Consider the following 144,179-nt stretch of genomic DNA (forward strand, 5'->3'; position numbering starts at 1 on the left):
AAAGATGATACACCTACTTTTTGGAGGTGAGCCGGGAAGTTGAAAAGAGATGGGATAACCCCATCTCGGAGTCGCACAATCTGGCCCGTACGATCAAAATCCGCTTGCATGAAATGTTGGCTGCATATTATGGAATGATCCGTTGCCGCGAACACATCTCTCCTCAGCGCCACTTCCCACTTTTTTCTCAACTCTGTATCCCGTGGAAACCTTAAAAAGTGTCAGATGGAACTTTGGTCATTCCTTGTTGTTCATCATGTTCACATTCATGTTCTGGTTTTCATTTGTAATGTGCTACGTCTCCACCACCCATATCAACAGTGATTCGACTCAGTAACCTTAGCATACGTTCGCCTAAGATGAAGTTCATAAAATGCTGTACAGTTTTTTATTGTTTATCTTTATTTTAAACTTTGTTGTTGAAGTATGTCATGTTTTCATTTCCTTAATTTCAAGCCATTTATATAATAGGATGCGACCGACCTTCCAGTAGCCAATGCTCAGTCTAGTGTTCTACATGATGTCTATGCATGAAACGCGTGCTTGCAGCTGAAAGCTATTTCAGACCTCACCCAGCAACAAGAAATTCTGTTTTCTGATTGGCTGAGAAATTCTATTTTGTGATTTGCCGATGGGTTGCTAAATCAATACAGCTGTACCAAAGATAGTTCTGAGCTGTAGGAGCCACAGTAACCTGCCATTGACTTGTTTATAGTATAGGCCAGTGGTTCCCAAACTTTTTGTGCCCAAGGCACACCAAATGACAAGTAAAAATCTCAAGGCACACCTATTGTGCAAAATAGCCCTTATAACACGTGTTATCACTCATATCATGTAAAATATCTGTAAATGTGCATAATTATCTACTAATGCAAAATTAAATGTGACAAAGACAACTATATTACTCATTAAATACTTATTAACGAAATATTTCAAAAATAAATTTGAAACTTTGTCAAATTAGGCTTTCATGATACTGTCAGCTGACAGTTTTTTCCTCTTTTCTTTCGGTGGTGGGTGGTCGGCAGTCTCTGCTCTGGTGGTTGGTGGTTTGCTCCACACCAGAAAGCGCTCCATTTCCCCCCCTCTCTCTGTTTTAATGTTGTCCTTCAGCCTTTGGATGTGTCACAGTCTCATAATTCCCACCTGCGCGACTGCGTTAACAGCGAAATATGGGTTCTCTGAGGATTTTTTTTTTTTAAATAATTGTTTTTAAGCATAGAGTTTGCCTCTGTATTATGAAATGAGTGCATACAAAGTACTGATATATTAAATTAAATTTTTATCTTTTTGTGTAGTTGTATATTGCAGTAATAACGTATGGTTGTCACAAAATCCCACGCACACAGTTTGGGAACCACTGGTATAGGCCATTAGAATTTCTGAGCGACGAAGTTGATCATTTCTCAGCGTGAGAAATGGCATGTGTACCGTGTGAACTTGTTGAAATGCGTGTGTTTCACGCTCATTGCGTGAGACTTGAGAGCCCTGCAACACACTCAGAAAAGCAGTACCATCCTAGCTTTTCTGAATGCTAACAAAGTCATGGCTTATAAATGGATAACAAGTCAGCTAAAATCCTCTCACATAATGCCATTTGATTAGGATTTGTCTCCCATTCTCCCTAATAGTCTTTGAAAGTTGTTCATCTTTGTGTCAAACTACACTATTGAACTTATTTTGTGTTAAATACAGCCCATATCATGTTGCAAACAGCATTTTTATTCTGCGACGCTTCTCTACATTCAACAGCTTTGCACACAATATAGGATAAAAGCACTGCATGTATGTGTATGTGGGGTAGGACAGTCCCAAGTGTAACATTTCATAAGAGCCCAAGATCATGACTGTATGTTGAAACATTCAAGAATGGCAGCCCTTTTTTCTAAAGTTTGGGACCATGGTTTCCAAGGATCTCCGCATGGCTGATCCTATTCTTAGACAAACCTGTGTGGAATGCAAATTTTTTGTTGTATTACAGTCAAATTTGAAGTCGGACTTGGCAAAACTTTTGGCTGTAATCCCATCATGTTTTCCAGTTTGCAGCTCCATGCTACAGTCACTTTGGCAGCAAATATTTTTTTTTGTGGAGGATAAGGCAGACATAATAATCCTTCTTTTTCAGTGTATTCAAACTCATCATTACACTGTGACAGTGTCACACAGACAGATTCTGACTGTTGAGGGGAAAAATTCAGTGTTCTTTTTCAAAAGAGATCTCAACCATGCATCTACTCCAAATGGTTCAAGAACAGCTTTAAAAAATTTTGGCCAGACCCAGTTTTGGTCTTCATCCAGAACATGAGACCATAACTATAACTCTGATAGTTTATACTTATTTAAATTGAAAATCTGTTGAAATGGCTCCAAGAGATGTTCCTTTACTTGTGTGAATCTTCTTTAAACCGTAACTGGATCATTGTCAAACAAACCATTCTAATGTAATTGCAGAGAAGCTGCCAGCTACATTTGGTCATGATGACTAATTGAAAATAAAATGCCATGGCAAGCTTGTAGCAAAACTAAATCAATCATACAAGTGGGTTTATTTGCATATTTGAACCTGCACGTTACCAGCCAACTGGAAGTTAGAAGTTTATTTAAACCGAAACCAAAAATCATGGCCGAGCCGAAAGAAAAACGTTAACAAACAAAACATAAAATAAATTACAGAGCAAAAGTGAAAAGAACCACAGAGAATAACAAAGTAGGGGTAACAGCAAGGATCTGACAATGAACACCGAAAACCAAGTAGCATATATGCTGGGATGGCTGATGAGGCGAGTGGATGCAAGTGAGTAGCAAAGACAGGGAACAGGTGATTAGGTCATGAGAGGCAGCTGAGGACATCTGGGATACTGATAAGTAAACTGAGCAACTGACTATTACAAGGATTAAAACTGAAAAGATTGCTGAACTAAGGCAAAGAACATGACCAAACCAAGAACGAACCAACTAAATCATAACATAGAAAAACTAATACACATAGAAAAACATGGATCATGACACTGCATTTATCATATAAACTCAATTTCATTTTCAGAAAAATGAATAAATTACCAGGTGAACTAATTCTTGGGATTTTTTTCTGTGTTAAGAATTTATTTTTGCCTCAAGAGGTTATACGATGGTCATTCTGTGCTGACAAAAGGTGTGTCAGAAATGTGCTGCGTCTGCAACTAACTGCATGAAAACCTCTAACTCCAATTGTATGTACTAGTGGAAGGTGAAAGTCTCAGGCTGCATTTGACAGCTAAATCACATATTTATGTTGAATCATAAAAGGAGGCATTGATTGGTTAAACATTGATCTGATTTGAAGCTCTGAGGGTTGCATCAATATCTGAGTGCATTTCTTTTTAGTGACCCTGGCTTTCTGATAGATATGTGTGTAACACCATAATCAAAGCTGTTTATACTTCATCTGGTTCCGTTGCCAATCTATCCAAACTGTTTCCTTGGAAACCATAATAAATCCTATTTGAACCCGCCCAGTTTCTGTGGCACAACTTGAAAACACCTTCATTATGAGGTCAGTTTCCTGTTTTCCTTTTTCTTAAATCCCCAGAAATCCACCACAACATTAAAACGACCCCCAGGTGACTTTAATGACACTGGTCATCTCATTACAATGCAATTATCTGCTGGGAAACCCCTGCCACTCACATTGGCATCCCTTTGACAGAATACCACCCCTCCCTCATTAGGACAGTGTGCCCTCCCAGAGTAATAAAACTGTCAAGCAACAAGATGCAGATCCTAAAATCCTTTTTTCTGTACTCTGCAGAGGCCGCCGTCTTCCCAAATACAAGCCCACAGGCCATGTGCTCATGCATGATCTACAATTAAGTTAAAAAAACAAAAATCACACTGTGTGGGGAAAAAACAAATACTGTAACCCTTTTGTAATCCTAACCAAGTGATGTTATTGCTTAAACCCAACCACAAAGTCCCATATTCAGATAAATGTATACTGGTTATCTACTCATTATAGCTGCAATGTGTATGATTGGTTTTGGTTTTAAAGGCACTCCAGAGCATCAGATAGTCAGTATCCAACAGTGTACACTTGAATCATTTGTCTGAGAGTTTTTTTAATATAATGGACGACATTAATATCGTGAGAAGAGGATTTTCTACTGTGAATTTGAATTAAAAGTAACTTGTGTAGCACGACTGGACAATCTCCAAGCAAAAGTTATGTGGAGTAACTTGACTGCCGCTGCTTGGATCAGTAATTTAGCCTGGCTCCGATGAAAAAGAAGAAGAAGGAAACATTGAATAGAAAAAAAAAGATCACATCTACCTGCTGCATAGATTTTTTTATTTTCTTTTTGATCCTGAATGAAGCCAGATATGCTCTGTATCTACTTTCTCTCTACCTCTGATAAAGTTAGTTAAATTGAATTCATATTGCAAGCTTACCAACCCCTGACAGTCTAGTAGAGTTTAACTGTTGACATCCAGTTTTGTCCCTGGTTTGTGAAATTACATGCCAGCATGGCTTTGACTCTGCTGACTGTAGAAGCAAAACATGCTATCCTGAATTACACTAACTGCTCAGCTAAAGTAGTGCTAAGCAGTGACACATGCTGTAGATCCATGATCAGTCCTGACTCTAATGACTCAGAGTGTTGTGGTGATTAGTGTTTTCCCCAGACATAACCTGCTCCCGCAGCAGATGGAGTCACTGTAGCTAGGGGAGGCTTCCGCTCCTGTTTAAACAAATTAGCCAAAGGCGAAACAAATATTTTACCGTTCACTGCACAGACGTGTTCATTTTATCATCCATATCAATGTTCCTGAGCGTGGCCTGCTCTGTAGTTTATACCAGATGGCTACAGTCAGTCAAAGCAGGACCTGATGGATGGTGCAGTTTTATTGGGTTTACTGATGACGCTAATGGTTGTTTTTTTCCCAGTAAAAGCTCTGTGCTAATATTTTACTTATCTGTAGTGCAAAGAAGTCTATAAACTATAAGCCTGTGGATATACATGTTTTTCTTTCATTGATGGAAGTGTATGTATCAGCTGTTTGCACAAAATGAGCAGCTGATATAAGCACCTAATCAGTTTACACTGAATGGGTTCTTGATTCATTTGGCTTGTGAATGTTTTAAATTCTTGTGTTATAATGACATGAACTTTCACACTTTAAAAGCTTTATTCAGGAATTAAAAATGACACTTCAGATCTAAACAGATCAGACACCTGCATATAGCTCCACTTTACCACTTATACTATGGAAGTAAACACGTTTTAGTGAAGTAACATACTGAAAATCTGTGCAAACGGAGCAGACACCTGTAGACCTGACCGAGTTACTCCCTGGATTCCTCTCAGCAAAGCCACCTGTAAACATCATTAGAGTTCTCTTTTTTCCCCCATGACTTTGAAGCAGCTATTTCAAGTTCTTTAACATTTAACTATTAAGTGGTTAATTCAGTTCCTCTGATTATTGACGACAACTGGGTCTAGGTCAAAATTTAAGTATTTGTCATTTCACTAAATTTAACATTTTTGTTATTGTCAAATAACTTTGGATACTTGCTTTGATAGTCTGACAATACATACAGTAGCTAGTTCATTTATTTTTGATGATATTATGATTTCTGTATTTCTGGAATATAAACATGACACACAATTTTTGTTTTTAAAAAAGGTAAGTAATTGTGCAGTTTTATGTTTTTACAGAAAATCGGCTTCTAAATCTTCAACAGCATAGTAGTGCATGGTTTGTCACGGTAAAATCTTCTGACAGCAGATAAAACATAAAGGAAACATCTAAGTGAAAATAAAAAGTTTAACATCAGTTTTGAAGCAAGTTGTACGCAGGTGTTCAGGAACTAAATGACAGGTCAACAGATGGTCTTGTTTTTTTTTTAAAAAGGCACAACATATTAGCCTCAGGTATCCATTTCACTGACAGATGGGAACTTTATGCCTCGATAGATATTGTTGACAGTACAGCATGTATTAGTGTGGTGACTGATCGGAATTGTGGCTTGTGAGTCATAAATATGACACTGGCTGGCGTGAATAGTGAAACAGGTCAAGGCTGATGGAGAAAAATTGCAGGTAATTAAACTCTGAGGCATAATCCATAATCTGTCATATTCATTTTAGACCAGATTGCAATGAACCAGTCTCTGCTCCTTTGCTTATTTTCCCTTTTTTATATTAAGAACAAGAAAATGCAAAGTGAAAATAACACAGGGTGATATTTAGAAAATGCATTTAAGTCCAAAACTAATCAAACACTTGACGATATTTGCAGAAAAGCACCCTGAAGTCCAACAAAAAAAATAAAGTAAAGTGAGCAGTTTTACCACTTAAACTTAGCTTTTGATTGATCTTCCAGTTAGCACAGCACCGATCCATTTTTTCTTCAATAAAGCTATTAGTGTTAGCTTCAAGCCCAAATAGCAAAATTCAGAAACCAAAAAGGACTTTGAAAGACTGAGTAATAAATCTTAAAAAAGCTTAAAAGATCAAGGATGTTAAACAATCTGCCGCGGTATAATGCTGAAGTAAATGTGCCGACAGATAAGAATCAATCATCAACTCGTGAAACTGCGAAGGGTTGATGCAATCCCTGCAGAGGACTTATTAAAAGTGTTCATTAAAACGAACTTCATAGTCTAAGAACTCAGTGTCAGCAGTATACGTGTGGAGGTTTTTATGAGTCCCAGACCGAGAAAGACCATTAAAGATAAATCTCGCCGACTGAATGCAAAGTGCAGAAGTTTATAAATTCCACAGAGGAGTCATTTTTATCTCAGCCGGTTATTTTATATCAAACTATGTCAAATCTTACTAGACATAACACAATAGCTGAGTCAATCCCACATACACTTACAAGTTATTCAAAATCTGTTTAAAAAATCAATTCATTAAAACTTATCACATTTTATGACAAACCCACCCACCTTACATCATGGTAAGATCAGACTCTTGAGGACTATATTGCAGCAACAAGTCATTCAGGTGAACAAGCACGCTGATTAACACTGAGCTCCGGGATGTTTGGTTTTAGGATTCAGACGCCTGATCAAAGAGTCTCAGGTCGAAAAGGGGATATGGATGAAAAAGAAACCAGGGTCAGATTAAAACTTCGAAAGGTGTTCAGAAAGTCTGAAGGACTATCGCTCAAGACCAGTTTAACATATTACGAGAATGTACTTTTGCAGGTTGTACACACAACAGATTTGCACTCAGTGGAAGAGTGAAGCTAAGAGTGTTCTACCGCCGTTGTTACAGACTGTATGTATAAGTCTTTACTGGAGTGACACACACCGTGTGTGACAAAACCTTGGATTCATTTTGCAGAAAGCCAACGCCTCACCTCGGAGCTCAGAGGGCCACAGAGTAAGAGGATGCTAATTTTGGGCCAGAACAGCATTATGGTGCTCAGCGCATTGATTTTGTGCTGAACCACAGTGATACAGAGTTCACTATAACCTCCAACAACCGCCCAATTTGTAATCTGTTAGTTGTATAAACTGTCACCACAGAGAGCTGGGGTTAGCAGATGCACCCCTCCCACAGTTTATCATAGACGGACTTATTCTCTTAAAGAGCTATCGGGCTCACTGTGCCGATAGCTCAGCCTTGCAACCGTGCAAGTGTAAGTTACACTGTGTCAGAATATCGGTCCTTAGCTGGAGGATGATTTTTTCATTTCACATCTGAACACTTTGGCTTGGTTAAAAGCAACTCTGCTCTCTTTGAACTGTTAGTGTGCTTCTTTTGGGCTGGTCTGAGCTTTGTAAATCAGGGTGCTCAGTGGATACACCCCCAGCAACCAAAATCAAAGGACACCGTTAATTTTTTCTGATTTTACAAGCAAGTTAAACTGATCTACTTGTTTTACTCAGTCACATTCGGCAGGATGGTTAATAACTTTTCTAAGTTAATAACTAACATTTTTTTGTTGATTAGCGCTTTACTCAGACTTTGAGTAATTAAGATTGTTGACAAGTTTTGGTTATTTTTGCAGCCTGCTTTAAACTGACACGATCAAGTCACTAATATTCATTAAGTCGTCAGAGTAATCATCACTATTGTTATCATGGGATGATTAATGAAAAATAGGATCTTCCAGCAAGTAGATGCAACAACTACACAGTCCCTCATGAAGAATTGTTGAAGAAGTGCTTCTTAAATGTAGCTAATTATCAGCAGCCTGATTTAATATATTTATTTAGTAGCTTCCCGTGAACTAATATGTAATTTGCAGTTGCTCTGCACTCATTCTGTGTTTGCCCTCACTGTAATGTATCACTGTACCTGCTCTTCTTCAAACACCTTCCAGCAGCAGATTCAGAGATGGTTCGAGTAACAAACCATCTGGTGCATCGGATTTATTCACTCCAGAAAGGTACGAAAATTAGTTTGGCAGGCGTTGCAAATACCAGTCATCCCAAGTCAGTTCACGTACAAACCTTTAATCCAAAAGGAGTGTCTGTCTGCGCTTCTGAATGAATTCAAATGTTACTTAAACCAAAGCGTGAATAAATGGATATCATTGTCGAGTTTCAAAGTGGAGCCCGAAGCTCATGTTCAGAAGGGTCTGATCTTCCCTCTGATTTCACAGTGTGAATGTCTTCATGAGGATATTCCGTGGACAAATTTGACTGCAAATCCAAATAAATCACATCTTCTCTTAATCCACAGCTGTGGTTAGTGGAGCATCTCTGAAGCGCCGTCATGCTCCCGGTGTCAAAAGCTGATCAAGGAACTCAGCAGCAGCGGCATTCGTCTGTGAAACACCAGGCAGAGGCAAGTTTACTCCCATGTAAATGATCAAGGCATGTGCACAGAAATGTACAAATGTTTGTTGGCTTCTCTGATGCAGCAGGAAACAGCTGGTGACTTGAGACTGAATGTCAGTTCAGCTCGAAGCGAATGAAGGCCATATGTGCAAATTGGTATTGCGATTTGAAATAATTTTTGAGTTTCACCTGAACTCAAGCGTGTTGGTGCACTGAGTCAGAATAAATGGATTTTCTACCATTAGACTGTTTCATTCACGGATGGCAGATATCTCACTTCTGGTGAATGGTCCTTTATGTTGCACAGATACATATATATTAGAACATATCTGCCCTAAGGTAACCCGTCTTTATATGATGTGTGTTTGTACCAAGATTGGGAAGGAAATAGAGAGAATTATCTGCATTTGAATGAATCAGTTTCTTATTACTATGAAAATTATGTCCAAAGGTTGATTTGGTTCACAGTTTTGGGATGGCCTAACTGTGTATGGCCAGACCCAAACAATACCCCTTCACAGTGACATCAGTCATGTTAAGCATGAAGAGAACTGTAATTGCATGCCTAAAGGGTATGAGTCACTGTTCGTCTATTCACACTCTGTTATACAAAGGCAGATAATTACTGCTGTATTGATTTTGAGGAAAATCCATTGTGCTGCTTGAGACACTAGAAGCTGCACAAATTGTTGATCTTTTAACTGGTAATTTATGTAACTCACTGATAGGCAAGACTAAACTGCAGCTGGGAACCTGAAATAGACATTTTCTATAATTTTGCTCTTTTCTCAATAATTTGACTGTTAGTCAGTCAATGCTCGCAGGAGCGATGCTGCTATTATTTTTAATGATGTGAAAGCCGGAAGGAAAACACATTAAAAAACATGAAGGGCAAAAGGTAAAATCAAATGTACCCATCAAAGGGGTGCTGCAGGAACAAAAGTGGTGCTATTACTTGTTCTTACCAGCATTTTATCTTCAAAATGGAGAATTATGTACTGAACATATGAACATGTCATTTTTGTCTTTACTATTGTTGCCAGAGATTTAACTAAAGTTTGAGATCCAGCCTTTTTTTGTTTTGTTTTTTTGTCGTTGTCACAGCAGAGCTTGGGCTGCAGCCTGTGAATTAGAATAGGTCATGAGTGGGGAGAGCAATCTGCATGCACAATAAAGTTGCTGGTAATTGATAATTGCTGGAAACCTCTGTCCCTCCTGTGCACAGGTTTCATAAATTTGTTTTAGTCATATGTTGCTTCAGTGAATTTTAGTGCCAGCCACAATAGTTAATGCAACGTAAGTTGCCTGAGTGCTTGACCGCTGCATTTCAGAGATGGTGAGAACGATGTGAACAAGACCAGTGTTTTTGTTTGTTCTCTGACTTTACCCTTTGGTTCTGTAGTTCGTTGTTCTGATTTCTGTTGTATGTTCTGGTTTGGTTGATATTGTAGTTTGTCTCGCTTCCTGTTCTGCTGTATAGAGCCTGGACCCTTGTGTTGTCTGTTTGGCTTGCTTCCTGTTCTTGTTTTACAACTGGATTATTTCATTCATCACCACTTGCATTCTGTAAATTGTTTGCTGCCTCAGTACAGCTACTCCTTGGTTTCCTTTGTCCATCATCAGATCCTTGTCATCATTCTCTTTATATCTCCCCAATGTAGGCCAGGCCTGCATTGTTGCATTAGATGTGTCTCTAGTTTGCTTTAAGATTGTTGGATCTTCGGCTTTTGCAGTGCTTTGTGTTTATGTTGAATTAAATCCTTTATTGCTCCAAAATTGCCTGCCTCCTGCTCATGAACTTGCACTTGGGTCCTCCACCTTCACCGCCTTGTGACACATTTGAGACAACAAAACCCTTTGACTAGAGCACAAGCACAATGTTACGGTCGGAAGAACCAAAGTGAAAGAGAGCCATTGGTCAGCTTGAGACCTAAATTTGAGGCCTGAGCACAAGGAAGACAGGAAGGAGAATAAATGTCAATCATTCCAAGTTTGTACTGGGACTGTTGAAGATCAACTCTGGCTGGGTGACTACTGTTTATCAAGAAAAACAAATTGTCGAACAAATTTCAGCCAGCATCACAAACTGCAGACAGACCAGTGACTGGATAGAGCAACGAGAAACTGTTTGAGAAACATACCGTTAACCCAGGACAGAAGAGGGAGATGTTGTCATTCTTTTAGAAATCACTCACTGTGTAAATGTCATCTCAGCATTTCCCTGGCAGTGTCTCTCCCACCTGGTCAGACACTTTTGCAAGGCAACCTCTGGGTTTTGGAACATTTTATTGTTAACCAGGCCATGTTTTTTTGCCTAAATCCAACACACAAATTCAGGTATATTTGATAACCATTGAATTTTCTGTGCATTTGTACCTATTGTCTCTCATGTTAGACAATGTTGCTTTTAATTATTGGCGTTTGTATGGACAACTGTTTGAAGCTGCACTGAAACTTCATTTGATGTTGAGATATCACCATGCTCAGCAAAAAGCTAATATGTATTTTACTTGTGGCATGACATGCTGTTGTCTGCATGTGTGTGTAGTATTAAATCAAGCGTGAAATTGTCTTTTGTCTTTCATTATTATTCTTCATCTGCTGGTTGTACAGAATCTTTACATGATCCTAAGAAGTCATCCATATGTTGATGTTTGCGCTGCCTCTCTGAAGAGAATAAAGTAAATCTGAAACATAAGTAAACATTAGAATAAAGTAAAAAGTTGTTTGTATTAAAGTGGAAGAGACATGATGATCATCATAAAAATATTTCACCTGGAACTCATCCGGTGAACCGCATCCCCTTCTTATCTAACCCTCTGCTCAAAGCCAACAAAGCAGCACACGACCAAACACAGAGAGCTCTAATACAAATATTATGGTTCCTGATTTACTGAAGATGACAGCTCTCTGTGTCGATAAAATAGGTGCGCAAATATGTGTCACTGTTTAATATATCCGACAATTCTTGGAAAAGAATTACAGCTGAGCTGAACCAGGTTATGAAATATGCAGAAAGAACGGTCACTGGTGGAACGCCTGATGTACTCATTCATTTCTGAGTGTTTCGCAGACACAGAGAGAGTAAACCTCAGAAGATCTGTCAATTCGTCCGCACTTACAGTTGATGTTTATTTGAAAATTTAAAGGAAATGTAATAACAGCTACAGGAGTGGATATGAAATGTTTTTTTTTTTACTTCATTGTTGAGGGTTTAGATGAGTTTTTTCATTTTTTTGACTGCACAGTACAACATACATATTGAAGCGCAAGGGCAAGCACGGACACAAACTTCTCCATAAGGCCTAAGATAATGCAGCAATTACAAATAAAAACAATGTTAAAAAACTGCCCATGTTACTCAGAGTTTGGACATTAGATTATTTATTAACATTCTGTTGCTATCAAATCTCTCTCACTGACAGATTGGCAGTACTAATGGGATTAATAATAATTCATCTTTAAGTAACGTACAAATGCGAAATAGTCTAGTGTCATCAGTATCAGTGAATCTTTGTTTCATATGATTGTTTGATGAATATTTACACGTGTTCCTGTTTGACAAAACATATACTTTGATGACATCATCATGCTGTAGACTAAAAAAATGTGATGATTTCAATTATTAAGACAAGACTTGTTTTTCTTAAAGCTTGGAAACAACTACAAAAGTGTGAGTTTTAATGGACAAGATTGTTGTGTACTTTGTGTACCTGATCTTAGAAAAAAAAACATTTTTCTCCTATACGCTCATGTACTCACAAAGCACATTTAACTCACTAGTGATGGTTATGAAGAGAAAAATTATCCTGATGTTGGGCTCTAAAGTACAAACTTAATGCCCTGAACACGGGCCAAACAGCTTAGAGTACATAATAAAAAACCCCAAAGATGTGATTTGCAGTTTTTTTGAACTGCTGTAAAAACCTAGATGTTTTTTAAATGAGGATGCAAGCTTTTGTGCCACAAGCTTGCAGGCGGACATCTTATCAATTAATGCAAACTGTGACTTATTAGACAAAGTCTGGTTTGCTGACACTGTGTTTAAACATATCTCATGTAGACAAAATAATCAAGAAGTGGGCTCTGCTCCTGGCCTCCATAAAACACACTGCACAATAAAAGTTGAATGTACTGGACGTGTCTTTAATAAATTGCACCGTTCATTGGCAGGGGGATGTTCAGAAAAAGCAGGAAATCAGAACCCCCATAGTGTTTTTTCCCCTTATATTACTATTAGATCTGTATTTGTGTGGTCCTTGCAATAGTCAAATCCAGTGAATAACTATGAGTAAGGAAATAAATGCATCTGGATATTATTTCACAATTAAACACTAACAGGTTTGATCTACAAACACACACGCATTCATGAAGAGTCGGTCTGTTCATGGTCACCAAAAATGGACATCCTGGAAGATAGGTTCATCTATTCTCAGCTCAACTGGTTACCATAGTTACTGAATCAGGCACTCTTAAACATAGATGAACATAGATTGGGAGCTTGAAGTCTACCGCGCCCACAGCATGGGCTTATGTGTACTTTTCATTGCAGCTTCTCCTCCTCAGAACACCAAAAAGAAGGCAACCAGCTGGCAAGCAAATGTTTGCTAGGAACACAATGAAGGAAACAGCATTTAAAGACCTATTATTTATACTATCACATACACGATAATGAGGTTTTGACTAAAATATGCTACATTTTATTATTATTGTTAATTATTAAAAACTTCTATTGTATTACAACTGTGTTTGATCATATTTCAAAGTCTATTAACACACCCACTTATGGGTACTCGCCAAAGAAGTTATAGTTGAAAAACACATTCACAGACACCGAACTATTGAGGTTAAGTGTTCCTAGAATAACCTAACAATGTTTTCATCAAATATTGCATACATGCAGAAGCTTCCATTACTGTGAACAGTTTACCAAAGCCTTTGTTAGATTCTGAAACAGGTAGGTAGACGTGATGCCCCGTAACAATCACAAAAGCACCAACAAGGGGAATAACTTCTTAAAGAAAAGGTTAACTTCTCCAGTAAAGTCAAAGAGAATTGATACATTGGGGAACATTTTCATGTATTTGCAGGTTTTTGTTGTAATCTGGTGTTAATCTGTGACCCATTCTGTCAAGATTTGTGTTTGTTTTTCTGTTTAGTCTCTCATTTCCAGTTAGTTTAGCCTTGCCATTTCCTCACCTTTCCTCGGTTCCCCAGTCAGCTCCACTCCCTTCACCTGTGTTGATTATCTTCAGCTGTACCTTCTCATTAATCACTCTCCCCACAGTATTTAGTCTCCCAGTTCTCTTCATTCTTTGTCAGATCCTCTGTCAATTTCCTCATGGCTTTCCTCGGCTAGCCAGTTCATGTTCCTCGTTATATGCAGTCTAGTTTTTGTTGTTTGTTATCTAGTGTTATTTTTTTCTAGTTTAGTTCTTTGCTACTCCAGTGTTGCTGTGATTTTTTTGTTCTTAAATAAACAGACTTTAAGTTTCGTCTTGAGTCTTGTCCCGTGTCTGCATCTGGGTCCTTCTTTGACTCCACTTTCCAACTGTGACACATTGTTGTAATCAGGTGTTAATCTGTGACACATACTGTACAAAGTGTACCATGACTGGACTAAAACTAAAAGGTATGTAAGTCCATTGGTTAGCTTAGCTTGATGTTTTTTACCCTGTCTGCCTATCGAGTCAGATTTCCTGCTCACAAGACCGTTATTGATTGACTTTCTGCTTCGAAAGATTTGAAAAGTGTGTATGATTTTTTTCAGGCCCCTCATGGGTATTCCAGGCTGGTGAAAAGGCCAAGTCTCTTGTTTTTGACATTCGACTGCTTAATATTTTTTTCCTCTGAGTGCATTCACAGATGCTCCTTTTTTGTGATTTAGCATATACGCACTGCAGTTACCATAAATTAAATGAAAAGCTAAGTCGAATGGAGGATGAACTCTTGGCCTGGTGCTTTCATTTGAAGTTGATGTCAACTTTGGAGCAAAGTGATTAAATATCTGGAAAGTCAAACACATGGAGTGACACCATCTCTTGCTCTATTACAGTTTTAACTTGAACTTTGCACACTTCTAGTAAGGAAACTGGCTTAAAGCCAATATAATCAGAATTTTGCTGAATCACCACAGTGACTAAAGCAAAAACCCTTAATTGAATTTACATTCCCTGTATTGATTTTCTTTATAACATGAGTTTATAAATTGAACCAGTGTGAGATTTGACAGCCACAGAGTGGATTGTTTATTAAACTAAACATTTGAAAATCTGCTCTCACGCTCTCTGGACTGTCACATTTCCATCAGCTGGTGGGCGATGCAGCAGATTTCTCGTGGCCTCCTGTCCTCTGTAGCCTCATTTGATGGGTTAGGTCTCTGTAAAAAATGTATATATATGTGAAGACACACATCAACTTGATTTAAGCCCAAGAGAACCAAAGTGTCTGATGTTTGAGGGAGGAAGGGTCGGGCACAAAAAAAACATCAAAGGGAAGAAAATCAAATCACACCTCAAAGTGTAAGGCCAGAAAAAAACAGGCCTGAGCATGATGTTGAGAGCAGACGCATTGACTGGACTGTTAACTGGGAAAGGGAACCAGAATTATTCTGTGTTAAAAAATAAACTGTCTTTATGCACCTTTTATTCTAATATTTCAGTGCAAAGCATGGCTCAGAAAGTTTAAAAATGGAAATGGCATACCGTATACTGTAAGGAAAATGTAAGTGCCAGCACATTTTACTCAGCATCCCAACTCTTTTGCAAGTGTGGTTGAAGCTAAACCTGGCACCTAACCGAATTTTCCCAAGGGAACTAGTGTCAGATGTTTTCAATCAACAGAATGACAATGACAACAATAGAGAAGATGTTCATCCTGGTGAACAATAAAGTTGTAATGTTTTGTTCAATTCAAAGCAGGACTGGACAGGTTTTTCCTCAAAGTACTGCATCAGCAGCATGAATTGAACGGAGCTTCAACACGGACAAGAGTTCTGTTTCCAAATCAAACTTAATGTTATACATACACCAAACACACATTTAGTGTCAATAAAAAGCATGTTCAAATTATGCAGAAACACGTTGTAGCTTTCCAACTCTCAGGCAGAGTTCTCTCAGAGTTCCTGCTGCAGCCATGATTGTTCCCTAACCTTATCTTAAAAGTAGTTTCCATTTGCTGATATCACAGGTAGTGTATGAAACTGGCTGTTTTTTGAAGATAATGTAAGAATATACTGTTATCATTTATGATCCAGGGTTTGTCAGATACTGAGAGTCTCGTCCGGGCTGTTTCGCTGTGCAAAATTCTTGAAATTTAAAATCCACACTGCAGTACATGATTTGAGGCTGCAAACTGGAGGATATGTGAAGGTGCCAGACTCTTTGTTTAAGCTTGTATGAGCCAAGTCAGCAACATAAAAGGGAATACTTGAACCTGTAGAGCAAATGTGAGTTATAAGGTCCTTGGAAAAAAAAAAAAAATGCCAGGTCTGTAGAGGTTTGTTTTTTCGAGGAAACAGACCGACATGAAAACACTTGTGTTTCAAATTCTGGAGGATTTTTATAGCATAACCTCATTTTGAAAGCTCCTACATATTTCTGCCACAATATGCATCAAAATAAATTCCTTTAAGATTAAACCAGTCTGCTATATGGCTCCAAATTGTCTCTAAGTAAAAGGGGAGACGCCGACCTGAGATAAGGAACAGACATGCCATGGTTAATTAATTTTGTGGTGCCCCCTGCCCGGATCCATGAACATAAAATCGACTGGCTACAGTGGCTGATTTGACAGATGGATATACTATAAAGTCTGAATACGGTAAACCTGAACATGAGAAAACATCCAATAAAAGACATATATGTTTTACTTAAGCTGCGTGGCAAAAACTTTGATTTGATTTCACAGTTACTCTGTGAAATAAGTTTAATAAAAGTGAGCTCTGCATTTGTGTAGCAGTTGGCGTATTCTTAAAATGACTGTATGAAACAAAGATGATTCCCGTGTCACATTGACACTCTTGCTCAGTTTGCCTCCGCAGTGACAGATATTTAATGTGATGCGTGCTCCACATTAGCCCAGTGACTCTCTTAAGATTGTGATTGATTTCTGTTGCACAAAGAACTATGTACGTGGCTGTACAAAAACCATTTCACATTGAATGAGGATAAACCCCGTCAATGCTGAATTTGCATCCCTGACAACATTTGACATCACCAATTTACTATGCCATTAAGAGGGATTCTTATTCTCCTGGTCGATACCGTGCTGGAGCAGAGAAGAGTACTTGCCATGGGCACAAGAAAGCATATTTATAGATGATTTGTTTTACAAATTGCTCTGCCACACTATAAGAGTGCAATAAATAACCAGCATGCCCTGCTTTTCCTTTTACTTTCTGTTAGAGGGCAAAATTATACTCTTTATGCTCCAACACATCATAAAACGCAGGGTGCATTCAGTCAAACTGTATAGTAAATTCTTGTAATGGATTTAATTCAGACCAAACTAACGTTTCAAGTCCAAATGTACGCTTCTATATGGCCACTATTTGTTTTCACTTTATGAAACATTATGTGGGTAAAATTATTTAATGTGCTTCCAGAGTCACTGACCACATTTGTACTTAACTAAACAGGTTTATGAACGTAGAGAAAATGCTGTAGTGAGTTAAAAACAAAACAAAAAAAACCTGCTGTTCCTTGAAAAACAGCCCTCATGAGGGTGAATGATACTGCCCAGTAGCACTGACACCGATGCTGATTAAATGTTTTGAATGGCTGGTCCTGACACACATTAGAAACAACATTTAACCATCCATGGGCCTGTATCCACAGGGCAAACAGATCTACTGAGGAAGCAGTCTCACTAGTACTTCACGATGCTCTCACAACTCGGACCAGAAGAACGGTTATGTGCAGTTGCTGTTCATCAATTACAGCTCCGCCTTTATTAACACCACCCTCCATAACCCGGTGGCTTCCTCCCTGGCTGACCACAGACATGGGCAAACACTTCTCCCCCTCAATTACTCTGAACACAGGAGCGCATGCTGAGCCCCCTCCTTATCGTCCTCTACACTCACAAGTCTCACCATGAGACCAGGGGCATAGTGAAGTTTGCTGATGACATCATCATAGTAGAATCAACAACAACAGACCCAAGGCCGAGAACCTAGAGAGCTGGAGCAAAAGCAACAACTACATCCTCAGTACATCCAAGATGAAGGAGTTAATTTTTAACTTTAGGAGATGGAAGCATAACATCAATTTCCCCAGCAATTTCAGTGGCGAGCAAGTGGAGATTGTACAAGTCGACACATCACACAGGACTTGAATTGGTCCATCAACACCACTGCGATGGCCAAAAATGGATTTCAGATGCCCCTCTTCCAGAGGTGTTTCAGGAGGGCACGACTCCCACAATGAACTCCTACAGATCAGTTATAGAGTCTTTTATCACCTAGAGCGTTTCATTGTGATACTCTGGATGATGTGGAAAAAAGGAAAACTCTCCAACGTGTCATCAAGACAGCCAATAGAATCCCTGGCTCCCAGCTTCCCTGGCTGGAGGACATCTACAGGGCCCACTGCACCCAGAATACCATTTCCATTACCAAACATTCCTTACACCTTGGCCACAACTTATTTTCCTCTCTACCATCTGCTAAGCGCTACAGGACGCTCCAGGGAGCAAAATAGCTTCTTTCACAGAGCTGTTTTTCTGATAAGTCCACAACAGAGATCATCCCCTTTAATACACTGAGCCCAACCACCAAAGACTCTTTGTGAGATAACCCCCCTATATCAGCTGTTTTGTTAATATCCTCCAGCCTCCATTCCTTTTCTTAGGGCAATAGTTAAACGTTATCTATATATCTTTTCATATCTTTACTCATATCCCGGTTACACACACACACATACATTTTATATATATATATTTCATCAAGATATCTGCTGCAATTAGCTCTTACTTGAAGGTAGGTGCTAAAAGGACAATTTGAAGTTTGACCAACAAACAAATCAACTACTTCCTGCCCCTAGCTGTAGCCACAGGATGCAAATGTTTTACATTCGTTCTACGTTGGGAATAGATTTACATGATAACAACGACAAATAGAAAACAGCCTTTAGATGAAATGTAAAATGAAACGTAAGAGAATAACAGAAACATCCAGTTGTGAGTTGAGTACTACTTGTGGCACTGCTCTTGTAAGGTTGAGATGCACGTTGCAGCAATGTCGAAAGCAGATTTTTATTTACCTTTTAAGTGAGGCAGAGATCCAATTCAGTAGTAACACAATGGTAACACAGAGAACAACTGAGAGAAACATGTTTGTTGTAGAAATAATAATCAGGGGTTTTGTATTTTTATTGTTCATAAAGTAATCTGAATAAGTTTGTGTTTTTAACAGTTTGTTAACAAAACAAGACTGTTAAAGGATGTCCTTTTCAGTGTTTTTTTTTTCCATATTCATTTTTCTATACTTTATTAGCTTTTTCATAACAAAAGTTACACAGAAAGGTTTGTAAGAACAAAAAAGTTCAAATGTGCTATATAAGTTTCAGCATTTTCTTTCCCTTTTTTTTTATAAATGTTTCCTTCAATATGTTTCCTTCCTGAATTTGCTGACATTTAATTGAATCTTCCTTCTATTCCTATCATATCTATTCATGACGTAGACTGAAAATCAGTGGAAGGACATAAAAAAAGCAGTGCATGATGGTCCAAGAATCCATATATCCGGAAAACGTTTGCAGGAAGAATGAATGAAAATCCTCCAAGCAACAATTTTAGACTAATTTAAAAACATGTATTCCCTAATAAGGCAACCGGTCAAACATCAGCATGCCACTGTAGATGTTTATAGTTGTTTTTGGCCGTGTGGTGAAGAGATAAGGAGCAGAAATTTAACCAGCAAATGTTTGGAGCAAACAAAGCACCCCTTCATCGAGCAAGCGCTGATTTTGCGATATGCATGTCAAAAGAAATCTAGACTTTTGGGGTCAAACTGGACCAATATCATCGTGAGACTCGAATGAGACGCATTTCAAGGACTGTTTTAACATTCAATTACAAAGTGCCTGATTCTAAAATCCTATCAATTCATCATACTGTTGAAATAATGGTTGTTTTAAGCCAACATTCTAAAAGATTAATAAGACAGGCTCCTTGCATATTGTATCTGTTTAATCTTTTTGGTATCTTTTAATAATACAAAAGCCACACAGTCCGAAATAGCTCACAATGGCTGAGCTGTTTCCAGTTGATTTGTGGGAACCAAAATTGCTATTTCCAACCGCGGCTCTTTGTTGCTTTTAGCAGAGTCTCACAGCAAGTTGCCCTCCGAACTCAACATCTTTTATCTCCAGACGTTTGTGAAATAATGTCACCTGTGACTGCAGAAGTGACGAAATGCAGATAGCCTTCAGTAAAGGTAAGTGGGTGGAAAGCGCACACGGTCATAAAAGAAACACTTTTGTTTGTAGTGAAGACTTGCTCCACACACGGTATTTTGTTATTGCAACTTTGATCTGGTGATAGCGTTGTTATTATGAATCAATGTGTTTCTTCGGTTATATCTGCCAAAACGCACACGAAAAACCCCACAACGTCACAACATAAACACTCATCCCTAAACTTAATAGGGTCATCTGGGTTTTTTCCTCCATGTTTGAGTCTAATCTGATTAAAAAAATAAATTTTCCCGAAAAGGGCACTGGTTGAGCTGGAAGGGACAACAGCTGAATGATGATATCTTCTAGGAGCATTTAGACATGCACTCACTAACAAACCGTCATCAGGGCTAAAGGTTTGGGAGCACAATTTCAGCAGCACCTCTTGCTGTCCTGGTTTCCATTTTGGAAACAGCTGCTGTACGTCTCCCAAAGTTGAACACCTATCAGCACTAGACAGGTTACAGAGTCCTATGAGGCTGCCTGCTGGTTGCTGAATTAACAGATAGGCAAAATCAAACTGAGTGTTGAGAAGAGGCAGTGATTCATAAACTGAAAAAGTGGACCACACCAGTAAAGCTCTGAGGTCTTTACACTTGCTGCCTGTCCATCAGAGGATAGACTTTAAAGTTCTGATGCTGCTCTATAAAGCTCTGAATGGTCTAGGACCAGAACACATCAGTGACCTCCTGACCCAGTATGAACTTTCCAGACCCCTCAGGTCATCTGGATCCGGTCTATAATCAGTTCCCTGAGTCAGAACCAGACATGGAGAAGCTGCATTCAGCTTCTATGCTCCACATGTCTGGAACAAACTCCCAGAAAGCCTCAGATCAGCTGAAACACTCAGTGTTTAAGTCCAGGTTGAAGACACACCTATTTTCAGCTGCATTTGAATAAAGCTCCAAATTGAAGCTTGAGTTTCAAAACTTAATCACATTTTAACTACTGATTTTTATCTATTGTTCTTATGTCTTTCTTTTTTGTTTAAAATTGAAATCATGCTTTTTATTTCTACTGTTTTGATGTCTCTGTAAAGCACTTTGAATCACCCTGTAGTTGAATTGTGCTATACATATAAATTTGCCTTGCCTTGCCTTGACTGAATCTATTACACACTCACAAGTAACATAAAATTAAAGTCCAACAGAACCTAAATATATAAGATGAAAACTAATCTTCTTAAGCGAGAACTTAAAGCTTCAGTTTGAAATGTTATTGATGGTTTGGTCATCAAGATGCAAGCGAACTCATTTGATTAATCAGCTACACCCACACTGTGTCCCACTCCCACCATGTTGCCTTAATTGCTTCGGCTCATCTCCGATGCTGACCTCACAAGTACACTGTACATGAGGATGGCTGAGATAGAGAGACAAGGAGGCTTGTGTTGCAAACAGAATTTAATGGATTTGCCAGTAACAACATTGATAAGCAGATAAAAACCTAATGAGAATCCTGACCTGGGAGAAAATACAGTTTCCCTCATCAGCCAAAAATCCTGGCTTCCAAGAACACACGTGTAGCTCTTCGAGCATTTCTCAGAAATTCGTCTATGACGACCAGCATTTGTTGCTATATATGTCCAAAAAAAAAAAATAATAATAATAAATCCCTTTACAGTAATCACTGAGAAACTACTCTGAACACAGCATGTGCACACCAAGTCTTCCCACATGTTTTTGCTTAATTAGTCTCAGATATCTTCTTTGGAAAAGCACGCTTGAGGAAGCATAAAGTTTCAGACAAACTAAATAGATTTTTTGTTTTGTTTTTCTTGTGCGTATGAAGATTTTTAGAGACTGTGAGCCACTGCGGTGCTGACACTTCTCTGACTTTTGATCAGCAGGTCGCAGCATGAGCTCAGCATGTATTTTGCATAACAAACAAAGCCAGTTTTACAGTTGGGCATTTTTAGTACAAATGGAAAATCTACAGTGTTAAGAGCAAGGACAATGATAAAATATTGTGTTTTTGCCACACTTTTTTTCCCTTTCAGGACACTGAATGGGACTTTCCCTAATAAAGCCTAAAGAAGAAAAAGAAGAAAAAAAAAAAAAGAAAATTAAAACGCCTACAAACACATAAACCATCATAAGATAAATAAGTTTGTATGTGATGCTGTTGTTAAGGCATTAAAAAGATTCTAATGTAAAAATTTGTATCAATTATACACAGACAGCATCAATTGTATTTTTGCCAAAAAAAAACTTTTCCCTGAAATGTGCTCATCAGTGAACCGAGATGCCCCATTTTGATCTTCAGCGGTGCAAGACTTTAGGTACTTCTTCACAATGAGTTTGGCCGCAAGGACGCCCTTTTCACTTCTTCTTTGGATGCTATTAAAGACAACAGGAAAAGAACAAAAAGAACCAGTGAGATCAATATTAGTTGTATCCAGGAAGCCACATTTATCTGGAAAAAAAAAAAGCATAATCTACAGATTCAGTAAAATGCAGATTAGTGGAGGGAAAACCTTTCAATAAGATACAGCACACCCAGCATTTAGTAACTTTCTTACAAATTCAACAACACTTTGGAGAGTTCCAGATGATTAATAGCCATGTTCTTGCTCAAAACCAACTCTTGAATGAGGACACTTGACCTGCTGTCCTAGGATTCGCCAATCAGAGGAGCCTTTTCCTGGAACCACAGACAGTCCTTAGAGATATTTGTCTCCATTTAATTTCCATTTGCTACAGATGGGCAGCAGAAGGCGTACGGTGACATTATGTGAATGCTGAGGAGAGGAGGCGCAGGCTGCTGTGCAGGACACAGCTGAATGAGGTGGCGTGAGGGTTTTAGGTCATTTGAATTCGTCCTGATAAGAGTGTCGTCTGGTAGGGAATGAGTGGCGAATCATCTAAAACCTGCAAACTGAAGCTCAGCCAATACGGTTTTAATGTGACAGAATCTCAAACAACTTGATTTCAAATGAGCAGTGCGATTCTAGTGATTTCATTAGAATCACTTTATTCCCTCTAAATGCATCCGTCAGTTCTTAAACTACGCAGGGGATTCCATTCAAACCTTTCCAACAGGACAGAATACCCACTATTTACAGTAATGTGTTTGATGGGACCTCATGCCTGAGCAAGACAAAGGCAGGTGCAATAAAAGCTTTAGATGTCTACACCATCCATTTGAGAATGAGATATATGCTATATGATGATATATGCAGATGTCAAGAGAAGCTCTGCCAGAGGTGAGAGTAATGGCGTGCTGCACTGCACAGAGGTGAGGAAAGCTCGAGCCGAGCAATGAACTTGAAAGAGGAATCAGCTGTACCTCTGAAGAGCCCTCCGTTTGTCTCACAAGCAGGAATACTTTACATTTTTCCAACAGTGAAAACAGAGTGAAAAGGCATGCAGCTAATAAATCAACCGCATGTATTCTTATGTGAGGACTCACACGTTTGTTCAAACTTTCACTGAGAAAGACAAAGGATTACTTGAAGAGATTTCATATAAACAGGGATTGTGCTGATTAAGTGCAAATGGAAGAATATTGCCAGAGCCCAGCAACGCACTGACTGCAGCAAAGATACAGGGTATGATGGATCTGCTCATGCAGCAGAAAGTGGGGGTTTATGAACACCTAACTCAATCCTGGTCTGCAACCCTTCCCGGGCAGGCTCTCTGTAAATGTTCTCAAGATATACCTTCCACTTCCCCAGACCATATTCATCTTCATTTGGACACGTCTTCCTCGTCACCAGAAAGGTCAAATACATTGTGAGCTGTATGCTTAGAAACACGGCTTAAAAATAAACAAACTGCTGCTAAATGAAAATGATTCATTGGATATCACATGTTGACATCAAGTTAACTAAAGGTTGTGAAGTCACAGGACTTTAGGATCGCACATAACCTCTACAATTGTAAAGCGGACAAAGCCACGGGTCCGTTTATCATCTGAATAATCAAGTGAGGCACATGTGCCGATCCCCTTTGCAGTTTTAAAGCCCCGGCACCGAATGGTGTAAAGTGAGCTGTGACATAGCAAAGACTGTGGCACATCGAGTGTGATCGAGGTCTTTCTGCAGTTTCTCATTTACAATCAGGTGAAGAGGGATGTGCAGCCACACGAGGGAAGAGTCATTGGTGTCGGTTTACTTACTGACATTTTCCCCTCCTACCCTCAATATTCAAATTCTAATCATTCCTGCTGTCTACCATCAAATAAAGTCACTGAAACATGAAGTAATGTCCAAGTTGATCAGTCTCAGCTTGCTGAAAACTTTTCAGGAAAGTTGATAATCATTAATTGTAAGTGTTTTGCATCACATTTACTTTAGCTGTTCTGTACATCATTCTCTCTAGATCACAAATATAGTGACGAGGAGATAAGCCAAACTGTCTCTGTCCTTTTTTAGGAGAACTCATAATGTCACCGTTTGTTTAGACTATAAACTAAAGACTTCCTGATGCACTGCTCATGTTGGATACTTACAGCAGCATTCAGCGCCTGGTCCAGGTCCTCGATGACGTCTGCCTCATCCTCCAGTCCAACAGAGAGGCGAATCAGTGTGTCGCTGATACCCAGAACATTCCTCTCCTTTTCTGGCACTGATGCATGGGTCATAATCGCCCTAAATCATGAAAGAGGAGAGACATACTTACATATGAGATGCATACAGAACAAACATTCTGAGGTTTAGGGAAGTAAAGTGTCAATATTGAAGTAAATTTGCAAGAGTTTAAGAGGGATTTCCTCTTGATCTCTGCTGCCCCCTTGTGGTGCTACATGGTCAACAACAGCTTAGGCCATAATGACAGCTTTTAGTAACTAATGTTGCACTCAAAAAAACTATCAGTGCTAAAAAATTTTTTTAAAAATCAATAATGTTAAACACGGAATACTTACGGATGTTCTGCTAAACTTTCATAGCCACCAAGACTCTCTGCTACTGCAAACATCTTAAACAGGAAGACAACAGAGGACATGAAGCAAAACACAAGTTATATGTAATACTTAAGCTGTTGAAATGCTATTTTCTTGTATTTGTTGTTTGTATCATTTTTATACATGATAGTAAGCATATTAAGGTGTGTCCAATGTGGGTTTCATGTGACAACATGTGAATCAAATCTGAATAGTCTAAATCAAATAAGAAAACGCTTAAAAAGGTCATTTATCAAAATCATCAGGAAATCATATGATCATAAATATGCACATTTCAGCATTCCTGTGACAATAATTTTATTTTTTAGGCACTTTTACTGTGGGATATACTGTCTCAATTCTGCACCTAAGGTCTATATAAATACGTTTTAAAACTTCCAGCACAAAACGCTAAAGCTCCCTTTTTACTGCAGTACTGAGGTGTTTGGTTTTCCTTCGCGTGACCGACAGTCTTGATTTCTGATCCGGTTACCTCGTACAATCCTTTAAAAGCTATATGTAAATAGTTATCTGTCAAATTACTTTAAGGTTGCTGAGGAAAGTGGTGGCATGCTCGAGTTTGCCCTTTATGTAGAAGGTGATCATCCCAGGACAGCCGGTGCATTGTCTCTTCACCACCTCGTACTGTGGGTGAGAGGGCAGGCCTACGTGGGGAGGAAAAAACATGAAAAACCTGTCAGCTAAATCCTTGATACTTTAGCGCAGGCAAGAAAAGGCATGTCTTTTCTGTACATGTAAACCATGTACAGTATATGAGCAGAGTGTGTCCAAGTAGGAAAATGATCAAATTTCATTGATGTGTGAGAGGTTGAGAGAAAAAAACAAACTTGTAAACCTTTTATTTCAGTAGCTGGTGCAAGCTCAGCAATAAGGGCATTTTAAGACCCATCAACAACAATATGAACAGCCTTCAGTTGCTTACAGGTTAAGCTGTGTTGTGACCTTATGGACTTTTCAAGCCTTGTTTTTGCAGTTATCTTTGCTGGTCGACCCATCCTGGGCAGAATAAAAATGGTCTTAAAGTTCTTCCATTTGTCGGATGGCAGATTGATGGAGTTTGAACTCCACCAATCCCTTTTGAAGCGTCATAACGCTGTGAAGACCGAAGACCAGACTTTGATAGGTCCGTGTTCTTCAAATAAAACCAGGTACACACACCTGATCGTCATCCCGTTATTCAAAAATCACAAATCAAAATTCAAGTTCAAATTCACTGCCAACACTAGATGTACATGTACTTTTTCCTCTAACAGATTCATAATATTAGACATACAGACATCCATCTACTGCTTATCTGGGGCTGGGTGGCGAAAGCATCAGCCTCAGAGATCGCTAGGACCCTCCTTTCTCCAGCTACCTTCTCTTCCAGGTGGGACAGAAAGTCGTTCCTAAGCCAGGCAAGAGAAAAAAAACTCTCCAATGACTCGAGGGTCTGCCCTGAAACCTCCTACAAGTAGGAAATGTCAAAAACAACCCCTCTGGGAAGTGTACAGAGGACATCTTTACCAGATGCCCAAACTACCTCATTTGGCAACCCAAAGGGTGGGCCTTGACACCCTTCACCCCTTTCACTTTTTGGCTCAACTCTGTCTTTACTACAATAGACCAGAGCAACACTCGCATCACTGCAGATGCTACCACAATCTGTCTGTTCATCTCCAGCTCTGTTCCAGCCCCATTTGTGTACAAGACCCAGAGATTATCAAATTTCTCCACTTAAAGGCAGTGACTCACTCCCAACCCAGAGTCGGCAAACCTTTCTGACTGTGGACCACAGCCTCACATAAACAACCACGTATAATACTGTTATCCCACTTGTTTATCTGCACTCTCTTTATCTACTTTTAGTACTTGTACTGAAGTGACTTGGGTCATATTTATTAAAGGGGAACTGCGGTATTTTCAACATTAAGCCTCTTTTCTGAGTCGTCTGCAATGTTTTAGAACCCCCCCTCACCGTTGTTTTGATGTTTACTGCTGTCTCCGGTATTTGTCTAATTTTGATTCTTCTCAACCTGCTTCAGAACGGCAAGTCATGCGCATGTCCACAAAGGTCCGTAAAAGCACAATAAACGTCCGTTTTCAAAATCATCAACTCACTGGAGTGGTTACTGGTGTGCACAGGTAATCCATATCAAATTTCGTTGCGAAAAGTTGCTTCTGTCGTGTTTTATTTGGCAGCTCGTTCATGCTCGCACTATTTTCTTAGCGGTGGCGGAGTAATATCAACGAACATCCAGAACAAAATGTCAAATAAAACACGACAGAAGCAACTTTTCGCAACGAAATTTGATATGGATTACCAGTGCACACCAGTAACCACTCCGGTGAGTTGATGATTTTGAAAACGGACGTTTATGGTGCTTTTATGGACCTTTTTGGACATGCACATGACTTGCCGTTCTGAAGCAGGTTGAGATGAATCAAAATTAGGCAAATACCGGAGACAGCAGTAAACATCACAAAAGCGGTGAGGGGGGTTCTAAAACATTGCAGACGACTCAGAAAAGAGGCTTAATGTTGAAAATACCGCAGTTCTCCTTTAACGAATTTGGGGGAAAACGAACATGAGTTTGTAAAGTTTAAAGCACCAATGTAGACTGCAACGAATGTACCTGCAGATATCACTGAAAAGAACGACAACAATAAAGATGAATGATTTAACAGACATAAAAGGACGAGTTAGCCGTTATCTGAAAACCAGAAGTTGTGAAAAATTTGCATATCTTCAGTGGTGTAGCAAGATGAAAGAAGAGAAAGGTCACAGCCTTTTTACTGGCATGAACATCAGAGTAAATTGGAGAGGAAGACTGCTGATTAAACCATTCTGAATGGTTAAAGGTTAACAAGCCACACATGAGAAGATAAAAGGTTTGTTCATGAGCCCTGGCTTGTTTGGACCTGCACTGATGCACTGAGATAACGGCTGTGCCGAGACAAATCAAATTAAAACGTGATAATCTATTGTAATAAACTAATTTTAATGACCTGTATTGGCAATGTGCAAAGGAACAATTATGTCTTCATCCAACTACGGCAGTCGACCATGGAGCATATCACGTGAAAAAAAAAAAAAAAAAAAAAAAAAAAAGAACATGTCTTAACAATATTTGTGGTTTGACCCGAGGGTCACCTGGGAAGATGACGCGTTCCACTCTGGGATCAGCCTCTAGAAACTTGGCAGCAGCCATGGCGTTCTTAAAGTGCCGCTCCATGCGCAGGTGCAGCGTCTTCAGTCCACGGTTACACAGGAAGCAGTCGAAAGGAGATGGTACACCACCCAGCGCTGAACCGGGGCAAGATCACATGCAAATAAACAAAACACAAAGAGGTTACAGACAAAGCCTCCAAAAATCCAGATCAGGCAAACAACAGAACAATCAACCTGAGAAGGTTTAAATTGGTTCAGAACTTTAGCCTCAAGCGCATGTGTTGGTTGTTTTCTGAATGAATGTAGGTCAGCTTCAAATGGCCAGTTTACCAAAGACAGAAAGGCACGTTGAAGAAAGAGGAAGCGACCACTTCAAGTGTCGAACTCCTTTAATCAAGCTGATCAATTTGCACTGATTTAATTCAAAGTGAAACCAGCAAATGTTCTAAGAGGAAACAGAACCAAAGCACTTCAGTTCTCCTGTACACTACATCCAACAACCAGGTGAGCCAACGTGTGGCACAGCGTGGCGTGTACTCACCATTCTGCAGAAACTTCAGTCGCTCATACAGGTCGTCCCTGTTCACTGAGATCAGGCCCATCACCACATCACTGTGACCTGCCAAATAAACGACAGGAACAAAGTTTTATTATGTGGAATAATTAAAGCAGCAAGCAGCCTTGAGCGGGTTTGTGGTTTGTTTTGTAACAGTTCTATTTAGCTGTGCATATGACACCTGGAAGTACTTTATCTGCACTCTTCACTTTTAAATTAATTAATTAATGATTATTTTTTATGGGTTTTTTTTTTTTTAATGATTTTATTGCCTTCTTGTGATTTTATGTAGCTGTAAAGCACTTTGAATTGCCTTGTGTACAAATTGTGCTCTACAAATAAAATTGCCTTGCCTTGCCTGGCTCATTATTTTTGGCCCAAGCCCTTGAAATGTACGGGTTGGACTGGTTCTAATTCAAATGAGTGAATCCTCTTTCAAATCAGGTTAGACATCCATTGTAGATGATCTCACAGACTTTTGAGTTTAATCATCTTCTTATTGCCCTGGGTTGTTACAAATAAATTAAAATGTTGTATACTTTTAAGTTGACCCTCTTCCCACTATTGTTTCAGCTTTGGCCATCATCTACAGAAGAGTTTTTTTAACCCGTTTTCACATCATTTACATCTCGGGATAACATTATAAAAGCAGCTCATCCACTCCAATTTAAAATGGATTCTGTGAATACTTTTTTGCGGTTACCTGTACTCTGAGAATCTCTAGTTTAAGGTGTATTTAGCACCATCCATCTTTCCCTCGACTCGGACCAGTTTCCCAGTCCCTGCTGCTGAAAAACATCCCCACAGCACGATGCTGCCACCACCATGTTGCACTGTGGGGGGGTGGTGTTCATGGGGTGATGGGATGTGTTGGGTTTGCGCCAGACATGGCGTTTTCCTTGGTGGCCGAAAAGAAACTCACAACGTACCTTCTTATTTTGAACTCTAAGGGTAAAAAATGATGAGCTGGAGCTCGATACGTAATAGATGGGATTCATCTCCACCAATTACAAGAGTTTAATACTGCTTTAATAGAACCGTTAATAATCGTAAATGTAATCCTTTAACACAGGGGTCATTTTCTGCAGGAACTACTTTTAATTTTAGCACTTGAAGTGCAACACAAGTAACACAGTCATTGCCTGGCTTTCAAGCTGCAACGTGGTATTTTTCCAATGCTGTATGAGGACTAGTAATTAAGAGTATCTTCTGACGTGTTATTCCACTTTAAAGTTCACCATTCGGACTCATTTGATGGAAATGCAATATGAGTGAAATAGGAAAATGTATATGGCCTACCATTCATGTATTTGGTGGCTGAATACATGCAGATATCAGCTCCCAAAGCCAAGGGGCGCTAAGGGTGTACAAGACAAACACGGGAGTTAATCATTCCACGAGTCACTTCCACATGAACTGGAATTTGATTGCAGGAAATGATCAAACTACTGCTTCAAAATCAAAAGGGCATGAAATGCACGTCTGTCAGCTTCACCTGGAAATAGGCCGACATGAAGGTGTTGTCCACGACCACCACTATGTCTTTATGGTGCTCGTGCACCAACTCAGAGCAGGCCTTGATGTCAACAACCTTCATCGTGGGGTTGGTTGGCGTTTCGATCCACACCAGCTAAGTGAGAAAAAAAGACAAGTCGTTTCACTAAAGCAACATGAACATGAATTTTCCGTTATTACACAAAGTGCTGACTCACAGTACCTGTTGTGAGTCAGCACAAAAGGAAAATACACACCCAATCAAGGACAAAAGCCCAGGATTGGGTGTACATGACGCAGAAAAACAACACAGCACTTAGGTCCCACCCCCCCCCAATAGAAGCTTTCCTTAACTTACTTTAGTGTTTGGCTTCAGAGCAGCCTTGAGCAGGTCTGGTCTAGTGCAGTCAGCAAAAGATATGTCCAAGCCAAAATTAATTGCGATTTTCTGGAAGTAGCGGTTTGTGCCTTAAAAAAAAAAGAGAGAGCGAAAACTCAGCTAACACTGTTTTCCCCTGCGGGCAATGTGCTCTCGCAACACAAGAAAAAAAAAATTCTGTGTCATAGCAGATAGTTTATGATGTACAAAAACATCCCAAAGCAGCCGGAGTTACATACGGGTGTCTCACCTCCATACACATCATCCATGCAGACTATCCCATCACCTGCTTTGAGCAGGTGAGTGACAGTCAACGTGGCAGCCAGTCCTGAGGCAACGGCAAGGGCTGCAGGTTAAAAAAAACAAACAAAAAAACCCCCACAAAAGTTACTCATGTCATTATGAATTTAAAGCAGGAATTCTACACTCCGTTTGAGGCATCAGCCATGCCGATGAGCTCGTCCATGCTTACATGTTACTGAATCTGTTCCATCTCCATTCAATATGTCCCGACTAACAGTCTTACTTACAGTACTTTGCTCCATCCAGCGCTGCCACAGCCTTCTCAAGACAGTTTCTGGTCGGGTTTCCACTCCGGCTGTACTCAAAACCCTGAATGAGGATGGCATTTTCTTAGTGCATTTAAGCGGTAAGGTTGCCCAAAAAACAAGTGTGAAATTTAGCTACTTTATCATGACTTTTTCACAACAACGTCAGTAGCTATCAATTGACAATTGTTTTATCTTTGCTGGAGGCCACTTTCTTGAAGACAAAATAGAAACTCATGCTTATTTCCCTAAATCTGAGGGCAGCTCAGTCTGAATGTAATCAGGGGTTCTGCACAGAGTACTCCTGCTCAAGAAAACAAGCTGGTAAGAGATGTGAACGGAGTACGACTTTTTTTTATTTCTATAAAACTGGGAAACATCAGCAGTAGTACCCTTCACCTCAACTGATCTCTGTTCTCAACAACTGATTGTATGTATCAGGGTAGTGACTAACCAAACCAACACTATAATCATTGACAGTTCCTTGTAAAAACAATGTACTATCTCAACTGCAAGGAGAAGAAGATAGTGTGGGGAAAAAACTTTGGCATTTTCAGCACAGGCTGGCTCCCAGCATAAACTCAGGGTCATTCCCACAGTGAGGGAGAATGCAAAAATAAAGACAAGGCCGTCAGACTTTAGTTTGGTTCACTTCTGAGTTAGTAAGCCACATCTGTGCATACATAACCAAACCTTCTTGTGCTTTTCTATAATCCAGTGCTCTGTATAGTTATTTCAAACATTATTTATGGAATTTCATTGGACACCTTGTATGACTAGTGTGTATAAGAGCTCATTTACAGTCAGACAGGGGTGGGTGTAAAACAAAACTCTCGCTCCACGCTTGTGTATCAGGGCCATGGTAATACTATAAATCAAATATTAGAGTAGAGACTTGGTAGCTGTCCACAATGAAATATTCGAACCCTATTTCTACATCAGTCCATCTATCTTTACTAGCCTTTATTGTTTCAGAGGGGATTTTTAAAATAATGTTTTAAAATTATATAAATATTGCATGAAAAAAAGAAAACTAAGACATCCGGATCTGGGTTCATGATCTACTTTACATCCGGATAAGACTAAGAAATAGACTACATTCAACACATGAATTTATTCTGTATAATCCAAATAACTTTAGTTTCACGCACATGCAGATTACCGGCTCATCACCCCCTCCTCGCCCCCGCGACCACCCCCCCTCGCCTTAAATAACCGAGTCATGTCAGACTACTTACGGCGTGGTTTCCTGGTGAATGCTGCTTGAAGGTAGTGGATAGGGAAATCGGTGGCACTACAGCCATAGATGTCCATTGTTCCGGCTCCTGGCCGACATGTATGGCCTCTGTGGCGAAAGATTTAAAAGCCGTGCGAAAGCCGGCGAACACATCGTTCTGCTCATCTTGTTTGCTGGTATGAGCCATCGCTGTGAGTTCATTCAATTACCCAGATCACAGTGTACCCTGAACCAGTGTACATTACCACTAAACGCAAGGGGAAATACCATTTACAGGGGCCGTTCATAAGTGCTTCTGAGCCAATCAGCGCACATCAATATGGAGAGGAGCGCGCTGATTGGCTAAAGTGTAGAGGGCGTCTGGTACATGTTACGAAAGCACGTTTTGCGTTATCTTATGTGCCGGTTATGATGCAACGTTGCTTGTTGTTTGAGTTAGGGTTCCCGTGTCCGTTTCTTTTCACATTATATTAAAGACTACTTCCCTAAGTTGAGATGAATACATCTCTAGTCAAAATTCTGCCGACATTGCTTTAATTCAAATTTAATACAGCTCTTTATTGCGATAATGTCCAACCAAGATGGCGAGACAACGTCACAATTTAAGCTTATTTTTCATCAAGTAGTACAAATCAAACTTAAGTTATTCTTGAAGTATCACCATCGTGGTGCTGTAACTGTGCAAGTTGTGGACGTGTTTTTGTTCCTTTGGGCACATACTCCAAGGAAGTCTGGGTGTGTTTCCTCTCCTCGACCACAGGGGGAGGAAGTGCTCTGCTGTGGTGTCATTATAGCCCATCAATGATAACATAATTGAGATATGCTTTATTTGGTATGGAACTTAGCGGGTCTGAAGCCTCAGTCGTTTTCAAAAGCTGGTTTGTTCATACAAACTATGCTCACAAAATATGGCAACAGCATTATAATTAGATCATAAATTCATTAACAATTCCAAGAGACAGCTGCTCAACAGTTGGGGGACGGAATAATGGAATATAACTCTTTCCTAAGGAATACAACATAGTTTGAGGCTGTGTGTGTCACTTTCCTTTTAAAATCAAATTGTAAATCAGACACATCAACGTCTCCCCTTGTGTTTTTATCACTTTTCATCACACCAAACAAAACTGTTGTTAAAAGAAAATGTCCTTATCAAAAAAAAAAAAGAAAATACCTGATTTTAGCTAGAGAGTTTATTCAGATAACTACAAACTTTGATATTTTTTACAATACACTTCAACAGTATTCTACTTACAGTGAAAGAAAGAACAGTTACTGCATTTAGGGCATAGCTGGGTGCTGAAATACATGTTTTTTATTCAATGTTACCTTTATTGTTGGCCTTTTAACTCCATCATTAAGTCAAAGTTCTTAAGTTATATTGTTTTATCGAGAAATGTTACTATTACTCATGTATTTCATGGTGCTATCTTTAGCTTTTGGCAGATTAAAATCTCTCACCAGCATATCAGGTAGTTAGATTAGTTGCACATTTACGAGACCATAAAATGTCAAATACAGAAAAATACAACTTTAGCGTTAGTCGGCCACTAATGCTCTCATCGCCGTCATTTCAGAACAAGCATTCTTTAATAGCCTAGATTTAATGGACTGATAATATTTTACAGTCTTTAATTTCCATCATTTTTATTTGATGAAGTTTTATTTAGCTTATTTTCAGCCCAAGTCAAGATTTTTGAATCTGTAAAGCCCACAGGTTGAATATGGAGGTAGAGTGTAACCGTTTCTTCTTTTTTTTTCATGACCATTTGCAGAAGAAAATCATTAAAGAAGTACAATATTCCTGCATTTTCTCTTTCAATTGTATTGTTTCCATGCATACAAAAACAAAAGGACACGGTAGCAATAATATCTCCCACTGTTTTAGAATGTTTCAACACAGGAATGGGAATGAAGGCAAGGTCTTTGTGTACTTTATACAATATACTATATATATATATATATATATATATATATATATATATATATATATGCATTTCCAGATTAAAATTAAGTCAGCCCTTTGGTCCATACAATTGTTAAACAAAACAACATGAAAATAGCCACACACACATACGATAGTTGCCAAGACAAATTTATGCAACTGCAGTCCATGGGATGTCCCATGGAATAAAGATTGGATTATGTTTTTAATGCGAGTAGCATTTTCGTGAGAGAAATACACAAGAATGGGCATCGGAAAGGCAACAGCTGACACTATCTCAGGTGTACAAGCAAGGTAGGGGGCTCCTGTGCTGAAAAATGTTTACCTTGTTGATAAGTTCTTTTTATCAGTGTCCCTCTGGATAAAACATCTTTGTTAGCTCTAAAACTCCACTGGGCCAAGTAAGGTGTTTTACTAAAGTGAAGGAAAAAAAAATAAAGGTCCAAATTCTTATGCTTATTTAAAGAAGAGGGACTTATATAGTCTGATACAAAAAGACTTGTGATTGGATTTCAGTTTTTAGTAGAAGCAAAGATGTTGGATGAGTTTTTTTTTTTTACAGCTTGCCAGTGGTGGAATAAACGCAGTAAATTAAAAGTACAACATTGGCTTTTTTTTTTAAATTATTATTCAAGCCGAGTTAATGTACTTTATTATTTTTACACCACTGAGAGTTTAATTTTTTTGACACGCAGTAGCAACAATTTTCAGTTAGTGACCGTTGGTGACCTTTCTTAAACTATCGCGATACTCTGAGGCGGAAGACAGCCGCCGCCGAATCTTTCGTACTAGTGGAGTGGAGCCGCTTGTGTTGTACAGCAACGACTGTTTAGGGCAGTCGGAGCGGTGCGGACAGTTTGTTTTGATTATAAACCGGTGAACGGAAGCTGCTACTTGTTCATCTTCGAACAAACACAGGTTTTTTTTTTTTTTACATGTCGGGTGGATAATTATTTGTTCAGTTAAATGTTGTGCAATTTCCAGTATTTGCGTGAAGACCTCCAACTGGCGAATCGCATCAGTTCGCCCGGAGGGACATCGTCATTGACGACACGCTCTGCTCCGTCAGCGTCAACCGTTTAGAAAAATGACCGGAGAGAAGATTCGCTCCCTGTGTAAGGACCAAAGGCCGAGCAAGGACGAGGACTTATTGGAGCCGGACGAAGAGGCAGCAACTGGGACTTTCACAGCTTCCAAGGGGAACAACAAGAGCAGGGCGAGTAAAATATTCAGTAATCACAAGTTAATCAAGTCGCCATCCACGCAACAGCAGCAGCCGAACCAACAGTCGCAGATTAACGCTAACAGCAACACACTGTCAACATCAGATGTCGTCGACGACAACAACAAAAACCCCATCATTCGAACAGGGCAGGACTTCCAGTTGCACGAATGTGTGTTTAAAGGAGATGTCCGTCGCCTGTCTTCGCTCATACGGACCCAAAATATCGCTCAGAAAGACATCCACGGTGAGTTTACCAGCTGCTTATTACGAAGAAGGCACGACCCACGAGAAAACATGAGGTTCTGTCATTTCAAGGTGCAGTGAAGCTTAGTTTTTTGCTTATAGGCCATCAGTCTCCATCAGTATTGGATGAAGGCGAGGCTTCTGTCAGCAAGGCCTGGAAAACTGATGTCTAAACTGAGGGATAGTTTAATTCAGAATAAGCATAATTGGAAAAAGTGTGTGCAAGAGGTTTTGTATGAGCAGCACTTTAGACTGCAGCAGTGACATGGACAAATTATCACTGATGGTGCCAAAAAAAATAAATATCTGTCCTAAATCTTGTTGAACAATCACTGGGTGACTAGATGGTCCCCAGCTCATGAATGATGAATTTAGGCATCGTGTGTGAAACTTTGGGGAAACTGATAGCAGCTCTTCTGCAGGGCAAAGTCTGCTCTGATCACGCCACTATTTCCAAATAGACCCCTCCTGGACTTGGGGGGGGGGGGGGGGGGGGGGGGGGGGGGTTCTGGCTCACACATGAAGACAAAAGTCGTCCATCACTTGTGCTCACGGTTAGCACTGGAATGTGGTCTGTCTTCACAAGCCTGACATGGCGTAACCCAAGTGTCAGACAGGGTGTTGTTGTGGAACCTGAGCCTGTACATGTCGGAGATTTTCCCAGCTTGTTGTGGTTCGCTGTTATTTTCTGGCTTCTTGGATGTTAATCTCCATATTACTCAACCATCTCACTGAAATGAGTTGGTTTGATTCCATTATGTTGATTATCATTGTTGAACCATTATTAGTCTATTAATGAGTTTCATTTAGTCGATTGTTTTCCTTTTAGTTATGGTGGTCTGCCATTCAGAAAGTTGGTGGTTTAATCCCCGCCTTGGCAAGACACTGAAATGCGTCTGATGCATCCATGGGTGTGTGAATATGAGGAGAAAAAAGCTCTGCATGGCCTGCAACACTGTATGAGTGTGTGTTAATGTGGCTTGTAGTTTAAAGCGCTTTGAATGGTCAACTAGGCAAGAAAATCTCTAAATAAGCACACTGATTTTAAGCCTTCCTTTTGAGAAGCAGTTGTGCGTCATTCACGTTTTAAAGAGTTTTCATGTCAAATTTAGCCTCCAGCATATTCATTAAAGGACTAATCACTCAAACATGTTTTGTTGTTCGTTTTTTTTAAAAATTTTTTTATTGAATAGTTCTGATTCTTACAAACTGATTTCCTTTTTGCCTCCATTGAGTCGGACTGGCAGCAAAAATCCAAAGGGAAGTCATCTTGTAATTCGAGTTGTAATTAACGGAAACAGTCTGCATAGCAAGAGCCGACCATTGAATGAAAATTTATATTTGATTCCGGTGAACTGACCAGTAACTAAACAGTTGGTTTACAGTTTGGTCTCGTTGATGCATATAACATTTCTGCCCTAAATGAAAACCTATGCTCCTGTGTTTCTATGCCATATATAATATCATCCTGTGGGATGTAGCTGAACCCCCGGCTTGTAATTTCATCCATGGAAAGGCTTCTACTATGCAGGCATTTCTTGCTGTGGATGCTTGTCCACCTCTCACTCCTTGACAGGAGGCCTGAAGGAGCTGAATGGGCAGTTTGGATTCCACTGAAAGGATTCTCCAACTGCTTATGAGGCACATTTTACATCCTGGAACGGACATTTCATTCTTCACACTTCCACGCCTCATAAAAAATATTTTCCCTGGGTGTGTTTCCTGTGTGTCACCCTCGCCATGCCGCGTTAGCATTGTCTGTTAACAAGCCATGTCACTGCCTGTTAAATTTAGATTTTTCTTCTTTGTTTGTGTTGTTGGCGAGCTAGTGATACAGGCTGTCATGGCAGGAGAACTCACAATAGGCATACCTTACCATATCATTTGCACTTTGGTGGATTCTGCCTCCCAATTTCAATGTCTAATCCACCCTAACTGTGACAATCCAAAAGGCAAAGTGCTTGTCACAGTCTTTGGTCTCTTTTCTGTTATTTTTCAAAAACCAGTATAAAAATTCTGATTTCTCCCTTTTTCAGGAAACACACCATTACATCTCGCCGTCATGATGGGACACAAAGGTGAGCAGTTGTAAAATGGTCACTGCCATGTGGCATTATTCTCCCCATTTGACTGTCGGTCTCCGTGGGCGTGTATGACTTATGTCTGTGTTTCCACTTGTTTGTGTGTGTTTCAGTTCTTTTTTCTGTCTGTTTTAAGTCGGCTGAAGCACCGGCAGACGTTTGTAACAGATCACCACACAAATCCCAGAAGGCAAACTGCTCATGCATAAATAAATGCGTGTTGCACGTCAACTTTCTCCTGGTCAAAATCAGAATTTCAAGAGGATTTGTTTCTTCTTTCTACTCTGTGTTGTGCTTTTCTCCAATTGATAATTAATACAGGGTAATAGATCAATCAGTGACGTTAGAATAATGATGACCTCAAGAAATTGGGTTTTCTTACAGCTCAAGTCTCTTGTTCTGACTCATGTTACTCTGCTTGCCCAAAGACTAGTAATTCAAAGCTAGTACAGGAGGTAATTATTGAATAATATTTTCCAAGTCTACAACCTCTTGCCAGTTTGAAACACTCATAGAAAAGAAGTCAACAGAAAAAAGGGGTTTGGCACATCCTGCAACTCTGGATTTTGCCCCCTAAAATAATAAAAAAAAAAAGTGATATAGATTTTGTGTTAATCGATTGACGTCTCGGCTTAACGTTGACTTTGGGGTGTGTGTTTGATACATCATCGTGTATTAAAGCTTTGTAGAACTCATGGTTGCCATGTTTTCAGCTGGATTGCTCCGGCTGGACCGAAGGCGTGCTCATAAAACATTAAAGCAGTGCCTCTTTGTGTTTCGAAGCGTACATTTGATATCGCAGGGAGACGTCAGAACATGCTTTTGAAAAATTAATTCCCTGTTTTTTTTTTTGTTGTTTTTTTTTGTTTTTTTCCAGGTTGCTAGTTCCTTGTTGTGCACAGACCCATTTGGTTTCGATTGATTTCACATTCACAAAGGTCAATTCCTGTCACTGGCACGAGGCCCCTGCCACTACCTATTGGTAATTCAGCAAGCGGAGTGACAAAGTGTTGTGGCGGACTGAACGCCATGGAATTGATTGTGCTAATGAGGTTGCCTGAGTTGCCCGGTCCTCTGGGGATGCTCAGGCGAGACAGGCTGAAGGCTACAGGATGAGATCACTGTCGGGGTGTGGCTGTCCTGCTGGGATGCAGAGAACAAGGCTCTCTTTGTTTAAGGCTTTATGTGTGCATGGGGTTGATATCTTGATAAGTCCAGCGATGACAGTTAGTGATATGCATATTGGTGGTCTGAAAAACCTGAACGGTCAGACCGGTGGAAAATCTAATGGAGTAGTAGATGAGAAGCTTGTGTTGGAACTGCCGAGGTCGAGCATATTGCAGCACAGGCAGCTGATGTCCTTTTCTGAGGTGCCCCATGCCGTGTTCTCCTGTAAGTTTGATTGGGTTGCGGATTGAAGATATTTTAAAATCTACTCGGGTTTCATCAAAATTTGGGGGTGATGTTGTTTTAATTCAGCTTCCAAGAGCCTCATCTGGAGTCAATGCACAAACGGATCATTTAGATCGGTGCTTTATTTGTCCATCCTGCTCCCTTATTCCTTATTCAGCGAGTGAGAGTTGTGTATGAATGTAGAAGGACCTCCATACAGCCGCTGCACATGCAGTCATCCAAGCTACCCACAGGGAGACTTTCCTCCGTCAGTACTTTAACCGGACTAAATTGGACTACAAACCGTGCCTAATAACTTGAAGGCTTAAGGTAAATTTAATCAGGCAGATGTTTTTCTCCCTGATCAAGATAGAGCTGTACAAGTTGTACTGCTCAAATAGGGACCACTATGTAAGAGTTTGTCCAGATCTAATTATGTTGATTCATGACGAAAAGTCAAGAGTGTTGTCATAGTATTCTGTTGCCTTGTGCTTTTTTACTGCTGGATAGATGTCGGCGCCTAAAGTTTAGAGCAAAATCTAACTTGACTACAACTTACTTCATGAAGTGTCACAGAGTGCTCAAGTCTCGGTACCTGGGATTGATTAGGTACAACAAATTGTTTGCCTAAATGTTCAAATTTAAAAAGACATTTTAAACAGTTATTGTGTTGCAAGTCAAATCAGCTGTATGTATGTATTGACTTAATGTTCTCTCACATTAAAGTTATACATATGTCTGTATTGTCTCCTTGTGACGTAGTTGCCACAAAGCGGCACAAATAAATGTATCAAAAATCGATTGATTCCAACCATAAATGGCAGGTGGTAGCACCTATTGTTCCAAAAGACATTTAGCTAAAAAGAATTAATAAATAACTGGAAAAAAACATTCTTTGTGTTTGTCATGATGACATCATCATTTCAATCCATAAAGCCAGACAAACTGCTTAAAATGCCTCAAGTCAGACTGGAAGCCAGCAGGTGTTCAACTCAGGACAAAAGTGCCTGGCTGCTCTTCCTGTTTTTCTCTATATCAGCTAAATGTTGTTGTTGTTGTTACACAATCATCAGATTTAGCAGAGTGATGTAGGGGTCAAAGGCCTAAGGGAATGTGAGGCTTATATCAGAAAGCTAGAGTGCATTTGTTCGCCTGCGTTTCCTCTTCATCAGCCTCTTATACCAGCTGTTACCATCCCCCTGCCCAATCACAAGGCGGCTGTTGCATCAACACGGAGGTTTGCCATTCAGTTTGCGATGCATTCACATAATCTCTGTATTTAAAAATTGAAAATTAGTATGTCTATAAATTTGAGACTCCTCAGCATTCCCTGGGGTTAACATGATGAATTCCCATGGCCATCTGTGTACATTTTGACTCCCACTTCAATGCCTCCATCTTGAAGTCAGCCATACATTACAGCAGTGGTGTTGCTCTTGAAGAGAAAGGAGCATAGTTGTTTTGGCTGCTGCCACCACATTTCTCTATATAAATTATTTGGATAGCAATGCCCTTTACTGTTGTGTGCATACGTTTAATTAGGAGAAGCTTCAAAACATGTTCTTCTCTTTTATTAAGAATGCATGAGACCCTGGCCTCTTCCTCGTTAATAAAACATGTCGAGTATGTAGGTGGTTGATGTGGTATTGTGACAACATGCTACAATCAAAAGGCAGAAGTTCTTGTTTCAGCTTGAAACCGGTTTTTTCATAACATTTATAATGGTGCGGAGCAGAGAAACGAGTCTGAACAGGAGCACAGAAATTGGTTTGAACGTGACTTATAGGGTTAACTGAAAAGCTTTTAAATGAAAGCTGAGCTGTATTGTAAGCATCTGTGTGGGGCTTCCTGCCAACCTAAATGGTCACTGAAAAGTCTGGTTAAACAACTATGAAATAAGTGACGGCCCCATCGACCAAGAACACTGCATATTCTCTCAGTAGCAGACTGTTTACACTTAGGCTTTGCCTTGAATTTGTGTGTTGTGTTGCTCACAGGAATGAATGCTCCCGCCCGGTGCTGAGACAGAGCTGTACAGTTGCCAGTGTTTTAATGAATGATGTCACAACAAAATTTGACAGCTGAGTCGGAACAAGGGGCTTAATTTCTGGCTGGCTCTTAGTTTATGGACAAGCTGCCTGGAGAGTTGAGGCATTTTTGTGCTGCACTCAGTGCAGATCTATCCACATGAAAGGGAAGAGACGCTTTGACTGTTTTCCAGTTTTTGGAATTAAAGCACAGCTTTTAGGTTGACTCAGAGTATTGGGGGTGTGTCTTTGTGACGCTTGACTCTTTATTCCTGAGCATCTGTAGTCATTTTATAGTAATTTACAAAAAAAAGGAGAAGGTTGTGCTTTGTGCGACTGGCTCATTGGCTAATGGGTAATTTGTCATCTAAATCCTATACACAATCTGTCCCTTTCAAACCAGGATATATGTATATTTTTTTAATTGCTGATTTCTTTCTACAGAACATGTCTCTTTGTTGTGTCAGATGTGGTAAAGGGGTTTATGCCATGGTGTAGAGCCAGCACCTGTATAACGGTACACCGCAAATAGGTCAGATAAGTTTGCATCAAGAGCATCTGCTTACAGCATGCAGGAACAGGCAGGGTGGAACAAGTTAAGCTGTTTATTTGCTACAGATCTCATCTTCTCAGTGGGAAACAGATTTGAACAGAAAACTGGTTAACATGTAGGAAACCATGGCAACGTCAAAGATGCTGGGAAGGGTTTCATAAGAAATGTGGATGTCTGTCTCAGTCAGTCGTGACTAAACTGCCAAATTAAAACGAATGAACAAACACTTGTTAACCCTCTCTTGCCATTTGTTTTAAATTAAAGATTACTTTTGCAAAATATCACCTTTTTTTTTTACTGTCCATCTGTGTGTTGTATCTTGAAGACATTTGTGAGACACCTTTGATGTTTTGATGTGGTCACTTTGTTCCAGCGAAATGCATTAAAACAGTCCTTCACTGTGAGGACACCTTGTGTGTGATCTTTGATACTTAACATGCATAGGTTTTCTTGTTGTTCTGTCTTCATGCAACTTTCTGAATGTCTGTCATGCAGAGTGCGCTCATTTGCTGCTGGCCCACAATGCACCTGTGAAGGTGAAGAACGCTCAGGGATGGAGCCCCTTAGCTGAGGCCATCAGCTACGGAGACCGACAGATGAGTGAGTATCTATCACAGGGTGACACTGATCTGAAAGAGGACTTTTGCAACTTTGTGTACAAACGGTAAAGTGTGTATTAATACAGGCTGTATCAAACACATTTGGAATGATAACTCAACTCTTCTGCCATGCTTGGAAACAGTGACGAGAACAGAGCCGCAGTTAAATGGAACACAGTCGAGTCGAGCTGCAGCTCGTTCATCTAACTGTGCTCCCTTTAAGTGGCTGATCGAAACAGAGCTTTGAAAACAGCTACCACATAGTGCTAGCTGTGAGAATGAGCCATACTACCAGCTCACTTACTAACATCACTGTGGCTTCAGTGGGGTTTCAGTTTGAGTTTTTTTCTGTGTGAACATGAACAACCAGAGGCTCTGCACTTTCCTCTGCACTGCTGCCTGCCGGGAAGACCACAACGCTGGCCTGCCTCTTTTGTTCCTTTGACATTCCTCAAGGCCCTCTGGCTTTTATGCTCTGAAAAGAAGCAATTCACCAGATATTTCTCTCACTCAGGGGTCGATTGTGTTCAAGCCCATATCTTGCCATTTTTCTCCTATAATTTGAAATGTTCAGAGTATTTGTTTTTTTTTTCAGCTTTTATTGGTCACCATGGCCTTTTTAGAAAACAACAAACTCCTCAGAGAACCATTTGTGTTATGTATTTGTCCATTAATGTTTCTAATGACTGGCAAATGGATTGAGACACAGTTTTATAGATAGATATATCAGCTGCCGTTTTGCTCTGCAAAACTCCCTAACTTTTATAGCTGCATCTGAAATATTAAGCTTGAAGCCCATGACGTAACCCTTCATTTTCCAATATCTTGGCAAAAACCAGTCTAAATAAACACAGATCTTATCCCTTTCCGTGTCCAAGTTTTTCTGACCAAAGAAAGTTGGTTATTTTGTAGAGGAAAAACTAAACCGTGGCTCATTTCAGCTGTGTGTGCCGAATCTGCGCCTGTGGTCGTCCTGGACGATGAAAATAAGGAGCAGTGTTAGTACAGGTTTAACAAAAGGACTTACCATAAATTCTATAAAAACTGCATTTCTAGGTTCATTAAGCTTTGTTTTTTTTGGTTTGGTTTTCCCACTCCTTTATTTAATTTAGCAACAATGAAGGTCTTAAACAGGTTTTCTGAATGGAAAGGTTTGGGCTTATTAGGGTGGCAACTTGGCACAAGCATTGAGCAATCATAAAGGAAAGCAGCTTAAAGTACTACATTGACTGCTTCCTCTAATAAGTGTCTAAGACCACTTGACTTGTATTGAATTCTCTAATGAACTCTCTGGTGACACTTAACATTACCATTGACTGGCCACTTAGGAAGGCTACCATACAGCTACATGTTAGTCGTGTGCTTTGTTATATCCTTTGAAAGCCCCATGTGCCTGTTTTCTTGTGTTTTTTTTAAATCACATTCTGAGAGGATAAGCAGGCTTTGAAACATAAGCAAGCAAACAAACAAACAAAAAACTCTTAACTTGCTGGTTGCTCATTTAAGAGTTGCAACTAAACAAAGATCTCTAAAGAGCGCACTCTGGGAAAAAGGAGAAATTCAAGCGAGCTTTACTTGTGCCTCTTGGATCTGAGATCAGCAGACAGGTGCTGTACTAGGTCAGTCTGTTGATCCCCAGATTCAGCTGGCAAGAGACCTCAGCCTCTGTTGCACTAAAGCAAACACTCAGCCGCTAAGAAAAGCTGTCGTCGTTTAATCTTTGCCCTCTTTGGATCTTTCATGTCACTCCAAAGTACAGGGCAAGGCCGCTCTTGTGACAGCTTGGCCACAAATGGCTGATTCTGCACATTATAAAGCAAACACACTTGGCCCTTCAGATACAAAACTCAACCTGACCATCACGGTGACGCTAAACAAGAGAGGTGCATAAGTATGTAATCACTGACTATTTCCTCTATTCAGCGCAATAAATGTTGAGTCCTTCACAGCGTTGGCCCGACACAGCTCTGCGTCACAGTAATTCAGTGAGAGCTGACGCGGCATTTGTCTGGGCTCTGTAACGGAAGCGGAGATCTACAGTAGGAGCTTTTGTTTGTTTTACAGTTGGAGACACATCCTAGCCTGGATAGTGCTGAGATTATTCTTATCTATATGGAGGAGTCTGCATTTCACTTGCTTCCCATTAGTCATTGCATCTGCTGTTTAATTTACATTCTGTTAAATTCATTTGCATTGCTCTCAAGCCAATATTTGTTGTGACTGGTTGCATTTGTCACCCGAGTTTAGTTTCGTAGGCAAAATGTGGCTCAGGAATAGACGCTGTCATGTGCTTTGCTCAGATATATCTATTTCTGTCCTCGTTTGCCTTTTACTCACACTGCTGTGTTGTCAGCTTCAGCGGCTGGTTTAAAGGCTGTCTCAGTCATGTTATTGTTATTGGACGGGGAGCTGCTTTTCCATGTGGTAGTCAGACCATTAAGGTCTCTGTGGTGAGAATAAACGACCAGACGAGACCAGAATCATCTGCTGAAAAGATTTGGTTGAAACAGTCTGAGTTTATGAGAAGTTTGGTTGGTCCCAGCTCCTTTACGGCGCATGTCTACCTGACATGTTTAACATGTTCCAAGGGGGATACTTGAGTTTCTACTTGACACTACATAAACTGAATTATTTTGTTATTAAAACTAACACATCCAGATGATGGATTTCAGGTTCAAATCCCTCCGCAAGTATGTGCTCAGCTTGACTCTATACATGCTCCAAAGTTCCATCTTGTTGCATGTTTTTTTTGTCAAAACGGTAAAGTGCAAGTATATGTTATTACAGACAAACTGTTAATCTTTTGTCAAATGACATTGTGATTTCAGATCAGCCCTTGAAGAATGTGTCAACTTAGAGCTGCTTAATACATTTCCAGACCGTCGCTGTGCTCCAATAAAATCCTGATTTTTGTAACCACGTCGGCTAACTAAAACACCATTCAAGTAACTTCAAGACAATTTCTGTGCAGTGAATTTGGCTCTGCTTGCATGTACAGTGATCCTCCACAGATAGGGTCAGGACTGGCAGCATGTCTTGAACTTTTTGTACACAGTCCACTGCATGGCCCACTTTTGGGCCAGTAACTCGAATCCCCTCCCCTGCATGTATACTGGGACAAGGACGATGGTCCAGCGAAATGTCACAGTTGAGCTGTAACCATAGCTCGGTTCAAATGTTCCAAAATCAGGCTTTGATCCTTACTTGAATTTGATTGTCCTTTTTCATTGATTATCATTGACAGTTATCTGCCGGTTAATAGATAATTTGCCTCTCTAAAGAATCTCTTGAGGATTGATCTCCTCTGAGAACACCTCTTTAACCACCTTTAACACCTTAGCATGCCCAACCTGCACTTACTTTGCACTTCTGTATCTGCTACTCTTGTACTTTGTCATTGCAACGATTTAAAAACGTTTACCATAAGCCAGGGTTTCCTGCTGCTCTGAAGCTGGAATGCCGTTCCTTCCTATTTGAATTGCCTTGTGTACGAATTGTGCTCTACAAATAAACTTGCCTTGCCCATTGAAAGTTGCTTTGAATAAAAGTGGCTGCTAAATGACTCATTTTTATATCAAATATATTCTACATTTACAGACCATTAAAACTATGAACAACAGAGTTTTGTAGTCCGTTCAAAGCCTGTAGAGAGTCATTTTCATAATGTTTCATGGCAATGTGAAGGTATTCTTATTGTGAAACGCTGCTTATGTATAATGTCGGCTAAAATAATTAACAGATTTATCACTTCTAACAGAGTGAATCTCCCATGTTACAGCTTGGATAAATTCTTATTATTTTTAATTTATTAGTCAGATGGTAAAGTGTACCTGTGTTAGTTTTAGCTGGATCCCATGATTAATTGTTAAATGGTAGCACTTTGCGGTGATTGAAACACAAATGATCTTGACCCGGTCTCTATTCATAAACACGTGAAGGTGAAACTACTGAGATCAGTCGCCTAATTAAAGCCAGGAAATTGCCCTTATCGTTATCTGCTTCTATTGGTGGTAGCACGGAGAGTCAGTTTCAGCATCAGTTTCTCAGCGTGTGTTGGCTGGATGGTCCGTTGCCAGATGGTGAGATTGTACCCTTTTCTTGTCATGCTGAGAGGCGATGAGGATCAGGAGGATCCCCATCTAGAGCTTGTCCACATTCGTTAGGCAGCGAGGCCACAAAGATCCTGTAGTTGTGTCTGTTTCAGTTGGCACGTGGGTCGTCATGTGAATCAGTTTGTTTGCATGTCTGTGCTCTCATGTTTGCCCAGTTTTACCCCCTCTGTGGGGCTGCATGGGGAGCACCAGTAAAACAGTATGAACATGTTTGTTTATTATGACCAACCACAAAGAAATAGAAGAGCTAAGGGCGTAGTCGGGCCAATGATAATACCTCATATATTCTGTTGACTTTCGTCTCATTAAAACATAGGACAGGCGAAACAAATGTATCTTTTAAAACTGCTTCCATAACTTTATAATTGGCACAGCCATTTTTATCAGTTATCCAACTCCAGGCTTCATCAGAGCACCACCATTATGCCATGAGCCACCGACGCCCCCGCTCCCTTCTGAATAGCAAATAACATTATAATGTATGCTTTGTGGTTGGATGTGAATCCAGTTTTTTTTTTCTCGAGTTCTCTCTTTTGCATAAAGAAGCAAGAACAGTGAATGCTTATTAATGTGACTGGTCATGGTTAAGTCTCCTGTGAGCATGCTTTTCCCTCCCGTCATTAAGGAGGTTAAAGGCAAGCCTCATTAAAAGGCAACCTCATATCTGCCTCGTTCACTTTGAACTTCCTGGAACATTTTGATCTCTAAGTGGTGCTGCAGGATTGGTTAGAACGATGCTATGCGTCCCATCTGGCTTCATGAAGTTGGCACATCTCTCAGTCAAAACCCTTTGTTACTGCAAACTGTATGCCTGCAGCACTTTTCAGCAGCATTTGCATAGACAAACGGTTAAGAAAATAGGGAGGACTTTAGTATATTTTGTTTCAGTTACTCTCCCCCACTAAGATGCATGAATGCAGCCTCAATCGACGCCACCTTGAAAACGGTCTTCATGATGTTTTAGTCACATTTCAGCAGTTCAGATGTTTGAAGGATAGTGCTCAGCAATGTGGAAAAGAACAGTTATCTGCTGAATCAACTACAACAAGGTGGAGAAATGAGTTTCTCCACTCACTGCTAGAATCTCCTAATTAGAGAAAAGTTAAGTGTCAATCACAGGCAGCAGAGAAAGAGTTATTCAGAAAGTTAACATCTGTTTTGGGGGGAAATCACATGTCATTGAGTATATTTTCTCTCAGGAAAAAGCTCTTGAGTTGGGCTTTTCCCCCTTTTTCCACTCGGTGCTGAAGCTTCTTGTTTTCTCTCAGTCACAGCGCTGCTGAGGAAGCTGAAGCAGCAGTCCAGGGAGAGCGTAGAGGACAAGAGGCCCAAACTGTTGAAAGCCCTCAAAGAGGTATGTAGTAGTACTTCTCCTGACATCTTATGCACCTGCTGTTTTGTGGTCATTAAATCTTTTTACTCCCCAGTTTGCTGCTTTTTCACCCCAAACATTTATTTTTCTAAATGTTATCTTCATCCTGTTTCTGTCCAAGTGGGACGTCACAAATGTTTGCTCAGTCCTGCTTTACTGAACATGTCTTTTTAATGTCTCTCAGCTGTATGCAGAATAATGCACACACAGGTTAAGAGCCGTTAAATGCTCAGTCATAACTTTGAGTCTTTGACCCCGAAGACATTAACCGTCCCTCCCAGACCTCAGTTAAACTCTTTGTTCACTAAATATTGTCATTACAATAAGACAAAGCCTGGAAGGACACATGCACATGCATTATCAACTCGTCAGAGTCAAAGGCATTAAGGCTAATTGAAGCCTTCCAGCACTTCTGTGTGGTATGACATCGTGTCTGCACACACATGACTGTTGGAAGACATGCTGCTGAGTCTGAGTGATCCGTTAGGCTCTGTTTTTTGTACACATATTCATTTACTGGTTTATATACTTCTGTGCTACTGCATGAGTAATATTTCTGGTTTATGTGACTAAACATGAAGCGACGGAGGTTAACTGTAGGCATAATCATATGGAAATCTGAGCCTCCAGGTCAGCACTGCAGTAGTACCACCCCCATAAAAGAGCCAGAAAGGAATCCAATAAGCAAATTTAATACCAAAACAGACAAACTTTTAAAAAACTCAGTGTCATAACACCTTACCTAACCCTCTGTCTTCCTACGACCAGTTTTAATGTTTGTATTAACTGAAAGATGCCTCAAAGCCTCTGCTTTATGGGACATGGTGAGATCATTCTCTAGGTGATTAGGCACAGTAAATGTTTCCGTCATCTTCTCTCCGAGATGATTAAGATCAAGAAGTTAATGATTGTCTGTCAGCTTAAAGCCATCTGTGACAGAATGATTGAGATCATCAGACGGGGGGATGTGAGCGATGCGTCCCAGGCTTTCATGAATCAGAGGGTGTATTGAGTTGTCAGTCAGTTGTTCCAGCTCTGAAAGGGAGGGAACACTAACCTGTTGCATTCCTTCTTAATGGATTGAATAGTCTGATAGTCTTTGTGTTTTATAATTAAATCTAATTAGAAGTCTAAGGCTACGGCTACACGAAAACGAAACGAGGTTTTTTTTGAAAACGGGTTCGAAAATTCTTGCGACCACACGGAAACGCGCTGCTGTCCAGACAAAAACGATGAAACGATGCAGTACACACGCCACTGTGTCACGCCACGCTGTGAGACAATAGAGAAGTGTTAAAATTGGCTCCCAGCGTCAACGTGTGACTGACGCAAAAACGTTTTAGCTGTAACAATGGAAACGAAACGAGGCCGTTTTCAAACTTTCCCACTCTGGAACCCGTTTTCAAAAACTATCGTTTTGGGGTAGTGGGAACGCCGGCTCCGTGTGGCCGCGACAGCGAAACGATAAGAAAAAGTATCGTTTACAGTGAAAAACGTTTTCGTGTAGCCGCAGCCTAAAACACGCAATGAATATATCCTGCTAATTAAGTTGTGTTATTGGTCTATATCTAAAGGCTGGTTTTGTTTTTCATGGGATTTAATGACAGGACATAGAAATGGCACAAAGCTCATCCCTTAAGCATACAGCATTTTAACGATGATTTGTAACATATCTACTATTTCCCCCATGTCAGTTTACTTACAGTTGACTTTTCGTTCACAGCTTGGAGACTTTTACTTGGAGCTTCACTGGGACTTCCAGAGTTGGGGTGAGTCAAATGACACTGTCTGCTATCCCCCAGCAATAAGCTTTATAAAGGACATACTAGGTTCTCAAAGACCTCGTAGATTAACTACATGTAGTCAGTTAGGATGTGTGACAACAGAAGTATGTCTCAGACAGGAAAAGGTGATGGCTGCAGGCAGTGTTTGCTAATTAAGTGTAATGAGTGACATGGAGTGACCAGGAGTCACACACTGAACATTACTCCTCCTGCTGGACATGAACTGACACTCCAACAGAGATGTTCGATGTTCTAGAGTGCATTAAATACGTGGGAATCTGAGAGGCACAATTGTTTCTCACTGCATGTTCGTTTGGTAAAATTTCATAATGGAGCACCTCATACATAATACAGTTAGAGCATAATGTGTGGTCACAGACAAAATGCATCCAGTCAAACTGGCGTATCAGCATTTGCTTAGTCTGCAGAGAAATGACCCAGAGCGAGAGCCAGGACTGACTTCTGAATACTCTCTGTGTCTTCGTGAATCATTGACAAAGGAAAAGATTAGAAAATGCACACATGAAGGTGGTGAAATGTATCTTAACGGTATATTTGTAAATCAAGATGATTTAAAAGTAAAGGGGACAGTCTGTCAATCTTAACTTTATATGAACAGCATTTCCTGAGGGAAGATAACGTTTTATATGGGAAGTCTCACTGATCCATGCTCCCAGCCATTGGGATTGTGGCTTGTTGCCCTTTAAGACCCCCCGGCTTGGAGCATATGTAGTACTCTGCTGAGCATTTTGGTTTTCCACATTTAAAGAAATATACAGCTTTAAATTTGAATGTTAAAGCGTCTCGGTTTTGTGAAATGATGGAAGTGCAAGGGACTCCAGTCTCCAGGGTTATCTGCTTCTGAGGCTTTGCGCTGGATATTGTTCCTAATTTTGTTTTACTGAACTTTCTAAATTTAGACACTTCTCAGATGTTTTACATTCTCACTGTATCTTTTCACGTCGCAGTGCCTTTGCTGTCCAGAATCCTACCATCAGATGCGTGTAAAATCTACAAGCAAGGCCTCAACATCAGGCAAGTCCTGTCATCAAACATTTTCCACTGAAATGTTGACTGTAATCGTGGATGAAAGGCAGTTCTAAAGCTGTGTAAAAGCAGAAATATATTTAGTGTTGTTGTGTCAAGATAAACAAGAGCAACACCGTATGTAATTACAATTAATGGTAATTGTTCATGAAAGCCATTTAATGATGCACTTTGTCACTTTTTTTTTGTCATGTTATGCTACACACAACAACCCCTCTTCTTTCTCCATTCTTTCCACTTCCCATTTCCTCTCCTCAGCTAAGTTTGGTCAACTAGAGGAAACTGAATGGAAGTTCCTCTGGGCACCGAGTTTCCCTTTTAATCAGAGCCTCGTAGTTGAGGAGCAAGCGTAGAGTCTGCTGTGCCCACTAGCTAACTTACCAAGAGTGTCAGCCGGAATCTATCAAACGCTGACACGAGCTGACACACAGTCACAACAGTGGATCTTCAGTGGCAATCCATGCTGCTGCGCTTCATTGCCTTGTGGGCAAAAAAGCAAATGCTAAGCAGCATTTAACAGCTTTGAAGTATAGCGTATACAGCTGTGGTTTGTACGCATACAGTAACACGTGGATTAAAGTTGTTTTGCAGCCGCTCCTTTATCCAGCACATACACAGATAATTCCACATTTCGATATCAAAACTAATCCACGAAATCTACTTGAATCGAGAGTTGGACTTTGTTTGTCTGCGTGCCTCTCCTGAGGTAACCATGATGTGGAGCATCTCATTATACCCTGAAACTACTCCTGGCTGTCTAATTTAGTATTCAGCATGCCTTCTCATTATTCTGGAGTTTTAGGGAGGAAGAGAAAGAAAGACTGTGAGGGTGCAAAGTAGAAACTGTCACAGTAAGGTTATTTGCATACCGCTGCTACAGCATGTCGGGCTTGTCATACGGACCCATAGCACATATTCTTCACACGCAGATCTGTTATTCTCTTGCTGTCACACTTCATTTAAGGACAAGCCACTCTGACACACAAGAAAAGAATCTTGACATTTGTTTTTGGTCTTTTACGGCAGTGATTAGCATGCACACGCTGTCTCTGAACCTTCAGAGTAAGCGTGTAGCATCCAGCAGTTTCCTGCTGTTTAGCAGTTGGAAACTGTGCTTGTTACTGGCCTAAATGTGAAGTTTGGGTTTCTTTCGTTGCCATCCTCCAATTTATTTACCGTCTTCTCCTGTTTCTCTAATGAAATCTTATTTTTGTCTTCATCTCGTGTTTTCACACTTTGTGTTTGCAGATTGGATACAACCCTGATAGACTTTACAGACATGAAATGTCAGCGTGGAAACCTCAGTTTCATCTTCAACGGCAATGCCGTTCCCTCTGAGTCTTTTGTTGTGCTGGACAATGAACAGAAAGTCTACCAGCGGATACATCACGAGGTGCGTTGGATCCTCGTGGCCCCTAAACTTGTCATGTATTGTACATCTGACATTAGTAAATGATGCGATCCAACGAAAGACTTTTTAAAAAGGTCATTTTCCTCTTTTTGCTGCAGAACGGCCTTTAACTGCATGTCTGAAACGCTCTCTTTTAGTGCCGGTCTTTTTAAGGCCCTTTCTACTCGCTAACTGATTAATCAGAAATTATGGAATTGGATGCAGCTGCTCATTACTGGGTTGAAGTGGGCTACTACACAACTACAGAGCCGTTATGGAAATGTGTTCTGTGTAGATAAGTAAAGGAAGATGTTTTAGGCTGTTCAGGAGCTCTGTCCTGTGTGAGAGAGAACCGTTTTACAGAGAAGAGGTAACAGACTAAAGGGAAGGGAAACATCTTTCCTTTACTTTCTTTCTTACCTTCATTAAGATGAATGATATATGCCTTTAAAGCTATTTAGCCAAAATGCTAATACTAAAATCACTGGTGCTGTTGCTAAATAAAGTTTCCTAACACGTGCATGTTCTATACAGACTTAGTTATCTGAAATCAACGTGAACGTTCAGTCTGGACTTTAATGTTGACTTTCTTTCGTGCTTGCATTTGTTCTGTGTGTATTCTTTTTCAGCTTGCTGTACCGGTTGCGTTAGCATTCCACTTCTGGATGAAGGATCACGCCCGGCTCATCTTAACACGATATAATGACCACCCTTGCCTTGGCTGAAGTCTCTGTGCTGTATTTACAGGAGTCGGAAATGGAGACTGAAGAGGAAGTGGACATTTTGATGAGCAGTGACGTTTACTCCGCCACGCTCTCCACCAAGTCCATCACCTTCTCCAGGGCGCAGGCTGGTTGGCTGTTCAGAGAGGACAAAACGGTATTCCTACCGGCTCAGCTTTGAGAAACACATTACACATGATGTAATGTCATACAGCACCATGCTATTGATGACCATGTGGCATGTTTTTGGGGATGTATGCGGTGACACGCACTCTGAAAGATACTTATTCATATAGTCTTACATTCACTGTAACTTTCCTGTTAAAGCAAATATTCCAGAGGAGTATTCAAAGAAGAAAAAGAAAATCTTTAAATACATCCGGGTTTTATCAGATACTGTATTTATTGCTCTTGTCTTTTTTTTTTGTATTCGGTTTCATTTCCCTCAAGTTTTGGAAAATAAACAATGTGGCCATTATTTGGAATGAGTCGGGCATGTTAGAATACTTTGTTAGAACATGAACGTTGTGAAGGAACTACAGAAGTACTCACATTTCCTGCTTTATCTGCCAAACCAGGCAGGAAACACTGCAAATAAATCAGAGGCGCAGCAGTGATAACCCCAGGAAGAAACCACAGATGATAGGCTTGGGGTTAAAAAGAACAAAGACAGGGTAGTGAATGAGATATATGGGAGTATTGCAGTCTGCGTTCTCAATCTTTAGTCCGTTTTACATGTTCTTGGAAAGGAAATTGGTGATACACTTGGACTTATCTGTTTGTTTTTTTTTGTTTTTTTTTTCCCACAACTCCAGGAGCGCGTGGGAAACTTCCTGGCAGATTTCTACTCTGTGAACGGCCTGGTGTTGGAATCCAGGAAGAGACGAGAGCATCTGAGTGAGGAGGACATCTTGCGGAACAAAGCCATCATGGAGAGTCTGAGCAAAGGAGGGAACCTCATCGAGCAGAACTACGAAGTGAGTTGCACACCGCTAAGCCCGCCTCATCGTCATTACCGTTCTGACAGGGTGACCTCGAAGCTGAAGGAACCACATTTAAAGCTTCAGTTCAAACCAGTGTGTGCTCCTGCAGAGCCCCTCCCAACATTAATTGCATTGCGGTGACGGTTGGGTTTAGAGGTCCCCTTACACCTTTTCATTACCAGCACCTTATCATAGCTTTGTGTGCTTAAACTGTACTTTGATAAGATGGCATAAGATCAGAGTGAGTAAGGCTACTAATAAGACTACTTTTTCTAACAGTGCTGATTGATGTCATACAGCTTGCACTCCAAGGGAGTGTCCTGCATGATTGATGTAGATTTAAGGTTTTCTGGGCACTTTGAATAATTTAATAGTAGTTTTTTAACATTTTGTAAATCAAAGATATGATTTATCATTTTATTTGTGGTCTCAACTATCAAAAAAATCTTTAATTTTCCTCACTTCTTTCTTGGTTCTCTGACAATGAAGCCCAATGTAATTCTCAATGTTGATAAGAATCAATACATATCTGTATCTGGTCCCTATATTAACACCGATGGGGCTTTCATGGTTTTAAAGTGAAGTGGTGCACGACTTACACCTGTTGATGAAGCTGTAGCAGTGTTGCACCTCAATAAGTTGACCTTTAATAGACAAAAAACGACCCAAAAATGTTACTAAGTGTTCAAAAACAAATGAGAGACTCACTGTTAAAAACATTTTAGATGAAAATTAAAGCAATTTGGAACACTTGCGCTCTATTGATAAACATTCTTGTTGGCTTACACCTGCAGCATAATCAGCAGCCTGATCCTGAAACTGTCCTGTCCCGCTGGAACCTTGGGGTAGGACATGAGTCTCTCAGACAAAATAAACCTCACTGTACCACACTGCTGTATGCGTTCGAAGACAAATCCTGTCGAAACAGCATGGACTTCCTGACAGATTCTGAGGAAACATTGCATGGTTTATTGAAAAATTCCTGTCTGGGTTCCCACTGATGTTTCTTTGATATCTTATTTGTTTCTGATGTTAAAAACACAACGAAATGTGCCCCCCCCTTCTCACCCGTTTTGCATGGATTTAAGTCTCAGTACCAGTACTGCCACCCAATGGTGACAGCTTCAACGCTGCACCTTATTCACACACCTTTCCACCCACCCCGTCACTACAGTATGTTCCAGAGTTTGCTTTGCAAGCCACTGAACAAAAAGCCAGTCGCACAATGAAGACAAAGCCTCTCGACACTCAGTGGATGCCTTTTTAAATGCTCACTTGCTTTTTGTGGATTCCCCCTTGTTCTGCGCTGGGCTTTGTCCGATCACGATATCCACTGTTCCACTGCCTTTATAACTACTATCAATTCCTGCCAACTCGTGTTTAAAGTGAAAAGGCCGTGTTGTAGTGGAACTTGGTGTCGCCGTGGAAAAACGCTCTGCTTCTATCTCAGCCGAGCACACGGGAAGTGTAAAGCTGCTGTGTGACGTAGGTGTGTTTACAGCAAGGAGGGAGACCAGGTCGGTGTGTGGACACAGGCAAGTGTGCGGGGCTTTCGACCAGAGCTTGGCACTGTTGATGAGGGCTAAAACCTCAGGAGCCATGAAATGATGAGTAGGGAGGGGGCTGGCATACCAGCAGATCAGAGTCCCCGCCCCCTGGCTTGTGTGTATTCTGTTGTCGTCACCACAACACACCAGAGCTGGTACATAGCGCGAGTGCGAGCGCTTAACAAGGCCGCAGGGGAAAAAAAAAACACCTTTGTGATTACTGCACTGTCTGAGCAAAGCTGATATATTCTCTTTGTTTTTCTCCCTCACCTCATTCAGCTGTGCCTTTGCACAGTCAGGTGGTTCATCATCCACAACAACTGTTCACATTATCCTGCCCCAGTTGCCGTACGTAACTGTGGCTTCCCAAAAAAAAAAAAAAAAAAAGAGGTCAGCTGGTGTAATAACCAATTTTTCAAACCTGCGTATTTGCAAGAATGAGTTCATACTAGGAGAATATCAGATTTAGGATTAACAGGGTGGCACTCGTCCCAGATCCAGTTCAGGGTCAGCCAGAACAAGTTGTCCAATCCTAAAATAAACTGACACTGATGAGGAACACTCGGTCAAGACGTCTTTGCAAAGACAGTTTTCCACTGGAAGGATGATTCAGTATGAGGAGGAAGTTATGACATGTTTTTATGCTGGTTAGAAGATTCACTATGGCTGATCTGCTCATCACATTCTCTCCGAGCTTCCATTTGAAGGCCACTTTTTTTATTTTGCAAGTTTATACGATGGATTCACTGTGTATCAGGAAGGATTCGGGAAACATTTCATGCTGATAATCACCTTGTTCTCTGTGTTTGTTAAACCACATTTTAAGTGAATCAGTTTCTGTTTAGTTTTGTGTTCCAGGCCATTAATGTAAAGGTTTTGTTTTTGTACACATAATCCTGGTTTAGTGGGCGACTCCCTCTAGTGGCGTGAGCCATGTACTCCACTGCTTTAAAGGCAGGCTGACTTCCCAAACAACAGCATACAAAGGTACCCCTCTGAGTTAAATCCTGCGATTTTCTAAATGTGTGCATTTGCCTGCAGAGTCGCAGCCCTTTTAGTTATGTTTGACATGTTTCTTCTCACTTTGCTGGGTTTGAGATGAGTTTAGGCTGCAGCCTTTGGGCAGAGGGTGTGTTAACACCAGGCAGTGACATAACACAAGTGTGAGGATCAATTCAAATCCCTGCCTTAGTGCTGTGCGATATGGACAAAATTTATATTCTGATACCGATATATATCCCTAAATAATATTTTTTTTTCTTAAAATCATAACTCTCTCTCTCTCTCTCTCTCTCTCTCTCTCTCTCTCTCTCTCTCTCTCTCTCTCTCTCTCTCTCTCTCTCTCTCTCTCTCTCTCTCTCTCTCTCTCTCTCTCTCTCTCTCTCTCTCTCTCTATATATATATATATATATATATATATATATATATATATATATATATATATATATATATATATATATATATATATATATATATATATCAAATCAAATTTATTTGTATAACACATTTCATGTACAAACAGTTCAAAGTGCTTTACATAAAATAAAAGCATTGCAGCAGGGAGTGCAAGAAGCATTAAAAATACATAAAATAATATAAAGAGAAACAAATAAAATCATTTAAATGAATGATATATATATACATACATACATATTTATATAATATATATAATATATGAATATCAATTTCTGAATTTTTACATGGCAATGGCATCTGTGATTTCGTGGTGTCATAGGGGATGCCTTCAGGCTTGTTTTGTGTTTTTTTTTTTTTTTTTTTCCTTTGTTTGTGGTTTTGAGATAGTTTCTAGCATCTTCACGCTGTCTCTGTACTGTTCTTCATGTGCTGTCTTTAAGTGATAGAACAGATCACACATTTTCGAATCGCTAGTGACGACTTGTTGGCGGCATGTTTTTCAAATTACCGTTGTCTGGTCGGTGTCTGACTTTTTTTAAATCGCACTATTTAAATGAATTAATCACACTATGGAATTCCGGTTCCCTCTTTTAGGCACTAATCCCTCCCTGGGTTCTGTTTCCATAATGCTATCCTAAAGTAGTAGCGTTGCTGCAGTTATGTTTAGCCTTCATTCATTGTTCATACAACGTGTCATTTTAATAAATAAAATAAAAAAACGATATTAACAGTAGAGGGCTATATCGTACGGTAGACATTTTTATATAGCACTACAACATGTCTCGTAATATGGCACAGCACTACCCTGCCTCCTCCCTGCTCTCTGTGCTGACGTCTGTTGGTGACTCCGACGTAAGTTTAAAGATGCAGAACTTTCCCACAGCTCGCGTAGATGTCTACAAAACTGTTGACGTGTGTATTTAGCTGGCTTTGTAATCATCAGTGCTTCAACTACACAGCTTTTACCTACTTTACCTGCATTTATCTAGCTCTTGGAAAAAAGAACCAAAAAATTCTCAAAAGCACATTAAAGAGCACCATCGGAAGCCGAGTCTGCACTACTGTAATCTCAGTATATTTTGTGTCCACTTATATATGGACGTAACTGGAAATCAGGAAACTGATAAAGTGGAATATTAAAGCTTCCTCAACTGTGGCCTTCCTTTGATTGTTAAGTCTGCGGGTGACCAGAGCTCATGGACAGCTGCCCGTATCACGGACACGGACGACATCGAGTTTTATGATCATTTATTTTTGTTTCATTGCGCCTGTGTGTGTGTCTGACTTTCTTTCTTTTTCCCCCCTGCTCTTCAGCCAACAAGAAGGCAATCTTTAACTGCCCCCTCACCCAACACTATATCCTGGGAAGAGTACATCACTGCTGACAACGGAAAGTACGTGTTTAATGTGTAGATTTGGTCAATTGTGAGAATAATGCTCACAATCATTTTAGCTAAAGTGTTTCACGTGTATCAGATGTAGTGATAACTATACGGTGGTTTGCATAATGAGATGCTGTAAACTCACCCTGAGTGGGCTGTGTTTTTTTATTTTTTTTATTTTTTTAATACGTCTTGCTGGTTTTCCCTTAGAGCACCTCATTTAGGAAGAGAGCTGGTTTGCAAAGAGAGCAAGAAGAACTTCAAAGCTACGATAGCCATGAGTCAAGACTTCCCTCTGGGCATTGAATCGTGAGTCTTCACTTTAAGCTTCCCTCAAAATACAAAAATAAAAAGTATGCTTAAGTTTCTCCCTGCATAAGTGTAGCGGTGATGGGAAATTACTTTGAGATGGCGTGAAAAAAAGTTTACTTTTTCATTAGTTAAAGTTCGTGCTTCTTCTTCTTCTTCTTCTTGAACCGGTTTCCTGTCTTTCATCTGTGAGCGTGTGCTGGTTTTGTTCTCCCCCAGGCTACTGAATGTTCTGGAGGTGATTGCACCCTTCAAGCACTTTAATAAACTCAGGGAGTTTGTTCAGATGAAGCTCCCCCCCGGCTTTCCCGTCAAACTCGGTAAGCAGCTTTACTTTAGATCAGCTCGTGGCCGCCAAAGAAAGAGTTAGACATGAAATGTAGAAAAATGTGAAAATATTTTGCCTAAAAATGATTCTTATTTTCCTGCAGACATCCCCGTCTTTCCCACCATCACAGCCACGGTGACGTTTCAGGAGTTTCGCTACGATGAGTTTGACGATTCGATTTTTACAATTCCCAACGACTATAAAGAAGACCCGAGCCGCTTCCCTGACCTTTAACCTTTCACGCTGGACTTTGAACAGGCGACATTATCCGATCAACATACCTTTTAAATGACAAAAACAAACTTAAGGATCCCCTGAAACGGAAACGGGACGAGCAGACACGTGACCGAGCTTACGGAGAGGCTCGCTTCGCCCCCTCTCGTGTCAAAGTTGTTGGTTTTTTGTTTTTTGTTGTGAGGTGTAGAGTCGCAGGTTCTGACTCGCGCCTCCAGATTTGACTTAGTGTGGCAGCCGTGGCAGGAAGTGCAGGTAACTTTGAGTGTCGGGTCATGTCATCGGTGAAAGGGCATTGAAGTTAAAATGATTGGCAGCAGAGCAGGTGAGTTTTCTGTATATGGGGTATGAATTTAAAGATACAGGCAGTTCAGTTTAAATATTTAAATATGTAAGTAATGTTTGTAAAGGGACTATCTTAAACGGGCCTGTAGTGAAGCACTGATCTTACTGTGTGAGATTCTGGAGAGGAATTCCACTCGAGAGTTCATTTTTAGGTTCTTCTTCTACTTCTGTGGCACACTGGACAAAAACAAAACCTTCACGTGCAAAAAACCATCAGCAGTCATTTGTAATTTTGTATTATCGAAGTCAATAAATATAGTGTAAACAAATCTGTCTGAACAGGATGGAAAGGATTGTTTTATTCATTCAGTTCCAGAAAGTGCGCAGCTCACTGATTTAAAAGGTCATTTAAAGTATCCAAAACGGTGCATTGGTTTTGGAAAAACAAATTCTTTTGTAGGTGGGAAAACCTAAAGGTAATTTTTTGTCGAATTCCTCCTCGACTCTGCACATTAGAGTCGTGTGATTGTGCGTGTATAACAATGATTTTAATGAGCACAGAGTAGCACCACTGAGCATTCGGGCACTATGTAGGATTCACTACAGCTACTCTTTCAGCCGAGCTCACACGGACGCTCATTTTGTGATACTGAACCTCAACTCTTGGGTTTGAAATATCAAAGTTTCACTTGAATCGAGGTGGCGTAACGCTGCAGATTTTTACGGTACAGCAGAGACTCTTTGAATGACAGTCTGTCTTATGTTAATCAAGCCTTTTTGAACCTTGTAACAAACTGGACTACCATCCGAATAAAAACAAAACTGGGGATTGGAGAATGAATAGATGATCGAGTTCAACACTCGTGTCATTTTTACACATGAAAATGAGGCTTTTCCTCCACATACAAGATAATTACACGTGTTTTGATTTGTCCTTTGCTTTAGTTTGTGTTATTCGAGCTGACTATTCTCAAAATGTTTTTTTTTGTTTTTTTTTTTTTTTTTATTCTTTATGTAGCATCATGAGTTAATTTGAGTGTACTGGTTTATCAATGTTGGCACTTTTTGTACATACCTTTTTTTTTGTTTAAATGAAATATTAATCTCTTTCCCTTCATTGTTGAACCACAATCCACCCGCAGATGTGTTGAAACAAGTCATTTCAGCTGTGTGAAAAGCACCCGGCAAACCAGGAAGAGGATGTAGTTCATGTGCCGTTTTTGTTGGTGATGCTTTTTTTTCTTTCTGTCATTTTAACCCATGTCTAGTATCATAACCAAATGCAATTTCATTGTTCACACGACATTCCTTAGTACAGGTAAGCAGTGCCTCCTCACTGATGTAATGCTTTACGTTCGACCTGATGCTCCCCGCTGATTCTAAAGGTTTTCTGTCATATTGTTCATCCATCGACATGCCAGTTGTACAACAAAAACTGTTGGTTAAGTCTGCAACACTATTTTCATATAAAAAGTATTCAAATAAAAAATACCCACATATTTTAGTTTTGACTTTAATGCTTTCATGTGGTGTCAAAATAAAATGTCCCTTCAAGCAGCTGAATGTGAGTAGTTGTCCGAACAACATTATTATTTCTGTTGAACACAAACAGACTGGAAACTTCACCTCTGTTTCCATCGGTGACGCCACGAGTCCAAAGTTTTACCCAATTTTATTTGTTTCCTTTGGAAAATCTATCGCAGACGATGCATTTCATCGCAACAACACATTTCTATCTACAATGTTTACTTAAAGAGGTAAAAGGGAGAGCTGAAACATGACAGTGCGTTACCGTTAAAAACAAAAGAAAAGGTTCTGTGCGGGTCGGTGAGCGACGATGAGGGAAGGACAGAATCCTGACGAGCACAATATTTACAGAGAAAAACATTTTTACTTAAAATGTTCAGTCTTCTGCTGTCAGGAAGACAAAGCCGGAACAAGAAAATGCGACAAAAACAAGACTCGACAAGATCATAAAAAAAGTACAGCAATGACGGGTTAAAACCAGGTTTCGTGTTAATGATATTCTTTTATGTCCGTTTTCTCGCGTCTTTACAAAAAAAATCGTCTGACTGCTTTATCTACAACTCCCTCAACAATGTGTCTACAGTTAAGACAAAATCTGTTTAACTCTGTGATCAGGCACGGACTTATTGTGGCCTATATTAAAAATATAAAAAGGACAGTGGAAGTAGATCGGTTCCGGGAGCTCTTAGTCGCTCATCTCCATGTCCTCCTGATGGTGATCGTCTCCGTTCAGTTTGGACTTTTTGGGGATTTGAGCCACTTCTCTTTCCATCTCTTCCTGGCCTTTGGGGGATGAGACGGAGTCGGAGTCGCTCTTCCTTTCATCGTCATCCTCTTCCTCGCCCTTTTCACTGTCATAACCTTGCTCCTCCTCATCATAGTCTCGCGTCACCTGTGATGGGATGTATGACAGTTTGAACAGCGCAGTGAAAAAAATGCACAACTGCTCTGGGAACATCTTCATGCTGCTTAAGAGTTGCTGCATTTTAACGGGCGTTTGCAAACCCAGGTCCTGCATGTTCTCAGTCCGTCACTGCTCCAACACACCTGATTCAAATCAATGGGACGGCTCTTAAAGCTCTGCAGAAGGCTGAACACCCAGTCGTTTGGATCAGATGTGGTGGAGCAGGGAAATATGAGGAGTGAGAAGGTCTAGTGCACATTACATTGAACTTTGTTTTGTTTGGATTTCCTGACAGATCTCTACCCCAAAATCTAACCAAAGCAGTGCTGCATAATAATAATAATAATAATAGAAAAACAAGATTCACTGCATTCAAGCTTCTTGTAAAGTTGCAGCCTCTACACATACCTTCACGTCACCTTTCTCACTGTCAGACTTGCGGTCGCGATCTCGCTCCTTGTCTTTGCTCTTCTTTTTCTTGCTGGCGGAGCGCTCTCGTTCATCCCTGCTACGATCCCTGTCCTCCCTCCTGTCCTCCCTTCTGTCTTCCCTCCTGTCCTCTCTCCTCTCCCTGTCCCGGTCCTTCTCCCTGTCCTTCTCCCGGTCCTTGTCCTTCTTCTTCTCCTTCTTGTGGCTGTCAATAGAATAAATGATTCACTTTAGTTGGTTGTTCATTGTACTTACCGTAATTGTATCTACAACAGCAACTACAGAGAGCACATGAAAGCTCACCGTCTGGGTGACGGAGATCTGGAGGGCTTCTTCCTGGGGGACCGGGAAGCACTGCGACTTCGCTTGTGCCTCCTGAAACATAAATAGACTTTGTATAAATTTGCTGCCGTCACCAACACACACGGTAGCCAAGGAAAATACTGTAGCCACACTCCTCACCGATTGATGCTTCGAGACCTTCTTGCACTGCTGTAGCTTTTAGGGGGAGTCTTGGATCTTTTCTTCAATTTTTCCTCCTTCCTCCTGTCCCTATTTAAGACGCAAGCAAGAGAAAAAAAAAAAACAGGGAAAGCCAGAGTATTGATTTAAACAACTAAATGTCACATTCTGCAGCAGTGACCTTTATAAAAAAAATAAAAGACCAGCGGGGCCGCTGACCTAGATCTGCTGCGACGGCTTCTGTCCCTGGAGCGGGTCCTCCTCCTCCGCGGACTCTTGGACCTCCTCCTGCTCCTGGAATGAGATCTACGCCGAGACCTGCTCTTCGAGCGTCTGCTCATATAAAGAGATGCACATTTCAACAACCCATTAAGTCACTCATGCAAATAATGTACGTAGCCGTTTTCAGATTTATCAGGCGGGCGATTTATCATGTTTGTCATGCAAGTTTCTTCACCTGTGTCTTGAGCGAGACCTGGACCGTCTTCGCCGAGACCGTGAACGGGACCGGGAATGTTTGCGCTTGTCATCTTTCTTACCTTTAACAGTGAAGACAAAGTTACACAACAGCCAGGTGGTAGAACCATGCTGCTCACATGACTCAACAAATATTTTTACAGCTTCATGAGCAGAATTGGGACGCACAGCTGAATTTAACACCACACAGAACAGGCAACTGCACCTGTACAACGGTTTAAAACAATTATTTCCAGTCAGAGGAAATCGGACTTTGAATGCAAAAAAGCACTTAATCGCTGAACTCACTTCCAGGTTCAATGGCTGCAGAAATCAGAGACTGGGCCTCTCGTACTCTCTTCATGGCCTCTTCGATCTCCTTGTTGGAGGCATCTGCCTTCAGACCTGGATTCAAGTTCAGTCCAGCGACTAATGGATTCAGTCTGCAAAGGCGACGAATCATTTAGATTTCAACAATAAGAGAAAATGTTGATGGAGTTATGCTGATTGGACTGCACACAAAGTTTGAGACTGAGCACTGTTTCATACTTTGGGTCCATGGACTGCATTAGCTTCAGGAAGTCAGCAGAGAGAGCCTGAAAAAGAGAGAATGTACGACGTCACCATTTCTCATTAGCATTAGTATTATCATCACGTTACTCTGGGGTTCTTCAGCCTTACCTGTGGGTTCATGTTATGCCCTGCAATTCCCATGGCAGCCATTTGTTCCATGTTGGGAGCTCCAAGACCTCCAAATGGCGTTGCTCCCATCTAAAATGCCGGACATTTACACTCATGATACTGTTCAGATACTCTATTTTTGCCTGCATGTCAAAAACTGGCAGTATGGACTCAGTCTAAAGCCAACTCTCTGGCTCTTTCTTTAGCTTTATGATATTTTTGACCAGATTTTAAATATATTTTTGGCTGTTTAAGATGAAAGACACTGAAAGCAATAAAGCAAAGTAAACACTTACGGATGGCAGAGGATTGGGAGTCGGAAGAAGGCCTCCTCCGGGCATCATTCCTGCCACAGCGTTGGCTGGAGCCAGCAGCGACATCGCTTTAGATTCATCAGGAATGACTCCTGGAGAAAAACAAGAACATTTCAGCACATGCGCCAAGAAAACGGCCGACAACACCCATACAAGACTTGCAGACAAGCCACCTTAGTCTAACTACTCTGAAGTAAAAAAATAAAAAGATAAAATGTTTGTTTTTTTTGTCTTGTCTGTAAATCTTGAACCCTGAGACTTTTGTGTGAAAGTATAATTGTAGGATTAGCATCTATAAGCTTAAAAGTCACAATACACACTGTGGTCAACACTGCCAAGATTTTATCACCTGTACTTGTTTTTTAAGTCATGAACCAAACGTTAGCAAACACAGCCAGTTCTCCCGTGGGATGTGCTCTCAACTTTCATTAGATGTTTTATGAACAATCGACTCACGCCGGCTGCTTCGCTATAAAGCACACAAAAACATTGAGATACAGAAAACAAAGTTCAAGATTTTGGTGTAGACACAAGGGTACATTTCAACATCACTTACCATAACCACTACTAAAACAAAAACAAAACAAAAAAAAGGGTCAGTCATTTTACCGTTTTAAGTTCTTTTGTTTGGGTTGGGGGGGTTACTTTGAATGAACCCACCACAAAAAAAAAAAAAACTTTGCAACCAATTTAAGTACAGCTAATCAGGTACAACAACACTGCTAGGTTTAAACCAGCTGTATATTACACAAGACACTTAATAATGCAAGAAATAGCCTGCGCTAAACAATCATCAGCAACTGCCAGCAATAGCTGTGATCAAATCTCGAAAAATGTGTCCGAAGCTGAAGAAAATCGAACAGTGAAAATCAAAGAGGGAAATCTTATGAGATGATAATCCATGGCTGTGCAATCTGAAAACAGGCTATTTTATTGACATTTTTCACATTTTGAGAGAGGGGGGAGAGAGAGAGAGAGAGAGAGAGACACACACGCGCACCCTCACTCATACGCACAAACAGAAAAGACACTTGAGAAACGGGATATGGCTGCAGAAGACAAAACTGTTGGTGGCATTTTCAGCAGGGCCTGGTATATAGGGCTGGCTGAACCAGGAAAAAGTACTGTAAAACACAATAACAAAAGAAACACCACTGTTAAATGTGAGATTCACTTATCTCGTTCAGAGTTATGTGTGGAGAGGCTCAATTTCTAAAAAGCATTTAAACAGCAACAATTAGCAGAGCCACAAGACTACTTTTAACCTCGTGTGCTTTCTAAAAATCCGGGAGTACAGATGGCTCAGCGTTACATAAAAACAAGTCTTTGGCACAGCAAACACGTAAATGTCAGACGCAGCGTGTGCGCACGTCTTTAAATAAATCTCCACAGCGGTCCCTGATCCCAACTGTGCAGATGAAAGTACACACCTTCAAATTCTAGTCTAGCATGCACAGCTGACTGGCTCATCTATGTTGCTTGCTTTGTGCAGGGATGTCCCGAACATCTGTTTGAACCAAATCTGAAGGAATTCCATTCAAAACGGAGCCTACAAACACCAAGTCTAGATCCAGTATTTATATTTTCCTTTGTAATGTGGTTGTGCGGAGAATTCTTGGCCAAGCATTTTAAAAGTTAACTCTGTTTGAATGTTGGGTCGACAGATCTGCGTAAAGATAGCGGAGTCAGACCCCAAACAGCCTCACAGGTGTTTTCACCTGCCGATTAGGCCTCACACACTACGGACCGTGTGGTCCGGCATCACTGGGAACCACCTCCCTCACTAGGTTGCCGTCCAGTTGTCACGGGGCCACTTACACCAGGTGTTTGGCGACCTCCCATCGTGGTACCATCCAGCATGCACCTAAGAGTGGGCCTAATCAGCCAGCAACTGAAAACACATGTGAGTTTGTGCCGCATATTTAACACTTTCAGACAAACAATGTCAGTGGACGGGGGAGTCAGTACGGCTCTGTTGCAGCAGGAAATCAAATTAGGTGTTTTCCAACCGTAAAAACATATTTTCGAGTCCAAATGCATTTCTGTTGATCCCGTTTGTGCGTAACACCTGAAACATTTCCTCGAAATCAAGAACAAAACCCATTTTATTATACTGAAGGTGTTCCCCCTTATTGGTTTTCACTCCCTTGTGGATGTAGGCTATTATTGTGGATGTTAAGAATAAACTCCTCAAGCTCATAGGGAGCGTTTTGACGGCCGGTGTGGCCAGGAGTTAAAATATAAACAGAGGATCAGAAATGGCTCATGATTAGGTGGGTTTGCTTTGATTTAATCAAAGGAGAAAATAGGAAAAAAAAAAACAGCGCAACTTAGCCTCTAACAGTTCCACCTGCTCGGGGCATCCCTGGTTTTTGTGCACGTCTACTCATCCGACACATAAAGACATCAGCATCCCATTGAACATGTGAGGAATAGCTCTGAACCCTCACCTCCACCCCTTCATTTGATTTGAGCTGTGCAGCCAATTGGCTTTAATAAAGAAAAGATGCCTTGGACAGAGGGACAAAAAAAAAAAAAAGTTAATGTTTTACAGCAGAACAAGAGAGAGAGAGAGAGAGAGAGAGAGATGGGGCTTGCGAGCCTGGCACCATTTTTTTTTTCTAATCTCCTGATGGCGGCAGAGGACCACTTTCAGCCAGCAAGGAAGGGGCTCTCTGCAAATGACTTGTCCACTATGAAAACCACAACACAAATAACAGAGAGAGAAGTTTACAGCTAGATTGTAAGACAAGGACACAAATGTACATTTCCCTTTTCTATAGCCTAGAGATGCCAAGCACTGAAAAGCTTAGCCAAGAAAGAAAAAAAAACAATAAAGAAAACCCTCACAATGGCACAGATTTTCACTACTACACATGTGATGTACCCTTGGAGATAATCATGTGGATGTGCGAGTGAATAAAAGACACCCACCTTCAGCAAATGGGACCACGATCAGGGCTCTGTCCACAAAGACGGTGTTCGTCAGGTGCTGTGACACTCCTACCGACTCGGGCTCATGGAATTTTACAAAACAGACACGTGAAGTCACAGGCAAGGGAGAGTCACTGGAAGAAAATACAGATTCGTTGTGCAAAGAATACAAACGTGGAAAACCAACATGCCCTCTTTAAACTCTCGCACCGTGTCCCCGGGGACGAGTAAGTTCACAAAACATTTTGACAGGAGGTGAGGTGATCAGATGTACCAGATTGTAGCGTTTGTCCAATAACATCAGAGGAGAAAAATGTTTATCAGTGGATTTTTTTTTCCGTTTTTTTCTCCTCCTGAAATGGTTAAGAGTTATGGCTTTTGGATTGTGGTTATATTGTTGCTAACATGTTTATTCTTAAGAGCACAACCTGAATGTTGTCCTACCTGTGGAGTGGCCAAGGTGTAAGTGAATAGAAGGAAACACGAAGCAAAGAACAATCATGTCCCACTATAGCCAGTAAGAAACTAATCTAATTTAAGTATTGCATTCACAAGAGGCTCGTTGATGTGGGATCTGGGAAATGCAATGCATTCTTAGTCACTAAAAAACAATAATAATAATAATAATAGTAGTGACTTTAAAAATGTGAAAGACGCAATTACCCTGATAAACCCACTTGCATCCAAGTGAAAAATTTTCTATTAAAAAAAAAAAGGTGTGATTGTTGTGAGACTCAGAAAAACAACAACTGACATCAATTGTCAATAATTACAGCTTTAACAATTTCTCACCTCCTACAACAGTATCACATTTTAAGGGTGTGTCAACTTTCTGCTTGTCTCGGGAATTATTCACCCTGCACGTGACAAGTCATTCTTAATCTTGAGCAGTCAACATATAAACCACAACTTGATGATGGGACTACAGATGGATTAGTGGGTCTGAGCCTTTGTGTTTTTGTTTGACAACTCAAAACAACAAGGCAAGAAACGATAGAATACATACAACTAGCGAAACGTGCCCCGGGTTAGTAGTGTTATTAACGTGTTCAATAATTTAAGCAAGTTTGCTTTTAAACAATCTAGTTGACAGTTTGGGGAACCAGTTACAAGCTAGCGTCTTAGGAGGTACTTTTAAATGTGCGCTAAATCACTTAAAAAAATCTAAATGAAATGTTTTAATTGACAAGGAGAAGAACAAATAAGTGCATTAAATGATCGCCTACGTTTACGCTGGAGAGGGGGGAGTGACTAAAGACGCGGGCAAACATTCACAATAGTTTTAGCATGCAGTGCAGGCGAGGCCTGCTCGTTACTACAGGCCGCAACCAGCGCTTTCCGGGAGAGAAAACTCCTTACCCAAGGTTAGTACAGGATACTCACTCAGGTGGAAACAACTTGAGCTCCTCTATGGTTCCAAGGAATCCAAACAAAGTCCTCATTTGTTCGGACGTTGTGCTCGGGGAGACATTCGTCACCTGGATGACGTGCGTGTTAGAACTCATCTTCACGACTGCTAAATCAAGCCACCTAGCCTTGCGCTAGCAACGTACCCGAAGCGAAATTTAAAAAGCGAGCTATGCCAGGGTTATAGCTTGAAAAGCATCAGGCAAATACAAACGCTAGCATGTTTACTGCAGATAGATGAAGGCTTATTTTTTTTTTTTTATGTAGACCTCCCGAAACGGTGTTGGTAGAGAGCAACAATCCAGCTGCAGAGCGACCGCCAACTGTCGTGACTCGTGAGACTACGATGCTGCATTCAAAGCCGTTTTTACGCTCGTAAATGTGGTTTCATCGAGGTAAACATGAATTGTCCCTTTGTATGTTTTGGGTTTTTTACTATTTACATGTGGGGTCAGATATACTTGGATAATTCTTCTCGAGTAAAACTCTTAGCCCTAGTATAATTAATCTATTTTTTTTTTTTTTTTTTACAAAGAAACGTCCCCTTCATACAAGATGGTGATAAAGTAGGAAAATGTTGATAATTGTAGCCAATAAATTGAATTTCGACGAACCTGACAAGTTAAATGTGTTGGGATATAACATTTTATAACAACTTTTCAAGTAAATATACTTTGATGAATATATGATTAGCATTACATGTAAAAGTGCGGATAGACCTCACGATTGTACAGAAATATTTACAGAGTATTTCACTTACTTGGTTAATTTTCACAAATAACGTATACATACAGCTAGATGCAGAAGATATAAATGAACATATGACACTGTGACTGTGGAAATTATCCTTAGACGACAGATGTTGTTATTCTGACAGCACATGAAGGCGACATAAAGCTCACAGTGAGTGTGATTAGGACTGTCACAGGATTGTGTTGCTAGGCTGTTAGCTGGCAGCTTCTGCAGCTGATGTTCCTGCATGTTTTTACTTCAGAACGGCAGAATTATGCACACTTCATGCTGGTTTTAAACCACATAGGCATGCACGTTGAAACGAGTGATTTTAACCGAACAAACCGTGCTTTGGTGAGATCCTGGGTTAACAAAAAAAAAAGAAAAACGGTGTCGAATTGCCGTTTAGCGACCACATTTGGGCTCGCTAATGTAGCACCCTCGTCGGTGACATGTCAACAGGTTGTGGCTGTGTGTATTTGTGTGGTTACCTTTATTAAGTGGTGCCTCGCGGTGGTGTTGAGTTCCGTAGTTGCGTAGTTAATAAAGTGTTGTGGGGACCTACTGCAAAACTAATGGCTCTCGGGCAGTTTAATCCCTGAACAAGCTGTGGAGTTGGAGCCTAACGACATCAAACAGGCACGTACCTTCAGTCTTTTTCTACAAAAGTTTTAAAAAAAGTGACACTTATTTTGATTTATCCACAGAATGGCATGTGAAGTGAGTGTAGAGTGTAATTGACAGCCATAAATCAGTTCTGAACTGACTTAGCATCCTTTTTTTTAAAGGTCAAAAGTAAATATATCACGTATGACAAAATGTGACAGTAGCAAAACATCTAAGTTGCATCTGTAAACATTTCCTTACCCTTATTTATTTAAACTGGTGAGTACAGACTGCTGGCTTATTAATGGGCTGCTTGCTGTGCGGCATTTTAAGTACTTGAATCATTATTATTTTTCTTTACTTTGTTCAACTTTTACCAACACCTCCATGTATCTGAGCTTGAACTAAAACAAGCGATTTTGTCTTACAGGAATATGTTTGCAGTTTATGAGCGATGACCAGCACAAAATGGTGACTGTTTTCCCTCTTACACCCCCGTTTACATGACATCAGAAGGGAGATATGGGCTTCTTAAGACTGGTCGCTAGAGTCATGGGAAGGATCAGTACATTCAGATCCTATCAGTTTGTGCTTCTCCTGGCTGCTGCGCTCGCTGTTGTAGCTTTTTACTACTTTGGCTCGGAGAGGCACAGCTTCTCCAGCACCACAAAGAGGATAAAACAAACCCAGGCCAACACCAACAGAAATGACGCGGACCTCACTGTGGACATCAGGATGTCGCACCTGGCTGTGTCAGATGAGCAAGGAGGGGAAGAGCGTGATGTGGCAGAGGAAGGTGTGGTTTTAGGGTCCAGGAGAGGGAACGCTGAGGCTGGTGGCCAGCGCTACCATGCGCTGATGATGTTCACCAAGGTGGACAAGAGCCGAAGCTTGCAGGATAAATTCAGAGTGGCCATGTTGTCGATGGCGAAACACGGACATTTCCTGGAAGGAGAAGTGTTGGTGCTTCATTTTGTGAGTGACCAGGCCAGTCGAGAACTGGGCCAGAGGATGCTTCAGGAGTTTCTCCAAGAGGCAACATTTAAATATGAGGTAAGTCTTATCCCTGTTTTTGTCCTCAAGGACAGCAGTATGTCAGCCATCGACCTTATTCTAAATGACGATTTTCCAATTGGGTGTTTTCATGAGATTCATATTGTTTTTTTCATTCACATTCCAATTCACATCATCAGATCACAGTCCGATTCTAACCCGTGCACACATTACATCGCGCTACACCATTTCATAACGGGATGCAGTGTCTTACTCAAGGTAAGGTCTTAAATCGGGTTAAAACCAGATATTTCTGTCCATGTAAAGGTACCTGCAGTTAACCACTGATCTCATCTAAACAGAAGTAACTAAACAAAAGCTTCTAGGGGAAAAAAATACACAACATTAAAGAAAGTACAGGGCTTATGAGAATGACTTGGACAGATAGATTGGAAATAATTACTTTAGAGTTTCATACCACTTAAGGTGCAGTTGCATGGAAAGTAAAGTAAAACTACACAAAGTTTTTTTTTTTTGTGACGTGTGTGAGAACCATTTGTTTCTTGAACTTAAAAGGTTCGAAAACAAAAAGAAAAAGGGGTTTTAGTGCTTAGACTTCTCCACTGAAATGATTTTAGTGTGAGGAAGTCTGTTGGTCACTGTCACACATGCACCGCATTCCTGAATGTTTTCTGAGACACGTTCCAGAGGACAAAACACAAGACTTTTAATGTCGGCAACATTAGCACTGAACCTGTTGCAGTGTTCACCTGGACAGATCTCTCATTACAACTCATCTATGTGCAGATGCAGCAGGTAATCTTTATCTGTGAGATTTTGGCTGCAACTGCAGCAGCTTATGACGAGCTGGATGATATTTCAGATATTTCCAAGTAGAATTAGCATTGATAACAGTACAAAAGCAGTCGTAAACATGCATGGAGCTCGTGGAATGTAGGAAGTGGGGAAAGTCAGGCCTAACTGTCTGTCCTCCAGTAGTTCTCTGGTGCTCATGTGTGAAAATGTGTGTTACACTTCCAAAAGATTTACGTAAAAGTGCATTATTCTACATCATGATAAATTTTTGCTTTGGATGACATTCAGATCTGGCTTTGCTCTTAACATAAAGAGCTGATTTAAAATAAAGGGGACAATTTAAACAGCTAAACCAGTTGGTCATGCTGTCTCTTGATTTGACCACAACTCCAAGGCAGTGTTGATATACCTGCTTTTGCTTTTATTCTTTGCTGCACTGCGCTCACAAAAACATTCAGTAAGAATGAATTATGTTTTATCAAACAAACTTTTCGCCTCACTCAGTTTTGAGAACAAAAACCCTTTTTGTATCTGTAGTTTATTGGCTTTAGATGACATAGTGCATCTTGCAGTGAAACTGTTGGTCACTTTACCTTTTAGTAGCCTTGATTACAGTGCATCATATTATGCCACTTCAGTGTTTTCAGGGGAGCACACAGTTTTGAGCGACTCACCATGCACAGCTTTGTTTACGGGAAGAAATAAAATGATTTTGGAAAAATATAGCCAGCTCTAAATTGCTTTAATGCAAATGTTAAAATTGAAGTTGATGCATTTGTCTGAATGGAAATGTGTTGAAATAAAAAGTCTTAACAGGAACAAGATCCACTTTGAAAGCGGAGGACTTCAAAAACGAGAGCTTGTGAGAGAAGTTCCCGACTTTTTTTTTTTTTTTTTTTTTTTTTTTTTTTTACGCTTTGTTAGGTCATGGAATGGATTAGGGTGTTCTTCTGGTTTCTGAAATCTTCAGGTTCAGTCTCCAGCTCATATTTTCTTTATGTGAAACATCCTGACCCCTCATACTAACTCAAAAGGCCTCCTCTGGAAGTAAGACATTGGGTGCTGTTTAAAGTTTAAACACATGGGGGCAGTGTTTGCCTGCTAAAATGGCCCATAACTTATGGGGACATACCTTTTTCTTTGTGCCAAAAAAGAGGATTTTGTCCCCTCTTTGTCCATTTCAGATGTCCAGCCCAGTTTCTCCTCTTTTGTATGCTTCTCACAGTGCACAGCCATAAACATGTTTACAAATGACTTATTCCTTTCCAAGTCCTCCCCCCAAGAGCCAAGTGTTTTTTTTGTTTTTTTCCCTCCTCAGGAATGTCTCATCATGTAAAACATCTGCTGTGGATGTTTCAGCTCTCTGTTGTTTTAGGATGATCCCATCCTGCTTGGAATGATCAGAGGTTTGTTCAGCTTAGCGTATCTTGGCACCTTTATGCTTGCTGGTTGGATTGCATGTCACACTCTCCAGTAGTCCTCCAGGAGCACAGCTGAAGTGTGTGATGTAAAGTGCGGGACAGGTTGAGTTGTCTGACATGTTGGTGAAGTAAAATGGATCATTTGTTACCAAAGAGATGCAGAGGACCCCCTAAGGTCCCTTTTAACACTGAGTTAAGATGCAAACCACTATTGTGAAACAGGGACATTGCAAAGTTTTGGCTGTTATATGATTTTAAAAAAACAGTTCATAATGACTCAAAATACTTGGGTTGTTTAGAAGGCATCTATTTGATAACAAGTATCCTAACTATTTTGAGACGGGTAACAGGTTGTGTTCATATAAATACAAGTCAGAACTGCATAGTTGATACTTTATCAAGTTCAACCTTTGCTGAGGTTCCAAGCGAACTAACCTGATACTATAAAGAGACAGGGAAACACTGCAAACTGCTGATTGGTCAGAGAAAATCCTCACCTGTGGGTCCGATAAGAAATTCTGCACCAGTGGTCTTCCAATCACGACACACCTGAAATTCATTAACAGATCTTTCCAGAGTGGATCAGTTGCCATACAATCGACATGATGACTATTTTGTGAGTGCGCGTGCGTGCATGCATGTGTACAAATTCCCATTTCATGGTCATGGACCGCTGCACTCTAAAGACCCAGTCATTGCCAATAAGTATGTCACGGAGTATGCAACAAATGCGAGAATGACTAGGGGGTGATATTAAGCCATAGGCCCTCTCAAGGATTTTCTTCTCTGGTGTGCAAGGCATTGATGAGTAATAATGGTCCTCAGATGGAATTATAATAGTAATACATTATATAATTGTGTGGGCAATAAAAGATGACTTGCCAATACAGACACGGGGCATGATAACTTTGGAAAGAAGCAGTTTGATTAGCGTGTGTGCATGTTCATGCCTGCAAAGGTTGTGCACATTAGAGGAACATGCTTTTTGGTAGTTACCAAAACAAATATCACTACATCTCTGATTTAAGAAACTTTAAAAGCCTAAAATCCTAATTAAGATCAATCATCTTTTCCTGCTGCTCTACAAATAATAAATAGTCTCTTGCGAGGTGCTTCTTAAAATCAAAGTTAAAAGCTCTGTAATTTCAAATGGTGTCCGGATTTAACTAGCGTCCGCTGCTTTTATCAGTCTCATGGCATCCTTCCAGATGAATGCTTTTAAACAAGGTGATTTGAGATCATAAATCAACGTTCCTCCATCAATGACACAAGCTTTCGCACTGCCTCTTCTCATGTGGACACGCGCACACACACACACACACACACACACTTGTCCTGCCACAGTTACAGATGACACTGGGACTCCCAGAGCCTGACGGAGGCACTGATCTATGAGCATGTTGACGTGCTTTCCAGCCTTGAGGTTTAATCTTTGAGGAGCACAAGGATAAGACAGCAGTATGCAAACATTTTAACCCCTATTACCTCCCAACAGCAGCAAATTCAAGAATCTACTTGGCCTTTTAAGTGAACAGCCTGCAGAGTCACAATGGTAAGAAGGTATGCTCATTTCTGCTGACTGTCCTTCAAACGACAAACTGAAGTTTGTCCTCTTTTGCTAAGATTTTAGAAAGAGTCGTGAAATGATTTCCAGTTAAAATTCTCACTGCTGACTGACGCCAGGGAGTTTTTTTTCTTATTTAATGCGGAAAGTGATAGTATTTACAGCGCATTTACACAGCAAAAGCAAAAACCACTCATCAGCTTATAGAACGGACTAAATAAGTAGTCGCCAAGGCTTTGGTCTCTGCATGTGTGACTCACCGTGTTCGGGCCACAGGAAGCACAGTGTTAAAAGCTCCTAACGGTCCAGAGTTCCTCTGAAATTTATGTCCTGCTGACTGGGACTCTGGTGTGCACATTCTTAAAGTTCTTGTCCCCACTTTCATACTTGGTTCAGAAGTGGAGGGCGGGAAAAGCTTAAAAAAAAAAAAAAAGGACACGTTGCACAGCGCTGCCTTTCTGTCAGAAAACAACGCCAAAAAGTCGAAGCAACATAGCTACCAAACATGCCTTTAAAGTCGGCTTAGATTTGCTTTGTGCAGGTAAATATACTAATACACCATGTTTTCTCCGTTTTTTGTTTTTTTTTTGTACATTATGTCCAAGACTCGCTGTATAAGCGCTTTGTTACCTTTTTACAAGGGGCTTCAAAGCATGGCCTCATGTGAGTTAGTTTTAGTCTGTTTAGAAACCTGCAAAACGAATATGTTTGATTTAAATTTAAACTGTCTTGCATTTCCTAATATGGCAAAGCAAGTACAAAAGTATTTGTCATAAATGTGCTATTTTGCCATCTTTTGTTTATTGGAAGTAATTCAAAAGAGCCTTTCTATGATAAACCATGATAAACTTTGCAGAAATGTTGAATCAGAATCAGAAAAGGTTTTATTGCCAAGTAATTTGTACATCACGAGGAATTTGGCCTGGTCTGTTTGGTGCCATAAGAACAAAACAAAAAATATAATAATAATAGAATAAAATAATAAATGTAAAAATAAAAATAGGGGGTACTGCATTTATTCACCATCATCTGCACAGGGTGGTGATTTAATTTTTTTTTATTATTATTACATCACATTAGCAGCAGAAGTCTGGGCCAGATCTGATTAAAATGAACATCAGAAAGTGTACCATCAAATAAATAATCTTGGCTTGGTTTGTAATATGACAGCCATATTGTCCAGATTTCATCTGAAGCCTCGAACATACGCTCATTGTCTGAATGAACAACCAAATCATATGTATTTCTTTCTGCTTTAAAGCTTTAACGATGATCAGCGCTTCATTTATTTAAAAAAAAAAAATCCTCCTTCTGTTATCCTTGGAGCTGCACATGATCAAATCAGAAACCGCTGCCTCCAAGCTGATATGGGATTTACGGGTCATCGAAGCAACACGAGGCAGGAAACTTGGACACAAGAAAGCATCTTACCAAAACTATTATTAAACCTATATTTACACACATGTTGTCTACATCAGCAGGGCTTCCTCAGAATAATTCCTCCATCGGATATCCTTTTCTTTTCCTTTTGATTGAGCAAAAGCACCTGCAGGGGCTGGTTGTTTCTCACAGCTTTTTTTTGACAGCTCTGGCTGGAAAACGTGACTTCATCACTCTTTAACATTGGCTTCATTTTTACAGTAATAAATGATCCACCTTTACCCTTTTTTTTTACCAATATGTGCCGGATACGTTGGGTTTGTGCACCTACTTTTTGAATAGTTCTGACCGCTGCGAACAAGTTCTCAGCTGTAGGCAAAAAAAATGAGCAGGTTTCTAACTACGAACTTTCTTGACATCGGTTGATAATTGGAAAAAGAATGGGTCCTAACCCAGCGAACAACACTGAAATAAGTTTAATCTGAAGTCTTTGCTCATCTGGACACTTAATGGCTGAATATGAGTTATATAACCACCTGTCTGGACACATTTCTTCGCATACAACCACATTACCCACAATGCCACCTTGAAAAGTAGGGGCTCAGCAGGAAAAGTAATAAAACGTTTGTATTGAGTGTTTTTTAACAGATTAAAAAATTATATGAATTTAACTACACAGTCATGTGACTAATCCCGATTCAAATTTGAATCGCTCGATGGCACTATGAGGAAGGCATACTGAGTCATCAGTAGTAACCCACATCTGAGTGAAGCGGGTACAGAACTTAATGCATGTTGTGCAGATTTCAACATAAATAGCAGCTTAATTCGTAATTTATTGCAAAACAGTACATAATGTAAACACAATCACTGGATTATACAAAGACAAACATGTCAGTATACCGGTGGTCACTAAAATGCCACTCTTCTATGTTTAAGGTGATTTACATCTTTATGCCACAGATGAAAGAAGGGAAAAATATGAAGTTAAGGGGATCCCACCAGACACGTGCACTTCTTGTGTTTCTGTAGCAGTCTGGTGGGATCTGATAGGGGTATGTTGGCAAGGACCATCACATTTTTTATAATAATAAGTAATGTGAGGTTACATTGAAATCATATTGCAAAAACCAAAACAGCAGACATCTAATCAGCTTTACTGCAGTTTTGACCTTCTTGTTCAAACTTAGGCCCAATCCCAATTCACCCCTTGGCCCTACCCCTTACCCCTTCCCCTCCGTTTTGCGCGTTCACGTGTAGAGGTAGTGTTGTCCCAATACTCTTCCAAAGCCCTTCCCCTTAGCCCTACCCCTCCGTTGTAGCCCTTCAAACGGAGGGGTTCGGCCAGGCAGACTCCGTTTGAAGGGGTATGATATATTTCCCAGAATACAACGCGACTACCGGGAGATCGCGAGTCTTTTTAAAAATGGCAGAAGCGAGAGCACCACACAAATGTAAGTTCTTCTATTTTTTTTGCCATAATTTAACTGTTTTAATCGTTTTAAGTTGTGATAACTGGTGTATTGTGTGAGTTTAAAGTGGTGGCAATGTGTAGTTATTTTCTGTTATAAACGCACATGGGAAAAGTCGCTATTTTACATGGAGTAATCGGTCAATGCATGTGAAGGTGCTGTGAAAGAGTTGTCATTTTTTAAATTGTAACACGAGTATTTACAAGCAATGTAGTTGGTTAACCATAGAGAAGTTCCTTTTGAGTGACGTGAGCGTCATTTCGCTACCTATTATCACAAGTATTCATATACGTGACTGATTCACAGGGACTCAAGCACAAACAAAGAGCCTGATCAGGTTTAGCGCCGAAAACGAAGATCTGTTTCTAAAGTCATCCCCATCCCCAAAAAGAAGTAGGAAGTCCAATCCCATAATGGATTACCTGATACAGGAGAGCCTGAAGGAGCAGAAGCGCCACGAGCAGAAAACGGAGCGCTTTTTAGCTCGGTTTGAGCGCATGATAGACAAACTTTACGGTGAGTTGATGCGCCATGCACCTATAGTACACACAGCCACCACTACCGCATTCTGAAACACCTTTTTTTAATTTTTTACAATGGATGAAAGTGCATGCTATAATGTCATGTCGTGTCTTGTTCCCCCAGAACATCACTGAGCCCAGCACCTCCGATGCGCCCTCCGCTGTTCCTGCTCCGGTCATCTCGTTCTCGATGATTGCACTGTTGCCCGTTTATATTCATATTGTTTATATTCATATTGTTTATATTCATATTGTTTATATTCATACTGTTTATTGTCCATATTTGCACCACACACTTTACAGCAGACACTTTAAGCTGTTATTTCTGAAAATAAGCTGCCTTACCAGTCTGTAATGTGAGCCTAATAAAATAAATTAAGGACAAAAGGTTTGTGAGCATGATTATCACATCAACATCATATTAACGACTGGAACGGATATTGGTATGAAGAGATTTATTATACAAGGGATAACAAAAAAATTGGGGTACATGTTGTGGTCCAATGGGCAATAATTTGTAGGACGACCCGTCTGCTGGAAAGAAAAACATGGAAAGATCAGGCTTTCATCCTCCCAAAGTAACAAAGGCTAAACGTTAGCTTATGCTTTCAGCTAGGTTAGCCAGGTTAGGATACTACTCCAGTCAATGAATCAGCAAATCCAACGAGACAAGCAAATTGTTTCTATATTACACGATATCACAAATGTACAGTTAGAAGCACTTTCAAACACAAACACACAATCATTTTCACACGCCGGCTCTGGAAGCTACCAGCTGCTCACTCACACGCGTTATTTGTATTAATTTATAATTCTACATACCGTAACAAGATCCAGCAATGCTCCCAGATGTCGAAGACGCCTTCGCCTGATGGCACTCCGTCGATTCGACGCAGATATTTCTAAAAATATCCGAATAGCCCAGGAGAGCGCGAACACCACAGCACCGGTCATGTTTGTTTACTTCTGGCTAAAGCTGTCGCTTTTGGTTACGTAACAACTGACGGCGCGAACTTATTACGTTCGTGAGTGTGAAGTGCTGTCCCAATTCGAAGGGGTGACATTCTTAGCCCTTCGCCTACCCCTCCGTTTGAAGGGGCGAGGGGTAGGGGCGAGGGGTAGGCGAAGGGGTAGAAAATAGAATTGGGATTGGGCCTTAATTCTGCCTTTTCATCTTCCCTTCAGGTGTCCTTTTATGACGTGGTGGAGCTCACACAGAAACTCTTCCCTATAGTGGAAGCAATGCAGAAGCATTTCAGCGCCGGCTCTGGAGCCTACTACAGCGACTCCATCTTCTTCCTGTCTGTAGCCATGCATCACATCATGCCTGAAAGTAAGACCAAGGACTTTTTCTATCACTTCTTGGAGATGGAACTTTAGATTTAGGTCACTTTGGAATAAGTTAGGATGGCCTTTAACAGCCTCACTCATAATTGTCCCACTGGCATTGTTGCAGGATTAATCAGCGTCTTGATATTTTGTGTCAGAACTAGTCTACATTTTTTGTCTTAACACTTGTGTTCCAAAGTGTTCACTTCTAACTTTGTTGCTGGGAGAGAAGTCTTCATAACAGACACATTAATATAGTTACATTGGTCTGTATTCTGTTTGAATTCTCTGGCAGACTCCTCTGTATTCAGTTGGATGTTTATTCCCCCAATTGGCACTGCTGGTGCACAGCTGGAAAAAGGCCGAATGGACAGGTATCTAACAGACACGTGGCGTGCTGCAGAGGTCCTGGGGAGTGAGGAAGGAAGGAAGTGCTCTGTCGCTGCTGCCCACATTAGTGCCCCCTGCCTTGGCACTGACGGTGATCTCTCCTCTGTTGTGCGGTTCACTTCAGTGGGTGTGCAGCATGGGGCATCACTCCACAGATGAACCAAATCTTTAGGCTTTGAGGTTTTAGTCAATAGCACTCAGAGGCACACATGTGAAATTTTAAATCTGTCGTGCTGGAAGCAGAGCACCATCCCATCGTTGCTCAAGGGTGAAAGTGTGAGGTATGACGTAAATCTTTAGATCTTTTATGATGACTGTGTTTAAGGCACAATAATTACTTTATTTTCATAAACCTAAATTAAGAAAAAAATCAGGATGCTGTGGGAAATGTAAAGAAAATCTATGCAATGATTTACTAATCTCATAAACCAACAATTTCTTCACAATACAACATAGGAAAACATATCAAATGTGCACAAATGTTCGTGCTGTTTCCTGAAAAATATTAGCGCGCCTTCAACTTGATGGCAGCAATGCGTCTCAAAAAAGGCAACAAAAGGCCGGAAAAGGGAGTTGTACTAAAAAGAAACAACTGGAAGAACAAGTTGCAACTAATTAGGTTAATTGGCAACAAGTCAGCTGCACGATTGGTTATTTAAAAAAAAAAAAAAAAGCACCTTAGAGAGGCAGAGTCTCTCAGAAATAAAGAGCAGATGTTCAGCAATGTGCAAAATAATGCTTTTATATACTGTGAAGCAATTTCTGACTTCTGTTCTTCAATATGAATTTGAATAATCCATCATCTACAGCACATAATATCACAGAAAGATTCAGAGAACCTGGAGACATCTCTGTTTACAAGGCAGATAAATGAAAATCCATGTCACATGCAGATATCTTCAGGCCCTCAGGTGGCACTGTGTGAACACAGTTCTCTGTATCACATGATCATGATCCAGAAACTGTGCCGTCTTCTCTGGGCCAAAGTTAATTTGAAATGCACAGAGGCAAAGTGGAAATCACAGACACCACATCCTCCAGACTAAAAAGGAGAGGGACCACCCGGCTTGTCATTAGCGTTCAGTCCAAAAGCTTGCATCTCTGATGGTGTGGGGGTGCATTCATCCCTCCATGTACTTACACATCTGGTAAGTCACCATCAAAGTTTTAAGGTATATACGGGTTTTACAGCAACAAATGCTCCCATACAGATGACATCTCTTGCATATTTCAAAAAGACATTGCTAAACTGCATCTATTTCCACAGGATGCACTGTTGGTTAGGAGTGAATTCCCCGTGGAAAAAGGACAATTAATAACTGGTTCAAATTTCTGTTGCTGTCATTCAGTTTCTTGAGGTGGAGTGCAGAATTGATCAAAATGGTCTTCATCCTTGTCTTTAAGAAGCATTCACTGTCACATGTAACAAGCAATGTCGCTGGTGTTCTGTGACTGTTGGTCCGTCACGTTTTGGCCTAAAATGATTATTGATCACGCCATGTGCCTCTAGTCTACTTTGTGTGTCCAAGCCATCACACGTTTCTATATAAGGAAGGCTTTTATCTACAAAGAGCATTATGTGGTAGTCTCAGGAGAAGCAGAGCGGTGGGGGTGTGTGCTCATAAACTTTCTGTGTTTTTTTTCTTTTTCACTGCACACCATGTCTTCTTTGACTGTTTTTCTGAAAAAGCCTTGTCATTCAGTAAGTCACTCAGCAGCCTGGGAACATTGTTTCTGATTAACGACACAGTGAGAACTAAAGTGTTGTCCACAAATATAAATCACAGCTGTTAGCGGGATGGATGGAAGTTTGAACATCTCTAGATTGCGAGGATGTAAATGTTCTGGTTTTCATTTAATGGGAATTTAGCAGTGTTCAGTTTCAGTTGTAAAGGCAGGTAAACAGCCTGAATACGACAGTTTGAAGCGCGCATTTGTGTTTTGTTTTTATCAAACCTGTGGAGTTCAGACAAGTTTAACTGTAGTGTCGCCACTTATTGGCACAACAATACAGTGGGACAACACAGACATTTCTTTAAGGCATGATAGAAAAACACCCGTCCACCATCAATCACAACGACCAAGTAGAAAGCAGCTTTCAGACAGCATTCTTTGTTTTTAGTTATTAAGACATTTAAATGTGAGAGTACTCTATTCATTGATGGAGAAAGTGAGAAAAGGTTTAAAATCAGGACTCCATTTTCACATCATCTGTCCCAGGAAGATGAAACCTTTATTGCACAATGGAAAGCTGTCATAATTAAAGATGAGGTGCTTTTATTACTGTGTATTCCCTCTGGAGATCTCGGCATGCTGGAACTTGAAGCTTTCCTACGACCCTTTCTTTTTCCAGCTACGGTAGAACTGGCCCTGTTGATGTGTGACACAATCTCCAAAGGAAAGAGAGATGGTTACTGAAGAGTAACAGCAGCTGATCTGTTGGGTTCAAATTACGATCTCATCTAGATGTTTTCTCCTTTCTTTTTCTAGACAGTGATGACACCTTTGAACATCCCTCGTAATTGTTATCTGTGGGCTGGCTTTTAAGTTTGTTGATTATATCCATGAAGGTGAACTTGTACATTTCGGTGTCACAGGAAATTTCTAAGAAACAGAAGTGCACTGACATTTTTGTCACTGTGCTGAAACCTATTTGATATAAAATAACAGGCCCAGTTCCAATGTAACCAACATGGCTAATGAGTGGACCAGAGTAGGTTTGATCCTAAACTTCCTAACTTTTAGGCTGATGGATAAACTGGCTTATGAAAACAGAATGGCCACACTTAAATGCATTTTTAGTTATTTATTTTTGTGAAATGAATCGCCTCACTTTGTTTCATTATTGTCTGGAAAAAAAGCACTTAAACTGTTCTGTTGAAAAATGGATGTGACCCTTTTAAAGAGGATCTTTCAAAAACTAGCCTGTGGCTAGAGGACCGTGCTGGTGGCATCAAACGGCTTTTCAAGAAGAAAACGCATCAACATTTGGGTGCTTTTGAGTTCGATAAGAATGTGTATAAATGATTAAAAAAGGCCGTTTTCCAGTGACTGCTGGTGAAAGTAGAGAACAATGGGTTTTACAAAAAGGCTCTAAGTGCTCACCTCAAGACGAGTATTGAGGCTTAATAAGGTTGACCCACTTAGTTCCTGAAAAATGTGACGTTAGATAATAGTGTCCTTGTATAGTTGTTTTGTTGCTGTGGCTGACTTGAGGTTTAGTCAATCAGTTGTCTGATGTGACCAGAGCCTCGGGTGAGCCAAGCTGTGACCCAATCTAATGACCCTATTCCTGCAGCAAATGTATACCTGCAAGACTGACTTTAAAGCTCATGATTTCAACCCTGGATGGTTCTGGGCCAGCGCCCAATCTCTCATACCAATTCTTTGGATCTCAACTAACTTTTCAAAACATTTTTTTACTATACATTTATTTTACCATCTAAAAAAGTAAACTTTTATGTTACTGTGTATGAGTGCGTTGATTAACACCCTTTCCAAATCTTTTTACGAATTACACCGTCCCTGTCAATGCACACTCACCATATTTGTTTTTTAGCATTTCAGCATTTCTGTTGCTAGATGTAGTGAATTTTCAGATTGAGAACCCCTCTCGTTTGCATATGCTCCGGAGTCTTTCCGGGTACTCCGGCTTCCTCCCACAGTCCAAAATTATGCATCTTAGGTTAACTGGGGAGTCTACATCGACCGGCCACAATCCTGAATTGGATAAAGTGGGTATAAAAAAATTGAATGGATCGATGAAGAATCCCTCGGCCTAACGTCCCTGCTGCAGGCTCAGAGACGTGGGACCTCGTACTGCTTCTTTTTCATTATGGTAGGAGCAGGCTTCAACTTGAGGGGCAGCTAGTCTGATCCAGTAGATGATGCGACTGACTTGACTACAGTTTGTTCAGTGATCGGTAGAGAGGACAGGAAGCAGGGGAACAGTTGACAAAGATGTGAATGTGTGTGAAACAGGAAACACAAAGACATTCCGTTTCTTTTTTCTGTTATCACATCGATTGTAATTATAACTGCAGTATGCACATGAAGTACAGCAGATCTGTTTATATGGTCAACAAATGTACCCTAAGATACAAGGAGCATGGTCGTTTGGAACAAACATTAAATAGATGGCATTGAAAGGTGGAAAAGAGAGTTTCATTGATAGTTTTGCTATCTGCACATAACACAACCAGACAGTTGCTGCCAATAGTGCCACTACAACCAACCTCTTAACATGTCCAAACAAAACATGTCAGGAATATTTCTACAGCTCTGACGTGAGAGGAAATAACAAACCATGGCTCAGAAATGTTGGCTAAGCTGCTTGCTGGTCTTGCAATTGGAAAAAACAAGTAAGTACAGAAATTTAAAAGAGATAGAAACTCTTATCTACTCAACAGACCTGGACATTTATGGAAGACATGTCAATGTCAGGCAGTGGTTAAAAAACCCAAAAAGGTATGAAATGCAGCCCAAACTAAATCCCAAAGTCATTGTGTTTTGGCTGCGTCCAGATTTAAATATAGTAAAAGATTGTGTGGAGGGGAGTTACTACTGTGCTGTCCTAACTGACTTGTATTAACATTTATTGTGATTTAAAAAAAACAACAACATCAGCCCGGCTTTGACCTCATCGCGTTGCGTTGAGTCGCTGGTCCAGCATCAAACCCATCGCATCACAGTGTTGTATCAACCTCGGGTCCTCTTCCTGTAAAACACACACAAGTTAAGCCCTGTCAGTGCAAACGAACAGCACTGACCGTTTCAGAGATTACTCCTCTGTGTTGCCACAGGACATGACGGCATTGTAACGAGCAGCTTCCTTGTTTGGAGAGCACAGAAAACAGGCTGCTGCTGCATTGCTGAGTCGTCTTTTTCTGTCATTTCTTTCCACAGAAACCTGCACTTGGATGTTCTAGTGAACGCTTCTAGCCCTGCCATGATCTTCCTGTAGCCACATGGGAATCCTTTGCTGTGCATTTCAGAGGCTGTATTGTGGAAAGCAAGACATTTTTGTCCTCCCTTTTCTCAAAAGTTAGTCAGTCATTGACCCCAGTGAGTCTGGTCTTTGACTTGTTCTGTTTTCACTCTAATAGAACAATTAACGATAATAAAACAACAACACAATATTCAATCAATTGAATCATTTTCGGACATTTGTTGTCTTATTAAATTTTCTAAAGTCTCACTCTGTAGTTTTTCTTTTTGAATTAAGTAGATCAAATTTAAGCAAGAAAGCACATTTTACTAGTTTTTAGGGACTTAAAAAACATACACACAAGGAAACTGTCCTGCCATTGAGATTGGCATTATGGAGAATAAAACAAAAATCAATCTAAGTTGGAGAATGTGCAGTACCCAGCCTGGCCCTATTGTTTATCGGTTCTTTTTCTACAAAATCTACAAAATCTTAAAGTGTACAAAGTTTAATTACCTGGAGTTTTCTACGATCGGCACAGGGCAAGAATTACACATACAAGCTAAAAAATACACCAACAGCTCACCTAACATTTAGTTGAAAGTCAATTTTCACCATGACAAGTTACGTGCCTTTTTTCCCCACATGCTGTAGTGTAATATGGAGGAGTAATTGTGATGCTTCCTGTTTCCCCACTAATCACATTTTATTGATATCACTGACGGATAGCGCATGAAAATCCAATGACATCAGCCTTAATTCCCTCTGCATTGTAAAGTAATTGCCAATTCTGCCGAGGTGCAGCTCATGTTGGATCCTAACCAGGATTACGATGAACTGAAAACACATTTGAAATACCCAGTTGAGCTTCAGAAAGGGTCAAGATCTTGTTAATAAGATGACAACCTTCCAAAGTGCGCAGCTTGTTTTTCCATAAATCAACACCAGCTGTGCCATTCCACAGCTGTCAAACCCAGTCCATCAATCTGTGACAGTGGGTCTTCTGTTGCGGTAATGTTGTGCCCACTGTGCACCAGGCCTGACAGTTTCCTATCCCTTCATCACCATAGTTACCAGCAAAATATAGGAAGCTGAAACAATGAACAGATGAGGGTCTGAATATCCTGGTTACAGCTGTTATGATTTTCTCCACAAACAGCAAAATACAGTTGAAGGTCTTCGCCACAGAAGGAATTTGAAGGAGGGTGTAGCAGTACTGAAGAGGGAACGGGTAGAAGTAGATAAGATCAAGCAGCATGAGCCTGCAGGACTATATCCAACGCTGTCAGGGGTAGTAAACGTACAAGGAGATTTTGAAATGAAAGATCACAAAACATCTGATGAACGTTCAGAACCACAAACGGCTACATCAAGCAGACATGAAGCCACTGAGCCAGACGCTGTCCGTAATTCAAATCAGGATGCAGGGGGACAGCCCCGACAATATCAGAAATCACCAGTTCAAAAGGCATCTTTTGAAGATCCTAAGAGCTCAACAGCTTCAGCAACAGCACATGCCTCAGATCACCAAAAATCAATACATCAGGATCGTACCACTACTCCCTGTAGGCAAAACTATACTACATTATAATACTATAAAAAAGACGGTACAAAAGTAAACAGCAGGAGTTGTCTCAGATACAGGCGTCGACGCCAGTGTTGGTGCCGGTGGAATGCAGATAGCAGCTGTTGCCTCAGCTGCAGATTGCGATGCCAATGTCGGTTCTGAAGCCTGCGGGATTGGAGGATCTTCGCTGACCTCAGCAACCGAACACTCATCGGTTGCACAAACCGAGTCTTGAGGGAAAAAAAATTTAAAGTGTGAACATACGAAACGCATACACGTAACCGCATAGGTGAGACACTGTGCTAGCCTTCCAAAACAGCGTTGTTTGCTAGCTCACTCAGAACAACTGACATGAGACACCTGTGTAACTTTTTACACAAGTTAAAGACTGAACATGTATTTGTTACGATATAAAACATGCATTTGTTAAGATATAAGCGTTGCAACGGGGGGTAAGAACAACACTTACCATTTTCCATCGCCTCCAACAAAGACGTCGCCGTATCCACGCCACTCTCCTCGCACGTATTTTTAAACGATTTTAAACGCTATAGCTATATTTTTCAAGAGGTCCTCACAAATGAATTAATTAGTTAACAGTACGACATAAAATCTATCAATTCCCGGTCTATTGTTTTTATTTGTATTGTAAACTTTTGTTTGGTCACTGCACACATTTTCTCTTAGGCTCATATTCATAAGCCAACATCTCACAAGATGCCATAGGCCTATACTGTACATTTTATTGTGTACTATAGAGTAAGTCACTGCTATTTCATTATCATTTCATTTTGACTTTATCGCACTGGTCTTTATATATATATTTGTTTCAATTAGTTTTTCTGTTGTATTATTCTGTATTTTTATCCTTAACCACCATAAATTTCATGTTTGGTTCTATGTCTATGCCAATTATGTTCTTTTTTTTTTGTTACTTTGTTTATTGGTAGACTTGTACAACATATACAATTTCATCATCAAAATATATATATATATATATATATATATATTTTTTTTTTTTTTCCCTTTCTTCTTTCTCTTCCTCCAGTTCACAGTGTATGCCCATACACAACTACAGTTATTTTCCATTATATTTCAACATACCACCATATAAACTTTTTTTTTTTTTTTTCACACAAATATACACAAATGACACTAGACAGTTGACGCATAGACAAACACATAAGCATACAAGAAAATGGGGCAGAGAGAGAGAGAGAAAAAGTAAGAGATAGAGAGAGAGAGGGCTGCTGGAACACCTTAGTACCACTAAATAGTACCCTAACTCTTGATATCTACAGTATAATCTTAGTCAAATTATTAAGGGATCAATGAGAAAACATAAAAAGCACACCAAGTCACAACATGATCAAATGTTCTGTAGTGTTTATTCAGTCAAACATTCACAATATGACAAAAAATCTTTGTTTTTGTCGACTACCTGTTCACAAAATATCAACATGTCGTTAATATTGTGAAATATCATTTTGAAAGGCTCCAGGATCGCTTCTCTTTCATCCTCGTCCAGTTCTTCGTTCCACAATCTCCCATATTGTAGAGCAGCCTCTGCCTGTTCCTCTTCCCCGATGCCCAGAACGTCAGGCAGGTCCAATCTGGCAGACAACAGTGGTTTGTTGGCCTCAGCCCACTCTGCTGCATGTCTGCAATTTTGAAGAATGCGATCTTCAACCGAGTCCTATGGAAAAGACAGAAAGAAAGATGTCTGTACTATAGCTGCCACACCAACAGTATCTGACCAATAGACACTGTGCAAAAGCTTACGCCTTCCACTGGTGTGTCCACATCAGCAAGTCTGGCTCTCTTGGAGACCTCTGCCTGCTGCTCTTCTTCCTGAGTACTCAACTATTAATATGAATACATGCATTATACATACTTTATACTCTTACCTGAATTTGTAGTCCAGTTTTCTCTGTCCAGTTGCCAGGATTTAGTGACTGGGATAGGTTTCTAAAAGACAGAAAGTGAGGTGTCAGATGTTCTTCACTGCAACCTACATTCCCTTCATTTTCCTTTTACCCTTTTACAAACCAAACCACAACCTGCCAGAAGTTAGTAGCGTTGGCTAATACTTATGAGTACAAACAAACAGACAAATACATTATGCTTACCTTTAAATAAAATGCCACCTTTTGTATGTGCCTCTAATTGGCTCTGCAGCTTGGACAATTTTGCTGGTTTAAATTGTAGGCACAGAGGGCAGTGAAACAGTTTGCAGCATGACGTGCAGCGTTCGATTTTGGGCGTAGTGCCGGCGGTTGTTATTGAAATATGCATCTGTAAGAGACAAATAATGTCGTAATAAGTAAAACTAAATTATTTATATATATATATATGTAAAAATGGCGCATTTAAGTGAGCACTATCGATACGATAACAACGCTAAAGACTAGCCAAAAGTAAAAAAACCTGATTCTTTAAAATTAATATAACTTTACAGTATATAGTTATTGAAATATGCATCTGTAAGAGACAAATAATGTCGTAATAACTCAAACAAAATTAAACAAGCCAGCACTATCGATACGAAAAATGGCACATTTAAGTGAGCACTATCGATACGATTACAACGCTGAAGACTAGCCAAAAGTTTAAAAAAACCCTGATTCTTTAAAATTAATATAACTTTAGAGTATATAGTGTGCAACGTAACGTTAAGGTGAATAAAGACTGTTTCTGTTTCTTCGTATGAAAGAAAGTTGTTTTCACTCGACTTTTACTCACCTCGTCGTCTCCACAGTTCAAATGGGGAACGAAAAATACGTGTTCTTCGCTTGTCGCTTCGGGTCCTCACAGTGCAGGTGACGTCACAGTGCATGTCTCCAACTAAGGGTCCTGACAGTGCAGGTCTGCAGCCAGACGCCTCTCAAAATGTTCGGTGGAAAAGGGGCATATGTGATTCGAGCAGTGTCAAGGCCCTGCTCTCCCACACTATGCAGGGAGAAGGATGAGCTCGTGGTCCCAGAATTTAATCCTACACAGAGACTCATTTTCATCGTTTATCAAACCTGGTTAATAGAATTATAGTTAATCATTCATTCACATGGGGTGAACAAGATGCGCTTTGTTCTTTGTTATTCATATAGTTGTGTGTTCCACATGTTTCGAACAGACTGTTGACGATGTTGTCGTACTATTTTATTCTGTTATCTTATTGTGCGTTTGTTTGTTTTTTATTAGGCCTTATTGCGCTCATCGGCGTCTTGTGCTTCTCTTTTAGGTCTGACACGCATAGTGCAGCTTGATTTGGACCTAAAGTACAGAACCAACATCAGAGACCTTTTTCAGGAGTTTGACAAATTTCCCCCAGGAGCAGTCATAGGCATTGCCAGAGAGATGCAGCCAGTCTACAGGTAAGCACAGCATCACAACACATAACAACCACATTTTAGCGCTCAGTGTAAATCTGTTTTCTGACTCGGACTGGATGAAGAGTTTAGCATCTGTCAAATGAAACGTCGCGACCGGGGGCTTAACTCCCTATAAAACAAAAAGCTGGATCCATACTTTAAGTGTACGTGCACACAAAAAAAAAAAATCTGAAAAGCACCAAAAGATGGATCAAATTTCTACTACTGTACACCCGGACACCTGTAGGCATCGTTCTGTTTATAAATTAGTCCGTGTAGCTCAGCCGTATATTCAAATTATTCTATTCTTCAAAAGGCAAAAATGCAATCCGCCTACTGAAGTTGAAACACTTCACTCATTTGGTGATGAAGGGCCACCATGGCAGAGTCCAGCACCCACCAGAAATGACTCAATATATTACTGCTGTCAATGCAAATTGAGCCGTTGTTTGGTGAAGGGATTGAGGGACTGGTTAAGAAAACTCTCACACACCCTCCAGGGTGAGGGTGAAGGGGGAAAAAAAGGAGAATATATGTATCAAAATATATATTTATTTCTTCAAAAAATAAATTAATCAAATGCACAAAGTTACATACAAACCCTTTTTTTGTTTCAAGGCAGAAAAAGATTTTCATGGGTGGAAATTGTTTTTTAAATTTAAGTTAAGAAACTAGATGTTAGGGGGTAATGCATTTTGAGTATTTGTATTTTTTTTAAAGCTGGTCGCAGAGGGTGTTGAGTGAGACTTTTCTGGAAGTGAGCACACACCAGCCTTTTCATATCAGTTGTTGTGTAGATTTTTGAGCAGATTTATTCATAATTGATAGTCTTCATCATGCATGGTATACGAAAATGAAGATGTGCTTTGCGTTTGGACTTTTTATTTTAGGGGTTTTGGTTATTCAGACGGTATGTTTCCAGTAAATCTATTCACTGAAATATCCACTAGACTTATGGAAACACAACCGTGTGTGTTTGTGTGCATCTGTATGTGTGCACACACGTGTACGCATACATACGTGAACGAGGGGCACCCACTTTAAAGCTCTTTGTTCCCCAGTTGATTTTCCGTCCCGCTCCGAGATAGTAAAACAAACACTGTCGGTCCGTTTAGACTACTTCACTGTTTTCCACCCAGGCACGGCATCAAAACAGGACGTCACTGTGTGCATGTTTGTGTGCGCTGGGAGGACTACATGGGGCCAGGTCAGGTGGGATATGTCATGTAGCAGCTGCTCACTGTTATAAACACAGGCAGGTGGTTTCCTCTGGGCTCTTATTCTTAATGAATTATAACATTTGATTGCAGGATGAAGGCAGATAAGGAAAGGCTTGCAGTTTTCTATCTTAATCTCTATAATTGTTTATTTATGATATTTATTCATTTTATGTTTTTAAATTCCTAGTATCTATGAGATAAAAGGACTTCTACTGACAACTTTGACTTTATGTTCTTATTGCCACTGTGTGGAGGTAATATTTAATGTGACCAGTGTAGCGCATTTCTACACCCTGCCCTCAGCTGTGATTGCATTCACATCTTTTGACACACTCATATTGTCCTTCATCAGGCGAGTTTTTTTTTTTTTTTGTAGGATTAATCTTGTGGTGCACGTGTGTAATTACATGAACATTTTTAGCGTCTGAGTGCTGTAGAAATGGAGTTGGAGTTTTCCTGCCAGGCTCCAGTTGGCTTCAGCATCTCCAAAAAGATCTCTATCTCTGCTCCACCACTCTACAGCTCTGTGGTTTGCCAACCCTGGGAAACCCCTGCTAATGTTGTTCCTGTGAGCCCGGACGCACTCGATTTAAAGCAGACATCAACATAGCAGGAGATCGTGCCTCTTGGCTTGCACAGCCTCCATGGTTGAAACTGTGTTGGTTTTGTGCCCACCGTCTGGGAGCTGCTTGAAGGATAATGCACTCCATTGGCATGAGTTTCGAATCACATTCCCCATACCAACAAATTATTTTTTCCTGTCTACTTGAAAGGAAATTAAAAAGTCTGAATGGCAGTTGGGGGTGGGGTATATGTTACTGAGGCTTTGGAAGATATTGCTGTCCACCCAGTCAGTAGCCACAGCTTGGAGCATGCAGTGTCATGTGCGCCGTACTTATCAAATCATTTCATACTTTATGTATTTAGTGTTGAATTGGCACTCAAAACAAGGCAAAATTGCATTTTATCTGAAAGGCATGTCAAAACGAGTGAGCATTTTAGAAACAGATCTGCTACTGGTCTGCAATCCCTGTCAGATGCCGTGTTGAATATTAGACTGAAGACCTTGTAATATTTAAATTTTTCAAACCTGTGTATCCTCTCTGCTGGAGTGTTTTCCTGCATTGAACAGAGCCATGCTCTCAGCTCCCACTCTGTTGTGGTGCTAATGGACAGAACATTATGCAGGAGAAAGCATCCTCCCACCAGCCACATTCACAGTACATCCTGCTACTGAAAAGTTCATTATTTAACAACAAAACCCCACATCTATTCAGTGCAGCTGCTTTATTTTTTTTTGTGTGTGTTTTTCTTTTAACCCAGGAGACATGGCCCATTTACACGAGTGTCACAAATACTTTTTTAATTTAGCCAGGAAGGTCCTATTGCGTCTCCTCCGTCACGAAGGTTTGGCCACACAATGAGCCAGAAGGAAGTCTCTCTCTCTATGAATTGTGCATTGAATCTCCATTGTGTGTTACATCCCACATATTTCCATTTTGTGCTGTAGAATTGTATCAAAAGATGTTATTTGTGAGCTATATTACATGCTAACCCTGAAAATTGGGTATTTTAAGATTTGTATTTATATTCTGATGATATTTAATTAATTGTTGATTGATTGGTTTTTAACCTTCACATTTATAGCCTTCGGTGGACAGAAACACATGAGGCCGTAGGGGAAAAAACCCTTATTTTAAATCTGCTGCAGCACCTTATACATAGTTGTGCTAAGGCTCCTCTTTCCCACCAGCACTGGAATTTTCTTTTGTTTTCAGACCACTCAGCGAAAGTATTTTACACAGCTATCGGAGAGCAGGCTGTTTCTTGTCCTGAACAAATTGAAGGACAAATTTGGCTGAGATGGCAGCACAGAATGTCCTGTCACCTGCTAATGCTTTTCATTCTTTCACAAGTTGGAGAGGCACTTGACTTGAAGAGTTGGCAAAAAGTGGAAACTGGAGAAATTATATGTGTAGTGTGAGTCTGTTTCAGTGTACTGAAACAAACAAATGTGCCTGTTGAGAACGTGCTGTATTTGATGGTGTAATTGTGAGTGTTTTATTTAATTGTAATTATAAACCCATGTCTTATGCCATCAAGCCTGCAGCTCTACTGTTAATAGGTCCCGGTGTTATTTATGTAAAAATATGTCTGAGAATAATTTCACGTCTGTTTAATGCCTAGCCTGATTAACATAGACTTTCAAATCTCTTCGAGATTCTGGTCTGACCAAGACCATAACGAATACGATTCGAAATGGCCTGGTCAACCCGCCTCCCTCGGGTTGCTACTGGTTGTCGCCAGAAAAGGCTGTGCCTAAGCTTAAGCTAATCACACCACTCTTTCCTCTGACGTATGATTTAGCTACCAGCGGGGCTAACTGGTAGATTAAACTCTTACCAAAGCCAGTAGGGAACAAGGCGAAAACGTCTTTCCTGTCAAGAAATGATTCAAGGGCTGTTCTTTGCTCGATTTTTAACGAGAATCTCCCGTCGAACACTTTCATTACAGCATCTACAGCAGTGTCAAAAGCTTGACGCTGCTCCATGTTGATATTGAATGAAGCGCTTCCGTGTACAATCCATGGGTTGAGTGGCAGTTCAACCACGTCACTACCTTGAACACGCCTCTACCCTGGGCCGTTGGCGCTGCTCAAAGTTGATTGCTTCCCGACAAAGTGGGTGGAGTTCCCATTTTTTCGGGAACTCGAATCCACCTGAATGAGCAGTTTGCCTGAGTAAGTGTAGCAGAGCCGAAGGTGATGCGTCACTGCGAGGGCGGAGCCTGGGTATTTAATGCCACTAATGTTTCTTTAATGACTTCAGATTAAAGGGGCACTAGGTAGCATTTTTACCTAAAATTATAGCCTTCAGGAGTTTAACAAAGGTTAAACAAGTCAATGGTAAGCTAATGAAGCCTGTCTCGCTCCCAACAGGGGTCTGAATGCTGAAAATCCCATATGTAACTTCGGCAGGAGCGACCCGCTTCTGAAGTGTCGTGATGCGCGAGAAGAGTCGTTTGTGTTTACGGCACTTAGCTAGGTACTGTATGCTAGCTGTAGTTGTAGGTTATGTGTTCGCTTGCGTTGAAGAGCCAACACCAAGCGTTTCATATTCTGCCTTTCACAGACTGAATATGAAACGTTCGATGTTGGCACTTCCCATCTTTGTGAAATTTCTCCAAGCGTGATCTTGTTCATCTACCATAGTGTCTGACCTGCGTTTTAGATCGTAAAGAGTCAGGTGATGATGGTGCTCTAATTCCTCCTGAGTTCGAGACATAGCCTAGCTTCAGAAATACACGGACTGACCTGATTATAATAAGAATAGCGTTTTGATCCGAACAAGAATTGTTATCTACAAATGAAAATTGATTAATTTGTGATTGTAATCGGATTAGTGTAGAGCTAGTCTGCGTTTATTGCGGCGTGTGTTGGTAGTGCCTGCGCGCATCTCTGTCTAAGATGTAACTTTTGTAAGTGTCTGCTAATACAAAGGAATCACTCCACGAATACACCATGATGAGGGAAGAATCCCATTCAAGATCAGCAACAGTCCATCCATACATCCATACATCCATTATCTGCCGCTTGTCCGGGGATCGGGTCGCGGGGACAGCAGCCTGAGCAGAGAAACCCAGACGAGCTGTCCCCGGCCACTTCCTCCAGCAACAGGATTATAGCATATTATCTTGAGTTCTCTCTACAGAAAATCTCTGATTATAGTATCTTACGTGGGCAGTCTACACTTGTGAATCAGATGACCTAACTGCACTGACTAAATAACACAACGGCAGCATTCGCCACAATGTTTAGTTAGTGGGTGTGTACAGGTGGGCATTTTTACGACAGTGTAGAATTTCAGTTTGACCAATAGAGATCGCTATACTGCCGCTAAACTACCTTGTATCCCTTTAAGTTAAATTAAGAGAAAGAACTTTTTTTTCCCAAATTCCATTTCATAATGCAGTATTATATTGTATAATTATAAGGTATGAGATATCTGGTCCACCTTCAGGGTAGCCGCGGGGTCTTAAAAGTCTTAAAAAAAATTCCCCCGATTCTAGGCCTTAAAAAGGTCTTAAATGTGTGTCATGGGTCTAAAATGTCATACATAGGTCTTAAATTTCTCTGGCAGTGTTTCCCACACACTAATTTGTGGCGGTGCGCCACAGATTAAACACCGGCCACCACATATGGCGTTTCGTTATTATTATTTTTTTTAACGCTATTTAAAAAATACTCGTATTCGTTCAGCTGCATTTCCTGTCCCTGCTCACCCTCCGTCTCTCTTTCCCTCGCGTCTCTCTCGCATAGCCTACTCACACACACAGCCCCTCCCCTCCGTGCTTCCCTGGAAGCTTGCTAGCTTCAGCGTCGCGTTAGATTAGCTCAACCGAAAGAAGACGGGTGTCGAAATTCACGAAAGGTTGGTATCGCGTGCAACTTTTATAAAATCACACATTAAAAAGTCCTATAAAAATATTTTATATTTTGAATACAATGTTGTCCGGTCCCGTCCCGACCCATAGCAAGCGATTACACCTTCTTTATAAAGTTAACTAGTCGCAAAAAAAAAAAAAATGTTGTTGGGTTGTCGAGGTCAAAACACTAGCAGCTGTGAGTCAAAGTAGTTTTTTTAAACTCTTGCACTGAATGTTTGCTGCTTCAATCCAGATGAGTATTGAAAAATGTTTTATATGTCACATTACAGATCTCTGACAGTGGGGGGTGGTATTTTGGAAAAAAAATTCTGAAATGGGTTCTATGTGGTCTATTTAGTCTGTGTTATAACCCTCTTAATTTTCATTCAAGTAGAAATGGGTCTGGGTTCTTATGGGTTAATACAATAAAGTTCTGTGTGACCAATTATTAACGAAGGAATTATTTTGAAGAATTTTTATCCCCCCCCCCCCCCCCCCCCCCCTCTGTGTTTTCAATTACTTGACCTATCCACAATATGTACAGTGACTGCTCTGCATGACCTGTGAAATAACATATTTTAAACTGATTTGTGTACGTGGTGTTTTGTGTCCTAGAGGGGATCGAACCCCCCAGGGTCGCGACCCCAGTCTTAATTTTCATTTTTTGTGGTCTTAAAAAGGTCTTAAATTTCATGTGGTCAAACCTGGGGATACCCTGACCTTTTCCCGTCCTGTTCTGGATGTGTGGAAGGAAAACTTCTGCCTAAACAACAAAGAGTTCATCTGTAAAGTTGTGTCAAATAAAGAATGGGCAACAACATCACAGCGCATTGCATTCTGGGTCGTGTTTGCCACAGTTTATGCAGGTCACGCAGCCAGATCAAACACAAATGATTTATAAATTAGGCCACTGGTAGTAAGAGAAAGACTCGCTACCATCAGAGAAACGGGAAGCATCACAGGCTGACCAGGTGAAGGTGAGGTTAGACGGAGAGAAGCTAAACAAAAAAGCAAAATACCTGCCATACCTTGAGAAAACACAGGAACTGAATAATGTTGATCTCTATCAGAACAAAGTGTGGATCTCCACGAACTACCCTCTGATGTCTTTTCCAATGCCATATGTGCAGTAAGCACGTACACATCTGAGAAGTCCAGAAATGAGAAATCAGTTGAAGCCCAACTTTAACATTGTCTGGGTACAGGGTATATAACTGACCTGTGGGAAAAGGACGTGGACACGCATCCACTGTCAGGGAAAGTTGCCCATATCGGTTTTTTTTTTTTTCAGTTATTCCCAAAGAATAGAAAGTATGTTGCCACCTACTGCACCCGGCGTCTTTCTCCGAGCACTCGGCCTCTTTTGATCAGCTCTGACTGGCTTTAGTTTATAATCTCTAAACTTTTAAGAAAGATGCTGGCGTCGCTGTTTTCAGGCAACCAGTCAAACGAGTAGAAATTGTCACCTCCACAACCAGAAAGGTGGAGAATAGTTTTGTTCTCACTATGTCTATCGCACAGACGGAAATGGTCTGAAGAAAGAAAATGTCCATTTGTGGGAGCAGATCCAACACAAATCGCAACTGGTAATCTAAAGTTGATGATGTTAATGCTCAGGTTAAAGGATCACATTAAAAATAGATAGCAAGATCATTGGTTTTATTTAAAGCAATTCTGGTCTGTGTATATCTGGAAAGTAGTCTTTTCTGTAGCTGCTTTCTTTCGACTCATTGTACCTACACTTTGAACACCCAACCAACAGGACATTTAAAAACCAGGATGTTGTCAGTCATATATGATGGCCATCATGAGACAGAATTGAATAAAACATTTGATCCACTCAGTAGATTCTTGTGTTGAAAAACGGCATCATGGAAAAGTCATTGTAAATGCACCCTTATTGACCTCACTCACCCTGGATGTGTCTCAGGGCACGTAGGCCCAGTGTCCTCATGATGATGAATGCTGCATAAGGGCCACAAGTCCCCAGCTGCCAACCCAACAGACTGTATTAAAAACCGTGGGGACAGGCTACAGCTGCTAAATATATGGGTCAGTAATAACAACAAAGCATTACTCAGAGAGTCTGCTTCTCATGCTGGACTCTCAGGCTGCACAGAAAAAGAGGAGTATACTGTATAATTCAAAGCATATTCATTCTAAACAATATCACCTCATGCACTATTTGGACTAAGGTTTGCAGAGCACAGGTCTAAGGTGAATTTTTGTTTTTAGTGACTCAACTGGTTCCCTGCAGAAGCTTTAGTTTATGTGCTTTAGCACATTTGTCCATTAATATTTAATCTACAGTAGGTATTATGCAGCTTGGCCCGGAATGAGAAAAGTTTACATTCTTTGGCATGTGTGTACGTGTGTTCACAAGCATTCAGGCAATATTCCGAACGCACTGAATCGCGTTCGGTGGAAATGGAACAACTTAACAGCAGCTGTTGGTGTGTGGACGAGAGAATTCTGTACTCACTTGACCTGAATCACTCCACCCCCAAAAGAAAAGAAAAAAAATGGAACAAGCACAGAATTTGAAACGACTGTCTCTATAGAGCCGTGAGAGCTATGAAGCACCGTAACACAAACTCTAAGAACATGGCAGATGCAAACTTGACCTTGTGTTATGTTGTTTCCCAAGCATCCTATTCAGACCCATCTGTTCTTCCTACAAGATGACAAAAAACCTCAGTGTATGCTCAACATCTGTCCCATTTTACACAGTTCTGTTAATGCCAATCATACCATCTCTTTGCAGTCCAGTGCTTTAGAATAAATGTGGGTTTAACAGAGTTTATACTCACTATGTTCAGCTGTAATTTTTTGATCCAGGACTGCATTTTTCGTATCAGACTTTTTTTTTTTTTTTACCAGACATGAGCATCATTCATCAGACCTTCCTGTTTTCTTTGAGTATGTGCGTCCGGCAGCTCCTTGAGGGTCAATAGAAGCACATGAACGAATGTATCTTACGGAAACTGCAGTGTTTGCAGTTCAGTTGGATGGTGTCAGCTCGCAACTAGCCCTGCTATTTATCATGGTTCGTTACGGCTCATCAGCCCATCTGTCTTTTTAAAGTCAGAATACAGCGCTATTATCAGTGGGCCCTTGTTAAAGTTGTTGTTTGGTGCTCCGCAGGTTTGCAAATGGTAACGTATTCCAGTGTTTTGCTTTTTCGTACTGGACCCAGGAGCTTACAGTGCCTGTAGTGTCCTGGTTTATGCGCATTCAGAGAATTCAGCTGAGTCAAACTTTCAAATCCAAGCAGACAGAATCAAGCCAGAAAAATATGTTTTGATACACTAGCTACACTAACTGCTTTGGATTTGGTATGTTGGCAGAACAGGGTGCTGAGTTGGCACAAGTGTCTGGCGCTCCAACATGCTCTGACACTGCTGGACCAATTCTCTTCCTGTGTTTGGCCACAGTGCTGTTTGCTCAGCAAATGTGGACTGAAACACAGATATTCCTCACTTTACTGAACGTACGGCTCAAACATGGGCAGAGCAGGGCAAGTCCATGTCTGAAACGACTGTTTTTGCAGTGACTCTGTATGCATTTGTCCTGCAATCGGTATTTGTATCTCGTCAGAAGAAGTTCTTTGGTACAGGCTCGGTGACTCAGTAACTACTCGTAAGGTTAGCTGGCAGGCGGCTGCATTTGCGAAACTGAGTAGTTTAGTGCAAGTCACTGCATGCCTCTGGAGCCCCATGCACCTCACCAAGCTTCAATCAGGGACTCTCATGGCAGTGGAAAATTATGAATATGTAGCCAGTTTACATGATTTATTAAGCCCTCGGACAACAACAACATATCCATGTACAGTATGGTGGGATAGTCTGCTGACATCATTTGTTACTTGTGGCAGGCTGCTAATGAACCATGAAGGCGAGTGATTAAAGAAAACCAAAAATGCATGCATGCGCAATTTTCATCTATATTTAGACTTTTGGGGCCTTGTACACCAAGCTGATTATTGTGTATTGAATGTCTGACTTTCTTTGTTTTCGAAGGCGCGGCTGTTTTGTACCTCCTAGCCAGAAGTTGGAACTTTTCTTTGTGGTGTATTCTAGTGCTACTTTCACTGCTGGGTGTTCCTCGCTGGCAACGACGAGACCCAGCAGGCGGCCTCTTGTTGCCGCTGGGTCTTCACGTCGGTTTGGTGTGCAAGAGCCCTTATTAAATTCTCAAGATGGTGCCACTGAATTAAGATGGAAAAAACTGTCACTAGTCTGGCAGCCCTGCTCTCTGACAACAGAAATGAACATAGGCAAGCATTGTGTTTACAATCTTTACACATTTACAATCTCAAACTACAGTTTTGCCCACTGTTGGGATTTAAACAGCCGCCCATAGTTTGTTGCTGGGATGCTGGATTTTTAGTTCAAACTGGTTGACGAATGCATACGACTAACCCACAACCAACACCTCTTCTATCCTCAGACACACCTTTTGGCAGTATCGCAAGGAGAACCCTCAGACCAGAGTGGGAGAACCTTCTCCTGACGGCCTCCCGGGCTTCAACAGTGGTGTGATGTTACTGGACCTAAGTGCTATGAGGGCCTCGGCTCTCTACAACCAGTTGCTTAAGCCCAGCAATGTGGCTAAACTAGCAGAACAGTATCGCTTCAGAGGCCACCTGGGTGATCAGGACTTCTTCACAATGATCGGCATGGAGCATCCTGAACTGTTTTATTCCCTGGCGTGTGGCTGGAACCGGCAGCTGTGCACTTGGTGGAGGGACCACGGTTATGGGGACGTGTTTCAGTTGTACTATAGCTGCAATGGACCTGTTTACATCTACCATGGAAACTGTAATTCCCCCATACCAGACGACTGAGCTTTGAACTGGTCTGACACTGGCACTGAAAAGGGACATCTACAATGTAGCTTAAGGGAGTTTTGAGTCCTGAATATTTGGAGGCAGGGCTGGATTTTTATGTCAGTCATGGACCCTCCCCCTGCTGGCCAAGGGGTGATCAAAGGGCTTTCCAATACAATGTCATTTTAGAAGAATGCTGAGAAGTTCAACTTTACAGAGGTGCAAGGATCTCATTAGTTAAGGCATATTTCTTTAATGCACTAAATTTGATTCTGTAACTGATGAATTAAGTTAATTTTGAGTTGCAGATCCTTTATTTGAGAGCTTATCCAATACCAGCAATTATTAGGCAGGATGTGTAAAAAAAAAAACAAAACATGGCATAAATAAAAGTAATCCAGCTGGAACGTGTTCTTGCGTAAAATTGTGCCAATGCTGTGTCAGTGCTGCCCTCATTGTGCGTTAATGAGTACGGCCCTCCCTTTATTTTCCAGCAGAGCAGAGGACACTGCGGTGTCGCAGCTCTTTTCAGATACATCTTCACGTCGGGAGGGGGGCACGTCCAAACCTACGTTGAAGAGGTTGGCCGGCCAGATGATGATGGTGGCTAAACACAAACCCACTACAGCCAACGCACACGTTTCAGGTGGAGAAGTGGCGCCAGGAGCGTGACTGCAGACACTGACCCACTTTCAGTTTTCTTATTGTGCTGACTGAGCTGACATTTAGCTTAAACACTCCAAATTAATCTGTCAGGAAATTGTCTGTAGTGATGAATGCTTTAGCACCCACGTACACAAAGGGAGAGCAAACTGGCCCAACTAACAACTCTATTACAGCTTTGTCAAAGAATAGCAAAACAGTAATTGCTGTAGTGCTTCCACTTTGATGGCTGGCTCATCTAAAATCTCCCTGTTTTTTTCGAATTATCGTAAGATTCAGGCGTGTAGCAAATTGGCTGAAATGTCCTCACCCGTCTGTGTCATCCTTGCATTTACTTTTGGTGTTTTGTCCACCGTCCATCTTACCTGCATCCATCACAGTCGCTTCAAAGTCTCATCTTGGCATTTTTAAACGAAGGATAAAATGAATCAACGAGTGCATGTAGAAACACCATAGTTACCATAGAAACATGTGCAAATATGTGTATCCAAGAATTTTTTTTTCTCTCAGAAAGCTAAAAGTTTTTTTTTTTTTAGGTTTTTTTTTTTATAGAATGAAATCTGCATATTCATTCAGTACGTTTCCATGCACAGTTTGGACAACCTGTTCAACTAGGCCATTTAATTGGACTACTGGCCTTGTCCCAGTACACAACTAGGAAGGGGAGTCAATTTGTTGAATAAGGTAGATGCTGTAGGGAATGATGACAAGTCCCCTTGCAGCTTGTTAGTTTGGGGCTATTTCTGGTTGACCTCATTCTTCACAGACCGAAACAATTGACTGAGTAGTCTTAGCTGGTGGTAAATTCGAGCAGTTGGAAAAAAAACAACAACTGCAGTTGACAAAAAAAACTGCACCGACAAGTCGTCATGTAAGTGTGAAAACCTCTTGTGATTGATGTTTTCGCTCTGATTCTATACCGTACCTGGACCACAGACGCGTGTCACCCAGGACATTTAATTTCATGTTGCAGTGACAGACTCCATCAGCTGGGATCGGTCCACCTGACGGTATCATTGAATCGTGCTTGCTCATAAAACTAAACCAACAACCAGTGTGCTTCCGGTGTGCTTCCATCAGCTTCGTGTTTTCATGTGTCGAGTCAGTCGCTTCAGTGGTCGTTCACACACTCCCCTGATTTTTGTCCTCATGGTTAGTTATTCAGGTTCAAGTAAATTCTTCAGTGTTTGATGGATCCAACATGGGCTTCCATCATACTCAGAGGGCACAGGGCATGTTTTGTAATTTCTGCTTTCAGAAGTTGTTTTAATTGTACAAGGAAACCGAGCATAGTGGGATAGACACTCCAGTGCCAACCTGTGTTTTGGTAACCAGCAAAAACATCAGCACAAAAGCTCCCTCGCGTATCTGGGATATTAAATCTTGTGCGATGCTGTTCAGTTACATGAGTTTGTTCTCGTGCTCAGACCAGAAATGCCGAATGTGTTCCTTGCCTTTTGATCTTTTCCAGGTCAGAGGTGATTCATAAAGTGGTTTCCATTTGCATCAAGTTGTCCTCAAAGAGGCAAAAAACACTTCAAGCCAATGTACAACCTTTACGGCGCAATAGTGGAAGTTGATTTTTCTGTAATTTTCTCCTTTTACCTTTACTTATTCACATCTTCTTAATGCAAATCAAAAGCAGCAATGGAAATGCAAATTGCTCGCTGAAGCTGTGAGTGGTTTTAAAGTCGTTGCTGATAGGTGAATGTGTTCCTTAATAAGAGCCAGGCAGCTTAGTTCATCCCTGTCAGTCAATCAGTGTTCAACTGTTAATGACTAAAAGAAAAAATGCAGATCTCGTTGACAGAGTTTAATTTGAACATAAGGACTCTGTCAAGTCGCCTCAACCTTCTCTGGTTCTAAAACAAATTTACCCGACAGGAACTCTACATGAGCCACATGACAGTAAATGGATTTGTGACAGCATACATGAATATGCAAATGTGGAATATTTAATGCTTTGTGTGTGTGTGTGTGTGTGTGTGTGTGTGTGTGTGTGTGTGTGTGTGTGAGAGAGAAGGCATCTGTCACATTGCTCCACTTGGAAAAAAAATGTAGGCCAGGATCCTCCAGACTGCTTCTCGAACATCTCTGTCTCATCCTCTCTCTCCCTGTCTCTCTGTTCTCCCACCACCCACTCCCCTGACATTGCACAGTCAGCCCGATGGAAAAGGTGAAAAAAATATGCCGTTTTTATCAGTCAGTCATCTCTTGTCTATGTTCAGCACAGTTACGTATATTTCTTTGGCCAAGCTGACAGCAAAGACTGAGGCGGTAGAACAGTAATTTACAATACTGACACACTTGTGTTACACACACATTTTGTGTGGGTACAGAACTTGGTTAAAAACCAGGCAAGAGCACTTAACAGCGTTTTAATGTTTTCTTTGACATTTAGAAAACAAGAACTAATTTTTAGTTCCTAATTGCTCGATCTGTCTGATGTCTACTTTAGGAATTCTTCTAATGATGCCAAGCCCGAAGATCACTTGCATCCAGTACTGTCTTCAGATTCTCTGAATCTTTTGATTATATATGTACTATAGATGATTGATGATTGAATATGTGAATAGTTTAAGAACATTATTCTAAAATTGCTTCACATTTTATGCAGATTGCTAATCTTTACTTTGAGAGACAGCTCAAGATCTATAAGATGCTCTTTTTATACCCAATCATGTTACAGATCTGCTGCTAATTGTAACACCTTCCTCCACCTGTCTCTTTTAGTACCACTTCCTTTTCCAGCCTTTTGTTTGCCCTGTCCCAACTTTTTAGAGACGTGATGCTGCCATTAAATTCAAGATGAGATCATCTTTTTTTAATAAAATAGTGAAATGTCTCACATTTCTGTCTGTGTTCTACTGTGAAAACAAGATATTGGTTTATGATATTTATAAAGTATTGCATTCTGTTTTTATTCACACTTCACATAGCTTCCCAACTTTTTGGGGATTGGGGTTGTTGTATAATTATTTAGTCCAACATTTGAAAAAGAAAAATTGGTTAAATCTAGACACTCTAACAACACAACAGGTGGCCATTCCTTACACTTTCAGATTCTTTGACAGTGTGACACTAAGTGTCTGCATGGTTTCTGGTTTTTAGTGGGAAATTTTCCCAACTGTTGGAAAAACTACTCCAAACAAAAATTACTAGGCAATCCCAGTATCTATTGATTCCTTCCTGTCAGCTGCACAGTGTTGGTAAACCTCTCTAAATGCCTGCAGTCGCTGGGATTTTTCTCAAAAGATTCATTTATTTTGCTATACTGATTTGTAGTCCAGCCTTGTGGTGCTGTACACTATTTCCCAGCATCTTTTGTCCATTACTCTGACCCACTTTTGTGCAGACAGTACACATTAAAGTGTTTTATTCAGAGAATTGCCACAAAAGCTGCTGAACTCTTATCATTTCCTGACAACACAATAGTCGTCCATGAATGGCCTGTGTCAAATTGGAAGAAAAAAAAAGAAAAGGGGGGGACAAAATTCACGTGCTTGTGGTTCTCGTGGCTTCATCCAGAAAGCAAAGAAAGTGGAGTTTCTTCATGTCACATGTGACCATTAGACCTTTCTGACTTTATTTGTTCAGAATTTATGCCGAAACCAACAGTGAAGTCGACTGAGAAAGTGTTTTGATTTTATAAACTTGATAGTCACAATTTTAAATAGTTTGTATTTCTTATTTTGAATAAAAAAATGTACCTTCTTTACTTCAAGCTGCTCAAAATAATAACAAATAGACTTCTGGGGAACAATTTAATGTCTGCTCACTTGACAATTCGCGGAACCAGAAATCTTGACCAACCTTTTGAATATCACCTCTCTGTCTGTTTGTCATTTTTATTTCATATTTACATCCAGGGTTTTGAATAAGTGTCACAAGATGCAATTAAGATGCACCCACAAGCAACGATGTCAACAACTAAAAATTGAAAGAGCAACCCCTTACAGCAGATAAAAACCTACAGTAATCCTGATTAACAGAGATCACTAAATGACTTGTGGACTCAAATCTGCAAATTTCTAGATGCTCTTTAGAACTTTGAATTAAATTTTGATATCAGTTTCTTTGCTCATAGACGGCCGTGCAATAAGATCCATAAGAGTTTCTATGCTGATCCTTCAAACAATGGTGAAACAAAAGTAAGTGAACGTAACTCTAGTACTGTGGGGAGCTTTATTTAAACTACCACAACACAGAAACGAGAGGACATTGGAGGCAATGATGCAAATGACCTTTCAACTGACAGACACGCAATTTGCATATTTTCATGGACCAAGAGGCTGCTGCCTTAAAATAAAGAATTTAATTGTAAGTTTAGATGAAGGCTAAATTATACGGAGGAATGAGTGAAGACATAAAGGTGAGGTATTCACCACCAAGACCACTGTGCCCATTGTTAATTATAGTGGTAGAATGATAAATTTCCTCAGAAGTATTTCAGTGCGACCTCTAATAATCAGCTGAGCTGTTTTGGGGTCAGAAACTTTTGGAATCACCATCCCACACCTGTAGTATATGATACATGGATTGTGCTTACAAGAAGTTCCTGTGCCACAAAACCTACAAATCGAGCTGAGCTTTAACAGAAGACGACTCAAATATCCAACCAGAGATCTGTCAGAAGCTCGCTGGTGGCTATCAAAGCTTCAGATGCACATCGCAGACGGACAATCCACCCATTGTATTTTCTGTTTTTTCAATCCTTTACTCTTTCTGTTACAGGTGTAAATTCAACAGTGATTGCACCCAAGGTTATGTCCAAAACTGTGACGACATTTGTGTCCACGGGTGTGTTGCAAACGTCTGACTGTATATGAGCTCCTGTTAGAGCAGCAGATTAAACTGCGGGGAACGCACCATCTCAAAATGACCACGCAGGGATATATTTTGATCAGACTGTCTCAAGAGCTACACCTAGACATATTACAGCCGTTATTTCACAAAACATAAAATCACAATGCCCTCTGGAAGGATGCAAACTGTGATCACTCGCTGGAAGCCTGACCCATATAATATATAGTACCGTCTTGGAGAAATTAGGTCCCTGTGTTGCCCTACTTCAAAGTCTATTGGGAGAAATGTCTCTTGTCGACGTCTGATCCGTTATTCAGTTATAGAATCGGATTCAGAGGATGAAAAGTTGGGTTTTACTCATGGCATTGTCTTTTCCTGTCCCCAATCAAGCTGTTGTTGTATCTAAACCTGACAAAAGATCAAATGAGTTTGTGATGAGTTTGACCAATTGAGTTTGTGTCTTGTCAGTAAAGCTTTTAGACATGTTGGCAGTGACTGAGATCTCCCATTAGGCTCATCAGAGATCAAACAACCAAAAAATGAGCTGACAAAAAAGTACAAGAAATTACACAGTCTAATTGTTTCATCTGAGTTTACTGAATGTGTTTGGTCTTAACCAGTATGATCTTCACAACTGCAGTAGGGCATTTAAATTAATTTAACCCACACCTTAAAATTTGAGAGATAGCTAATCATTAATTAAAATTAAAAACATTTCTTTTCTCATGTGTCTATGCATGAAATCTGCACGGTATCTTTTAACTTATCTAGACTGTTGCTTGTTTTTAAATTCATTTAAATTATATTATTTGTTTCTCTTTATATTCCTTACACTCCCTGCTGCAATGCTTTTATTTTACGTAAAGCACTTTGAATTGTTTTGTACATGAAATGTGCTTTGACTTTGACTTAATCAACAGAGATGATGTAGATTGACGTAGTCTCATGAGGGATTATATAACCTCGAAAGAATACAGCATATGTAGTTCCTTTTGAATAAAAGAGACATAGATTCGATAATAATTTCATTGTTACGTAGGTTGTGTAACGAGTTATTCAAAAGCCCATGGGTTGTGAAATGACGCACTTATATTTCGAGCTCCTTATAGAGTTCAGAGCTCTTTGTTTCAGTTACCTGGCATGACAGGAAACCATCACCCTATTTCGCTGTATTTATTGGCGATATGACGTCTGTAGCTCATTGAGGCCACACAGATTGCTTCTGGCGAGATCATAAGAAGGGCACTTTGGGTGTTTGTGATAGGAAATGGCTCAGAGGTGTGTGTGATGGTTCTACAAATACTAAAAGGACAACAGCGCTTACAAAACAACCTTAATGCGCCTGTGCTAATATAATAATACTGTCATTACACCCCAGCACCTATATAATTGAGCAATGGCGGCTGCTGACTTTTAAAACAGGGGAAGCCCATATTACGCGTTCAGGGTTGTAGTGGCTCGTGCCATCCCAAAGCAGAAGATAGCGAAGTTAAAAAGAATTAGTTATAACATAGCTGTGTCTAGTATGACAAGTATGCCCAGCGAATACACAGAAAGAAGGTATACACTTTGAAAATTCACACAGCAAGGCCAAAATCAAGTATGATCGAATCTAAGGCCTGTAAATGGCTGGATCTGTGGCTGGATCAGAATCTGTGGAGCATTTTTTCTCTCTCATGATGGACAAACACTAACTCCAATCATCACGACACAGCCCCTCATATTGACACGCCCACGTCTAATCTACCCCCAGAGACGCCGAGCAGCCTCGGAAGTGATGAGTTTTTGTCGATTTAGCCAATGATGACCTAGAATTGTAGAAAAAAACTTGACTCTCCCGCCCCCTCCTCGAAGCCGGGCAGCCCTCGGCTCGGAAACCTGGCTGTTAGTGGCGGCTTCATAACATGATTTCCTCAGTGAACGGCGGCGATTTGAGAACAAATCACTTCATTAAGCTACAGGACAACATGTTCTAGTTATGAAAGTAAATGCAGTATTGGGCATATCTTGTGTTTTGTGAAGAACTGTTTTATCGTCAATTTAACATTAAAGATGTAGCAATTTTGCCAGAGAATGGGAGAAGCTGTCCGGCTTCCCGTGTTGTCTCTGAATAGCCGCGGCTGTAATTGAGCTATTACATTTATATACGCACACTTTGACATGTATATATAGCCACACGTGAGCACAAACAGGCACGCACATATGTGCACATATATCACAACATTTATCTTGTACAACATGCCAGCAGAAAAAGAGAGAGGAAAACAAGAAAGGTGGTAACGAAGCCCGGAAATATCAACCCTCTCTGATGCATGTGTGTCAGGCAGGATATAAGACACAAACAGACGGCCACATAAGTAGGTCAGTGGGTTACGGTACATGCAGCAAACCAGCAGTGAAGAAGCTCCAGGGCAGATTAAAAGCCAGTGCAGCATTGTGAGACATGCAGACTTTATAAGAAGACGGAGGTCCTTAGGTCACACTTACGAGACCATCTGTGGGAAGATTCGTCAGAGCTCTCTAGGGTTAATATGCTCCTCATATTCGGGAACTGAATTAATACATTTTTAAAAAGGTTAAAAATTGCTCTTCATGAGCTGAATGTTGGTGTAATAAGCAGATGGAGACTGTGAGTCAGAAGCTCCGGGTTCAAGCCTGATGACGGTGAGCAGCTGCCCTGATGAAGGCACTCAGCTCTTGTCAGTACAAGCTGTCTTGCTGTGTAGTTGGCCCCAAACCTTCTTCCTATGTCTAGAGAATGGCAAGCAGATAATTAGACCACTTTGATTCTGCAAAGTACTTTGACTATCGAGACGTCAATACAGTAGCCAAGAAGGAACAAATAATACAGCAAATCTCTTTTCTACATTAGTCCAAGATCCTACAGTTTCTGCCACTAAATGTCCCGATATCGGACATGCCTTTATGTGCACACCTTTCATGTCATTTAGTTCCTCTCTTCTACTGTCCCTTGTCTGTGTGTGTGTGAAGGAAAGAGGGTGCAGCAGAGAGCAGAAAGCTAAATAAGGAGAAAATGAATGTAGTTATTTACAACTTATGTGACTGTGAGTCTGCTAAAACTTCCCAGCTGTTGATAAAGTCAGAGATGTGCCAGTCCCAATTGATTTGAAAATCAGGTGTAAAAACCTGAATGTGGCAACACAACATTGAAAGTTGAGCTGTTGATTACAGGGAAACCATATTCTCACTTTTACTAAATGCCTTAAAGCTGTACCCCTAACCAGTCAGCATTGCTATGGTAACAATGCATCCATCCATCCATCCACCCACTGTCGTTATAGTCAGGACCTCGTTTAAAGCCAGTACCAGCCTGGAGGGCAGGCGGTGTGTCCAGGGTTCTGTCCTCATTCCTTGGCCCAGATGGCCAGCATCCACACCCTCTGTCTCTGGCAAAGCAGTGGTGGTGATGACTCACTGGTACTTATGAAGTCAAATAGTCAAAGGCTTCTCGTCATTGCACTCGCTGTTCTCTGACTGACATCACTGGCAAGGATGCATCTTAATCACCAATACCTAATATGAAAAGGACGTCAGCATGAAATTATGACAGTGTTAGCGGTGGGTTGATCCTGACTGATTGAGTTTTTTCAAAGAATCAAATGTTATGTGTTATAAAAAAAAACCATTATTGCTTAAATGATCTAATTGTCATTTTTCGATCCAAATAAAAATCTATGTCTGTGCTGCACTAATGATTTCTAACACAAATTTAAGAAACTATTCTCAGAAACTGCATGAATCACAGCTAGTATGCAACATAATGCTGCATACAGGAAGTAGCTCTAATCTAGCTGCATGTTGTAGCTAAGGCAACTGTGAAGAGTGAGAATATTTTGTAGGTCACGGACATAACCACTTAGGGAATGGTGAATATTGCTGGATGTATGGGTTGTTGAATGTTTGAGGTACAGCCATTTGTGCTCTGAGTAAGGCTTGATTCTATACCAACAACCTCAAAGTACACATTCTTGATCCATCTTTGGTCATCACAGATAACTGACAGGCAACTAAGGTTTTCTGACAGATTTCTATTTGCATTTATTCAATTCAGCAGTGATTTTCATGTTATGGTAGCAGTGATGACCGTGGTAATTTGGAAATACACCTTTTAGAGCTTTGAAGCAGATTTTGTATTGGATGTGGAAGACTATTTCTTGGAGGGAAAGAACATCTTGCTTACATCCTAAGATATACATTATATTGCGTATTTCTGTGTTTTACTGGTTTCTCCTCTACTGAACATAGTAATAAGTATACTGAGCATATCTGACAAACTGTCTGCCACTGCTTGAAATGGTCATGCATGCTAGAAAATCAAAACATTAAGCTTAAAGGTGCTAAAATGCCAAAATTGCCATTTATTTTCTTTGGCATTGGCAGTACAAACCTTTTGACTTTCGTTTTCACTGACGTTCTCCATTTCTTTCACTCTGCCACGGTTATGTGACTGTCTTCATGTAATTATGGATAATTAAGTATCAGTGTCGTGTCGAATGACCTCAGCGATATGCTACCAATAGGCAGCCCTGGAAAATACAATGACATGCGAATAAAACAAGAAGATGCACTCCTTGCTCTTGCTTGCATCGCAAACGCCACATTTAACACAAATTCATACACAAATCGGAAAAAAAACTGGCACGGAAATTGTTTATTCTCACAATTGTATATGTTTCCCCCATTTAACATAAACATGAAATCTCTGTTTAAAGCACGAATTCAGTAAAACGTTAACATTTCCACATGCATCTACTCATACAAACTCACACAAGTATAAAGCAGTACCTGTATGTTCAAGATGTGTCATCAGCTTTTGGGTCTACACATCTTATGTACTACTTGTACTGAGTAATCCTGCTCAGCCTGAGCCACATTTCCACCTATTTTCTTGGGAGAGACTCATCCAATTTATTCCCTTTCCTGTTTCTGTTCACAAGCTGGGGTTACACAATAATGTAGGTCATGTTATTCTTATAAGGTGTTCTTTCTTTTTCTTTAGAGCATTTTTAAGCTGTCGCACAATTGCTTTAAGTGAACAAATAAAAATAGATTATCTTAGAATGTCTTTATTGTCATAAATTGAAATGCAGTACAGTAAAAAGGGGGTTAAAAGAAAAGTGTTAAGATGAGTATTAGGGATGAAAGAGAAACCCCAGGAGGGACTTTAAAGCTGTGACGCAGAGGGACAGAGTGGGAAAAGACAAGGAGGGGTTTACATGCAGGTGAGCAGGTGAGGACACTGCTGGTTAAGATCATCAGCCTCCACCAGCTTGACCCACATTCTGCATCCAAACAATACGAAGATGCTCCTACTGCCCCAGTCTCACTCCTTTTCCCCTTTTTCCTTTGTGTTTATTTCTTCACTAGCAGATGAAAGCACTGAGAGAAAAGAGGGATGACAAATGAAAATCGTTCCCTTCCCTCAGAAGTTTCTTTGGAAAGCGATGACGTCCTCAGCAAAACACTACTTAAAATGCGCAGCTATTTCATCAACACTTCTCTGATCCATTTGTTCCACTTTTATTACCCTCTGGAGTGAAATCTTTGAACAAATAAAAAAAGAAAACACGTGGTGCAATGAGTCATTTGTTCAGCTCAGCATAATTTCCACCAGTCACGACATGAAAAGTAAACTGTAAATCTCCACATTGATGAGGCTACCTGTTTGAATCTGAATACAACCAAAGCGGCTTTGTCATTTGGCTGGCTTTGACACAAGCAGCCTTGTTGCATAGGAGGAGTTAAGCTCAAATGTTACTTGTGTTTTAAGGAACAGAGTGTCCTTGTATTTGTGTACCTCTGTGTTTAAACTGCCCAGCGTTGTTATTGCTGTGATGTGCGTGTGTGTGTGTGTGAATGTGCAAATCCAAATGTAACGTGAGGCATGTGATGCTTTGCATGTTTTTCCACACAGACTTGCTTAATACCTACATATCCAGCTGCCCATACATCACCAACAAATGTTTTATGTGATAACTCAGGAGGCATGTAAAATAGTACCTCAGATCAGCTGCTGAGAATGGCAGTTACAGCTTAGCTGATTCACACCAACTCCACCAGAGAGACAGTCATTTTGTCGTAAGCAGATTTAATCATCTTTGCGAGATATGTTTTGTCGCTGTAAGGAGGGATTGATGGGATTTTCTTGTAAATGTCATACTGAATAGTTACCTAAGTAATGATTATCTGGTGCACATTTTATTTTTATTGTGCCCAAGCCTCCATGCTGAGATGAGATTAGGCTTCTGACTAACATATAACTTGCTTACTGTTTCATGCCTCAGAAGTTGTTCCACAGAAACTTAAATGAAAATGTAAAGAACAAATCCTAACAAAAGAAAAGATAAGCTACTACAGTTCAACACTAATTGCGGAAGCTTGTCCATTTGTGCTTTTCTCTGCCCAGTCCAGCTTTCCTCTCACCTCCTGCACACGGTTCGGTACAGGCCCATCGCTGCATGTGCCCATCTGTGCCATAGCGAGATCAGGTGCTTGCCAATAGAAGTTTGCTCCAGCAAGTTCCACAGTTGATGGTGTCTGACTATAAATCAGGTGCTCTTTTTCAAAAAGTAACTAGTACCAGCTCATATTAGTGTGGTCCAGTCCCCTCTAGTTGAATTATAATAAAAGTATGTCTATTAGATTGTCAGAGCTGGATGCTTTGACGTGGGAACTACTCACAAGGCTATTCACACATTTGCATCGTACCACACACCTAAAATGAAAATTACACCAATAATGACTAAGAACCTGGTTGAAGGGGTTTCAGTCTGCTTTTGTTGATTTTACAAAAGTGCCTGGCTGCAGAAAAGATGGCAGACTTCTACGTACTGGTCCAAGCAGAGATGTTGGCAGAAAAACTGAGCCACCATTCAAATGGAAGTTGGCCACAATTTTGTTGAAATGTGTTTGTCAACTACCTTAAAAGAAGTAAACACATTGAAAAGAGCTTGTAATTCTTTAAAGAGTTATGGTTGTGTTTCAATTGATGAATATATAAATGAAATTCTGAGCTTGCCTAACTGGAAAACCCTTTGAGCTGCAGGTGGAAAACAGAGCAGCACACAGCTCAGAATCAGAAAGAATTTTCTTCTTTATTAAGCTATTGAACTTTTTCCATGTCACTGTTGTGACCCCTGCTTAATGCTGGTGTGGTCCTTTAATGAATCCAAAAAACGGGAGCAGATTATCTGCTTTTATCCAATAACACACCTAGCCATATATTCTATATTGCCAAAAGTATTCACTCACTGTGACAGGCCACGTAAAATGACAGAGCGGGGTAGGCAGATGATGAGGCACATATTGCGCAGAGGTCGCCAAACTTTCTGGAGAGTCAATCGCTACAAACCTCCAAACTTCATGTGGCCTTCAGATTAGCTCAAGAACAGTGCGCAGAGAGCTTCATGGAATGGGTTTCCATGGCCGAGCAGCTGCACCCAAGACATACATCACCAAGTGCAATGCAAAGCGTCGGATGCAGTGGTGTAAAGCACGCTGCCACTGAACTCTAGAGCTGTGGAGATGCGTTCTCTGGAGGGACGAATCACGCTTCTCCATCTGGCAATCTGATGGTCAAGTCTGGGTTTGGCGGTTACCAGGAGAACGGGACTTGTTTGACTGCATTGTGTCAAGTGTAAAGTTGGTGGAGGGGGGATTATGGTGTGGGGTTGTTGTTCAGGAGCTGGGCTTGGCCCCTTAGTTCCAGTGAAAGGAACTCCCAATACTTCAGCATACCAAGAAATTTCGGAAATTTCCGTGCTCCCAACTTTGTGGAAACAGTTTGGGGATGGCCCCTTCCTGTTCCAACATGACTGCGCACCAGCAGGTGCAAGCAAGGTCCATAAAGACATGGATGAACGAGTTTGGTGTGGAAAAACTTGACTGGCCTGCAGAGTCCTGACCTTAACCTGATAGAACACCTTTGGGATGAATTAGAGCAGAGACTGCGAGCCAGGCCTTCTCGTCCAACATCAGCGTCTGACCTCACAAATGTGCTTCTGGAAGAATGTTCAAAAATTCCCACAAACACACTCCTAAACCTAGTGGAAAGCTTGCCCAGAAGAGCTGAAGCTGTTGTAGCTAGCAGCAAAGGGTAAGCTGCGACATTTTAAACCCAATGGATTAAGAATGGGATGTCACTTAAGTTCATATGCGTGTAAAGGCAGATGAGCGAATACTTCTGGCAATACAGTGTAAATATAGTGCAGTTTATTTCAGAGTCGACCCCTTCTCACAGAAAAATGGGGAAACTGTTTTGAGAACTTAATATGTCTGGCTTTACACCAGATTTTTGTCTATGATCACTGTTGCTCCCGTTTCTTGCTACACGACAGCAAGCTAAAGCAACAGGATTCGAGCTTGATTCCATAATTCCACGTTTTCAGGTGGAACTTTAGCGTTTACACTTCATTAAATGGTCCACACAAACTGCGCAATCGCAACATATTTCTTTTAAATCATTCATTTTGTTAAAATTGTGCACATTGTTAGGCATACACACACACACACAGGATTTGCTAGGCATCCATTCTCTAACTCTTTCATGTCACGACGTCCAGCACACACTGGTTAGATGAGCAAAACGCCAACTTCTCCAACTCAGCGTAGTATAAATATTTTTGGTAATATTTTCTTGGTGATGCCACCTTATGAACTTCAAAGTCATCTCACTGGTGAGGGATGGACTCTTGGATTCAACACTCAACACTGCTCCTGAGTGATTGCCAGTTCGGCCCTGGCACAACATTCTGTTGAGCTGTGACTGCTGCTCTAGTGACACTGGACGTGGCAACTCTGTACTTGATAAGCATGCATTCCCCACATTTATGTGCAAACTATTTCACATTGGTAGTATCATGCACTGCTCTGAGCACATTTATTTGAACGTAATTTAATTACGTTTGATTTAGCATGGATTTAGATAGTATCGGTTGAAATCTTTGGAGGGGGGGCGGGGCGTGAAAATACACAGAGACAGTTAAAGCAAGAGTGCATGCTCTCACATGCATACACAAAGTACATAGCTGCTGTGCAAACTCACAAATGCTTGCAAAATAAACATTCTTACCAACTGCTATGTTCCCCTGCATGCCGAGACGGCAGTTGAAGGGGTGATGGTATTTGGCTCTTGAACTGGAACCACAAACGGACACTGCTGTGCTCCTAGTTAATTGTGTTACATAACTTCGATCAAGGCTCATTATTTATGGCTATCACCACGGGGTAAGTTAGATTTATTACTGCCAGTTTAGATTGCAGCTGCTCTCATTATAGTCTGTGGTAGTGCTGCGGTTTTGGGCTACAAGCTGCAGTAGCAAGAGGTTTGTTCTGGTTTGTCATCTGGTCTTAGTCTGACCACAAATTTATCTTTTCTCATTGTGGTATGGCAAGACTGAGTGGCTGTTTGCTTGGGACATGCTTTATTTCCAGCAGGCTGCACTCTGGCATGTGCTCCACCAAAATAGGAAATCAGCACGAGTCTTTGTAGAGCTGATTAGCCTGGTTTTGGCTGTTTGCAAGTATGGCTTTCAGTTTTTGAACTAGAAAACAAATGTGTTCATTGACCTCATTAAACGAAGGAAACTACATAAATCTCTTGTATTTGTGGAGTCACATTTAACATAAAATATACCAGCAGCTAGAATAAAAAAGATATTTTTACAATTTTGAAGACATGAAAATACCAACAAAAGAAGTCCAAGAACTCCTATTTTTTTTCAGAACTTTTTGGATCTTTAGAATAAGTCGTTTTTTGAGAATTTAGCCACATGGTTCCATGGCAAAGAGAAAACTCAGTGTGTTCGGCTGTACATTGTGTTCTGTTCACACAGTGGATGAAAGAGGCCACAGAGATCCTGTGTGCTGCCAAGTGGAGGCGCTGCGGTACTCTGATGGGAGCATTGTTGCTATTCATGAAATGGGACAATCAATGTGCATGTGCATACATTATCCACTTCCTTTACAACTGTTCCAGAAGGTAACGTGAGGTCCATGCTGTGTAACACTTTGCTAAATACATTTAAAAAAAAAAAAAAAAACATGCAGCAAGAGCCTCAGTTTCAGTCTCTCAGATTATATGTTCCTGCTGGGATGCTTCCTATTTGTGTGGGAGAATTGATGTCTTATAATTTAGTTCGATTGAATCTTGAATCTAGAATTTAAACCTTCACGAGTGTAAAAACATTCGGAGTCCAAGAGACAGGGATCACCCTTTGGTGGAGAACAAACATCTATTTAAAGTCCAGACAGCTCTCTGGTATTTCACATAGTTACCGACTATGATCTCCAAACAATCCGCACCATACATAATTAAATGTGACAGAAACTGATTTAACATTTAATGCATCACAGAATTTTCTAATTTAATTCTTTCCCTATTTTCCCCGGTCCACTTTTTTAGCCTGTCCGGCTCTTTTTTGTAACCTTCCCACCAATTACTCATCCAGTAATCTGTTTATCTTTGGTTGACTGTTCTGTTTTCTCACACGCAACTGTCTGAAGTTCCAACTCTTGTTTTTAACACACTGACATACATTTCTGAATGGGCGACCTACATTCCCAACTCTCTGCTTCAGCCACTTACAGAAACCTCCCTCTTTCCTCGCCTGTTTTCTTTCCCTCCGTCTCCTCCCGTCATCCTCTTTCCCAATCACATTCTTTGATTGGTATTTAATCATCTTATGTTTTAAATCTATAGCTACCTCTTTATTATGCATAAAGGGATCAATGGAATCTTTCTTTTGGGTAGGTTGGCCTAACTATATATCAGACACTGAGATTTCAGAAACTTTAGTCAATTTTTCCACATCAACCCACAAATAGTACTCCCCAATGGCAAAAAAGGTAATGTGAATCTTTTTTTAAATTCACAAGACACAAATACTCTATTCACGTATGTATCCAGATCCTTTGACAAGGGTTAGGGTTAGGACAAGGGAGCAAAAACAACGGTGTACAGCACTGTTTTGTCAAATAAGAAAGTCTTGAAAGGTGAACAACATCATCATGTAGTGAAACACTGCATTTAAAGTCACCTTGGGTAATCAGTGTCTCCTCACAGACGAAGGGAAGTGAGAGTGTGGAACCTAATCATTGCCAGGTCTTGGGAATAACTAATAATATTATAATAAACTTTTAAATGTTGGCCACATTAGGAAAAAACCTTAACGTAGAATCACAAATTACAGAGGAATGGACCAAATTTAAAGTCTTGTACGTAGCGCTCAATGTAGCTGTACAGCAGTTGATTTCACAACTTTGGACTGTCAAAACCAAAGATTTGTGAGTGTGCTGTCAAATACATTTGAGTTTGGCTCGTTATTTGCTTGGTCATAGACCACTTCGTTAACAACTTTCAAATAGTTCAATAAATTTGCTGATTTGCCTTGTGGTGCAGCTGTGATTTGAAAACTAAACTTAAAGTGCAGAACTTCGCAGATTGGGCCTTGATAGTCGAGTGGCCATTCAGTAGTAATCTTAGTTAACAGTCCACTGTGAATTTACCCTAGAGACTCAATCCTTGAGAAACAAAATGCTCTGATCTGATGAAATAAATATCTAAGTATTAAGCCACCAATTTGTATTGGTGTGCATGGAGAGAACCAGGCACTGAGCATCAACTCTCTAATAGCACTGAACATGGTGATGGCGGCGTCATGCTGTGAAAATGTTTGCGACATTGATTGGGAAAATATTTTAGATAGATTGAAAAATGAATGCAGAAAAATATGGAGCAACACAGAGTATAAGCCTTTAGGGAAGTAGGCTAATCCGTTTATGTATGTGTACAAATGAACTTAATTAGTTCAGCACAAATTTACCGAGCTCATCAAACAACATGTGAACAAACTGTATCCTAAATGTATGCAATCACATTTTGTGCCCTCATTGGAGTAAATCTAGCCTTCAATAGGTATGTACAGTATGTCTCACTCTTTCTCATTATAGAGCCTGCTGTCACTTGTGTAGTGTCACAGCCCCATCCAATTAACCTTGTTCTCAACAACAGCAGGAGGGGGGCTACAAACTAGATGGCAAACACAGTGAAACATTTACATATTTCTTACATACAAGACATTGGTGTGGTGGTCATGGGGATCTAAAAAGTTACTTTCCTGATATGAAATAATTGTAGCTCATGAAACGGGGTGTGTGGACAAAGAAAAAGAAAAACATCTTTTGAAAGTACCAAAGCCTTCCTCTGTTCATTTCCTATCAAACCATTTTTCAATATCAGAATCAGTCATTTGTCACAGGATTGGCTGCGATGCTGACAACCTGTGAACGTGATGCATTGTAATCAGCAGAAAAGAAGCTCCCCCATCATAACATGCGCTCTACACATGCACTGAATGTGATGAGAAAAGGGAGGAGAAAATAGATCTTTTCACCCCTCCACCTCCACCTCAATGTCCTTCTGACTGCATCTTCTACCAAACAACAGTTTATAATGGTGCTGAAGAGATTCCTCTCATCTCGTTAATTAATGTTTTGCAATTCTTTTCTCTCTTTTAATAATCTCTAAATCATTGCTTTGTATATGTGGTTTCCTCTATCACTGTCTTTCTCTGTGGGCTTATGACTGATACCTCTTTGTGCAGCAGGTGATCAATCAGCACTCTTTTTTTCCATTCCCACAAGGCTCTGGTGCCACAGCAGGCGGCCATGACACGTGCCTGTGTCTTGCCCGCCGCACCACCCCCCAGTGCACACTCACAGATGCACAAGCTCTCTCTAAACTATCTGCGTGCCCTTTTTTTCTGTTTGTTTATGTGTGCCTTTTTCCTGTTCATGCAGCGCTTTTTCATTTCTGTTGTCACCAACTTGTAACTTAAAGCTTCCACAGAAGAGCTGTGTCGAGAAAAGCCAACATTCAGGCCTCTCTCAGCTTGTTTAAAACAAGATATTTTTTCCCATCTAGAGAAACAGAACTGCAGTTTTTATATTGTGTAATACTGTCACAGTAAATGTATGTTAAAGCTCCAGTTATATTCATCACATCAAACAGTTTCTGTTCAATTCTGGCTAGACAAAGTATATTGTCTATAATCCTTAGCAACAGTTTCTGTGCAGCCAGCTGGAGGCAGAACTAAAATCTAACACAAGGGTTGGTGCTGCATAATAAGTTTTATTTCACACAGTCTTCATCCTCTAGTCGTGCCCACACACTCTTGTAAAACAGCACACCAACACATTCAAGTTCAGTTTGCCTACTCTGGCCATTATTTAGTCAATGTTATTCTGATTTATTTTCCTCTCATAGCCCCTTAGTACAAGCTCTACAGTCTGATGGGCTGCTTTTTGCCAATCGTACTTTTAAATAGATAAAACACCCCCCTCCCCCATTATGACTTTCTACTTGTGACAGTGTGGTAATGCAAGAAGATCTGTGTGTGTCCACTATAAACGCTTGTATAAGTAACCCCTTGGTCGATTACTGTTCGTTTTAAAAGAAGATAATGACAAGTAAGTCATGAATGTAAGTCAGGTTTCTCAGCTTTGCTCTGAATGGCCTACAGTAAAAGCCAAATTCACATCCTGAGAAAACATGCCAGAAGCCAGATAGCTGAATATGAGCTATGCATATAGATATGACTGTTTGCATATAAAGAATAGTAATAACAAGAAAAGTGTTGAACGAGCTTCTTTGGAAATAATTGCACCAGAGCTTTCCCTCAACCACATCTCTTGGGTAAGCAAGAGGACGGAAAATATCAAATGTCTTTCAAAGCTCAGCTTGTCATGATTCACTGTGTTGGTATACTGTTGAATTTTGCACCACTCGATTAGTTTCTCTCGTCTCCTCAAGTGATCTCTTCTCATAGTGGTGAGACAATATTCAGTGTTTTTGCAGTCTGAGTGAGAGGTTAAAAATACGCTTGAACAAACAAGCTGAAGTCATAACTGAACCAGCACACAAAATCCTCTGGCTCATCATTTTACTATCAGTCTCTCCTTCACCTGATGCACACATTTCCTTACACCTGAATTCACTCAAACCATACCAGCTGAATATTTACATGACCCCGATGTCAGTGATATTTTACGAACTTTCATCCCAGTGAATAATAAACTTCCCTTTTAAAGAAAGAACTTGAGCCCAGTTTACATTTGCTATAAAATATTGATATGCACAAAAACTCTTGAAAGATCTGTAGTGTAGCAACACAAGGCAAATGTCAAGATAAAGTGCTTCTATTTGCAACTGACGGGATAAAATTGTTAGTGTCAGCGTATGACAACATCGGGGAGAGGATCTCTACTGGAGTGTCAATGAGGGAAGAGTCTTACTCTCAAGTCTTGTCAGAGGTGAGCTGTTGAAGGAAGTGGAAATATGAGTGGGCCTGATGTGTAGCTTTCTGTTATCTCTATGATAAGAAATAAACAATGGTTGTTTTCCCTCTTCCATACAGTGGCAACAAAATAATGGCCCACGCTTCGCAAATCTTTCCTGCAGTAAACCTTTGATTGGGATAACTTTTCCCAATAAAATGGGACAAAACATTCTACGTCATAGCAACTTTTCCTGAAGAAAAGAGAGCAGCACAACATTTTGCAGAAGAGTGGAAATCATTGATCAGATGTTTTCTTATTGTTTTTTTTTTGTTATTAGGACAATAAGCCAGTGGTAAATACAATGTATGAATGGGATCAAGGCCAAATGTAAAACATGAACATTCTTCCACTGTTGAAATTGGGTCACAACACAAACAAGAATAGCCCCATTTTTTTCTGCAGCCTTGTAGTTGTACCTGGAATATCTTCCTCTCCCAGGTGCTTATCTCTCGTTCCTCTTGTTCGCTATTAATCAGTTTTCTTTAATGCCGGGAAGGCAGAAGGAGAACCATGGCAAGATCCACTTATCGTCTCTCAGACTGACCTGCATCCTGCACCGAGAAACACAAGAAGAGCAGGAAATGGAGCAAAATAGAGGATAGGATCATCTTGGATGAGTCTCAGAATCCAGGATTATTGGAGGACCTTTGCCAAAGATTTAATTTATCTTCCTTTAATGGGGAAGATAAAGGAGAGAGCAAGGGAGAGGGTGTAAGGCAGTGAGGGGGAGAAGGTGCAGGGAAAGATAAAGAAAGGAACTGCATATCTCTCCACATCTTTACATACAGCTCAACGAGCACTTATCTCTGCAGTGATGGAGAAGGGAACAGTATGTGCTCATTTTTCAGGTCTGACAGTACAGAGCAACACCACAGCCACATAACTGACACTGAGAGGTGAGGTATTGAACATAACATTTGGGAATCTATGCTATAACATGTACTATGTTATACAAAATCCACATTACAAAATGAGATAAGTTGTACTGTGAAGGTCTGTGAATTAGATTAAAAACATACTGTGTATCAGTACTGTTTTGCCTGAAGTGATATTTGGGTCAAAGATCATTATACAAAAAATACTTTAAAAAAAAAAAAAATTCTGCTATCACTGAAATAAAAGAAGTGCAGTAGGAAGAGAGGAGAAAATTTGTGGTGTATGCAGCAGACTGTGACTTTTCTCAATCCAATCAGAGAAGTTTACTTGTTCTAGAAATCAGAAGATTAAATAGATTAGGGATCATATAGCCTCATATATGTATTTTTCCAATCCAATGCCACCACCTTTCAGTCAAACAAAATGGTGGGAGGCCACCTGAAACGGTGACTATGCTATTACAAATAGTTATATTATAGGAAATACTATATAACTTATGTATGTCACGTACAGAGCCAGGTCCAGGATCCTCTTCAAGTTTGTAAGGGAGGAATGTGTAAGTGGAAGAAGAGATGGAAGAGGGTACATGTTCATTTTATATTGAAGTTTTGTATTTTTCAGGTAGCCTAATTTAGAGTTTAGAATTAGAGTATCAGTGTTGCAGCAAATAAATTAATCTAAACCAATTCCATTGCATTCAGAGAGCTCAGTGCTTACCTACCTGTCAACTGTCAAATGTTTTTCTTTCTTCACAAATATGGGAATGATAGCTAGAACTCTTGTATTGATCATTTCTAAAGATCAAAGTTACAGTCCACCTTTAAATATCAAAACTATATTTCCCTCTGTTACGACCCAATGGTCGTATATATAGTGTGTGTGTGTGTTGCAGCCAGGTGAGTTGGTGAGCAGGTGAGTTGTCCCAGCTGTAGGTGACTAAGTCTAATCAGCTGGGCTGCTTTTAAAAAATGCTGGAAGACGCAACCGAGGAGCCAGTGGAGCCAGCTATTGTGGAGTGTTGTTGCAGTAGCTTGTGCAGGTTGTCTGAAGCGTAACTCTTTCTGTGGAAGGAGGTTGACAGTTTGATTTTGGGTTTTGTTGGTCTGCTAATCATTTGCTGTAGGTTCTTGTTTGTCCTCAGCAGGTTCAGTTGGGTTTGTGTTTTTCTTCTAGGTTTTGGTTGAATAATATTACTTTTCTTTTCCAATAAATAACCATTTAACATCAGCCATCAGTTCTCATTGTTTTATTTCCTCAGCTCGGGACACTTTATTGTTACCCCGTAACACCCTCTCAGCATTATGGCTTTTGCAAATTCATCAATCTTAAACTTTCTTAACTATTCAATAGAATTTGTTTCACAAAATTTGTTCATGCACATGCCTGCGCTTCACCAGCCATTCGCACTAGATCTGATTCTAGTGTTTTTCCTTCTTGTTGCCCAAGGCACAATGACACGTTGACAGGAGAAATGAGTGTCTCTGTGATCAATAACCGGCTCCATCTCCAGCAACACCTGAGCCAATTCGGGTAGATGTGTTTGTGACGCAACAGTATTCATCAACCAAACAAAATGAGAATGTTTCATTTTAGGCAGGGGAAACTTCAACATGAATCAATCATCAAAGCGTATTTTCAAAGAAAGCAAAACCAGGAGTGTGATTGCAGCAGGTGACCTAAGAACTGTGTTACATTCCCATTTATTTGTGCATTTTCAAGGCTTTTTCCTGACTTTGCATTCCACACAAATCCCACATCAGACTGCAGTTAAAAAAAGGGAATCAGACCAAGAAGTGTTATCTTGTTCTCTTGTGTGTTGCTTTTGGGAGGCTGTTAGCCAAGATTTGAGAACAGATTCTCCAGTAACCATGTCACGCAAACAATAGGATTTTAGTTTAATTTGTTCTGCACTCAAGGGGTCAGAAGCATAAAACTCGCTGTGGTTTCATGACTGACGCTGTGTGTATGTACAAATACATAAAAGTGCACATGCATTTTTTCATAAAGCAGGGAGTGTAAATATTTGTCATTTACAAAACATGATCAATTTTGCAGTGCATTCAAACTTGATTTCCACTCCCATCTTTAGCCATGAATGACACTAATTCATAATTTGCACATGAATACAATGTTTGTGGTTTCTCTATTCTAGTTTGTGATTTTAATTTTGTATTTTCAAGCGTTTTGATTTGAATGATGTTTTCTACTTCTTGATTTTCTCATTTCTTGATTTCTATGTTTTGCTCACTTTTTCTATTGTACTCGCTAACCTTTGCTTTGGTCTTGTTTTCTTGCGAGGTGCGAGCATTTATTTATTCCTTGTGATTCCTGTTTAGTTTTTAATCATTTTATCTGTCTTGAACTTAATTCAGCTTCTAATTTACTCTGTCTTAGTTTAGTTGTTGTCCTTAATTCAGCAGTTTGGTCCTCAGCTCCAAACTCACTGACTCGTTGTCAATCAGTCACAGCTGCAGCCACTTTCTCATTAGTTCCCACAGTATATATGCTCCATTGTCTTTGGACTGCTGTATTGTGCATTGTGCATTGCTGTCCTCCACAAATGTCTGAACCACAACTAACATGACAATAAATGCAACAACAAACTGGAAGCAAAATTTTGTTATGAAATCGAAACTGGTGGTTTCTTTTTGAAATTCCAAAAAAAGGAACAATGACTGCTATTATGACAATAATTACAGGAGCGACCAGCTGTTAAAGTGTAAAGCAAAGGATCCTGCAGATGAAAAAAAAGATTAAAAAAAATTATCGAATTAAATATAAGAGGCAAACTAGTGTTTAAGTTGACATAAACAGACTGAGAGCTTCAGTAGAACCGGTTCCTCAAACGGATCAAGAGGAGCCATCTGAAGCCTAAAGCCTGATTCTTACCTCGCTTTGACCCATTCTTACTAGCTGGTCGCAAATGGCGCAAACGGTCACGTGACCCAAAATTCCGCCACGCCCCCCGTCGCAAGCTAAAAAATCCTCGCGCGTCGCAAGGTCGTGCACACCACTTTTTTTCTGACTTCGTGCGAGCTCAACCGGAAACAGCTGACTAGAAAGGAAACATGAACACTGCAGAGACCGCGGTGACCGAGAGGGTGCGCCTCTACAAACATCTGGACGACACGTCTATGAAGTTACACTGGGACAACGTTGTCCCAAAGGACAACGTTTGACAACGTTTGACAAAGTTCGTCTTGTTGCAAAGGACGAACATTCCACCTTCTCTTCTGTTTTTGCCGCAGCCGCTTAGCTCTGAGATACATATACAGTTCTACACCCAGAGTAAATTCATTCCGCATCCGCATCAGATGTGCCAGCCTCTGCTGACGTGACACCACAGGTGGCATTGTGTATGCTTTCTTCGTATGCTTTTCTTCGTCCGGTTCTTCAGCTTGTTTCCTCAACAGTGACGCCCGCTGGTCTGGAGAGAACTGCAAATGTGACGCATACTCGGCGCAAACTGCGCTTATGAGCTGAAGGAACTGTGAAGGGGCTGGCGCTTTCGATGACGTCATTAATGGTTCTCGAGCCAGAACAGTTGCGCGGTTGCGCTGAGTAAGAATCAGGCTTAAAGCAGCACATGAGCCAACTTTCAACAAGTACTACACACTCACTGTGCATGACAGGAGGATTTTGGTTAGAATGATGTTTTCTTTCTTTTATCATTGCTTTTTTAAAAATTAGAATATGCTGATGTCTGTATCAACGTCTGTATTAATTTGTTGATCATTTTCTGTATTAATAATTAAATATGCTGCTACAGACACACTTTTCTTGTCGTTTCTTTATTTGCCACATCTCTTCTGTGTTTTAATGATCAAAGATATTGAAAGTAAATTCTTAGACATACTTTTCTTTGAATGTGCTAATTTGTACGGTGGCCGACAGGTGCAAACGCGCTGCAAACGGCGAAACAAATCCAACAATAAAATGCTGCAAGAGAAAAATGCGGCAATCACAAAAACGACCGGAGCACACGCGCTGCAAATATCAAAACACATGCAAAACATAAACGCTGCAAACATCAAAACACATGCAAGACAGAAACGCTGCAAACATCAAAACACATGCAAGACAGAAACGCTGCAAACATCAAAACACATGCAAGAGAGAAACGCTGCAAACATCAAAACACATGCAAGAGAGAAACGCTGCAAACATCAAAACACATGCAAGAAAAAAACGCACTGCAAACATCAATACACATGCAAGAAAAAAACGCACTGCAAACATCAAAACACATGCAAGAAAAAAACGCACTGCAAACATCAAAACACATGCAAGAAAAAAATGTGCTGCAAACTTCATAACTCATGCAAGACAGAAACGAAAGAGAGGAAAGTCAAAAGGTAGTTGTCATTTATGTCTTTTTTAAACACTTGGCCGTAATCTTTTACCTTATAATAGCGACACAACTCCGCTGCTCTTCTATAATAAAGTAAAAGATTACGGCCAAGTGTTTAAAAAAGACATAAATGACAACTACCTTTTGACTTTCTTCTATTTCGTTCATTTGGTCGATCTCCCATAGTCGATCCCCTATCCCACAGGTCGAGACCCCCTACTGGCCTGGCGAACTTCCGTTGTGTTTTGAAGTTTGCATCGTTTCTCTCTTGCATGGGTTTTGATGTTTGCAGCGTTTCTGTCTTGCATGTGTTTTGATGTTTGCAGCGTTTTTTTCTTGCATGTGTTTTGATGTTTGCAGCGTTTCTCTCTTGCATGTGTTTTGATGTTTGCAGCGTTTCTGTCTTACATGTGTTTTGGGGTTTACAACGCGTGTGCTCCGGTCGTTTTTGTTATTGCCAAATTTTTCTCTTGCAGCATTTTATTGTTGGATTTGTTTCGCCGTTTGCAGCGCGTTTGCACGTGTCGGCCACCGTAAATTTGTGATATAATGGCGAATTGAATCTTTCTACAGATTCCTACAGATAGTGACATGTAAATCAACACATATGAACATGAGTGTGTGAAAACTAATTACCTCAACCAAGACCTCAGCTGTGCAGCTCATTACATCTATTATTAGCCCGTTCTGTCATCTTAAATCTCAATCAGCACTATGTGTCAACACACAACTTTTACATTAGTCTTCTCTCCCCTTTCTTTCAATGTATACAGTCATAAAGACTGGATGGACAGCACGCTGGCTGATTGCCAGCAATGGCGATTTTAGGTAGTGGCCAAGGGTGGCCAGGGCCACCACTGAAATGTCATTGGTCAACCCGATGGCCACCCTAGATCTGATAGGTAATTGATCAAGTTCGTCCACACAACAAACAAGAGAAACGCTGTCAGTCAATGGTGATGGCTGGCTGACGGATCAGTTTTACATTTTGAACTAACACAATAATGGTCGGACTGATGCTGCAGAGAGCTGATTTCTGATCAGTGTTTCGAGTGACCATGCAGGTCTGGGCGGCTATGGCTTATTTTATCGTTCAACATCTGGCAACCCTGCTCAGTAGAGCCAACGCGAGATGAACACTGCCTGTCACCTGCAGCTCCCGCGAAACAGGATCAGAGAGACCGCATCCATTAACTGGATTTATCGGATTCATACAATAAGGTATGGTAATATAATGATTTATGTCGTAATTTGCTCTGAGTGTGCAGGGGAACTTTATTCAGCAAACTTTATGTAAGAGGAACAGCTAAAAGACGAGGGCACAAGACTAGAGGAGGGCACACGTTTTAGCTAAAACCGCAGCCTGCAAACCAGTTAGTCAGTTTCTTTTTTGTTGTTGCTAACAGGATAAATTGAATATGAAACCGTTCAGGACAGGAGCAGCATACGTTTCTCGAAAGTTGGGTACTTTCATGAGTAGGATACAGACAGCAGTAGGCTAGCAGCTAATTTATCCTGCTGTATGTCAAAACCTAGCACATGAAGTGAATGTTTGAAGCCGGACTCTGAAGTTGTGGTGATTTTGACAGTGAGGAGCCTCTTGTCCGTGTCTTCAACCCATTTGAAGAAGTAACAACTAGCCTATAGTTTAAGTAAAGTTGGAGTGAATCATTGAAGTGAAGTCCAGATCACAGTCACCAGCCCCCTGTAACCCACAGCGCAGGTCTACTTCAGAGTGTGACTTCACCCACCCATAAACATGCGGTACATATTTGACCACAAATGTATATCGTAATCCTGATGTTCAAACGCAGCGAAAATAAATTGTCATTCACACAAAATCATGATACATTCATCAAAGTGTAATATGGTTTCGAAACGTTTATAATTCCTCATAGATAGAAGGCGCTGTACAAAATAAAAGTATTGTAACGACCCAGAATTAAGGTAAAAGCACACGGACTGGCTTGTTTCCTCCTCTCCCTGTCAATCACTGGACCGCAGGTCATGTCACTCAGGTGTGGGCTGGTGATTGGGGGAGAGGAGTGGGCGTAGGCATGTCTGGTGCTCTCCTGGGGTTGGTTGCGGAGCAGGACTGAGAGTCACCCGTGTTCTGTGATTGTGGTCTCAGAGCCTCCGTGAAGTCACTACAGTATTATTATTATTATTTTCAAGCCAGTTCGGGTCTCATTCATGAAACGGATTTGCACAAGAAAATCTCCAGATAACCACTAGCTACGTTTTACCTCATGTCACGGTTAGCCACAAGATAGCTTTTCAAGCCAGTTCGGTAACTAGATAGCTGGCGCTACCTAACTGAAAAACGTTGATAACTAGCTAGCTACTGGCTAGCCTTTGACATATTGAGCTGAAACCAATTGAAGTTGTGGCATTTCATATCATTTTTGTTCTATGAACCGTTCTTAAAAAGTCTGCTAGTTGGCGTTGGCTAATATGCTAGTGGTGGCTAAGGCTAGCAGAATTTCCGTGTTTTTTGGAACCATACAGGAGTTTTTCAGCTCTTAAACTCATCAAAAATCAACTGCGTTCAACTACGTCAGAGAACAGACTCACAGGTTTAGCAATTCTCAGTTTGAGATTGAGTCTAAACGTGCAAAAAAATTAGATTTGGATGAGTTTGTTAAGAGATTTGCTGCACAGCACAGCAATCGTCACATACAGCTTCTGTAAATTTGATACTGAATAGCAATCAGTTGATATACATATTTTGTTATTGTTAATGGGGGGAAAACATTTCTGCTGCTACAATAATCCCAAGGGAAACACTGTTTTAATGTACTAAAAAGTGGAATGCTCATGTATGTAGACCAAATATTGAATTTATCACACTTGGGTGTTGAAAAAACTGTTGTATATGGGCTCATATAAAGTACAAAGTACGATGGGCTTCCTAAAAAAATTGCCACCCTACAATATATGCCTGCCACCCCTCTACCACCCCATGAATAAATCTCTAGAATCGCCACTGATTGCCAGCACCACCTGCCACATGAAACAGTCCCCTGACCTGCATTCCTACTGTTACTTTTTTCCTGTATATTATGTGGGTTCAACAGTTGCATAACTATTTTTCATAACTGGCATTTTGTGCAGACTCCTATTCAGCTGAGCTCTTGGGGGGGCACTTTACATTCTATGCCTTTAACAGCTTTTGTCACATTGCTATTGGCTAGTGGTTTTTTTCAAGTACTGACAGTGCTAATTATGTGTGGACGGACACAGAGCCAGAGGGTTTTAATGATTTGTCTTTGAACAAGACAGAACTCTTTGCAGACCATTTAGAATGAATCTGAAGATATTCATTCAGTGAATGGAGCTTCAGTGCAGCACGTGACATGCTGACTGTTTACAAGAACCATGCTGAGACAGAAAACCTGCAAACCCCAAAACCAGAGCCTCAAATCAAGATTATATTACATTCATGTTGCATGGATATATATAAATATATATACACACACACCTGTGGGACCAAAGTAGAAGAATGTGATTCCAATTTCCATCAAGCACAATGATCTCCCTATACTGCACTTGTGTGAGCTCCATAATCCAAAATTAGCTGTCAGAGCTCATCTAGGATTTCCTACCGGTATGTTGAGCCAAAGTTCTGTCCTGAGGAATGCAGAGTACTTAACACCCTCTGCCTAAACGAGATCTCATTATGGCCTCCTTGGCTGGCTGTTAATATACAGTGATGCCAGGGTGAATGACAGGTCAAAGCACTGACTCAGAGTTTTCTTAAAGCATCTCTCAGTGGATACTAATTGGTGCTCCAGTCAGCCACAGAGACTCTCTCTTGGCAGTGTAATTGGGAAAAGTGGAGTATGGGCCAGACAAGTCACTGCTCTCCTTCTTCCCCACCGACTGTCTTTCTCATAATTAACTTGCACTCATTCACACTTCTGAGTAATTTGACATGAAAGTGATAAAGACAGAGGAGCTATGAGAAAGACAAGAAAGACTTTAAAACATTCCTGCAGTTTCCACGGTGATAATGAACTTATAATTATGATATGCTACTATTCTGAACAGTGATTTAATAAGAAGCAGGTTTTCTGTAGTTTGTATCACTTTATTCGTATCTAAACTATAACGCTCTGTAATGCATGACAAGACATGACACATTCGAGGAGAAAATGAAAGAATAAGAAAAACACTTTCAAACCATACAAAGGAGACCAAATCAAAACAGCTTTTCTTGAACTAAAAGAATTGTTTGTTTCAGTTTCAGATGTCACAAGCTTTACACACGTTCACGTGGGTTTGATGCATGCAGTCCACATTCAAATCAGGTTGGTCGACCTAATCAAGACTAACAATTAATGATTGGTAGACTGCTAATGCTCTTTAATTCATAAAGCCCAAAAGACATTAAATTATCAGTCTTCCTCACTAGACAAAATGTCATTATAAAGTGAAAGTGACTGGATATCTGTTAAATACTATTTGTGACTGTGAACAGGAGAAATTCTGGGGGAAAAAAACAAGAGATTTGCAGAAAGTTAGAACAGCCACTCAAACTAAAATGGACATAAGATAAGTTATATTGAGAAAAAAAAGTGACAGCAAACATTTAGCTGCCTGAAGACAGTTTAGACTGGACAGGCAACTGTTTATAAGTCACACATTACAGTTTAAAGTAATTTTACTTATGAACACAAGATGAGATTTTCTTGAGACTGCAGAGATACAGTATCTAGGTATGCAGGAAAGTACAGTAGTTCCAGGAGCTTTACATGGATCCTCACCGTAGGAAATAGTCTGGACAGAGCCAATGAGCTTAATGTCTTTGTCAAAAGGTTCCGCTCAGATTAACACTCAGAATTTTCCTCACCTGTCTCCAGCTACACAGACTTCACACCCTGTACCCACAGCTCCAGTGTCACACCTCCACAATGTCAATCTGCACCTCAGCCATTGCTCTTAACACAGCCTCACCAACATCTCCCCCACATCAGGACACGCTGAAACCACCTCTGCCTTGCCCTTCAGCCTGTGTGTCTCCAGCAGTCAGGTGAAAAGGTAGCAGGAGAGACTGAACCAGAGCAAGGCTGCAGGTCCAGAATGGTGTCAGCCTCAGGGTCCTGAAGGCCCGTGCAGAACAGCTTGGTGCAATTCTATAGCCCTTTGTCAACCTTAGCCTGAGTCAAGAGAAAGTTCCAGTACTATGGAAGACATTTTGCCTAGGTCCTGTACCTAAACAAAATCTCATGCATCTTCCCTAAGTGACAACAGGACAGTTACTCCTACATCCCACATCTATGTCTGAGAAGGAGATCAGCAACACAGGAGCACCACGTTTCTCTTCACTCTGTACACCTCAGACTTTCAGTATAACTTTAAAGTTCTGGCATGGTTTGGGAACAATGATATTATCTTCACCACAAACAAAACAAAAGAGATGATTGCAGATTTTAGGAGGACCCCTATTTCTATTCTGGGTGAAGAAGTGGACTACAGATACCTGGGTGTTCACCTGTTCACAACAGACTAGCCTGGAAATACAACACTGCAGCTGTCTAAAAGAAGGAACAGGGCAGACTCAATCTCTTGAGAATTGTGAGGTGCCGTGTACATCTGTTTTGAAGCTGTTGGGGTAGCATCATCAGAGCCAGTGACTAAAAGAAGCAAAGTGATAAGGAAAGCTTGCTCTGTGCTGGGGACTGCTCTGAAGCCTCTGGAGCTGATTGTGCAAAGAAGAATGTTTCACAAGTTGATTGATATAATGGACAATATCTCACATCTTAACTGTCAGGATTCCAGTGTGTCTCCATCTTGTGGAGCTATCTTGTCTGTCTCTAGGGGAGCTGGGAGGAGTTGGAGCCACTCACCTGTAATCCATTAACCATCAGGACTCAGGATAAAGGACTGGCTCACTTCTTACTCGTCGCCAGATCGTTAAGTTCCTTGTGAGCGTAACGTCTAGCCCCTATGCCTGTAAAATCACTAACTCTGTTTTGCTCTGCTCAGCTCAGTTCAGCTCTCCTGCCTCTGGAAATATCTACACCTCTCCTGAAGACTCCAATGCTGTTCAGCCCTGCTCTGCTCAGTTCCTTCTTAATTCAGCATCATCAATCCTGGAACCTGGAAGGAGGATTACATCAAACCTGGAAGGAGGATTACATCAAACCTGGAAGGAGGATTACATCAAACCTGGAAGGAGGATATCACTTCAACCTCGGAACTTGGAATCCCCATTTCATCTCCTGCAGACAGCCCCGGTGTTCCTGCTTCCCCCTGTTTTCATTTGGACAATAATAAACTAAACCTTTTCTCCTTTACCCACCTCTTGAGTTTGTTGTCTGCATTGTGGGTCCAATTAGGTGCCTGAACATGACAATAACATAGTGAGAAAACAACAAAGTTTGTTCCGTTAGACACTCCTTCAGCTCTGCTGCAACAATAAACGTTACAGGAGCTCAATCCTGCCGGCTGCAACAGCCACACACAAGAACTGTTTTATAATGAGTAATGACTAATAACTAATATTGATTATTTCATGATGCCAAAATATAGTAAAGATCTGCAATTGTTTTCACCTGTCCTCACACATGTTTTATCTTTAAGTCTCCTTCCCACAAACATTGGAAAAGTCACTTGCACTCAGAGAGACATACTGTCTAGGCATGATGACCTCTTCACCCTGCTTGCTGCCTGCTTGCTTTATTATTGATTAATCAAATCAGTTTAAAGCCCTTCTGAGTATTTCATTTACTCATGGCTGACCGGCAGCTCAGTGATTTGCTAAGCACGTGGACAAAAGGCGGAAGGCTACTGATTCAGGGACGGAGGGATGAGGTGAAAGTGAGGTTACAGCAGGTGAGTGGAAAACAGTTGTAATTACATCACAGCACAGAACCCAGTGAAGGACAAAAATTATGTAACTGTCAACATTTTACAATGCCAATGCTGATTACAAACTGCCCGGCATGGTGTAGGTTTGTTAAAAGCAGAGATTGTGGCAGTAAGAAATGGACACACCAGACTAAATTAAGCTGCCGCAGTATCATTATTGTAATAGTTACTGGGTCATAAAGACACAAACTTGCAAATTATAGAAGATAAAATGATCTTTTAAAAACAGTATTTAACCTGCCATGCCTAACATATGCATGATGGGTAAAAAGCTGCAGCTATTAAAATTAAAATAGCACAACAACTTGATTTTCTTTGTCTTTTACTGAGACAAAAAACTGACGAGACTCCACAGACAAGTAACAGTTATCAAAAAGTAAAGTAAACAAATATACGTCAAGGAATAAGTTGAGTATCCATTTTTGGTCCTTTCTGGATTTCTAGGTTATTGTGAAGATGATAACACAGACAGGACGTTCCTACAGATAAAAACACACAAAATGTTTGCAGTCAGCCTCCAAGGTTTACTGGCACATTGAAAAGGACACTTTGAACATTTCCAATGAGTGTTCTGTGTGTCTGTGTGTGTATCTTATGATATTTCTAAGAACTAACTTCCAAAGGCATCTTGGCTCAAAGCCCATTTTGGAATCAGGCTTAAGTGTTCACTGCACCATTGCACCCAGTAACATTTTACAGATTTACAGGCACAAAAATATAATCAGTTATTAAACTGAGATTAAAGATCTACACATACTTTTTTCTTATTTGTATGTGGATGCAATTAGAGCTAAAAGAAAAAAACAGTAAAGTATTTAATAGATTCGTGAACTGGCTGACAGAAATTAAAGAAAAAAATCAGGAGATCATTTTGCTGTTCTGAAATTTGCGTTTGAATTATGGACAACATTTATAGACATCACCATGATCTCTAGGAAATTGAGGCACAGTCGTGTGTAAGAAAGCACATCCTCTTTTGAATCTTTTAGGTTTAAAGGTCAAGGGTTTTTTTAAGGTTTGTATCAGGATATGAGTAAATATCACCTGGTCTTTATCAGGTCCTAAAATTACGAAAAAAACAATCAAAGATTAACTAGAGCACAGAATATTGCACTTTTTCTCATTATTTATTTAACAAAAACAAAGCCAAAAGGCAGAAGTAGTTTTAATATCACGAGAAACTGCAAAAAATATTAACTGTACAGGCCTCACTGAACATGTTAAGAATTTAAGTTCATGACAGTACAATTAGAAAAAGACAGAACAAGTATGGCTGGTTTTCTTAAAAAAATATTGCAGCACAACTTAGGTTTGCAAATTGCATCTGAACAAACTGCAAGACTTCTGGAACAATGATCTGATACATGAAATAGACAAAAAAGATCATCTTTAAACATCAGTGCCAGCACTTTGGCTGACAGAGTCTTGTTGAAGCTAATTTGCTGATTATTGTTTCTCACAAACAAGTGCCATTCAGCCAGAGAAATATAGCCCTCAGCTATAACTACTGCAGGGAATTACAATGGCTGTGTGGTACTACAAAGTTCACCAAACCCTCTGACTTTCCTGCTGAGATCATTCAAGTGTTAGTTTAGTGCAAAACAGGGTGGATCAGGTGAGCTTAAATGCTCACTGTGGCTTAAACACTGTGAGCTTCTCTCCAATGTAATAAGAAGTCTTTGATTTATCTTTGGTTCAGGCTTTTGTATAAATGGATGCTTTTCAATTAAAGGACAAATGGAAATTCACAGACCTGTGAAAAAAGCAAGGGTTTGCATAAAATGCAAGTAGATCTCTGCTCTCTGTCAGTTTCGCCATATCAAACGGTCAGACAAATTTCCTTTGAAGAATTAGCCACCTTGTGTTATTCACTGACAAAGCTCTTCTGTTAACTATGTCGTTTTATTTTCTCATATGAGCCCATCAACCACGGCACTTAATTCAGGTAGTGCTTGGCCTTAGATATTCTCTTTGTACCCAAAGATTTTGACAGAACTCATTTTTAACTACTATGCACCTGACAAATTGAATGAATACAAAGTGCTCCCAAACTAGAGACACACGTTCTTCTTGGTTCCATTGCTTCAAATTTTTCAAGAAGTGGAAAATAGTTTTATGAATTGTTTGTCTTGTGTTTTTACTGTCAGCTACGAACATTTCCATGAATGTTCCTTGTTCTCATGTCTATCTAAATGATTAATGACAAATTTTGTCTGGCTGTCTGGAGATAATTAAGTCTGATGGGACAACTGCAGTTTTCAATTTCAGGCCCACCTCTGTGTAGCGTGTCTCATCACAAAAACATATTGTCAGAAGAATAAGAACTGAAAAACAAAGAGGCAACATGCATCAAGTTAAAAGCACGTGTTCGGTCCATCTGTTGAAACGAGCGTGTCTGTTCACATGCTGCAGCAAAACATCATTGTTTTTCAAGGCAATGGACAAAATGAAAAAATCAAGGCAAGATGCAGGAAATTGACGTTGGTAAAGTGATCTATTGAGAGTGACATGATACGTGTGAGTCGTTACATCTTTCTCTGGCTGCAGATTAAAAAATGTGAGCGCACATGTACAATAAAGAATCTTTTATTTGCTGTTTTGATGCTCTCCTAAGCAGCATATAGTTCAGCTTAAATAGCTTTCGGCAATTGAGCTGTTGCATACAACAGAATGCTACGTCTTCCTGTTGCTTTATGCTAATGATCTTTACCATCACAGACCACGAGGAAAAGGAAATAACAAGATTCAAGAATTAACAACCAAATACACATATTTAAATCGTATTTTACGGGGAAAGAGTGGGGAAAAGTCAGTGAATAGAGCCATATGCAATGGCAGTGGCCATGAGAAAAAATAAGAAACACATTTCCCTTCTGCAATTTGTAAAGGCAAGTTTTCTCAAAAGCGCCTTTAAGTATGTTTCCTCGAGCATCTTACTTTTTCCTTTTCAATGGCTTCGCTTCCTCAGCTCAGCTCAGACACAGCACTCAGACAGACATCCAGCATCCAGTCAGCAGCCTAATTTGCCCAATACTCCCAGGATAACCATGGTCTGAAACAATTATATAAATCCTTGAAAAAAAAGCTAGTGTGTCATGATCCATATGTTTTGTGTTTTGGATTTTCCTATGTTCTGGGTTTTCCTATGTTTTGGGGTTTCCAATGTTTTAGTTTCATTGTTGGTCTTTAGTTCCTTCCTTTTTCATTTTTGTTGAGTCTCCTCCATGTCTATTCTGTTGAGTTTTGCTTCCTTTCCTTGTCACACCCAGGTTGCCTTGCTGATAGCCTCACCTGCCGCATATTTTTTTTTCATTACTCCCCTAAAAAGGCTAAAAAAAACAAAACAGGTGTTATTGGGTGCCCTCTTGCCACACAACCCACTCCTGAAGATTTAGCCTCTGAGGAAGCACCAACACACATGACCCTTAAAGTGTAGGTACCTAACGGTCCAGTTCAGTCAGTTCAGCCGTGTACAGTGCTGTGCCCATCAGTGCCCATTAGATGCACATTATCTGGTGACCTTGCGTATAAGCAAGTAAACGAGCAAATCAATAGGAATTACCGTCTTCATAAGTTTAGCTGCACTCAAGTTGAAATTTAAAAGGCTGAGCAGAAATCTATGTACCACCTAGAAAAACTGGCACAGTCGCAACCATTGGAAGTCATAAGACCGCATTGTCCAGTGAACAACAATAAGACTAAAGGGTTCAAACAAAAACAGCTTCAGTGTTGGCCAATGCCAGTGTTAATTTAATATGCCATAGTGGTTCATTTTTGTCACAGTTGATCCTCACACTTTTCTCTACCCCACAGAGATGTCATAGTTTTATTTCAACACCACCCTTAATTAAGCTTGTGCAATGTTACAGAACTGCTTATGTAGTGGTATGTACTTTTATTAATCTTATTGCTATGTCTCACTAATTTGTCTTTTTTTGAAGAGGGCAAATTTTCAGTCTAATTACCAATCTTCTCTTAGATGAGTCAGAGGCACTGCACTGCAGTGAGATGGCTAACAGCACAAGGGGGACACTGAGCATTCCCAAGCTAGCTGAGAGGCATATTTTCTGCAGCGAGTCATAGGTTTGCCCTGAAGCCTCCAACTGCTGAGACATGTCGGCAAGCCTTTGCCTGGGAAGCACCTGAAGGGCATCCTGACCAGATGCCCAAACCACCTCAGTTGGCTCTTTTGATACCAAGGCGTAACACCTCAGCTTTGAGCTTCCTCCTGATGACCACGTTCCTCAACCTATCACTAAGGATGAGGAACCAACCTTTGGATGAAGCTTGTTTTGGCCATCAGTATTTGCTGTCATTCTTTTCAGTAACAACCCAAATCTCAGGTGAGGATTAGAACATGATGTAACAACTGATGAGTAAATCGACAACTACACCTTTTAGTTCAGCTCTCTCTTCACTCTCCAAAGTCATTAGATTTAAATCAAATGGGCAATATTACAATTGTTGAAATGAGAAGAGATGATGACGTTTTGGTGAAATCGTCTTTGTGTTGAATGAAAAAAAATTATATCAAGGTACAATTTAAATTTGTACAGTGAACAAAAATGTTTATACAGTATATAGACAATTACTCTGTATACCTTTTATTAATTTGTTTTTTAGGTATTCAACCAAATTACCCCTTAAAAGCAGAATGAAGCAATACATCATACTTGTTGCCATTGTTCCTCACTCTCGCAGTCTAATACCAAATAGAATAAAGTCCCCATATTTTCCACTTTTTTACTGTTATTGGTTTAGATTTTTTTTTCTCCTTCTCTTGTTTGTTGACTAGAATTTAAATGCAATATACTTGTCCGGATCAAATACGAATAATACTGTTTTCTCAAAAAGTAAAAACTTCTTTGCATTATGAAAGGCTCAAACCTTATCTTAAGTGAGAGTGAAACAGCTTATGAAATGAACTACATCCAAAATTGACTCTGGAAAGCATCCATTTCCATTTAACCTTCAGCTAGTCTTCAGAGAGAAATTTCGATCAATCTTATCGAGGTCAGTGGCAATTCACTGCACCAGAATCAACAGCCGAGGACTGCAGCCCTCTGAGAGCATTCCTGCACAAAGGGTTGAAAAGGGTAGAAAACACTTTTCCAGTTGTTGTGCTGGAAGGGATTTTCCCTTAGTTGATATTAATCCAAAGGGGAGGAGAGTCTTCTCTATCTTGAGGCTCTCGGAATCTCTTTGTTTTGAATCAAGCAAGTCAAGCAATTAGAAAATGCGCTTTTCACTCATAAAATGCAAACCTGTTCAATCATACCAAACTAAATCTTCTATGACAGTACTTGTAAATGATCTGTTTGTTCTTTAATATTTTAAGCTTTTTTTTCACTTGGATGATGAATCAATATGATAAAGAAATCCATGATTATGTTTATGTTATAATAAGCTCTTTATTTCACAAGTGTCACAGCTGTAGTTTTAATGTGGCAAAGACAACCTTGCAAACATGATTCTGAAATGAAAGGCTTAAATTTCATATAGAATTGAAAAAAATCTAAAGGAGTGCAGTCAAGTGTATACATATCTAAAGAAATGAGCTTGTATTGTTTTAAGTTTCTCAAAAAGCGTACCCCATTGGACCAGAGGCAGGGTGCCCCCTTGACAGGTCACCAGTCCCTCAAAGGGCCAAAACAAACACAAACAACCATGCTCACACTCACTCCGAAGGTACATTTAGAATAACCAAATGACCTAACTTAAGTGTTTTTGGACTGTTGGAGGAAGCTGTAGTATTCGGAGAGAACCTTGACACTCATGGACAGAACAGGAATCTTCTGGTTCAGATTCTTCAAGTCACCGTCCTCTGATGCTGCTGCCTCAACAGATGGCTGCAAAGAGAGCCACACTTTCTATCAGAAACTTATAGATGATATGCTGCACCATGCTGGAAAGATCATTTATGTAAGCCTGTCCAAAAGGACTTGGCTCTAAGTTCTAAATAAAAACTTTGAAAACGCAACCGACTTGCCGAACATAATGTTAATTTGGACCTGCGATGGACTGGCGACCTGTCCAGGGTGTACCCCGCTTCTCTCCCAATGGCAGCTGGGACAGGCTCCTACGTGCGTGTGTGAAAACACTCACAGCGGAATATCCCAAGTTATGATATAAACTATATCTGAGAGGACTAAATCCATCCAATTTAGATTTATTTTGTTTAAAGCAGTTCATCCTCAGCATATATGTGGCTGATAATATACCGTAAATTCTGTCTTACAAAAGCTCTCGCCCACATAACACAAACTCTCTGATCTTTTTTTCTGTTTGTGGGACTCAGACAACACTATGGCTGTTGTCATTGTACCCCATTTGTTTTCATTTCTTGCATTTGATCACATCAGCATTTCTTCTGAGGGCATTAGTCTAGATCCCCAGCATCAATAACTGATGAATGGGGAGCACGACTGCATTAGCTTGGGAGGATCGATTGTCTCATGAACAAAGCAAAACCTCAGAAGAGGCAGTCCTGACTCTCATCACAAATAATGAGCAGATCAAGTATATGATATTAGATAGTGCTCTTGTTTTTTCTTGACATCAGACTCAGAGTGGCCAAATTCTAAGTGATAGGGACTTTTATTGAAGAACCAACTTTTTCATTTAGATGGCTCTGCTCAGTAAGATGAACCCGTTCTGCTCTCTGTGGCTATTACATTGAGCAACAACTTTTCTCACATTTTCCTCTTTTGGTGCTGATTAAGGCACAGCTGTGTGCACCTGATCTCTCTAGCCCTCTGTTTTTTCAAGCCGCTGAATGTGAAATCATTAGATGTGCTGGTGCTCAAACACAATTAAGCCTACTTGACCCTATCTGCTACTCTGATGTCTTTGTGTCACATGAAAGCCTTTTGGCATGAGACAAAAAACAAATAAAGTGAGCAACAGCACAAGAGGCATTTGGCTTTATACACAAAGCCGTGGCCTTTGTTATTTAAATTAACTTGGTAAATTGGTTAAGTTCAACACATTATTTATGCTCTAGAAAGTCCTAAACAGAGCCTCAACACAGAGTACAGGCTCAATAATTCTGTGCAAAATGTGTAATAGAGCTCTTTGTGAATTCCTTCTTTTATACACACTGATCCTGCTGTTTTCTCATCCAGATGCAAAAACAGTGCAAGTCAAATGTTGAATGCACTGCACCCTGAATGCAATATTTCAGAAAAATCATGCATAAATTTATAGTAATGAAGACAGTTTATTTGCTGTACACTGCTCTGATGGCTGGCATGATGAAACTGAAAACAAGAGCCCTGTGCATACGTGCATTACTAAGTGTTTTATAAAGACCGTGTAACCAGAGAACTGTGATCACAGTATGAAATGTGAAAGACATTTTAAATATTTCAAACCCCAGTCCAACTATAAAATGAAAATAAAAAATAGAAAAACTTGAGGTTCTCTGGGGGATAACAGTGTAATGCTGGTGTAGAACCAAGATGTGATGTCATCTTTAATTTAAACTAAACATAGGATATGATTGTGGATTTGAGGAGCACCAAGAATGAGCCATTATTTCTGGGTTTTTTTTCAGAGAGGACACTAAAGAAATAAAAAGAAGTTCAGCCCATGTACCATCTAATCCAAAAACCCAAATATCAGTTGGTTCAAGTTAATTGAAAAGGAAACAGACTGTGCTGTTCTTCATATGTTCACCATGCATCGAAGCTGTAACTTACATGTGACTGGACCTCTTCCTCTCTATGTGAAGACAAGGAGCTGCCAGCTCTGGCAACAACCAGCCTCCTAAATAGGACCATTGTGTCCCATGTATCAATGATGTCTTACAACATCTTCATGTTTCACAGCCATATGGTGAACTTTGATCTAGGAAATTACATCTACAAACCTATAAGGACCCGGCTAATTCTTCAAACAGCAGGCACTGTGATAATGTTACTCAAGAATGTGACAGATCAAAGATATGGTAGAAGAGGAAACTAATGGTTTTGTGTGTCCTGGGCAAAAAGTAATGATTTAATATCACCATAGTCAAGGATTTGAATTATTTCATAATCTTAGATCCTTAAAGCGTATTCAGTATGTTTTCAGACCACTGTTTGTTCCAGACTTTTCTATATTTTTGGAGAAGAAAACACTTCAAATGGATAAAGCGAACCAGGTTTTAAGGATGTTTTGTTAATTTAATGCACATTAAAGAAGCATTTAGATACTTAGATACCAGGACACTCGCAACTGAGCTCTGGTACATCCAACTTCTTTCAGTGGTTTCTTAGATGATGGTACAAGTTGACTGAATTTCACCTGTATATAAAAGGATTCAAAGATTCTATAAATTGCACACTTGTCTTTATAAGGTCTCACAGTTGGTGCATGTCAGAGTGAAAACCAACACACGATGGATGTGGTCTTGCATGTCCTCAGACATGCATGATTTGATTGTGTCAAAGCCTCCAGTGAAGCAAACAACATTTCTGCAGCTTTGAAAGAGCTAGTCAAAAGAAAAAAAAATGAGATGGTCACATGATCATAAGGTTTGCAAACCTTTTCACTGAAAATAAGAGACATAGATGCTACTGTAGTGAAGATTTCTGTATCTATATTTCTTATATTTGACTTTTCTTTGGAAGACACTTGATAAACAAGGTGAAAATGTGTGTCATAGGAATGAGGTGAAAACAGTGAATTCTGTATGTAGGCCTTTAAAACACATGCACACACACACACACACACACACGCACACACACACACATATATTCTGTATACATTAAGCCTAATGGCAATACAAAATCAGTCTTTGTACTGATAAAAATAGCTTGTATACATTTATTGTCTCAATTGTGTTGTGATGTTGCTGCTGAGCGGGAGAGTAAGTAAGTGGTCTTCTTAGCCTCTGGCCCAGGTTCAGAGAAATGAGATTAGGAGGTGCACAGCCAAATTTAGCCCCTACACAAACAAAAACAAGATGAGTGGGAGTTATGGGGAAGGCAATCTGACAGCATATAGAATAAGTTGTTGCAAGTAGTATAACCTGTGTTAATTTCCTGAAGTGATTTTATACTTGGATAAACTGGTCGTCAGAGCTTCACAGGCAAGGTTTGATCATCATAACATTTGACATACATTTAAAATAAGGTTTCCTATTTTAGCTTATGTCTCCCTGGGTGCAGCAAACTGAATCAAACTAAACCAAATAAACACGTGGGGACCGTTCCCTTTGAGGCAGTCAGTTTAGATAAGACTTAACCATTATTTCTAGGTTGAAATTATTTTTGGGAGGCTTTTAAGTGAGGTTTTAAATGAAATATGGTTAAAAAAAAATGTTATTAAAGGATTTAAAAATGTTACCCGCTAGAAATATGTAAAAATTAGGATACTTTCCAAGTACTTTTTAAGATGAGAGCATGTGAGAACTGCCCTCAGTTGGAGCTGCCTGTTGAACTACCACAACAATACTGAATCAAGTAGAAAATGAATTCTGATTTTCCGTAAAAGGAAATTTTGTTCCAGTATAAATTCAGAAAAAAATATGTAAATAAATTGAAATTGTAATAATAATCAAGTCATCAAATAAAGTGTTGCAGAGAGCGGAGAGAGACCTGTGGTTATATTCTCCAAAGATCACCATGGGTGCTTAAAGGTGCTGTAGCATGGCAACAAACTGAGCTGATACCCAGAATAGCAGGTATCACAGGTTAACTTTCTTCCTTTTCAACAGCAGGAGGAAAACTTACAGCCAACAGTTCAATATCTGAGGTACGGAGATATTCTTTCTCCTTATCATGTCCGGGGTCATACCATTTGCTGTTAACAAGCACTGCAGTCCTTCATCTTTACTCTTGCCGCTCTGATTGGAGTCTGTTTCTGGCTGTGGTCAGACAGCCATATAGAGAGGTGTTGGAGTCTTGAATTTGTTCCTGAAAGAAATGTTATAAACTCTTTTCTCTACGTTTCACTCCTGTCCTACATCCTAGATTTCTCCTCTTCAACCTGTCAGAAATTTGGGATGAGTAGATTATGCCAAGACTTCTTGTAGTTCAAGTTGTTTGGTATGCTTGTAGCTCAAAGAAGACCTCTGATGATAACAACATAGCCAAACTTGAACCCAAGGTTGAACTCACTGGTGCAAAAATGCACATAAAAGATTTACACAAATCATTCAGAGGACAGACACATTAGATTACACACTGCAATGACTGCATAAACAAGGTAAGTAGACAAATGACAGAATCAAATTTATTATTGCGTTGTTCCAACCAAAAGCTGTTAGATCAACTGAAATCTTAAGAAATCAAATGCATAATGCATTTGGGAGATGAAGCGCTCCTGCATGTATATGCTAATCTAGACTCAAGTGGGCCAAGATGTTTTGCACATGCTCCACAGCCATTAACAACAAAGAATAACTAGGGAAAGTGAGTATCTTTTTGTAAAAACAGTAAGGTGTAAGTGTATACTAATACAGTGGAATTCTGCTCCAATTCACATAGTTTTCTGTTTCTTTTGAACAACAGCTGAACCTGTCAGAATGTGCAACTGTACATCAACTATGTGTCAGCTTATGGTCACTAAAAACATTTACAGACTGTTGCTTTGTTGTAATAAAATTCTGATTTTACAACTACGACATTTAAAAAATGACCATTCAATAAATTTAAAGATATCCATGCAGTTAATTCTGCTATAGTTGTACATTGATCTCTCACAGAGAAAGTTAAAAGCAACAGAATGTCTTGAGTGTTATTTTTTAACAAAATCTACAGAGTCACGGTGTCAGACACACTTAAGTCAATTCAAATACGCTCAAGGACAAGGACAGAGGTCCAATTAAATAATCAAGCTGAGCTGTAACTGTAGCTCGACTCAGCTGTACATGTTGCCATGCTGACTGAAATCCATGTCACCAAAAGATTGGTGGCTACAGCTCATATGTGCAAGGTTTTCAAGTATATTTCAGACCGAAATAGTCCCTTTAAGGGCCCTTATACACCAAGCTGGTAACCGGCTGTTGCAAACATCTGGTTTTCCCTTAGCATGTACACAGTAAATATCAAAGCCTTATTAATATTTCAGATAAGCGGAGTGCAACTGAGTTATGCCATTTGACAGCAGATGGAAGTTGTTTTTAAAAGCTGACGACCTCTATGGATGGGGTCATCCACCCTTCTATTTACTAATATAAGAAACTAAGCTTTAACATTCACACTGAACAGCCGGGTGAGATCCTGACAAACAGAAGTTAGTTTGTGTGTGTTTTCTGTTGGTCTGCATTTATGGAAAAGTAACACATATACAGAAATGAGTAATAAATCAATTTAAATGGAACTCTTTCATGAAATAAAGCATGGTAATTCATATTCAGAACTGAGGTACAACTACAGGATTTCATAATGAATGATTTCATGGCACAATTAGTGCTGAGTGAAATAATTTACACTTAATCTGAATAAATAAGGAAGTCATCTGTTTCTGTGCAAATATGCATATTAAAGATGACCTAGAAACAGAATGAAACAGAAAAGTTTTTTGTGGTAACAGGTTGAAAACATTTCTTTTGTTGTAATGAGCAAATATTTGAGGTCATCAACAACATTTTTAAAAGATTTATGCACAGATTTTTTATTTATTTTTCCTTAATTTATTCGTATTACTTGGATTATTCAGTATCATAGGTTGCCAAAGAGGTGCAGCTTACTTTGCCCTAATGTTTGAACTGACTGGTTATTCCTAGTCAATAATTTATGTAGAACAGTCCCCCCCCATTGATATCACTAGATGCTTTTTACTGGGACACGTGCCTGAGCATTGGTCAGTTGTGGTGGCCCAGTAAAATCTCCCAAAGCTGACAGTGTTATTTTTGGAAATTATACAAACTGAGAAAGAACAGTTAATTTTTTCCTTTCCACAGTGACAAACAATGCAGTTTAACTGAAAATACAAGATAAAGTGGGCACAAAGCTCTCTGTCCCATGGAGTTTCATGCCACGTTCATGCCAATGTGCACGTTGCTGCTGCTGCTGCTGCACGTAGAAGTCCAGTTCGCTGGTGCACTGCTTAAAACACACAATAGGGGTGTAGCAGAGACAGACTGTTCAGATGCAGTGTTTGATAGAGCATGTTTG

At 40.3% G+C, this 144,179-nt stretch overlaps 4 protein-coding genes across 6 annotated transcripts; 2 read left to right on the forward strand and 2 right to left on the reverse strand.

Moving 5' to 3' along the window:
• Positions 1 to 21,813: 21,813 nt before the first annotated feature.
• On the reverse strand, positions 21,814 to 32,762 carry cth (cystathionase (cystathionine gamma-lyase)). Its single transcript, XM_075485507.1, has 12 exons — positions 32,501 to 32,762; positions 31,245 to 31,326; positions 30,965 to 31,060; positions 30,694 to 30,803; positions 30,337 to 30,471; positions 30,141 to 30,198; positions 28,827 to 28,904; positions 28,268 to 28,420; positions 25,657 to 25,778; positions 25,096 to 25,148; positions 24,682 to 24,820; positions 21,814 to 22,568 (listed from the first exon to the last, which is right to left on the reverse strand). The coding sequence occupies exons 1-12, from the start codon at positions 32,684 to 32,686 to the stop codon at positions 22,551 to 22,553; spliced, it is 1,230 nt and encodes a 409-aa protein (XP_075341622.1). The 5' UTR covers positions 32,687 to 32,762; the 3' UTR covers positions 21,814 to 22,550.
• Positions 32,763 to 35,216: 2,454 nt separating this feature from the next.
• On the forward strand, positions 35,217 to 60,974 carry LOC142400537 (ankyrin repeat domain-containing protein 13C-like). The gene is made up of 13 exons (XM_075485508.1): positions 35,217 to 35,913; positions 37,949 to 37,990; positions 42,461 to 42,565; positions 47,945 to 48,030; positions 49,772 to 49,817; positions 50,801 to 50,867; positions 52,128 to 52,272; positions 53,017 to 53,148; positions 53,807 to 53,968; positions 58,252 to 58,331; positions 58,530 to 58,628; positions 58,848 to 58,948; positions 59,060 to 60,974. The coding sequence occupies exons 1-13, from the start codon at positions 35,532 to 35,534 to the stop codon at positions 59,188 to 59,190; spliced, it is 1,578 nt and encodes a 525-aa protein (XP_075341623.1). The 5' UTR covers positions 35,217 to 35,531; the 3' UTR covers positions 59,191 to 60,974.
• A 156-nt stretch (positions 60,975 to 61,130) lies between these two features.
• Positions 61,131 to 68,945, reverse strand: LOC142400538 (uncharacterized). 2 transcript variants are annotated; one of them, XM_075485509.1, is made up of 12 exons: positions 68,566 to 68,945; positions 67,183 to 67,316; positions 64,231 to 64,340; positions 63,935 to 64,024; positions 63,803 to 63,849; positions 63,563 to 63,696; positions 63,255 to 63,336; positions 63,017 to 63,130; positions 62,798 to 62,887; positions 62,639 to 62,710; positions 62,315 to 62,540; positions 61,131 to 61,894 (listed from the first exon to the last, which is right to left on the reverse strand). In XM_075485509.1, the coding sequence occupies exons 1-12, from the start codon at positions 68,685 to 68,687 to the stop codon at positions 61,688 to 61,690; spliced, it is 1,428 nt and encodes a 475-aa protein (XP_075341624.1). In that variant the 5' UTR covers positions 68,688 to 68,945; the 3' UTR covers positions 61,131 to 61,687. The 2 variants fall into 2 exon arrangements, with proteins under 2 accessions (XP_075341624.1, XP_075341625.1); XM_075485510.1 differs by lacking the exons at positions 67,183 to 67,316; positions 68,566 to 68,945 and adding an exon at positions 64,598 to 67,146.
• xxylt1 (xyloside xylosyltransferase 1) lies at positions 68,594 to 100,524 on the forward strand. Of its 2 annotated transcripts, none has more exons than XM_075485512.1 (5): positions 68,594 to 68,984; positions 70,358 to 70,980; positions 79,280 to 79,427; positions 89,546 to 89,678; positions 99,770 to 100,524. In XM_075485512.1, exons 2-5 carry the CDS (start codon positions 70,450 to 70,452, stop codon positions 100,164 to 100,166), a joined length of 1,209 nt encoding a protein of 402 aa, XP_075341627.1. In that variant the 5' UTR covers positions 68,594 to 68,984; positions 70,358 to 70,449; the 3' UTR covers positions 100,167 to 100,524. The 2 variants fall into 2 exon arrangements, with proteins under 2 accessions (XP_075341627.1, XP_075341626.1); XM_075485511.1 differs by lacking the exon at positions 68,594 to 68,984 and adding an exon at positions 69,065 to 69,960.
• The last annotated feature ends 43,655 nt before the right edge of the window (positions 100,525 to 144,179 follow it).

The sequence above is a fragment of the Odontesthes bonariensis genome, chromosome 15 (genome assembly GCF_027942865.1).
Source record: "Odontesthes bonariensis isolate fOdoBon6 chromosome 15, fOdoBon6.hap1, whole genome shotgun sequence".
NCBI lineage: Eukaryota > Metazoa > Chordata > Actinopteri > Atheriniformes > Atherinopsidae > Odontesthes > Odontesthes bonariensis.

Excerpts from the sequence above, each read along its gene's own strand:
- cth (XM_075485507.1), bottom strand. The coding sequence starts at position 32,686 with ATGGCTCATACCAGCAAACAAGATGAGCAGAACGATGTGTTCGCCGGC. Across the intron at positions 30,804-30,964 it reads CATGGATGATGTGTATGGAG|GCACAAACCGCTACTTCCAG; the intron begins GTGAGACACCCG and ends TTTTTTTTTAAG. Across the intron at positions 30,199-30,336 it reads TCATGTCGGCCTATTTCCAG|CGCCCCTTGGCTTTGGGAGC; the intron begins GTGAAGCTGACA and ends GTACACCCTTAG.
- LOC142400537 (XM_075485508.1), top strand. The coding sequence starts at position 35,532 with ATGACCGGAGAGAAGATTCGCTCCCTGTGTAAGGACCAAAGGCCGAGC. Across the intron at positions 52,273-53,016 it reads ACCAGCGGATACATCACGAG|GAGTCGGAAATGGAGACTGA; the intron begins GTGCGTTGGATC and ends CTGTATTTACAG. Across the intron at positions 58,629-58,847 it reads TTCCCTCTGGGCATTGAATC|GCTACTGAATGTTCTGGAGG; the intron begins GTGAGTCTTCAC and ends GTTCTCCCCCAG.
- LOC142400538 (XM_075485509.1), bottom strand. The coding sequence starts at position 68,687 with ATGAGTTCTAACACGCACGTCATCCAGGTGACGAATGTCTCCCCGAGC. Across the intron at positions 63,697-63,802 it reads ATGCAGTCCATGGACCCAAA|ACTGAATCCATTAGTCGCTG; the intron begins GTATGAAACAGT and ends TCGCCTTTGCAG. Across the intron at positions 63,337-63,562 it reads TGCAGCCATTGAACCTGGAA|GTAAGAAAGATGACAAGCGC; the intron begins GTGAGTTCAGCG and ends TCACTGTTAAAG.
- xxylt1 (XM_075485512.1), top strand. The coding sequence starts at position 70,450 with ATGGGCTTCTTAAGACTGGTCGCTAGAGTCATGGGAAGGATCAGTACA. Across the intron at positions 79,428-89,545 it reads GCATCACATCATGCCTGAAA|GTCTGACACGCATAGTGCAG; the intron begins GTAAGACCAAGG and ends CTTCTCTTTTAG. Across the intron at positions 89,679-99,769 it reads GAGATGCAGCCAGTCTACAG|ACACACCTTTTGGCAGTATC; the intron begins GTAAGCACAGCA and ends TTCTATCCTCAG.